The sequence below is a fragment of the Mixophyes fleayi genome, chromosome 5 (genome assembly GCF_038048845.1).
Source record: "Mixophyes fleayi isolate aMixFle1 chromosome 5, aMixFle1.hap1, whole genome shotgun sequence".
Taxonomy (NCBI): domain Eukaryota; kingdom Metazoa; phylum Chordata; class Amphibia; order Anura; family Limnodynastidae; genus Mixophyes; species Mixophyes fleayi.
Window position 1 is genome coordinate 111778965 of NC_134406.1, and position 121896 is coordinate 111900860.

The 121896-nt window shown below is 41.2% G+C and overlaps 1 protein-coding gene and 1 long non-coding RNA gene across 2 annotated transcripts; one reads left to right on the forward strand and one right to left on the reverse strand.

Moving 5' to 3' along the window:
• Positions 1 to 18799: 18799 nt before the first annotated feature.
• On the forward strand, positions 18800 to 121690 carry SLC6A19 (solute carrier family 6 member 19). Its single transcript, XM_075212696.1, has 12 exons — positions 18800 to 19095; positions 35086 to 35226; positions 36698 to 36835; positions 37719 to 37900; positions 41824 to 41934; positions 45912 to 46024; positions 47899 to 48027; positions 53420 to 53576; positions 96868 to 97072; positions 103391 to 103550; positions 116142 to 116304; positions 120766 to 121690. Exons 1-12 carry the CDS (start codon positions 18894 to 18896, stop codon positions 120973 to 120975), a joined length of 1911 nt encoding a protein of 636 aa, XP_075068797.1. The 5' UTR covers positions 18800 to 18893; the 3' UTR covers positions 120976 to 121690.
• On the reverse strand, positions 100271 to 100690 carry LOC142158593 (uncharacterized). The gene is made up of 3 exons (XR_012692799.1): positions 100560 to 100690; positions 100385 to 100471; positions 100271 to 100296 (listed from the first exon to the last, which is right to left on the reverse strand). It is a non-coding gene; the product is annotated as an uncharacterized LOC142158593 (long non-coding RNA).
• Positions 121691 to 121896: the final 206 nt, after the last annotated feature.

Here is a 121896-nt window from a genome sequence, read left to right on the forward strand (position 1 = left end):
AGAGAGCATTTCTATGATCACCATACTATACAGAGAGCATTCCTGTGACCACCATACAATACAGAGAGCATTCCTGTGACCACCATACCATACAGAGAGCATTCCTATGACCACCATACTATTCAGAGAGCATTCCTATGACCACCATACTATTCAGAGAGCATTCCTATGACCACCATACAATACAGAGAGCATTCCTATGACCACCATACTATACAGAGAGCATTCCTATGAACACCATACAATACAGAGAGCATTCTTGTGACTGCAATACAGATAAATACCTCACCTGAAATTAATAGACCCCACCATTAAATTAAAAAGCCCCATCAATAAATTAAATTGACCCACCAGCACCCCACAAATAAAATAGTACCCATTAAATAATTAGCCGCCACCTAAACGTCACCATTAAATTAATAGCCTACCTCCCACCCATGTACTAAGACACCCAACCTCCCTACCCTCATATCACACATTATATTAATACATCCCCCCTTTCCTCACACATTATGGCAGCATACCCCCCCTTCCCCCATAAAGCATAGCAGCATCTCCCCCTCCATAATAGCAAGATGCAGCACACATTCCTCCCCTCCATAATAGCAGCACATATCCCCCTCTCCTCCCTCCATTATAGCAGCTTAAATGCCCCCCTCCCTCCATAATGGCAGCTTACATCCCCCCTCCCTCCATAATAGCAGTTCATACCCCCCTACCTCCATAATAGCAGCTCACATCCCCCCCCTCCCCTCCCTCCATAATAGCAGCTCACATCCCCCCTCCATAATAGCAGCTTACATGCCCCCCTCCCCTCCCTCCATAATAGCAGCTCACATGCCCCCCTTCCCTCCATAATAGCAGCTCACATGCCCCCCCTCCTTCCATAATAGCAGCTCACATGCCCCCCTTCCCTCCATAATAGCAGCTCACATGCCCCCCTTCCCTCCATAATAGAAGCTCACATGCCCCCCTTCCCTCCATAATAGCAGTTCACATCCCCCCTCCCTCCATAATAGCAGCTCACATGCCCCCCTTCCCTCCCTCCATAATAGCAGCTCACATGCCCCCCTCCCTCCATAATAGCAGCTCATATGCCCCCCTCCCTCCATAATTGCAGATTTCATCCTCCCCCCTCTCTACATAATTGCAGAAAACATCTCCTTACCCCTGCTTAGAAGCTTACCTTTGTTGTCTTTATTCCTGACCAGCCGTGGCTCCTCTTTGCTACTCTGCTCCTCTGCTGCCTAGATACATCATGACATAAGACGCTGAGGCAGAGGGCAGAGTTCAGAAGGGGGTGGAGCCGGGTGCCGGCCACCATTTTGGATGTGCCGGGCGGCCGGCAGTCTGAATCTGAGGTCTGTTTAATTTTTTTTTTTTTATCACTCCTCACACAGAGGCAGGTGCGGGCGGCCACTGCGCCCCCTTGGGACTGCGCCCTGGGCGGCGGCACCGGCCTCGTTACGGCTCTGTATAGCTATCCACATGTCCTACCGAATTCTGTTAGCTTCTGTGAATCTGAAACGAAACATTCTGTCTCAGAACAAACAAATTAATTATTCCTTCTACAGCACTCTCTAAATTTATCCACTGAGACATTCATCACTAGCGTCGGCTAGCACGACTCTGTAAACTCTATGGCGATCATAAGTATGAGTGCATACACACTACACGGGGTTGGGTACCAATAAACGACTACGTAAAATCCGACAGCACTTTCTCCGATAGTGCGAAGTGCGAATTTGATGATTCCTACCTTCAGCTGATAACGACTGCTTGGAATAACTGCTGTAAACAATTTCAGCTAATGAACAGTCTGGCGTTTAAAAAGAACGTGATGTTAAAGTGCGACCTGCCCATTCTTCTTATTAGGGTAGTCATTTAAGGCAGCTCCGCGTCTACAATGTAGACTAAACAACGCACAAGCGGCGCTTCCTTAAATGACTACCACCAACTACATGATCGGTCGGTGGTTGGTCAGAAAATATTAAACAGTACGACCAACCAAATGAAACGATGATCGGCACTTTGGGACGACTTTAGATCATCGTGTCACTATACACACTCACACGATATCTGACCAAAAGGTTGGATGTCAGCTGATTGGAGGTTTTTTGTGCAATCATCGGGCCAGTGTGTACCTAGCCTTAGTCATTTTGTTTTGGAACATGGGGTGAAACTTATGCCTCATCTAAAGCAAAAAAGGAGCACATGGGCACCTTTGCAAAACCATGTTGCACTGCAGGAGAAAACATTTTAAATATGTGGACAGATTTAGAGTTGTGAGGGGGCATGTCATAGCTAAACTCTATATTGCAGTGTAAAAATGAAGCTGCCCAGTATTTATGTGCTAAATACAAAGCAGAAAGTACTTTTCCTGCATGCAAAATATAAATAAATGCATTTGCATCTCGCATTGCAACATGGTTTGTCCAGAGCAAATTTGCACCTTTTTTCCCTTTGCTCCTAATTCTAAATGACGCTCTATATGTGCATTTCTCTATTGTACATATGCACCAAAAGGTTACCAAATTTTTGTGTATTGCAGTCTTGAATCCCATTACGCTTGTAGAAGCGCATGGGGATGGGCAAGCATAAGCTAGCTACAGTAACAGTGACATAATTACATGCAGATGTACCACTTAGTATGGAAATCACCACCATCATTATGCATTGATAATGATGGTGGTGATGACCATCAACAGTGCTAGCTATCTGCTTCTGATTGTCTGTTTGATAATATGTAATCACACTTTATTTATTAGCGTTGTTGTTAGCATTATTTATTTGCCTTCTTCATACTTGAATTACTGCAGGGATAGGTTTTTGCCATTGGGTTTCTATAGGGGTAAATAACAGATCTGGATATGTTTAATAAAATTACATGGAAAATGCAACTCACATTTATTAATAACAGTCAAGACTCTATTCTCTCTTGTATATATAACACCACATTATGTTATCATAATACTACAAATTGAGTAATGTGAATTCATCATTTACTACTAACACTTTAAAGCCACAACTATAAGCTATTGTTAGGCACTGGTATACACACTCAATGCAGTACACCATCTTTAAATTTATGGCAGACATAGAAACCTCTTTTTTTGGTTTTACATAAGCAGCAAAAGCAGTCTATTAGTTTGCGGTGCCCACAAATATCTTGGAAGAGTCCTTACAGAAATCTCATTTTAGACTGCAGCAGTCATAGTCAATCTCCCCTTTCAGTGCAGGTGTGTGACAAGTGATGCAGCTTCATCCCAGTTGACACTGTAAAGACTCAAGATTTCAATCATACGTAGGCTTGTTGACCCAATTCTGTGTCGACTCATTATCTAAAAGTCTGTGTGGACTCGGAACCCCTAATTCTGTGATGACTTGTTAACCAATTCTGTGCGGACTCAGTATCCCCAATTCTGTTTGAAATTGTTACCGCTAATTCTGTGTTGACTTGGTACATCTATTCTGTGTGGAATCAGTTACTCCAATCCTCAGGCCCGGCGCTCCCATTAGGAAACGTTAGGCAGTTGCCTAGGGCGCCGGGCTCTGAAGGGCGCCACAGGATTAAAAAGCAGATATACTTTATATTGTAAAACTGTGCGGCGACCGCGGGCATACCTTCCACGGCCGCCGCACAGCTATGGATCACCATCGCCGCAACGGCCCGCTCCAACAGCTGATGGGGCGGGCGCACCTCCGTCTCCTTCACTCCCCCTCACTCCCCCTCACTCCCCCTCCCCTCACTGCCTGTCGGGCGTGACATCATCAGGGCCCTACAGTGTCAGTCAGTGAGGGACGGGACCCTGCAGAGAGGAGCTGCGTTATGGAGTGTAAGGTAAGAAAAGTCCTGGGGGTGGATATTTGGGGGGGGGGGGTGGATTTATTTTTGGGGGGGTGGATATTTTGGGGGTGGGTGGCGGATTTATTTGGGGGGGGCGGATTTCAAAATTGCGCCTAGGGCGCCGGGGATCCTAGCACCGGGCCTGCCAATCCAATGACGTTATCTGTGCAGACCTACTTGTGACCTAGTGTAATAGGGGAGTGTATTCTCTGAAGATTCTCTTGTCCTTTCTGCATCCTGGTGTAGGGTGCACATGTACTTCCTAAAAAGCTATAATAGTGAACCCTTCCATTCAAAATCTTGATCTCTGCTTTGTATAAAAAAACAATATCATCCAAATGTTTGCATTGACTTATTTATACATGTTAATAAAGTCACCTTTAAGGTAAACTATGGTGTCTTTTTCTTCCCTTGGATTTGAAGCAATATTCAAATACACCTCTGTATTGATTAGACACCACTTATACCTTTTTTGGGGGCGAGTTTGATGTATAAATATACCCCCGTTGTCACTGTGTGTGATCCTGGGGCATAGGAGGGTAATGCACCTCCAAACTTGTGCATTCTTCTCTGACCTAGCTAGCTCTTGGGTGTGGGCATACATGATCAGACTGTCCCCACACATGCAAGTTTTATAGTAATGTCTTTTAAGTGTGCGACACAGGCACAGGTGTTATTGCATGATGATATAGTGCAATAGATGTCGCAGTAAGTTGGGCAGCAGACCATCTCTATATTGCAAAATGGAAACTCATGATTTACATGCTTTCTTCACTTCATCACAATACTTTTAAAAAAAATATATAAATCTATTTTTATTGATAATCTCATGTGCTAAACTTTTATTTTCTGTACCCCTATGATGAATTTGACTAATAAAAACACTGAATAAACTTGGCTTTAAAGTGTAAAGCCTGTGTCATCCTCTAGTGGTATACTGATATCCAGCTAAAGTGAGGGACTGACAGTTATTATTATTATTATTATTATTATTATTTTTATTATTATCTTTGACTTATAAGGCGCCACAAAGGGTCCGCAGTGCCGTACATTACATCTACAGAAAACAGAGAACCAAGACATAACATGATACAAAAATGTGTACAAACACAGGTGACAGGGTAAAGCAAATCAGATTATATCTGGGACAGATAGTGAAAGGGATGGTAGAAATTAGAGAGAAGAAGACCAAAGCTTAACAAAACCGGGAAAACAGGGCTAGCGAAGCAGGCCAAGAGGTACAAAGGGTGAAGAAACAGTAGAAGGAGCACACAAGGAAAGAGGGCCCTGCTCATGAGAGCTTACATTCTAAAGGGAAGGGGGAGACACAAATAGGGTGGTACTAGCTGAGGGAGAGAGCCAGGACAAGGAAGTTAGGAGGAGGACTGATAGACTTGAATAAAGAAATAAGTCTTCAGGGCACGCTTGAAGCCTTTGAGAGTAGATGCTAACCTGATGGAACGTGGAAGATCGTTCCACAGCAGGGGAGCAGCCCGGGCAAAGTCCTGAAGACGAGAGTGAGAGGAGGTAATCAGTGAAGTAGTGAGGCGGCGGTCACAGGCAGAGCGGACAGGGCGGGTAGGAGTGGAGTGTAGGTAGAGATGAGATTGGAGATGTAGGGAGGGGAAGATTGACTAAGAGCTTTAAAGGTGAGGGTGAGGAGTTTAAATTTAATTCTGTAGGGTATGGGGAGCCAATGTAGTGACTGTTGGAGGGAGACTGCCGATACAGAGCAGCGGGAGAGAAAAATGAGGCGGGCAGCAGCATTGAGGATAGACTTAAGAGGGTCAAGGCGAGAATCAAGTAGGCCAGAGAGAAGGAGGTTACAGTAGTCAAAGCGAGAGATAACAAGCGAGTAAACAAAGGTTTTTGTGGCTTCCGTGGTGAGAAAGGGAAGTATCTTAGATATATTCTGAAGGTGGAATTAGCAGGATTTAGAGAAGGACAGAATGTGAAGCTTGAATGAGAGGGAGGAATCAAGGATGACCCCAAGGAATCGGACTTGGGGGACATGTCCAGCTAAAGTGAGGGAGTGACTTATGATATTCAGCTAAGGTGAGGGTGTGACTGATAATATCCAGCTAAAGAGAAGGGGCATGATTCATTAAGGAAAGTAAAGGAAACAATAGAAGTAACTTTGCGCCTGGGCAAAACCATGTTGTATTGGAGGGGGAGGTAAATTTAAAATGTAGGGACAGATTTATAGTTGGGGTAGAGCATGTCCTAGATCAACTTTAAATTTCTGTGTAAAAATAAAGCTATCAAGTATTTGTGTGCTGCATGAAAAAAAACATCCATTAGTTAGCTTATGTGCAAAATAATAAAGTAATTTGCACCACATGCATTAAAACATGGTTTGTCCAGGAAACAATTTACTCCTTTTTTTGCCTTACTTTCCTCAATGAATCAGGCCCAAGGAGTGCAGGCCACTTCAGGACAGCAAATAGTTCTGCCTGGGGGAGCTGTAAGAATATCACATTCGGTTTGTACATCTCTACTTGTATATGCTAAAGTAACAACAGGATAATTTAGGTCTGGTGCTGAGTTTGATCGCATTCGCATCAGAAGATGCGCTAAAAAAAGTTTGCATGCAAAAAGTCGTATTTACAATTGTTTTGGATTATGTGGAATATATTGTCTATGTATTGGTCATTAAGAATGTTCTGTGACTGCCCCATTTGTAAACAATAAACACTTTTGGTCTTTCACTTTAACACTAGATACGTGTATACTGTACAGTCACCGCAGCACTGATAGTTCACATTAGTCACACTATTACCAATGTTACATTCACTTTCATGGAAAAAATGTTTTTAAAAACAATAATACATTTATTTTGAATTAGTTTTTGCTTAAAAACACAATGTTATCATTATTGGAAACAAAACCAGTTACCCATTACAAATCATGCTTGTAAAATCATGTAAACAGTCATGGGGTTTGAACCTACTTCATCATCATCATCATCATCATCATTTATTTATATAGCGCTAGCAGATTCCGTAGCGCTTTACAATTGGGAACAAACATTAATAAGACAATACTGGGTAATACATACAGACAGAGAGGTAAGAGAACCCTGCTCGCAAGCTTACAATCTATAGGACAATGGGAGTTAGAAACACAAGGGCATGTGCTACATCATATTGCACAATGGACCAGCTAGAATGCAAAGGTAAAAGTATTGAGTGGGCTGTGTGTGTGGCAATGTTGGTCAGAGGGTTGTTGTCTTGCGTTAGCTGTGTAGAGGATGGTAATAGGGTAGTCTAGGGAATTAAGATGGTGGTTGAGGAATATCATAACCTTGTCTGAAGAGGTGGGTTTTCAGTGAACGCTTGAAGGTTTGAAGACTAGAGGAAAGTCTTACTGTGCGAGGGAGGGAATTCCACAGAGTGGGTGCAGCCCGGAAAAAATCCTGTAACGAGAATGGGAGGATGTGATGAGAGTGGAAGAGAGACGTAGATTTTGTGCAGAACAGAGGTGTTGGGTTGGGAGATATTTTGAGACAAGTAAGGAAATGTATGTCGGTGCAATTTTGTTGATGGCCTTATATGTTAGTAGAAGAATTTTATATTGGATTCGTTGAAATACAGGCAGCCAATGTAGAGACTGACAGAGTGGCTCAGCAGAGGAATAATGGTTTGCAAGGAAAATCAATCTAGCCGCTGCGTGCAAAATAGATTGTAGGGGTCCAAGTCTGACTTTGGGAAGACCAGCAAGGAGGGAATTGCAATAGTCAATGCGGGAGATGATGAGTGCATGAATTAATGTTTTTGCAGTGTCTTATGTCAGATATTTGTGTATTCTGAAAATGTTCTTTAGGTGTATGTAACATGATTTAGATATAGAGTTGATGGGAATAAACGACAGTTGTGAGTCAAGGATTACACCTAGGCAATGAGCTTGCGGGGTGGGATTTAAGGTCAAGTTATCAACAGAAATAGAAATGTCAGGCAGCAAACTTCTGTTTTTGGGTGGGAATATTATTAATTCAGTTTTTGAAAGATTGAGTTTGAGTTGGCAAGAAGACATCCAAGATGAAATGACAGAGAGACAGACAGTAACGCGAGACAACACAGATGGTGAAAGATCAGGAGAAGATAGATAGATTTGTGTATCATCCGCATAGAGATGATACTAAAATCCAAAGGAGCTTATTAGTTTTCCAAGAGAAGTGGTGTAGATAGAGAATAGCAGAGGACCTAGGACTGAGCCTTGCGGTACTCCAACTGATAAAGTAAGCGGAGCAGAGGTGGATCCAGAGAAATTAACACTGAAAGAGTGATTAGATAGGTAGGATAAGAACCAGGATAGGACAGGGCCTTCAAGAACTAGGGATTGTAGCGTTTGTATGAGGAGAGTGTGGTCAACAGTGTCAAATGCAGCAGAGAGATCCTGGAGAATTAGAAGAGAGTAATGATTATTATTTTTTGCTGTGATTAAGTCATTGACAACCTTGGTCAGCGCAGTCTCTGTGGAGCGAAAGCCTGACTGAAGAGGATCTAATAGGTTATTTGCTGTAAGAAAGTGTGTGAGGCGAGGGTAGGCAATTCTCTGGAGAAGTTTGTAGGGGCATGGGAGCTGGGAGGTGGGGCTACTTGTTCCAATAATTCCCATACTCACTCTCGCCTGCATCAATTAGAATGAAAAAAATAGCTTTAAAGGGCTATTAAAACTACAAATATAATTAAATGAGAAACATTTATTTCTTTGTAATGTCTGTGAAAATGTATATATGCAAACATTTGATATATTTTTTTATTTCAATCCTGGTTTGAGTGCTATTCATTAAATGTAGATTTGTTACAAAATCTAAAAAACATTAATAAGCCAGAAAAACACTGACCAGCCAAACAAACAAAAACATAGGCTTTATTTGAGCCTTAGTATGAGTGGTTTGGTTATTTTTGTGTCCTGTTGTTTTCAACATTATTTCCTTAACAATAAACTGTGGTAATTCTTTGGTACTTTCTGACAGGATTATCTCATAATGACTTTTTGACTATCAGCAAACATAAACTGGCACCTAGCCTTAAGTAATAAATCAAACCATAAAATTGAAATCTCATTTCCTCCTGCTGAACTGACTGCTGGCCAGCACATGACTTAATTCATTAACCATGTAAGTTCATACTGTGACTAGTCAACAACTACAAAAGCCTTGTTAAGTCTAATGTATAGATTGCAGAGTTCTATATCTTCTTCTGTCCAGTTTTTATATTCCTTACTCATTGCAATCACACTTTCTAGTATTTTCTGTAAAGAATATAACTCTTTAGGATCATTAGTTGCTGTATCCCATCTGTGTAACACTGGATTAATGCTTTGGGGTGTCCAGGGCACGTAAAACAAGGGAGCCCCAGACTTTGGCGATCATGTGGCTTTACTTGGCTTGGGAGGATGAATATAATAAAGATGAACATCTTACCGAAACATTTGTATCTCCTTCAGACTCTTCCAATACATATCCCCCCTCGATATTTCCTAGATCTCCAAAAACTGACACGCGAATTTATATGGGCAGGTGGGCCTCCCAGATTTCGACATGACAGTCTATGCAGACGGATGTTACAGGGGGGACTTCAGTTGCCACTGTTTGCTAAATATTATCAAGCTGTCCTCCTCAGTAGGGTCATGGAATGGACTAGGGCGCCATCATCCAGGCAGTGGGTGCATATCTATATTAGGGAATTTAGACTGTAAGCTCCAATGGGGCAGGGACTGATGTGAATGAGTTCTCTGTACAGCGCTGCGGAATTAGTGGCGCTATATAAATAAATGATGATGATGATATCGAGGGTCAAGCAATGAATAGCTCCACCGCTGTTCTTCCCTGGCTGCCCATGCTCCCTCACTGCTCATTCCACTATTGGGTCCACGCTTCAATCCTGGGCCAGATTACTGTCACCCCTTACCCCATGAGTGTAAACCCAGACTTTTCCCCTGAACTGACACCAGGGGCATTTAGGACATGGGCCGCAGGTAAGGTTCATCTTTTTAAACACACTTTACAGGTGCAACCCTTAATCAGTCTGTTGTCAGACTGGAAGATCAGAAGACCCAGACCAGGCCTTATGAATGAAGCCAGCCCTCTCTCTCCATTCATACCCCAAGGACCCTTACCAACTTTTCCTACAGCTGAAGACAATCTCTGGGAAGTTTTTCTCAACCACAAACAATCTCCCTGAGGCTTTTTACTCCCATCCGCTACTCTGCCCCCTTCACCTCAACTTTTCCTTTCCCTCGCTTCTTTCTCTCTCATCTACTTAAGCTCCCTCACCTCTCTTCTATTTATTTCTCAGTCCCTCTCCCCATTTGTCTCTCTCATAATGGGGAGAAAAATAAGTAATAAACAATGACTACAAACTGTACTGGAGAGCGTCAGACATTTTCTTGTACAACAATGTTTACTGACAGGAGGGCTGCTACAAGAATAGGTGTGCTACAAGGAAATGGCCACCACACTCCAGTACATTTTCCCGTGTTTCCTCCTTGGTTCCAACCACTGCTTCTCTGACCTTGCTTCAGGGAGATTGCCTGACTCTCTCTGGAGTCAGAGAGATCACCCACTATTTCTGGAGATTCACGGACATTATAGGACAGTCAGCAAGTATTAACAAAGGTCATACATCCAACTTGTTTATTTAAACTTTGAAGATTAATCTAGAGCATTAGAGGGCAACAGGCAGCTCATGGGCCGCCAGCATCCTCCAGGTGTGTGCCCCGCTCTGATTTATTCTCTGAAGCAGAGAATAAGACTAAACAGGTTCTGTATCACACTGCAGAAAGGTCACACAGCACATCCGGTCAGAGGAGGAGGAGGTTCAAAGTGTTCTGCACTATGTATATTCCCTTCTTCCTCTGCAGGCTCCAGACTAAAGGTAAGTATTTTTCTAATGGTTACTAGGCTAGCTAGTAAGTGGGGAAGGTAGGACTGCATGTTGGGGGCATGTGGATGGCATGTCTGAGTTGGATTTGTGGAGGGCTGAATGACATGTGGGGAGGTCTGAGTGGCATGTGCTGAGGTCTGAGTGCCATATGGGCAGGTCTGAGTGGAATATGCAGAGGTGTGAGTAGCATGTAAGGGAGGTCTTAGTGGCACATTGGGAGGTCTTAGTAGCATGTGGGGAAGTTTGATTGGCATGTGGGGATAGCTGCGAGGAGGTCATGTTTGTGCCTGGGTATTCGCAGCGAAGCTCCAATCGGAGCTTCACTGTGTATCTGCCAGACCGCACATGCTCAGAAGGTGACCTGGCATTTCCAGGGCCTCCTCATCGTCTGCAGTGACAGTAGTTCTGCCACTGGGCCTAGTGCTACAGGAGTGGTAGGTGTGCTCCTGATATGCATGACATGATTAAATGTTACCATGCCCCTTATGTTGTCTCCTATGTTAAACTCTCCCCTGCACCTCTAGAAACAGACACCAAAAAGTAATCCTGCATTTCAAGATTTTTTATTGCAAAGTTTTCTCAATAAAAAAAAAAAAGGAACTAAACTGACATTGTCTTAGAGCATACCGGATTTCTTACATATTATGGGGTAGTTCACAAAGATACAGTGGAGCTCTCAGTCTTAATTCTCAAACACATTCACACACACAGGTTAATTTCATCATAAGACAATTAGCCTAACAGTATGTCTTTGCAGTGTGGAAGAAAACCAGAGCATCTGGAGGAAACCCACCAAATACGGAAAGAACATACAAACTCACACAGAGCCCTGGATAGAATCAAGAACATGACCCAAGTGCTGTGAGGCAATAATGCTAATAACTGTGTCAATGTACTCCCCAATATGGGAGGGAAAATCTGGTGAGCAAGAAGACATGTGAGGAAGAAGCTGTTGGGCAAGGACCATATCACAAAAAGATGGTGAGGTTCATGTAGGAAAAATCTGGTGGGAAGATGTCGTCAACTTAGTATCATTGGACTCCAAAGCTACTACCAGGAAATCAAACTCTGGTGTGAGATTCGGCAGCATTGCCATTGCAACTTCCACGTCATCCACCTGTGCTCCCACAGATGTCAACTGCTGGGTTATTGACAACATTGTGTCTATATACTTATTCAGATTCTCACACTTTGTCCTGTACAGTGCGCCTCAATTTTATTCTTCTCATCGGACCTTTGTCCTCATATGCAGTTTGAAAGGCAGTCCACATGTCTTTTGCTGACTGTTTGCATTTGATGATGGAGTACACGTGCTGTACTACAGCTAAGCCTATGGTGCTGGTGCCCATGGCTCTATCCACCTCATTAGCTTTTGTATTTCCTGTTGGATCAATCGTGACTTTCCACAACTTTTCCAGCTTAAGCTGCAGTTCCATGGTGAATTCCCATGATGCATAATTCTCAGAACATTTTAAGCTCATTACTAGCGCCTGTGCTGGGCATTTTTCTTTGTGTACTGAATAAAGGCCTTTTCTATAGTATCAGACTCCTTTTATTCTTGCGTACCTCTGCCACCATTCTTTTCGTTTATGTTACTTTAACACTAGGTGCTGTGCCCATAACCTTTTCCGTATACCTTTGATGTCCTGAAAGGTGTCAGCGGTGTTAGGTGTATGTGAAGCCACAAACACTTTTAACTTAAACAGGTTGATGTTTATTGAACTTTGTAACATAGACTTGATGCAGGTGCTTATAGTTGGTAGACACTTGTACAGTACAGCAGCAGCAGGCAATACACACTTGTATATGTAGCAGGTTTCCCTTATACAGTTGTATGTGCGTATGGATGCAGATGTAGGTTGTCATTATGCTGCACGTCCGTGCAGTAACTTATTGTGGGCACAGGCTCTCCTATACTTATATTGGGAGCCTCCGGTCACTTTATAGAGAGTTTTGAACTAAGTATGTTTGCAGCAGTTATTGCTGTGTCCTCTCCGCACAATTCCTTAATGGAAATGTCATCGCAAAGCTGAACTTCCAGTTTGCAGACATTAGGCGCATGCACGGTTGCGCATATTGGACCCCACGCGTCCTGTCCAACTTCCTCCTACACTAGACCACCAGGGAATCGGGCTGACAGGCAAACAGGAAGATGGAGCATAGCGCTCCTATTCTAACAACCACTGTCTGCCAGAGCATACATACATCCTACACCCCACTACTGCCTGTCAGAACACACATACAAACATCCAGAGGCAGAACTAGTAGTTGTCGGCTCTGGTTCAGGGAAGCAGGGAGGAGGGAACAGGGGCAGGCTCGGACTGGCCTGCAGGGCAGCAGGACTATCCACCGGTAGGCCCTGCCACATTATAGCCATGCCCCCTCCATTGTTAGGGAGGAGCTAAGAAAACAGCTGACTCCCAACTTGCATACAATTCATCTTTTGGACATACGCGAGAACAGGAAGGGACAGATGCGTTCCACAGTGGAACGCAGGCACCTTCCTCTCCAACAGTAACAAGCACGGACCACGAGAAACATCCTCTGATTTCAGCACACTGGGTACCCGGCCACCATCTCTATATACATCGAAACTGCAAGTAAACAAAGTTAAATTTGAAAGCATCGCAGCAATAACCATGTGATATATGTGGACAGTGATCTGAATATTTATATTGCACTAGCAGAGACTTAAAGAAATACCAATTCCCATCTACTGGACTTGTATGCTATGAACATTATTTTATTGAGATATCAGTGACTGTGTTATATCTGGATCAATGCAGCATTTATACCCACTGCCATTTGCCTCCCAGTAGCTAGACTAGTCCAGGTCTATATACCTAGGTTTGTCTGATTTTTTATGTATGTTCAATTGATGCCATACCATATGTATGTATATAGAAGTCAATGCCTCATAATATAGATACTGTGGTTTAATTGGAGTATTTTATTTGTCTATATTAATGTATTTTTATGTATTTTAACCAGGATTCAATAAATTGTGATAAAACTAACATTAAATGTTATCCCACTAATTGAACCGAGCCTCTTGCTCACAGCCTAATACAAGATATAGAAAAATATGAATTGTATTCAAGATGAAAGAATACAAATTTTATTATTAGCATTACACTTGGAATAATACATAAGTCAATGAGCGCTTAACTTTCAGTATATTATTAGTTCGTAGAGAGGGATAATCTGTGTTAATGCTGCTCTTGCAACAGTAGGGGTAGAGCGCAACTCCTCCCCCCCCCTCCCCGTTTTTGCCAAACACTCCCGTTAAACACACTACCACACAGGTGCAGAGAGTCGCGTCTGGGCTCTCTGAACCTGCGCGGTAGTGTGTTTCTCACTTTGAGCAGGGCAGATGAGAGTAGGAGTTCCGGATATCCAACTGCCCAGAGGAGCATGAGCAGGTTAGTAACTAAGTGCGCAGTCAGCCTGTCATTTTAAAAGAGAAGGATGAGCACACTACATTCTTTATATACTACACTATGGTGCTAGCTGTCCTTCGTGGGCTGACCACTCTCCCTTTAGTGTCTGGTCTCGCCTCTATGATGGCTGGCCACACCCCCTCTGGTGGGCCCCTAGCGTTACAGTCCCCCGGTGGGCCCTTCATGCCCCAGTCCGACACTGAACAGGGGACACAGCTCGCTAGTTCCCCGTGTAGTGGGCCCCATTATCTCCATGGCCTCTGGTGCACCGCACCTGCTGCCCCAATGGTAGTTCCACCACTGCCTGCCAGAACATGCATACATATATACTGCACCCCACTACTGCCTGCAAGAACATACATACATACTGCACCCCACCATCACAGAGCAGAATTTATCAATTGAGTAGTGAAGGATAACTCTCTTACAGTCACTGGCCAGGGGACTATTCCCAATATTCCCAATAATATAAATAGAATATAATTAAACATCAACACTGAGCTGCAGTGTCACAGTGATAGGCCCTATTAGTCTGTAATATAATCTGATATCAGCATTTTTTGCACTGAAATTGTACTTTAGTAAGAGGGGCATACAGTTTTTGGAGCGATACAGAGGTGATCTACTGTTTATCACTGTTAAGTAAAAAGACACCAATTGGGTTACTGCTGACTCTTAAACTTAAAATAGTTGGATTCTGACAGGAAATTGTAGCTTTGAGTTGCACCAAAATATGTAGATTCTGGTCCTAATTCATGTTGGGGTGTAAGTCCATTTGCGTGCTGTATCTTGTGTGAAATAACTTTGCGCATGCTGAAAACGGACCTTATGCCAATGAACACAATTGCATGAAATCCATGTTCCAATGCAAATAACACTTACGACTGCCTGCAACTTGAAGTGTGGAATGAGGGTGAAGGGACGTAGACAATGTACAGTAAATTTATGGGGAGGGCATAAGGACGCACATGCAGCCGTGGGTTTCTCTTAAGTATGCTTGTTTACAGACATATCATTTGCACCAGCTACAGGGCATGTGTAAGTGCAATTGGCATGGCATAGTCTTTGGATGGAAAACTACATGTATGCGTGCCAGTAACTAGCATAGAACATGTGTAAGCAAGTAAGATAGACTATAAAAAGCATGTATGTACAGTACGCATTAAGAACATCTTAATCTATTAGATTTAATCTAAAAAAAAAAAAATTATTAAAAAAAATGTTTTTTAAATCAACCATATTTTTTATTAATGGTTATACTGTTCAGAGTTGGTAAGAGTGAGAAATAACTGCACCAGGTTAATTAATTGATGTATAGAAAACATCTTCTAATTATCATTATCCATGTTTGTTCGGAATTTTACCATAAAAATGGCTGAAGGGTGCACCCAATTACTTAAAACATAAGTACCAAAGGAAAAGAAGAGTAAGAAGTATATATTGGGGCACTCCGGAATGGTGGTAGACCAACATCCCGAAGTGCCCCGATATATATACTTCTTTCACTTCTTGTACTTTAGTACTGTTTAGAGTTGGTCATATATTTTATAATATAATTTTTTTGCTACGCGCTCTGAGGTAACCTTATATTGCACATATGCTTGTGCGTATAGTACACTCTGTTCTGTCTGTTAACATACGGCAAGTACTGTATAGGCAGAGCATACTTACACCCAGATTCAAATGGAAACACATCTTGAGATTCGCTTTGATTTAAACATGGTCGGAACTACACTCAAATTCCACGCTCTATTTTAAACCGCAGCTTAAGCGCAAGCTGCGTTCCAATTTGATTCAGGCCCTCTATGTCTTTGAAGCTGCCACAGTATAGTTACAACAGTATATTTATGTTTGTGTTTTTTACCTATGCTCCTTATACACCTCTTATATGCTCCTCTATGCTTTCGGCACATCCTTCCATCAATTCCCACGTGACTCTGTTCTTAGCTCTCTGCTTTTTTTACTGTACACTTCCAATCTAATTCGCACTCCAGTGACACTACTATGATGACCACACCGAAATCTCCTTCTCCTCCTTGGCAGCTCCTCTTCTCTACTATCTTGTGTGGCCAAGTGTTACTCTGGAACTTCCATATGGATATCACAATGTTACAGTATCTGAAGCTCAATGTGACCAAAACAGTTCATCACCTTCCCTCCTCTGAAAGTCTCCACGTCCCCTCAAATCTCCCTCACCGTCAACACAAAAATTAACCCAGTTTCCCAAGCCCACTGCCTTAGTATCACCCTTGACTCTGCCCTGTGCTTTACTCCTCATAATGACAATATGAGGTGCCTGGTAAAAATCTCTCTTGCATCTTTATCACCTTCAAAATATTGCTAGAACACCCCCTTTTCATATCCAAGATGCAGCCAATTCTCTATTCATCTATCACCTCTACTAATACAATCTCCTCCTATTTGACATTCCTATCACCCACCTGTTCCACTTCAATTAATTCTAAATGCTATGGCGAGATTTATGTTCCTCTCCCTGCTCCATATCCACTGCAACACTTTGCTCACCTTCACCTACAACACCCTCAAAAATACCTTCATGTCAAACATTTCAAACCTTGTCTTGAAATACTCTCCCTCACACCCTATTACATCTGCCTTTGATCTGCGTCTTGCCTCCTTTCTGATAACTACCCCTCACTCTGGCCTACAAGACTTCTCCCATAAAACTACTCAGAATTTCTTACTGCATCTGATCCAACGTTCTCTGAAAACTCACCTCTCTACCAGAGCCTAGCCTACTACCCTTTGTATTACTCCCACTGGTAAACCCTCACTACTGTCCTAATCTCTACTCTGAGTTACTCTGTCTTCTGTCTCAACTCTGTTGTTCTCTTCCACTAAATTGTAGGAGACACCCTGTTCATCTTTTTCACATTTGCATTTATTTTGTCTACCTTGTATGTCCCAGTTTTATGTATGCTCTGGTTTCCCGGCTGTCTGGCACTGTGGAGCTTAACAAATCAATAAAATTAATAATGATAATGTCTCCTAATCTGAAAACGAATAGAAGTCACACTGCACAACAGAAAGAAGCTACTGTAATACATATGATTGTGTAGTGTTAGAATAGGCTGTACTTACATCATAATTTAGATATTTCTGATCTGGATAGGAGGTTCCAGGCATCTAACAACCTCCCCTTTTAATACTTGAACATACTGATCCTATAGGAAACACATATAATTAAAATCTATGATGTGGAGACATACTGGTGGGGGTTAGCTGTAAACAGAAAAGTTCTATGATTGGCCTCTTGAATATTTACATGCTGCAGTACAGGTGTCAGATAATCTCTATTAGAGAGTGCATCTAGTAGATGGGTATACATGCAGAGATTATATTTGAAACTAAACCATAGGGGTATATTTTGTACATTTAGCCCCTAAAATAATTCCACATAGGTTGATTTAGCCTTTAAGCTGTTAAAATCTGAAAGCCCTTTCTGTTCATAGGATGGGCATCTTTTGAAGACATTCATGCAGGCTTATCATCTGTGAGTTTAAGTTGGGGGATATTTTGTGTTATCATGGGCCCACACTGGGGCTAGGCAGGAATTCCACCACTCAGCTGGGGGCCATTTTAATATAAATTGAACTAGTGGTGGAGCTGTTTGGAATTATGTACTCAGAGCCTGCCTGAAGGCTATTTTACATCCTGACTGCCATCATAACTTTTATTTTTTACTTTTCTTATCATCTTTAGTGGAGACAGGTTATCTGCCAGCCACTAGCCGGTTGACTGTTTAAGAGTGCTGGAACTGACATCACAGTAGTCCAAGCAATGGCTTGAACAATGACATTTTATGATATTCTGGAATATTTCAGTCAACTCATTTAAAAAAAAAATATACATATATATACTTTACGTCCTAAATCATGCTGTTGGGAGTCTATTTAATGTAAACAGTTTGTACATACTGTATTCTTTTATACTTCGTATAAAGCCTTAGGAATATATTTACTAAACTGTGGGTTTGAAAAAGTGGAGATGTTGCCTATAGCAACCAGATTCTCGCTGTCATTTTGAAGAATGTACTAAATAAATGATAACTAGAATCTGACTGGTTGCTATAGGCAACATATCTACATTTTCAGACCTACAGTTTAGTAAATATACCCCTTAGTGTCATTTCTCTATGACGTACTGTCCATTATACAATCATGTTATTACATTTTTAACTGTTTGCTTTGTACTTGTAAATCTTTCTTTAGAGCATCTGCTAGAAACACAAATCATTTAACCTTTCATTACTACCTTCTATTTTACAATTGAAAGCTTTTGTCAGCTGTAAATATGATTGAACCATACAGTACTGTGCTATGCATGTTATGTTTTATAACCTGTTTTATGTTACATATTAGTTTACACAAGCGGAGGGCAAATATTTTTTCAGAACCATTTAGAAGAGCAATAAAAGCAACAGCTCTTCAAAGTCCACTGGGAATGTATGATGGTTCATTCAGAGCTCAGTGAAGCATTGACTGATAAGGCATTAATAATTAGAAGAACTATCTTAGTAAAGGTTCTGCTGACACTTCTTTCTGCTTTAGGTGGTGCCCTTTTCAGATGAGTGCCAAAGGTTCACTATAAATACCATTTGCTTACATTGAGAATTATCACTTCCATCCTCCATCAAGCTGTCTGTTTTCTTTTTTCCTATTCCTTATGTAATAAGAAAGTTATACTCTGTGCATCATGGTGAGACTTGTGCTGCCAAACCCAGGCTTGGAGAACAGGATACAAACACATGAGGAACTTGAGATACTAGAAACAAAAGAAGCAGGCGACAGACCACAATGGGACAACAAAGCTCAGTACATGCTTACCTGTATAGGCTTTTGCGTGGGGCTGGGAAATGTATGGAGATTTCCTTACCTTTGTCAAAGCCACGGAGGAGGTACGTGCTTCTTTTTTTGAAATTATCTATGGATTTTTTTAGGTTTTAAGTATTGACAGATTTTTTTTGTATGGTATCTTGCAGAAAAACAAGTTCAGAATAATATCAAATTTTCTAAACTAAATTAGTTACTTTGAAAAAAAAGAGGAAAAATAAATATATGTGTAATACTACAATTTAAGGCCACTTAGGGTAAACGGGGGTCTTTGTTGTGGTTACAAAGTACTTTATGTTTTGCTTTTTGTCACAGCAGAATAGTGAAAATGTTTACTTCACATTTGTGCCTAAATCATACAAAATATCACACGGAATCCAGCAGAATCGATTGACACAATTCCTAGTGAAAGCATATTTTAGTCTGTATTCAGATAAGCACTTTATAGAACTTTTATTGTCAAGTCACTATTCACACTGTCATATTATTATTATTATTATTATTATTATTATCTCTTTATTTATAAAGCACTGATATATTATACAGTGCTATACATTAAGGGGAATATGACATAACACAAATAAATTATATACAATAACATGAAATGTAAGGTAAAGATGGCCCGGACCAAATGAGAGATCAGACTTAGACCAAGTACACATATACTGGTGAAACTATTACCTGTCTGCACCCTACCAGCTTTGGATCAGGGGCCCATTTTAAACGACTAAATCTTTAAGTATGATTGCAGCATAAGTGTAAATTCTATTTGAACTGCACCGTCTGGTAATAGAGATTAGCAAAATGATTAAGCAAATAATGAGTTCTATAGGATTGCAGTGTTTTGCGACTGGCAAATCATTTTGTAAATACTGAACCAGAAAAAAGTAGGTAGTAACAAGTTTCAAGAGTACAAAAGAGCCAAAATACAGGGGTGCAGTATATGATCTAATGCCTCCTTCCCTAAGTGCCATTTGCATTTCTATAGTACACTAGTGCAGTGGTTCCCAAACTGTGCACCTAGGCTCCTTGGGGTGCCTCGGTGATCTAACAGGGGTGCCTCAGCCAGGGCCAGTGGTAAGTAAGGCAGAGGACTACTTGGTAATTATTTTGGCTTAGAGGGGCCTTGAAAATATTATGGAGACCCTAAGGGTGCCTTGAACTGAAAAAATTTGATTTGGGATCCACTGCACTAGTGAACCATTTTGCTGCATGTGTTACTTTCTACAACAGATATTTAAGCTGCCAAAATATCAGGTCTGTCACAGTAAAGTTGTTTAGTTATTATACCCTTTACATTTAGTGAGTCCATATAATTATCCCCTAGAACCAATAGCATCTTCTTGCTTGGTTGCAATGTGGACTGGAGAGGATGGGTTTTCTTTTGGTTTTGGGGAGACAAACCAATAAAAGGGTGAAGATAAGTAAAAAAATAATAATCAAAAAATCATAAATCAGTGAGGTATTCTATATGTATTTCAAATATTACAGATATTGGTGAAATCTTCGCTCGAAGAAGTAGTACCCACACTGAATATCATCAAAAATTTGAATGGTCAACATCTTAAGATTAGTTATAAAAAAAAGTAAATGTTTTAATGTAAATGGTAAATGTTATAATACAGGCTTACAATAAGCTAAAAATGGGAGTTTGATATATACAATCAAGTGCCACATATATTATACTGGTCCAGTTAGATGTCAATGGGAAAAGTGCTTGGTGGTGTCACATGACCCAGTCACATAGCAGTATTGGTTAGAGAGTCAGAGGCTGTTTGAGTAGAAAAACAATAAATGTAAGTTTTGAGTGAACTGTACAAAGAGACAGTAATGGGGTAGACTAGACTACGGAGATTGAGAAGGCAGTTTATGAAATTGATAAGATTCATTTCCAGGGAACTCTTAAAAGTTTGCAGGCTAGAAGTCTTATTGTACGAGAGAGGAAATTCCAAAGAGTGGGCCCAGCACGCAATAGTCTTGTAAATGGTTAGCAGGTAATGATGGGAGCCACAGATCACTGCCACAATAAAAGGGCCAAGTTGGGAGATATTTTGAAACAAGGAAAGATATATATGTTGATGCAGTTTTGTTAATGGCTTTGTATGTTAGTAGAAGTTACTGGATACCGGTAAAGTACAGGCAACCAATGTAGGGACTGACAGATCGGAGAAGCAGCAGGAGAACATTCTGCAAGGAAAATTATTCTAGTTGTTGCATTCAAAATAGTTTGTAGGGATGAGAGGGTGACTAGTCTGAAAGATGGGAATTGTAATAGTTAATGTGGGAGGTTATGAGTACATGAATTAAAGTTTTTGTAATATCTCGTGTGTGATACATGCATATTCTGCAGATTTTTCTTAGATGTGTGTAAGAGGATTTGAATATAAATTGAATGTTTTGTTGTCAACTGAAATATATATATCAGTTAGGATAGATTCTGTTGACTGATGAAATTTTTTTATGAAGATTTAGTTTAAGATGGCAAGAGGACATCCAAGATAAAATGTTGGAAAAATGATGCTGAAATCCAAATGAGCGTATTAGTTTTCCAAGAGAAGATATAGGTATAGAGAAGAGCAAAGGGCCCAGAACATTTTTTTAATCCAACAAGAGGAAGTGGACAGGAGGTGGATGCAGAGAAATGGACATTGAAGGAGCAGTTTCATAACTAGGATGAGAACCAGGATATACAGCAGAGAGTGTTAAGAGAATTAGAGTAGTGGTCTTTAAATTTAGCAATGACCAAATCACCTTAGTCAGTGCAGTCTCTGTGGAGTGTTGGGAACGAAAGCCTGACATAGGTCCAATAGGTTGTATGTGGAAAGAAAATATGTAAAGTAGGTGTAAATAAGTCTGTTAAGAACCTTCGAGTGGCATGCGCGTTGAGAGAATGGAGAGTAATCAACGAGATAGGTTTAGAATTTGTTATTTTCATAATATGACTAATAACCACACACTTTAATAATGATAGAAAAATACCAATTGCATAGGCATAGGATACAGCCATCAACTGATTAGTGAGGGGATAGGGTAGAGTGAAGAGATAGTAGAGTGGGAGGTGAAGATAAAGGGACTAAGTCATCAAGGAAAGGAAAGCAAAAATAAAAGGAGTAACTTTGCACCTCTGCAAAACCATGTTGCATTGGAGGGAGAGGTAAATTTAAAATGTGGAGACAAATTTATAGTTGGGGTAGTGCATGTTCTACATCAACTTTAAATTTCAGTGTAAAAATAAAGTTTTCAAGTATGTGGGTTCTACATGACAAAAAAGTCAGTATTTTCTTTATGTGCAAAATATTAAACTAATTTGCACCCCTAGCATTGTAACATAGTTTCATCCAGGTTCAAATTCACTCTTATTTTTCTTTGCACTCCTTAATGATTCAGGTCCAAAGATTTCAGTTTTGTTTGTGGGATAAAAATGAAGAGAAGGCACCAGTTGGTGCAGGAAAGGACTTGTTCATATTTTTGTTTGGGGAAGAAGATACAATTTCATATTTGCTCTTGTAAATTTTGCCCTTGAAGTTGGAAATAAGATCTGGACAGCAACGGTGGTCAGAGTGCAGTAATTGTAATTGGAGTGTTGAAAAGTGATTGAAATAAATTCAGTAGGCGTTTGTCATTAGAAGCCTGAGTGGAGATGAGGGATTGGAAGTATATTTGTTTGCCAGTAGTGAGATAGATATTGGTGATGGAAGTTGTTACCGTGAGATGAAAGTTGTTAAAAATTGATAGAACTGAAATTTATGTTGGTATAAAGAGGTTCAGTTGAATTATATTGTGTAAAGATAATAAAATGGTGAAGGAGAGTTTGTAATTTATCAGGTGATGGTTTGAAAGAGAGGAATGAGTTTTACAGAAATCAGAGACTGAACAAAATCTGGAGAAAACCAAGAAAGTGGCCATAACAATGAGTAGAAGATTCAATCCACTTGAAAAAAGTGAAAGTCAGAGAGACTAGTTTGAAGGCATATACTGAATTTGGAAAATCAATTGGGGTGTTGAAGTCGCTCAAGTTGATGGTGTAGATGTCAGAGGATAAAACATTAGGTAGCCATGCAGAGAAATGCTCAAGAACAACATGCATAGAGAAAGAGTTGAAAATCTGTGAGTAATGGAACAGTTGATAGAACTGTGAACGTGCAACATGGGGAAAGGAATATTCCAACCTGACATCCTTGTCTGCTTCCAGGCCTGAAGTGGATACCACCATGTGGTACGGCTGCAGGTGAAGAAGTGTCTAATTGTGGGGGTTCAGTTGCTGTTATTGCCAGAAAGTTGATTGCATCATGCAGCTGATGAAGATTGTTGCTAGTTATCCTCAGATGTTGTTCTCTGTTTGATCGTGTGCTGTTCAACTGTGATTTTCCATCGCTCTGTAGCAAAATCACTTACATCATCTACCCTCCTGAAAATGTATTCCCACTAGACTGACCGTAAAGATATAGTGAAGTTCATTTACAAAACATGTCACATGTGAACCAATTTTTGATTTGCTCAAAAGAAAACAAGTGCTGAGAGTTGGGATTAATGAAAATATGGCTAGTGCAATAATAAAATTAGATCAAGACTTTCACTTGGGTAGTAGTTGCTGATAAATTGCAGATACAATTATGGATATTCATTATATAAATTGCAGTGAAATGAAGTTCAAAGGTAATAGAAGTTAATACTAGTTGCAATTGTGGATACATGCATGGAAATATAGATTGCAGTCAAATGAGTTTCAGGCACAGATAATGGAAGATAATACTACTTGTAATTGTGGATATATACAAAGAAAATACAAGTGCAGTCAAATGAAGTTTAGGCAGAGATACTAAAATTTAATAGTAGTTGCAAATTATGAAACATACCTGGGGATGTAGCAAAAAGATTTTGTAAAATACAAATCAAGGAAGGCAGATGAGCATCATACAGATATTTCAAGTAAAACTAAGAATGATTTCTGATGAATGTTTCATGACTGGATTTGGCTTGCAAAGAATGACATTTGTGAGGTGGGATACTTAGAAACTTACTATACCCCACCAACCTTACCCAAAATATAAATTTTACTTAAAAAGTCAGCCATAGCCATAAAATGAAATAACAGATTTTACTCTTACAAACACATTTAATAACAACACAATTACTCTTATGGTTAGCATAATAAAATGACAGCATTCATACATAAATTGCATAATTAGGGACACCCCAAATCAGGAGTCTGATTTAGGGAAAACTAAGCATTGTGTTGACAGTGTTCACAGAGTAAAGCAATTTGTATGTCAGGAATTCAGCACTTGTACTACCTGCTATGAGCTAAAAAACCGTAAAATACAGAGTTCCCTAAGATAATGTACATGGGTGCGCATACTGCATAGTGTCCATATGGCTTTAGTCTAAGGGCCTGAATCTCAAGCGTTCCTTTGTTTCCCTTTCCTGTTGCACCCACATGGGCTGCTATGGTTTTTTTATGCCCCTGGTCACCATTGCACATTTTGGGACATAATACAGACCTGAACACAGTGTCACTTAAATTAGTTTGCTATTTGCACATTTACAGTGTTTCATTTTTGTTCTTTAAACATTAAATGGTGTATGCATTGTCAAATGAAATACTTTGTGCTACCATATCAAGAAATGTAGCATGAATCCATGAGGCAGATGAGATACGAGAACGTAATTAAGAAGATTCTACACCTAAATGATGAGTAACAGTTTAAGACAACTTTTTATGTGTTCTCTTACTAATCATATTTGTAATGCTAGTGGCTTTTTACAGTACCCTTTTTACTAAGCTGTGATGACTAAGCATTATTATTATTATTATTATTATTACTATTATTATCAGTATTGACTTGTAAGTACAGTGTTCTACAGCATCAGACAGTGGAGGAAAAAAGCATACATAAAACTGGGACCAACATGGTCAAAAAAAGTATGTGCAAATGTGAAAAGAAAGGATGGGGATGGCCCTGCCCCGCAGAGTTTGCAATCTAATGGGACAAGGGTAGATCTTAGACAAGTGGACAGTAATAAGTGTACCAGTGTGAGTAGGACAGACTCTAATAAAGAGGTTGGTGTTCAAAGATTATTTAAAGATTTAAAGGTTGCAGAAGAGACTGATCAAGCTTGGTATGGAATTCCACTTGGGAATAGTCGCATGGGAGTCTGTCTTTTAGACAGGAGTGGAGGTGCATATAATATGAACTGTAATAAAAAAATTATATGAATTCATGAAGACTTATTAGGGCCTGAGTCATTAAGGCATGCATCTGCTGATTTTGAGCGTATTGTACGCAAATCAGTCTGCACATGCCCAGAACCGGGAGGTACAGCCCTGTCTGCTGTGTGTGCGGACGCCATGGACACTTACTACAGCTTACGGTTTTGGGGAGTGAAGAGAGTGGGGAAGGGGCATTGGGCCATAGTCAATTACAATAAGGATGTGTCAAGCTTATGCACAAGCAGCCATGTCAGAGTCAAGTTTTGGCCATCTCAAAGATGCTTGTTTTTCTGCCATATCTCTTGCACTGGCTAGTCTTAAGCTAGGTACACACTACAGGTTTTTCACCCGATTATCGTGCCAATCACACAATAATAGGCTGTTTTCCGATATTGCATTAATGCGTTTACTCCCACGATCATGTTTTATCGTATCATTTAATTTGATTTTATAAGCAGACTAAAAATCTCTGTAAATGATGGAATGATGTCGGGCAAATTCTGAAGTGTGCATGCACTCACGTCCAGCAGTGTAGGCCGATCTCCATAGATTTTACAGAGTCTCAATCTTTTGAGGAGATGGTTATGACAAATGAAGTACACATATCTGAAGGTAAATCAACTTACAGTGTTTGATAAAATTGTTAACGATATTGCATCAGGAGAATTTTTCTGTAGTGTGTACTCAGCTTAAGTCCTGAGTCCTAGTAATGTCAGCATCGTATGCATACCATTACGTGTCTGCAATCAAGAGCAAATGTAAAAATGTCCATTATGTACAGTGGACATCAAGGCCAGCCTAATAAATATATATATATATATATATATATATATAAATATATATATATTTTTTAAAAAAATAAAAATTTGCATTTATAATCATAAATGACTATATTATGGACAAGTAACATTAATTGGGTAATGTTTTTTTTTCTGTGCTTTCTTTTGAGATTTAATATTCCACATAGATATTGTACATATCATGCAGTATCTGGTCTAGTAGAGCAGATTAAAACTACACCCATAGTCAACATCACACATATCTTGAGATCCATTTCTTGTTGACTTCAGGAGCACAGAGAGACGATTTATGCGTGGTTTATAACCTAAGCACGACACACTCAGTATGCGTGCCTTAATGACTCGGGCCCATAGACGGATTAGGCAAAAAAAAATAACAGAGATACTTAAAATCGTTAATAACTATGCAAAAAATGAAGAATCTAGTTTTTTATTACTTCACTCACAATTTCAAAATATCTGAGTGTACTTTACAGAGTTTTTATAGTTTTGATCTTTTAAAACCATTCATGACTCTTTTTATGGGAATATATTGGTGAAATTTAAGTAAATTGCTAAAAATGCACAATGGACCCATCCATGCATAGAGACCATTAATCATGTAGAAATATAAAGGCAATTCATAGTGATTTCAAAATATATATTTGTTCAAATGCATTGAATGATTAAATGTAAAACATTTTTTTCTGCAAGTCATTAGAGCTATTACTTATCAATGTGAAGAAATACACTGTGATATTACCCAGTATATTAGTTATAATGCTACAAGCAGAAAATGTATTAACATTTATTATTAACATTTATCTGTATAGCACCTATGTGATAAGCACACTTTACAGACTAATTAACATTAGTGCCTGCCCCAGTGGAACTTACAATCTATATTCTCTAACCCACTGACAGACTTGCATACTAGTGATGTTCCTTGCACTTGAATTTTGAAAACTGGCTAAAAAAAATCTGGAATTGTTAGTGCATTTGTGTCTGAATTCAGCCTGCACAGTATTAGATGTTACAAAATTTTGGTATGAATCAGCTCAGCATTCTCTTGGATCTCTCTGCTGCATTTGACACTGTTGACCACTCCCTTATATACAACGGCTACAATCCCTAGGCCTTCAAGACACTGTCTTATCCTTGTTTTCATCCTACCTATCTAACTGCTCTTTGAGTGTTCGTTTCTCTTGATCTACCACCTCTCTGCTTCCTTTATAAGTTGAAGTACCCCAAAGTTCAGTCCTAGGACTTCAGTATCATCTCTATGTGGATGATACCCAAATATATATATCCTCACCAGATGTCTCACCATCTGTGTTGACTCACTTTACTGAATGTCTTTCTGTCATTTCATCTTGGATGTCCTAAATGACATATCTATTTCTACTGACATTGCAATAAACCCTAGCTCCCAAACTCACTGCCTAGGAAATATCCTTGAATCAGAAATATCAGTTGTTCCCACATCCAATCTGTATCTAAATCCTGTTACATACACCTGAGAAACTTTTCCAGAATTTGTACATATCTCACACATATCTCACACAATATATTGCACAAACTTGAATTTATCCACTCATTATCTTACGCATTGTCTACTGCAATTTCCTACTCACTAGTATTGCCCGAATCAAACTTTCACCCATACAATCTATTTTTCACACACCTTCAAGACTGACTTTTCTTGCAAAATGTTCATCCATCGCTGCTCCGCTCTGTCAGCCCCTAATTGGTTGCCTGTTTTTTACCGAAACCAATACAAAATACTTCTACTAACATACAAGGCCATCAACAAAGCTGCACCGACATATATCTCCTCACTTGTTTCAAAATATCTCCTAACTCAACACCTCCATTCTGCGTAAGATCTGCACACTCTTATCTCATAGATTGTAAGCTTGCGAGCAGGGCACTATTACCTCTCTGTTTGTATTACCCAGTATTGTTTTATTACTCTTTGCTCCCAATTGTAAAGCGCTACAGATTCTGTTGGCGCTATATAAATCTTGATGATGATGTTGATGATGATCCTGCTTCCATTCCTGGTTACAGGACTTTTTTCGGGCTGCACCCAGTCTGTGGGATGCCCTTCCTAACAAAACAAGACTTTACTCCAGTTCAAACCTTCAGGCGTACTTTGAAAACCTAACTCTTCAGGCAAGCTTATCAATATATAAGCACATAACATTGTGTATAAAACTACTATTTAACTATAGATTGTAGGATTTTGTACATCTCTGTCTGTCTGTAATACCCTGTCTAGTGTTATGATTGAGTTTGTTTCCACTTGTAAAGCATTACAGAATAAGCTGGCAATTTATAAATAAATGTTAATACTAAGAAGAAGAAGAATTAGCAATACTTTTTTCAATCTTTCTCAAAATAAATATTATCTATCACTAATATCATGCTAAAAAAGGATGGCTTAAAGTTATGCACCCCCCACACATATATCCTTTCTACCCAAATCCTTAGAAACAATATTTTCTAGATAATATGAATACCCAAAGGAATAAATGTTTTTATCCTCTAAACAAGGCAATAATGCACAAAAATAGAAATACAAACAGTGGCAGCCATGAGGAAGAAACAGCAGAAACATTTAAAAAAAACATATAAAAAACATATACAGACAGTATTTTTGGCCTCACAAATCAAGATACTGTAATTGCACCAGCAAAGTGACCCGATAATGCCATCAGTGGCCTGAAAATGATAGACATCTCTCTCAGAGAATATTCTGATCATCATAAATCAGTAATTTTTCAGCTCTCAGAAAAATCTGAATGATTTATAGTGATTTATGATGATAGTGCCAGCAATATAAATCACTTTAACCTGTTAAACTAAATAAACACGTTAAAATGAATCAATTGTGACACCTAGTGGCTACAGGTAATTATTATACAGGTAAAACAAATCGAAAGAACATTGCTTACAACTATGAAAATAGGTTTACACTAAAAGTGCAAGAATAAGAATTGGAATAAACCAACACATTCTTTTAAATGATGTAAAAAAATTATTACTCAGTGATAACTAGTCCATTAAAACATTATGGGTTGTTATAAATTATTCTGAAGGCTTTTAGTAGCCACCTGTATAGATAAGATTTACATTTAATTAGTATTTCATTATAAATCCATATTTCAGATGTCACTAACTGTGCAATTATAAAATCAGACTGAAAATTAAAAGATTGTATCAACATTCTATATATTGCTTTGGAAATGTTCAGGAGGGTAGTCAGTCAGACAGGGGTCAATGAGTCAAATGAAAACATAAACTGGACACCAACAGAACAAACAATATAAAATATAATGGAAAGAGGGGAAGCAGGAATAATGCACATCTTAATCCTATAATTTTGCACCTGGGCATGTCCATTAGAAAGGGCAAACTTTAAACATTCCATAGCATGCACAAATCCTGGTACAGTCCAATATATCTAAATGCTTCATGTTATTGATTTTGTAATTGATACATATGAATGATCATTTTCTTTCCTACAGAGTGAAAAAGAGCACTGGTTAATAATAGTGTCAGTTTAGTATAGGGATGAGTGGACTCGGATTCTTGCAATCCGAGCCCACCCGAACAGTGCGGATCCGAGGCCGATCCGAGCACTGTTCGGGAACTTCCGGGCGGCAAACGGAGCCAAACCGAGGCTATGACATCCAAGTCTTGCGTCGGATCTCGCGAGACTCGGATGTCATAAATACTCACCTTGCGGGCGCCATCTTCATTCTGGCTGTGATCACTCGTGAGGGAGGTTGTAGTTAGGGAGCTCCTGATCAGTTTAGTTGTTCTTTGTGCTTTGTCCAGTGCTCTGTCCTGCTGAGTCAAGTGGTGCTTTGTCCAGTGCTCTGTCCTGCTGAGTCCAGTGGTGCTTTTGTCCTGTGCTCTGTCCTGCTGAGTCCAGTAGTTTTGCCTGTGTCCTGTGCTCTGTTCTGCTAAGGGCATAGTTATTTCAAATTTATTCAAAAGTTATAAAAAATTAAATTAAAAAAAACATTATACAAAAATAATTGAAAAAAACCATAAAAAAAAATAGTTTAAAAATACTAGGTACTGATATTTCAAAGTCAAACTACGTTCACTGTTGCTGCTGTACCAAAAAATAATAGGTACTGCTATTTAAAAGTCAAACTATGTTCTCTGTTGCTGCTGTACCCAAAAATAATAGGTACTGCTATTTAAAAGTCAAACTACGTTCTCTGTTGCTGCTGTACCCAAAAATAATAGGTACTGCTATTTAAAAGTCAAACTACATTCACTGTTGCTGCTGTACCAAAAAAAACTAGGTACTGCTATTTAAAAGTCAAACTACGTTCTCTGTTGCTGCTGTACCAAAAAAAACTAGGTACTGCTATTTAAAAGTCAAACTACGTTCACTGTTGCTGCTGTACCAAAAAAATAATAGGTACTGCTATATAATTCCAGTCCAGTGGTACTCTCCTGTGCCGCATATAATTTGTAAAGGCTTTGCCGAGTGTGTGTGGTTTAGGGGTACGCTCTCTTGTGCTGCATATAATGGAGTACCAAAATTTGGAGGATAAAGTAGGGAAAGATCAAGAACCACTTCCTCCTAATGCTGAAGCTGCTGCCACTAGTCATGACATAGACGATGAAATACCTTCAACGTCGTCTGCCAAGGCCGATGCCCAATCTCCTAGTAGAGGGCATGTAAAATCCAAAAACCCAAAGTTGACTAAAATTACCAAAAAAAGAAAATTAAAAACATCTGAGGAGAAACGAAAACTTGTCAATATGCCATTTACGACACAGAGTGGCAAGGAACGGCTTAGACCCTGCCCTGTGTTCAGGACTAGTGGTTCAGCTTCACCCAAGGATCTAAGCCCTCCTCCTCCCCCCTCTCCAAAAAATTTAAGAGAGTCATGCTGCAAGCAACAACAACCAAACAGAAAACAACTCTGCCTTCTAAACAGATGACATCACAAATCCCCAAGGCGAGTCCAAGGGTGTTGGTGGTTGCGAAGCCTGACCTTCCCATCACTGTACGGGAAGAGGTGACTCCATCCACCATTTGCAGCACACCCTCTGCATATGCTGGAAGGATCACCCACAGTGTAGATCCAGATTTGGATAATCAAGGTGTCAATGTTGTACACCGGGAGGAGGCTATTGATGTAGCTGGCGCTGTGGAGGAACTTGATGATGAGGATGCTGATGTGCTTATTTTAAATGAGGCACCAGGGGGGGAAACAGTTGATGTCCATGGGATGAAAAAGCCCATCGTCATGCCTGGTCAGAAGACCAAAAAATGCACCTCTTCGGTCTGGAGTTATTTTTATCCCAATCCGGACAACAAATGTATGGCCATATGTAGCTTATGTAAAGCTCAAATAAGCAGGGGTAAGGATCTTGGCCACCTAGGGACATCCTCCCTTATACGTCACCTGAATAACCTTCATAGTTCAGTGGTTAGTTCAGGAACTGGGTCTAGGACCGTCATTAGTCCAGGGACACCTAAATCCCTTGGTCCTGTTGGATACACACCACCAACACCCTCCTCGTCAACTTCCTCCACAATCTCCATCAGATTTAGTCCTACAGGCCATGTCACCAGCCAGACTGAGTCCTCTTCAATATGGGATTCATCCGAGGAATCCTGCAGCGGTACGCCTACTACTGCCACTGCTGATGTTGCTGCTGGTAGTCGGTCATCTTCCCAGAGGGGAAGTCGTAAGACCGCTACGTCTTTCACCAAACAGTTGACCATCCAACAGTCATTTGCCCTGAGCACAAAGTACGACAGTAGTCACCCTATAGCAAAGCGTATAACTGCGTCTGTAACAGCTATGTTGGTGTTAGACGTGCGTCCGGTGTCTGCCATCAGTGGAGTGGGATTTAGACGGTTGATGGAGGTATTGTGGCCCCGGTACCAAATTGGGTACCGGGGCCACTCCACTACGCAGTCCAGATAGATGCGTATCAGATATTAAAAAACGTTGACTGTTGCTGCCAAATCCAAAATTAATTAAAATGGCCTGTCATCGTCAAAAACAAGAGGTATTGACGCGCTCGAACTACACCCTGTAGAGGATTTAGGAGCAGCCATATGTGCAGTGGAATTGAGACCATTTGGAGGAGGTATTGTGGCCCTGGTACCAAATTGGGTACCGGGCCCACTCCACTACACAGTCCAGAAAGCTACCTCGGTGCAACGTTTTGGACTAAAAACAATATTGTGAGGTGTTCAGAATAGACTGGAAATTAGTGGAAATGATTGTTATTGAATGTTATTGAGGTTAATAATAGCGTAGGAGTGAAAAGAAACTAAAAAACTGGATTTTAGCACTTTTTATGCTTTCTTAAAAATAAATCAGAATCCAAAACCCTAAATAAGAACCAAAATCTTTCGTCAGGTGTTTTGGCAAAACAAATCAGAACCCAAAACCTCAAGCTAATCAGAACCCAAAACCCAAAACCCTAAAACTGGCGAGTGCACACCCCTAGTTTAGTATGACATATTTATTTAAAGCCTGGAATCAACTGCTTTTGTGCTGATATTGAAACTATCTACTGTAGTTATGTAACATAGGATTATTTAATAACATTTCATTATTCAGAACATACATTGTTTCTGAATTCTACATAAAAACTTTGTGTTTGCACCACTGATTCAACCTATAGACATAGATCACCCTAATTACACTTTTTTGTTTACTCTATCTATAGTTTTCTGAATTTTAAAAGCATTGCAATTATAATGCATAAATTAATGTGAATAAAGGAAACAACAGTGTTTTCAATATATATGCTTTGTTATATGCAAATGATAAATATGTTAGTGAGCATTTTATGTGATATGTATATGGTATATTTTTCCAACAACTACACATCCATATATTTAGTATGTAATATATTTTTCAGGCAATACATACACAATTGCAAATTATAGATTGTACTTGAAAACATGATATAACACTTATATTGTCTTAATAAAAATACGTTAAAACCGAAAAAACAAAATGATTGCATATACAAAGGAAAGTTATCATTCTTTGATATAAGTTATTTTAAGTTCTGCAGTATTCTTTAATAGAGCTATGATGCAAGGACATGTTGTGATTAGGATGGTTTTATGGCTGTAATAGACCTATTTGTAATAAAAGTGTGTAGCTCATCTGATTGCAATCTCTTAGATGTTATTAAGGATGGGCAGAAAGTACAGTTGGACTGTGACCATGATCTGATTAAGTGTACACTTATCATCAACCACACTCATTGTGTCATATAGGATTAGTCGTTCGATGAGAACTCAATAACCAATTTTCTCAGATTCATACACACATGTATACAGCAAACTTTTACATTTACTACCACCAGGGATTAAGCAAGGCACTCTAGATAAACGAGCAGGTACTAGAAACCTCAACTCTTATTGGTAATCATGCTTTGGCTGCTCCAAATAGTACTCACTAAAACAGAAGCAATACACGGTAGTGATCATAAGTATAAGTATATGACTATTATCCATTAATAGCACATGATAATTGATAGTACCTACTTATGTCAATGCCGTCGAGGTATTATTGTGTTTAATTCACTAGGAAGATTAGTTCAACTGTTAAATTTCCCAAACCCCCAAACCTAATAGTGACCAATAGTAACCAACACACATAAATAGCTCACACAAACACATACATGCACACCACCTACTTCAGCTGTTTCTCCAATTGTATTTTTCGTTTCTAGCATAGTGGTGGTCTTTCCTGTTATCTCTTCCTATACCTCATATCTGTCGTCATGTCTTCCCAACCTCCATATGTCTCTTCTGCCTATTACCTCATCTCCTCACCTCCTTGTTTCCTCTGACCCCTTGCAGCATGTAATCCTCCTTTGTCTCCATGTGTAATGTCTAATAGTGTTCACAGTAGATAACAGCAATAATCAGGCTAGTCAGGGTTTTAACCTTTAGCAGCTCCCTATCTCAGAGAATATAATGTATTCATCAGTTCTTGGTTACTTCCAGGTCTTGAGCATGAAATTATAGCTTCTGACTATCCGACAAAACTGGAAAACAATGTCAGACAGCAGGGTCAATCCTATCAGTCAATGTAGTATTAAATTATAAGGTAATGGCAGGGTCAGAAACAGGCAAGGGCCGAAGTCAGGCAGTTATGTTTTAATAGTCAAAGGATAACAAGGGTCAACAATGGGATCACAGAGCAGCACCAAGGCTGCTCCCACGTTGCGTAATGAGGGTAATAAAGATGGACATTCAAACATGCACACCTAAAGAGACATTGAGCAGGTAATCACATTAATCATCATGTCTCCTCTTCTCACTGCCCTCTTTTCTTATCTTTGCACTGACATCCCACGATGTCACTATACCCTCTTCCCTCATGTCTGACACTTATATTATACCAGCTGTGCCTATTATATGATTCAATGCAATATATATGTTTGGCCATCATGTTACACCTGCTTGTGCCCAGTACTTTATGCTAGCCTATGACAAATTTGTTAATATATGTATCCTGAAAATTACACTGCTCTGTACCAAAATCCATATTTTACCAGACGTGCACAAAACCACATTAGCCTGTGCCCCTATCACATTGTACAACCCATTATTGCTATCATATTATACTAGTCTGTGCATCAATAACCAGCCTATGTCTTCATAACCATGATGCACTAAGAATTTATGCCCCATTTACCAGCATGTGATCCTAACCACCACCACCACCATGTGCCACCCTATACCTCTCTGTCAACTCCATGTAGAAACCAGTGACCCTCCATCACTAGCCTGTATTTCATATCATATGGGCATCTCTGTTATCATTTCAAAATTATAGGATTTCTTACTTAGATGGAAAAGATAGAAGTGTTCAACCTCGCTAATGAGCTGAAATCTGTTTTAGGGAAGACAAACAGAATGAATTGTGAAGAAGAACTGAGTTAAAACTTCATAAGGAAATGTTGTATGTTTTAATTTGTCTGTTTGCCAAACTTTCCAATGACTTTTATGTAGAAAACATTTAAAATATATATACATTATTTTTTTATAGGAGCATTTATGATCCCATTCCTTATATTGTTGGTATTTGAGGGTATACCACTGCTTCATCTTGAATTTGCAATTGGACAGCGCCTAAGATCAGGAACTATAGGAGTATGGAGTTCCATTCACCCAACCCTAAAGGGAGTTGGTAAGTATTATTCATATGAAATAAGTCATTTGGGCGCAATACCCCATAATTTAATTAAATTCAATAAACCCAGTTAAGGCTTTTATTATTTTTTTCCAAAATGCAGTCCTGGGGGTAAATGTATTATGCTCTAATTTTTGCAAATTGCCGATATTTGGATCTTGACAGCAAGATTTAAAATGGCGAACTGTTTAAAGGCAAAACTTTAAACACATTGCCGTTTTAAATTTTTCTGTCAAAGTCGCCAAATATCAGCGATTTGAAAAAATCAGAGCCTAATATATTTACCCCCTGGTGGGGGAAGGAGAACTTTACATCACAGCACCATGTGCGATTATTGTGGCAAGGAAATACATGTACAATCATGCACTGCAGTAGCTATATTGAATCATGCTTATACATAGCTAACAGCTTAGAGAGGACAGATCAGACAGTCCTAAGACAACACAGCAGTGCATTTAATCCAAGGGCCAGGTATTGTGGAGCCTCCTATGTAAAGCTCACAGGTACCCTGGTCTATTACCAAATACGTATAATTTCACCTAATAGATTTAATAATAACAATTATTTTGAAATTGTTAATGTTATTTAATAATAAATTAATGCAGTATATGGGGTCTATTTAAGAATTATCGAATTTTTGCCCCATTAAGTATCATCTGTCATTGCAACGATGACAGATGGCAATTTACTATAAAAGTAAAGTCGGGACAGCGCTTCCTATAGGAGACTGTCCCGACGATGACTCTTTTCTAATAAAGATTCCGGGTTCTGACTCAGAGGTTTTACTGTATATGTGCAATAAGCTTTTAGGAGCTTGATAAAATTGTCCACACTGCTGTCCCAACTCCGGTATTATGTGGTACCGGATATCTCCTGTGTTATCTTCAATTAAACTTTTGCTTAAAAATTATAGACAAGAACAATTATCAACACTCCTAAATATAAAGGACACAGTGTGATGAGTCAGTACTGACTATTGCTAATAAGACTGAATTAAATGCTAAATTAGCACTGTGACATGCATGTGGCATAAAGTTTGCTAAATCTAGAAAAATTCCATATACAATAAAAAAAATTAAAATTCCAACTAATCCTGACAATCCGATTTTCCCAGACTAGTCAGAAGTTGTAGTGTTGAAATGCATGGATAGTGGGTAATTTTGGCAATGACTAAGTAAATATGTGCATGATTTGCACAACTCTGAGTATGTTGTGTGCAAATTTTGATAGGGTAAAAATATCTCCTGATAATCCACTGTCAACGGGAGTTTGAATTTGAGGAAAAGTAACATTAGAAGTTAACCATTTTCAATGCAAAAAAATGTAATAAAATATAAGCATACACTTGTTTCAAATGTGTATTTTTTTAATTGTAAGCTGTATAGATAAAATCCTACAGGGGCATACAGTAGCTAGTTTTGATGTTAAACACTACAGAAAAATAATAAAATGCATTTTTCCTCTGTAGGTATTGCATCAATGTTCGTCTCTTTCCTTGTTGGTTTATATTACAACACCATTATTGCCTGGGTCATGTGGTATTTCTTCAACTCCTTCCAAGAACCTTTGCCATGGAGTACATGTCCACTGAATGAAAATCGCACAGGTAAAATACTTGCAAATGTGTTGCAGTTTAATAAAAGCAGAATATTCTTTTTTATGGCAAACCATTGGTGAACCTGACTCTCAACACTTACCCCCCCCCCCACCAACATAGTTATGTACATTCATACTGTTGTTCAGAAAATTGTTTCCACAAATTGTTTCAATGTTTTTAAAACTTTGTTTCTAATCAACAATTTTTTAATAAAATTTAAACATGTTGAAAAGCAAAAGTAGTAATATCTAAAGAAAAAGGTAGATGGAATCAGATGTTGGTGTCAGATATTGGAAATAAGGGAATTGCTGTCCTAGTGAAATTCAATCACATGTATGTTATAAATAGTTTAGTGCTGTAAAGTGTATTTTACTGATCTCTATTTGTTTCTGTCAAACAGGAACAGTAGAGCAAGTAATATATTATTTATTTATATAGCACCACTCATATTACACAGCACTGTACAGAGAATATGTAGTCATCCACATCAGTCCCTTCCCCATTAGCACTTACCATCTAAATTTAGAGTGAGCCAGTCACTTTGCTGTTCTAGGAGATCTAAGACATGTACCTTTAAAATACCTAGAAACCTGTTCAGTAGAACTTCTTTAGACCTAGAGAAACTATGACAACCACTAGGTGGTGAATTCCTCAAACTTTACAAACACAGAGAAATAAGAATGGTATTTGTGAAGAATCTTGTAATGTCTATGAGTAAGTTATCTATATTCTATAATAAAAGAAGGCTATGATGTCGTAAATTATTATATATGAAGTGATAGCTATTTATTCTACAGTGAAAGTAAATTGTATGCGATTCAATATTTACATTAAGTTTTCAAAATAACAGCTTGTACTGTGCAAATTACTAAACAAATATTAATAATTTCAGGTGTTGTAGATGAATGTGCAAGAAGTTCCTCTGTGGATTATTTCTGGTACCGAGAAACACTGAATACATCTACATCCATTGCAGATTCAGGCACTCTCCAGTGGTGGCTAGTTCTCAGTTTGGCTTGTGCTTGGGGTGTTCTCTATGTGTGTACCATTAGAGGCATTGAAACAACAGGAAAGGTATTTTGATTGATATCAATTATTCATTACATATAAAAAATATGAAGAAATTAAACATCCCTGAATAGATAGTATATGAACAAACATTACACTTACTGTGTTACAGCCAGATTGATGACTCTAGACCAGGGTTTTTACATGGTCGCTTTACGTTATCCATTACACTGGGCAGGTACAACATAATCATGATATTATTGAGAGTGCAAAGTTCCCATGTAATGGCATGAGCATGATCACTGTGCTTCTGTGATATCATCAACGGGGCATTGAGAAGGGAAGGACAGGTACAAATTTCCAGGGCCTACAGCTGCCTTAGGGCCCTGGCCTTCCTGTGTAGTGTTAGGAGCCACCAACCTTGTGTTGCCACTCTTCCATTAGCAGCTATGGTAGGGGCCCCAAGAAATTGCTGTATTGTGGCCCCAAATTCCTCTTGGCAGACCTGGCCAATAAACTGGAAGTTAATGCCTCCAACTTTTATTGAACATCTATTACATTAATATAAAACAAATATTATAGATAATAGTTCATATTTTTACTTTAAAACAGACACAAGAGCTGGTGGATCACCTTGGAAGCTGTAATATACTCATTGACCCATAGCACTAACAATACTTCTTTGCACAGGGAGTAGGCAGAGTACCACATCAGGTACGAAAGTCAGAGCAGAAAGGGTGGTTCTAGGACATCTATAGTCCATGGTCAAGGGGATGGTGCAGGATCCCTTTTTTTAACACCTCCTAATATATCTCAAATTGTCATAGTATTAAAAATACACAAGGTGGGGGCTGAAATGAAGAGGAATTACACTGGGATCAGTTTAACAAGATACAGATGATAAAAAACGATTGTTTATTATGCCAGAATTATGATATATGCTGAAAGGAATTAGGTACAAACTAACAAATAAGCCACAGCTGTCTTAGCCAGAGTTAAAATGTTTATGGGGTAAATTTATCAAGCTGTGGGTTTGAAAAAGTGGAGATGTTGGCTATAGCATTCAATTAGATTCTAGTTATAATTTTTTTAGCACATTCTACAAAATTACAGATAGAATCTGGTTGCCATAGGCAAACCCTCCACTTTTTCAAACCTGTTGCTTGATTAATTTACCCCTATAACTTTAAGCAATAGAAAATCTAATATTGCCGAAATTTACCCCAGCAATACTGACTGGCATTGGTAAGAGGACTCTCACTTTTCACCAACCAGTGCAGGGTCCCTCTAAGCATTTGTGACCTGGATCATTTGTGGTTCACACATACAAAGCAAAACTGGAACTCACATGCCTTGCAAGGGCAAGCTTCACTGGAGGCCCCTGGAGAAGGATATAGCTGGCAATAATATTCACTGGCCTGGGGGCTTTGTTGAAGAGGGAGAAGCTAATAATTCAGCAAAAACTCCAATTTTTGCTGGAGAAAGGACTTTTCTCCATTTGTTAAATAGGCACCTTAGTGACAAACAGACCATTGGGTTATAAAATTGTGTTCAAAGATTCCTTCTACCTCAATTGTTCATGGAACAAAACACTGTTTAGACAAATGAATCCCCTAACGACCATTGGTATTTCATACCATAGCTTCCATTATTTCAACAATTTATGCTCTAAAACATATTCCCAGAAGCAGCAAAATGAAAAAATACATAGCATTTGTAAAAAAATAAAACACATCTCCAGAGCCTAAACAAAACAAATTCCTTATAACTGTAGTGCTTACTAAACACATAATCCTACGGAACTTGGGTGGCCTATCCACTTTACAATTTAACAAAATCACACATTTTATATTCAAGCAAAATAATACTGTGACTGTATCACTTATAAATAACTTCTGGTATAAATTTATTTAAAGGAAATAGCGCAGGGAGCTAATTTATATATTTGCACATGCACTTATTTTTGATATTGTGTATATTTTGGTAAGGGAAATCTTTAATTTCTGAGACCAGTTGGAGAAAATTAGTTTTTTTCTGTTTTAAGCTTTCTAGAGGAAATGCCTTATTTTTTATGTATATATCTGATGCAATAAACCTTTCTTTAGAAAGCTTTTGTATATCTTGGTGTAAGGAAATTGTTTGGGGTTTACAACTTTTCTTGGGGAATTCTTTTCTTTGGAGGAAATGTGTATTCTGCGACTGTTGGAAGAAAGGACTCATGCTAATCTCATGCTAATTAGACGTTTTGATGTGTGAGGGTCATAGGAAGATGTAATTAGACTTGCTGTCAGATGTTCACTGTATCGAAATTAAGATGCAGGGTATCACAGTAAGGTTTTAAGATATCACAGATAAGCGTAAATATTGTTAGCTTTGCAATGCATGTAAATCTATGTTTTGGGAAACAGGTTACATCCTGATTCTAAAAATAGCCTGTAAGGCTGTGTTGAAAATAGTATAAAAAGGAAGCCCTTGTTAACTGAAATATATCTTTCTGATGTTCCATGTGACCTGACCACTGATACCTTTAATCAGTGGAACTGTCCCTGTCAAGGCACCTGTGTGAAATAAAACATCACTCTTTGCTTCAAGACCCTGCTTGACAACTTCTTCAATATTGCTGTAATGCAGATTAGACACTAAGGGGGGTATTCAATTGTTCTTTCGGGCGCCGCCGGAACGAGCGGGTTAAAACTATTACCGTTTATACTGTAAACTTGCGCGTAAAAACCGTTAATACGGTAGTTTACTCGCTGAATTTCCTCTCGCAGCTCAGGGAGTAATTACCGTATAAATAGTTTTAACGCACTCGTTCCGGCGGCGCCCGGAGAAACAATTGAATACCCTCCATAATCTAATCCATTCTCCGGCTGTTTCTGCGGTTTGGACCCAGCTCTCCAGTACCACTACTCTGCTCCTACCCAGCAGCTTTGGCCAGTGTGATAGGCCAGGGGGGATCCATCCACAGCACCCTGATCCACAGTAAGCAGTCAGGGGTACCAGCCCAAGTGTACCAGCACGGAAGTACACTAGCAGCGACAGTTAGCCAGAAGGAACGTGGTTCTGGGCGCCTTAAAGGAGTCCAGTGGTGGCAGCAGGCTTCTCCTACTGCGACAGGAGGGGCGTATTTGGAATAATGAAAGAGGACGGTGGCAAAGTAAGCCCAGTCGGTTCACAGCAACAACAGACAGGGTGGCACAGTCGGTCCATCCTGTCAGGAATACTTTTATATTTCTCTATGGATCTGGCCTTCTCAGAGGAATGGAAAATTAGAAGGCTTAGGGGCATATTCAATTAACGGCGGGATCGCCGAAAATCCAGCGCTAATACGGTAATCCTGCGCGTAAAAACCGTTAATACGGTAATTTACTCGCTGGATTTCAGCTCGCAGCTCAGGGAGCTGCGAGCTGAAATCCAGCGAGATATTACCGTATTGACGGTAATATTTTTGGAGATTGGGATTTTCGGCGATCCCGCCGTCAATTGAATATGCCCCTTAGAGTCTTTTTGACTGGAGTATTGTTTTACTGAATCTAAGCTAGAATAAATAGATTGTAAAAATAAAAAAAATAGATTTAAAAAAAAAACCTAAATCTTAGCAATTTATGTACTTTAATTCCTGTTATTCTCGCACCAGTTATAGATTTCCTTTCTATTTTTTATAATAACCCACAGAGGCAGGAAAATAGTACATCCAAACCCTACAACATCATCACTTCCACCTTGTAGAAAATGTCCTATTCCCGAACTTCCCACCCTCTTATTAATGAATTGATTCAGCCAAGTTAACTGAAATAGTGAATTAAATTTGAATCTTAGGAGCAGAGCATTTATTGTCAGATGAAAGGGGTCATGTTGAAGGGACTGAAAGATTTAGCCAACAAACATATACATATAGAATGCCTCATATTCTTAAATGAGTAATTATCAATGTTAGATCAATAGCTCTAGGTCTGCACTCTTATAATCTGATTTATCTTCTTTTCCAGGCAGTTTATGTAACATCTACACTTCCATATTTGGTCCTCACGATTTTCCTGATTAGAGGCCTTACATTGAAGGGTTCAGTAAATGGAATAATATATTTATTCACTCCAGATGTAAGTTGAGCTATCATGCTGCCACTGTTGTACTGTAATTAAATTGTAAGGAGCATTTAATATAAAGCATATGCACATTTGTGTTCCTACGTACAGATACTTACTATTCGCCTGCTCTATGTTTTTCCAGAGCTGCATTCACTGCAGCTTTAACTGCTGTTAAAAAGGGTTTGTTAAATTCTTTACATGTAACACAATGTAAACCATATTCCAATGACCAGTTAAGCAATGAATTTAGTTTATTCTTGTTTTAGATGTGTTGCACATGGTTTATGGTGTATTTTAATTAACCACTTGGGTGATGTGCACTCATAGATGGTTCACCCAATACATTTCAAGACGGGCTCCTACTCTTATTTTAGGGAGATACCGCTGCAAATTGAGTGCGCCTAGGTTTGTAAGGAGGTAGAAAATTGTCAAGAGGCAGAGCTGGATAAAGGCTTTGGGGGGCCCGGAACACTTAAGACAGGGGGGCTCCTAAGATCTAAAATTAAGGCAGTGGTTCCCAAACTTTTGCAGTTCGCGGCACCCTTAGATTCTCCATAATTTATTCAAGGCACCCCTCCAAAATAATTACCAAGCAGTACCGTTTTATAAGTAGTCGGGTCAAAATAACGTAATAAGTACTTAGGTCCGGACGGAAATACTTAGTAAGTTGTTTGCAAAAATAATACACATAAATCTATGGGAAAATAATATTTTTATATTTTTTTATATTTCTGTCATAGAGTAATTTACAGCTAACTCACTCTGTGCCCTCCTTCATCTCCACACACTCTGTGCCCCTCTGCATCCACACACTCTGTGCACCTCTGCATCCACACACTCTGTGCCCCATTGCATCCTATATATATATATATATATATATATATATATATATATATATATATGTGGACGGCTTCAGTAATTACTTTACCGATGATTAATAAAATAAAATCTGCCACTCTGGCATTGGTGTTACCAGTCTAATGTTTAATGTATAGTTATTGAAGAAACATGACTGATCAAATAAATAATCATATATATATATATATTTAAGAAGACCCTTCATAGCATGATTACTTGACTGCTTGATTAAATATGTCAAATGTAAGGTAGACAGTGTGCTCTAATGATAATTTACTATAATCAAACATGTTTATCACTAGTTTTTATTTTTAATCATTATTATATATTATATTATTGTTAGAGCTGCAGTTATTTTTTACTGATGTTTTCTCTTTCTCAGTCTCAGGAGACTGTTGATATTCACTATGTAGCAAGAAACAGTCACTAAGTATTATCACTAAGTATTATCACTACTTAGCCGATAGTGTTCTTTATAGCCTAGGTAGCCTAAGCCAGGCTACATGAGAAGTCATCACAGTGTTTTATACCCATATGAAAGCATGAGGTTGCAGGGCGTGGAAATTTCAGCTGACACAGTAACTGTCTATGAAATTAAATATTTGATCATTTTTATTTTATTTTTTTGCATATTTACATTATATCGAAGCTATATTTTTTAGGTGATTCTGTCAATGCAAGATTTATGTATGCAGGAAGGGCTGGTATGAGGCCAGGTTCAAGTTTGGTGATCAGTTTATTGTAGGCAGTGTTATCACTCACTGAACTAAATTTGGAGGACACAAGGAATAAACATCTCTATTAAATAATTATTTTAGGGTGGAATTATTTTGAGGGCCAGTGCAAGCCCTGGGATGCCAAAGTCCTCTCACAGGTGGCGCCCTCCCCCTCATACATTTCTCCCCACATGCATCCCTCTTCTTGCCTTAGCAGATGGGGAGGTGGTGGCAGCATTCTCTGCTCCTCAGACTTTGAGTGTGGCACTTGGCTGTGATGACTTAGTCAAGTACCTCGTTCCCAGTGTATCACTGACAATGAGAGTCAGCAGCTGACAGCTGTACATGTAAGAAGCTGTCAGTTGCATGTCCTTTTGCTCAGCAGCCAACACTATTACAGTGTTTTAGGTGCTCCCTAACATTGGCACCTACCTAATGTTACTGCTGACTATGATTATACTTTATGCATGACATAGTGTTGATTTATCAAAAATGACTTTTTACTGTTAACCTGTGGCTTTATACACCTCACACAGATGTAAGGAATGGCAAGCACTGTCAGTGAAAATACATGGCTATTACAGTCACTTTGTTAATTATTGCTGGCACTGCTATCAATGTTGGCTCAGACTCTAGGGGGTATATTTACTAAACTGTGGGATTGAAAAAGTGGAGATGGTGCCTATAGCAACCAATCAGATTCTAGTTATTTAGTACATTCTACAAAATGACCGCTAGAATCTGATTGGTTGCTACAGGCAACATCTCCACTTTTTCAAATCCGCAGTTTAGTAAATATACCCCTAGACCTCATATACTGAGACTATTAAGTATCACAAATTCTTCCTAGCCCTCTAGCTGAGACATTTAAGTAACACAAATTCTTACTAGCCCTCTAGCACATTCTCACCGCTGTATCCTCTTAGTAAGAGTTCTTAATAAAATAAAATAGTTGGGCACATTATTGCAGACAATAGTACAAATATTGTTACAGCACAGTAGCCTCCTGCAGAGTTGTTGGCAAAATGGGAGTAAGTTACTCCAAAAAAAAAAGAGCACAAAAAATATAGTATTTTCACCCATTTGCAGAACCACACTCATCTTGAGATGCATCCGTTACTGCTTTAGCAGCATATGCACCTAGATTATTACATGTCATTATCAGTGTGAATTTGCACATGTCCTGTAGCAGGTGCAATAGATGCGCCTCCTAATCGCCATATATGCGTTTTTCTACAGGTCTTCATGAGCCGATTTTGAGTAAACATGTCCTTCGTGTATACAGCCCACATTAGAACGCCCCTTCCCTCCCCCCATCCCACCTCTCCAGGTGCAGGTGGGTCTAAGTGCCAGTATCAGGCTACTCTACATAGGAACATATTTTTGGACATGTGCAGAGAGATTTCACACTAGTTACGCCTTACAAACTGGAGTACATCCCACTCTGCATCAACCCCACTGTGCCTTACTCAGGTGCAAAATGTGAACTCAGTAAAGTACAGTTCATAAATATCTTTATTATTTTACTAAATGTCCTGTAGTACTTCAAACTACTTTTTTATGTTAAACTAGGTGGACTTTTGGTGGAAGAGTGCCCTGGTATTTGCTTTAACATAGAAATATAGGAGCAAAATATGGCATAAATTAATGACCCCCCCCCCCTCTCAAAATATATGCAATTGCCTTTAATGCACTGATTGTTGATTTAGATAAATTGTGCAGTGATATATCTAGAATACAACAAATAATCACATGGTATCTATAGTAGTAGTTTACATAGTTTGATAGTTACAAATCCCCCTTCAGACAGGACAGCAACCTTCTCAAAAGCTATTACTTGACAAGTGAAATTCTGTATGAAATATAAAACATGGAGCCCAGTTAAACCTGTGCCTTAAGCAAGACATTTTCAGTGTAAACAATTGTCTGTATTTCTACAGGATACAAAAGGAACATCACAAATTGTATGATATTTAAAAACTTATTTATGTTCATGTTTACATTTTAATAATTCATTAAAAAAAAAAATATTTTTGAAAAAAAAATTCCGCTGTCCAGTCAAACCTAACTTCTGTTTGCAGTATGTTTCCTATCATTTTAAAATAAAGTAATGAACCCTGAAACTGTTTTTGTCATCGGCTATGAACTTTGTTCTCTATGATTCAAATCATGTAACTTATTACAAATAAGTAACATATTTCACTAAGTTAGTACTTGGAAAATTACATGTACGTCAGCGCCTCTAAGACTGCCAACAATCATTTTAAGTGTGTGTATGTAAGTAAGAACACAGTGCACATAAAATTTTTGCATCTAGCATTTATATATATATAAAAAAAGGTAATTTAGGACTGCTATAATCAGTTTCGGTATTATACGATAACTTTGCCTATTTTGACCTATTGTTTTAATTAGGTTGCTGAATTGGCAAATCCGGTTACTTGGCTAGATGCTGGTGCCCAAGTTTTCTATTCATTTTCTCTTGCTTTTGGGGGCCTTATTTCCTTTTCCAGTTACAATTCTGTGCAGTAAGTAAAATAATATTATTTTTTGTTTTGTTTTATAAAAAAATGTTTAAGAAGTCCATATAATTTTAGTAGCACAAAATTTTGCAAGAACGATGTTTTTTGTGTATGCCAAGATGGTAACATCTTACAGTCCCTTTCAAATAACTTAAGATAATTAAAAGGACAATAAAAGGAAAGAAAATGTATTTTTTATAAGAATTCTAATTTCCTAATAACATTTAAGAACACTTAAGGCAAAAGTTCTCAAAATTTCATGGTCAGATATGGAATGAGGTGAACATTTGAAGAACAGTTTTGAAATTTTCTCTCATCTCTGATCATAACTAAGAATTAAGTGTAGAACCCCCTTTATGTGACAGATCTGTTAATATTCTGTCTGAATGTTAACTTGACTGTTCTTTGTCACTTAATGTATGTATGTAAAATCAATGTTGTAAGTTTAACCATTCATAAAAGATCATTCCAGCTTTGCTCTTTGCCCCCCCTCTCCAGTGACTACGTCACTGAGTACCAACTGTTCATGTCCTTGTACCATGCTGTAATTGGCTGATAAGACTTTGTCTGTCTAATTAGATTACTTAACTATTAGAAAGCTCACAGCTCATTAGATATCACTATTATATTCTTATAATCTCCCTTCCATTAAGATGACCCTCATGCCTAAACTTATTTCTTTCTGACCCACTCTAGCATTTTTGCCAGCATAGCAAGGAACAAATATGCATTATTATTTCTTCGGAAAACCCATAAAATATATGATGTGGTCTGGAGAGTTTATATTCATAACAGAACCCATTGACACTCATTTGGGTTCATTTAAGAGGACAAATCTCTACTCCCTTTCATATTGAGAAGGTTTTTTTTTAGAAGAACTAACAAATGACAGCTAAAAACTGGTGTTTTGCCCACATGAAAGTATCTTTGAAAGGTATTAGATAATGGAGCTATTGTCTGGTGGGTCACATCTCAAGTCTAGTGAATCATGTCTTTCAAAGTCATTTACTTCATAAAGAATGTATTGAATGAGTTGTAGTTTCCATCCTGGGCCCTTTACCTGATAGATTTGACATCCATCCTTACTTGAACACCTGTAATAAATTTACAACTGAAATAAGAGGTTTCCAATGTTATACAAGTTCACAAACATACCTTATTTCCCCCCAGAGGGCACTCAAACAGGATGTCCTCATTGCATAAACTATTAAACAAAAATTAGTGTACATGCTGTGCTACATGGGAGCTGCTAGGAATTAAATTATCGGATAAAGAATGGACTAAGATTTTTCAAAGTTTCAAAGCTACCACTCTTAACCTACAACAAAATGAACAGGGGCTCAAAATCATTTGTTCCAAAAACAGTGATATGAATTAATTGAAACAAACCAACTAATTGCTTTAGAGGTGTGGTTAAAGATATCCTTTGCAATAAAGCCCTTGCTTTTAACCTAGCCTTTGCCAACTTTCAGCTGAGTATAATGGCAAAATTGCTTAGTTTGCTAAATAGCTACTGTGCCACACCTTGTAATTGCCTCATTCTGCAGGTCAGTTTTTTTGCTTTGACTAGCATTACTAGCTAGGATTAGGAAACACAGCTGGAAACTAGTTGTAGCATATGTTTTGACAAGTCAAATATATATGTGTGGGGAGTCTTTGGTCTTTTCTACCTATGATTTTTAAACATTGATGATTTTATCACGATTATTATCTTCTACTATTTGTTACCTAAACTAAAAAACGATACAAATATATGTAGAACAAAATTAAGTATTTGGTTTTGTACTGTGCAAAAATATGTAATAACACTATAAATGTCAGAGGGTTTAGGGATCTACAAATTGACAGAAGTTGATAAATAATGAATTTCAATTTTACAGTAATAACTGTGAAAAGGATGCAGTCATCATCTCCATCATAAATGGCTGCACATCCATATATGCTGCCACTGTTATCTACTCTATCATTGGATTCCGTGCTACAGCCCAATTTGATGATTGTCTTGCCAGGTAAGAATCAGCAACATGTTTCTAAGACTTTTATCTTATCAAAAATAACCAAAAATAGCACAGTAAAAACAAATATGTTATACACCAACCATACATATTGCATGGTGGAACAACAAGCATGTCTCTTACATCTCTTATAACAGAGAAATATCCCTATAGCTTGTCTATTAGTGGCGATCATTTATATATTTGTGAACAAATTATATATATATATATATATATATACATACACACACACATATATATTTATATATATATATATATATATATATATATATATATACATATACATAACGGTCGCCGCCCGCATTAAGCTCTCAGCGCGTGACCACACGACCAATCACAAGCTGAGCAGCGCCACAAGCCGAGCAGTGCCATCACAACCAGAGCGGACAAAGTACGCATGCATCAGACTTGACACACAAGCAGCCCGTATGCACCGTTTTCATGATTTTGCCGCCAACCTGCTTTGCATGTTTATACTCGTATTGGATGGAGTTATGGGGAAAGTGACAAATTTTTTTGAAAAATCCTTCAAACCAGCCCAGATGTTAAATTGTTCTGGTCTGCCCCCTGCGTCTTCCCTGCTTCTTTTTTGGAAATTAAATTTTTTACGAGCAGCAGCAGCTTGAGAAAGTGAAGGAGGACACGTTGTCAAGCCGAGGCCCAGTTCAGCGGACAACTTGCTGAGCAATAGCTCCTTGCAAAAGTTAACATCTCGCTCATTTACAAGTAAAGACTCAATGTAGGTTTTAAACCTTGGATCAAGCACAGTGGCCAAAACGTACTGATCCGAGTTCAAGATCTTAATAACTCGAGGATCATTGTGAAGCAAATTAAGTACTTGATCAACAAGGCCAACATACTTTGCTGAATTGCTTGCTCTCAGCTCCTCCTTCATTTTCTCAAGCTGCTTTTCCAATAGTCTAATTAAAGGAATGACTTGGCTCAAACTAGCAGTCTGCACTCACCTCACATGTCACAACTTCAAATGGTTTCAGCACCTTGCACAGGACTGAAAGGTATTTTGAAGTGCTACAGGACATTTAGTCCAAGTGGTATAAGCCATGTATCAATCACATCTCTCAGTTTGCGTAACAAATTGTCAGCTGTATGCCTGTTAGTGAAGCCGGTGATACAAAGAGTGGCCTGCCTGTGACAAATGTTACGTAGTGGAGTACATGCTGCTGCTGTTCCTGCTGGTGAAGGTGAATGACCAACCCAGTGGGCTGTCACAGTCATATAGTCTTTGGTTTGGCCACTTCCACTTGTCCACATATCTGTGGTTAGGTGGACAGTGGGCAGAATGGCATTTTTCAGCACAATCTCTACATTTTTACACACTTTTTGGTATAGTTGTGGAATTGCTTTACGGGAGAAATGGTGTCGCGATGGAATTCTGTAATGCAGACACAAAACCTCAATTAACTGTGAAAAACCAGCTGCGTTTATTGTGGAGATTGGATGCAGATCTAACACTAACATGGCAGCCATGGCGTCTGTGATTCACTTGGCGACTGGGTGACTGCTGTCATATTTGCTTCCCCTCGCAAATGATTGTTTCACAGTTAATTGCTGAAATGTAGGACTGCTCATTTTCTTGACCTGCCTCTGGGATGACGATTCACCCCCAGCAGCAGCAACAGCAGCAGCAGTGGGACTAACGTTTTCTTCAGAGGAATCAATAATAGTGCAGGAGTCATCCAGCCTTAATAAGTGGGATGCCGGGCTAACTCCGAGCGCTACTGAGGATATTGATGAGGATGGTGTGGTGGGTGTATTTTGTAGCCGTCGGGATGTCGGTGACCGGAGGGTCTTAGCTGATGCAACACTTTGCCATGAACTCTCGTTAAATGGCGTAACAGACGAGGTTCCAAGATGGTTAAGGTCCCTCCCTTGACTGACTGTGGCTTGACATACACTATAAATGGCTATACAATTGTTGTCTGGATTTGGGTAGAAATAATTCCACACATAAGAAGTGCATTTTTTTGTTTTATGCCCAGGCATGACAATGGCCTTTTTCTTGTCACGTGCCAGAACTGCTGCCACTGGTGCAGCACTTACACAAACAACCTCATCCTCATCAACATCCTCATTAGCGCCCTCGTCGCCTACACAAATCTCCCCCTCATCCTCTTCTAATTCCAAAGTGGCATCCTCAATTTGAGTATCACCGGCTACACTCGGGCTATTAAGGCACACATCAGCAGAATGCTCACGATTAGACATCCCACTGTTGGATGGACTCTCCACAGGGATTGTTGTCATTTGTGAATCAGAGCAAATATTCTCCTGTAATGCCTCACTGTTATCTTGCAGCTCGGCTTTGACGCGTAACAGTAGTTGTGCACCAATTGTAGGCTGGGTAAATTTTTGGGATCTGCCACTAATAGGCAAAGGTGAAGGCCTCATTCTCTCTTTGGCACTGCGTGTGTAGAATGGCATGTTTGCAAAAAAAAATTTATCGGCACTTAACTTTTGCTCAGTAACACTTCTTTTTCGCTTCAATACAGTAATTTTTTTTTGTTTTTTGTTTTTTGCACTGATTTGGAAACACTCTGTTGTTTGACATTGCCTTGGCCAGATGACGTACTGGGAACACTAACATCAGGACTGGTGACAGAACCTGGTTGCTCATTATGATCATATGTGGACTGCTTTGAATCCATTCTGAGCGCAAAGCACTTGTAGTGCTAAAAATTAGTTGGTAGATACTGCTGACAGATATGACTTTTGACAGCCAGAAATATTTATGCACAATTATGGGGGACACCCCAAAAGCACTGGGGAGTGCCAAATATTAACAAAAAATAATAAACCTCTATCCTCCTCTCTTCTCTAGCAATTTTTGTTAGAGCAATTGCAAGAAGAATATTGGATTCTCTGTCCCTGCTCTAATCAGCCTGTGACTACACCCTGCTCTCTCCCTCTGTCAAATGGCGATGGATTGCTGTGGAGGCGTGTATTTATAATGTTGAAGTATCGCGAGGAACTGACTCCCGAGATCCGACAACGTCACGATGACGTTCGGCCTCGATTTGGATTCGGTACTCGGATACCCAAAGTTCGGATGGGTTCGGTTCTCGGGGAACCGGACCCGCCCATCTCTACTAGTAACGGTCCGTCCCTTTTATATATATATATATATATATATATATATATATAGTATGGAGAAAGAGAAGGGTGGGCTCCATACATAAGGCCCAGTACAGGTCTTCTGATCTGCCAGTCTCTAAACGGAATGATCAGGAGTTGCACCTGTGAGGTGCCTGTTAAAATGCAGCTAGAATATGCAAACAGTCTCTGAACCTGGGGAGGAAGCCAGATGGCTACTGAGAGACTCTGCTGTGGTGAGTGTGTGTTTGGACACAAGGTCCAACACCCGAGAGAGGGTGTCGCTAAAATGTATTAGCCAGTAGCCAGACAACTAGCAGTTTTTTATGTTTTGTTTTGTTTGCAAGCTGGTGAGTAAACTAGCTATAGCTTTTAACCTGAAGCCTCTGGACTTGTGTGGTTTACTGCTGCTGTTTGGTGTCACAATATATATATAAAAAAGGTGGATAGACAGATAGATATATACAGTACTGTGAAAAATGTTTTGGGTTTTAGGCAGGTGTGGAAGAAATGCTGCAAAGTAAGAATGCTTTCAAGAATAGAAGACTTATTAGGTTATTATCAATAAACAAAATGCAAAGGGAATGAACTGAAGAGATCTAAATCAAATCAATATATGGTGTGACCACCCTTTGCCTTCAAAACAGCATTAATGCATCAATTTTTCTAGGTATACTTGCACACAGTTTTTGAAGGAACTCAACAGGAAGGTAGTTCCAAACATTTTGGAGAACTAGCCACAGATCTTCTGTGGATGTAGGCTTGCTCAAATCCTTCTGTCTCTTCATGTAATCCCAGACAGATTCTATGATGTTAAGATCAGGGCTCTGTGGGGGCCATATCATCACTTCCAGGACCCCTTGTTCTTCTTTACGGCATAGTTCTTAATGACATTGGCTGTGTGTTTGGGGTCCTTGTCCTGCTGCAGAATAAAGTTGGAGCAAATTCAGATGCCTCTCTAAAGGTATTACATGATGGATAGGTACCTGCTTGTATTTCTCTGCATTGAGCAAATTTCCAACTCCATTCGCTGAAATGTAGCCTCAAAATTGCAAGGAACCTCCACCATGCTTCACTGATGGCTGCAGATACTCACTATTGTACCAATCTACAGCCCTTCTGCTCAGAACTGAAAAAAAACAGTGGGACCCAGGTACACCCATCTACTGTTTGAAGAAGTCTGGCCAGAAGTTGTCTTCATGGAAGAATTACGGACAAACAGCAAACCTTCACCGTGGAAACAAGGCCAAGCGACTCAACTATGCACACAAATATTGCAATATTAATTATTTTATCCTTCTTTTACTTTAAACAATTTTAATAAGTATATTCATCTGAATTAACTGTCTTAGTATACAGCAATGTGAATGGGATTTCATATTAAACAGTGCTTTAATGATAGAGGGTATTCTTAAAAATCTTTAATACATAGACTAATAAGTTATTAATAACATTAGTTATGTTAGAACTAAACCAGTGGTGGGTAATATGCTTTAGCAAAAGTACTTACCTTTAATTCAGAGCTTGGAGTTTGCCAAGGAAGGAGTGAGAGCACATGGTGCAGAATACACAAAATATAGAATGCACTCACTCCTCCTCCAATTGGATGTACTAAATGACCTCCCTGTGCAGAGGAAGTTATGTGATGCAGAAGACACTCTTACTTTATAAGAAAGCAGAGAATGAGTCAGATTGGAGCACAGAGATGTTGTCCACCATTGCTTTATCCTATTACATAATCAGAATGGGGGCATCAGCACAGAGTATTTCAGGGGATGTTTATTACACTGATCTTGTGGGAGGCAGTGGCCTGTCTACTCATGTAATTATGTTAGTTAGGACAGGGCAGAAATGGAGGCAATCAGGAAGCCACATACTTAACATTTGACAGTTTAAGGAGTAAAGTAGATCAGAAGTAATGTGAGGCTTCTGTTAAACTGATTCAGGATAATTGTGGGATCAAATGTACCTCTTTATGGGACAAAGTTTATATATTCAACTTACTAAAGTATATGCATGTCTTGTATTCCTTGTCAATATAAATTATTGAGAGGTGTTATCTTTATAGGGTTCTACTGTTAAAACCTTTTGTTATGGCTTTACTCTATTAAAGCCTATTGGTCTTCAATTGTATAAATGTACAATAAGCAAAAACATACAATATTATACAAATCAGACAAGCAGAAAAGGTGTATTTAGCTTTTGTCAGAACACCCAATAAGTAATTTTTTATATAACTTATCTTATTTTAAAGAGATATTGTTTTCTGTTTCAGCAACATCCTGACATTGTCAAATACCTTTGATTGGCCAGAGGGAAATATAACTGAGGACAACTATGATTACATGGTCAGTTATTTTAATCAAACACAACCAAATGTGTTAGCAACTCTTCATCTTCCAAAATGTGATTTAGATACCATTCTATCTCAGGTAAGTTGTATCTTTGAATTTAACCTATTTCCAATTTCTGCACATAGATTAATCTTGATGTCAGCCAGTCTTTATTCCCAGTCGAAAAATTAACATTGGCTAGTTATAAAAGTCATGTACTGCAGCTTGTGGTCTCATAATAGTAACCTGGCCACCCAATTTCTATATACAGTATTCAATGTAATTCCTGTTTTCAGCTAAATGAGTAGGCCTGAGCTTGTTGTTAAAGGCTCTGATATCATAAAAGTGATGTCATCTGAGATTTTTCTGAGTGCAAGGAATCCTATGGTGATTTAGGGAGATCCGTCTCAGATTTCCTCTGCCTCTCATTTGCCTTTAGATCCAAATTAAACAGAATCAAAAATTAAAATGAAAAACAACACACTGTTTTTAAACAGTGTGAAATCAAATGTTTCTACTTTTTAGACCCTAAAATTGCATATCTTCTTTTTAGACCTTATAACTGCACCATATTTTACATAGGGATGAGCCCGATCCGAGCACTGTTCGGGTATTCCCGCCGATGGCCAAGCTAAAAACGAGGCTGAACGTCAGGATCCCGCCGTTGGATCTCACGAGATCCGGATTCTTTATATTCCCCGCTTGCCGCCGCCATCTTCACTCGGGCATTGATCAGGGAAGAGGGAGGGTGTGTTAGGTGGTCCTCTGTCCTGCTCTTTCTCATGCTGTGCTGTGCTCTGTCCTGCTGAGTTCAGTGGTGCTGTGTCCTGTGCTCTGTCCTGATGAGTTCAGTGGTGCTGTGTCCTGTGCTCTGTCCTGCTGAGTCCAGTGGTGCTGTGTCCTGTGCTCTGTCCTGCTGAGTCCAGTGGTGCTGTGTCCTGTGCAATCTATAACTATGTTCACTGTTCCTGCAGTATTAAAAAATAGGTACTGCAATCTCAAACTACGTTCACTGTTCCTGCAGTACAAAAAAATATGTACTGCAATCTCAAACTACGTTCACTGTTCCTGCAGTACCAGAAAATAGGTACTGCAATCTCAAACTACGTTCACTGTTTCTGCAGTACCAAAAAATAGGTACTGCAATCTCAAACTACGTTCACTGTTCCTGCAGTACAAAAAAATAGGTACTGCAATCTCAAACTACGTTCACTGTTCCTGCAGTATTAAAAAATAGGTACTGCAATCTCAAACTACATTCACTCTTCCTGCAGTACAAAAAAATAGGTACTGCAATCTCAAACTACGTTCACTGTTCCTGCAGTACCAAAAAATAGGTACTGCTGTATAACTCCAGTCCAGTGGTACTCTCCTGTGCCGCATATAATTTTTAAAGGCTTTGCCGAGTGTGTGTGGTTTAGGGGTACGCTCTCTTGTGCTGCATATAATGGAGTACAAAAATTTGGAGGATAAAGTAGGGAAAGATCAAGAACCACTTCCTCCTAATGATGAAGCTGCTGCCACTAGTCATGACATAGCCGATGAAATGGCATCAACATCGTCTGCCAAGGCCGATGTCCAATCTCATAGTAGAGGGCATCCAAAAACCCAAAGTTCACAAAAATTAGCAAAAAAAGAAAATTAAAATCATCTGAGGAGAAACATAAACTTGCCAATATGCCATTTACCACACGGAGTGGCAAGCAACGGCTTAGGCCCTGGCCCGTGTTCAGGACTAGTGGTTCAGCTTCACCCAAGGATCTAAGCCCTCCTCCACCCCCTCCCTCAAAAAATGTAAGAGAATTAAGCTGTGTTAAGGGTGTTGGTGGTTGCGAAGCCTGACCTTCCCATCACTGTACGGTAAGAGGTGGCTCCTTCCACCATTTGCAGCACGCCCTCTGCATATGCTTGAAGGATCACCCACAGTGCAGATCCAGATTTGGATAATGAAGGTGTCAATGTTGTACACCGGGAGGAGGATATTGATGTAGCTGGCACTGAGGAGGAACTTGACGAGGAGGATGCTGATGTGGTTATCTTAAATGAGGCACCAGGGGGGGAAACAGTTGTTGTCCATGGGAGGAAAAAGCCCATCATCATGCCTGGGCAGAAAACCAAAAAATCCACCTCTTCGGTCTGGAATTATTTCTATCCCAATCCGGACAACAATTGTATTGCCATATGTAGCTTATGTAAAGCTGCAATAAGCAGGGGTAAGGATCTTGGCCACCTAGGGACATCCTCCCTTATACGTCACCTGAAGAACCTTCATAATTCAGTGTTTAGTTCAGGGACTGTGGCTAGGACCGTCAGCAGTCCAGGGACACCTAAATCTCTTGCTGCCGTTTTATTCACACCTGCAACACCCTCCTCGTCAATTTCCTCCTCAATCTCGATTGGAGATAGTCCTGCAGGCCATGTCACCGGCATGACTGAGTCCTCTTCAATCCAGTATTCTTCCGGAGGATCCTGCAGCGCTACGCCTACTACTGCCGCTGCTGCTGTTGCTGCTGGTAGTCGGTCATCTTCCCAGAGGGGAAGTCATAAGACCGCTACGTCTTTCACTAAACAATTAACCGTACAACAGTCGTTTGCCATGAGCACGAAGTAAGACAGTAGTTATCCTATGGCAAAGCGGATAACTGCGCCCTTAACAGCTATGTTGGTGTTAGACGTGCGTCCGGTGTCCGCCATCAGTGGAGTGTTATTTAGGCGGTTGATGGAGGTATTGTGTTCCCGGTACCAAATCCCATCGAGATTCCACTTCATTAGGCAGGCGATACCCGGGATGTACAGAGAAGTATGAAAATGTGTCCTCGGTGCTCTTAAAAATGCGGTTGTACCCACTGTCCACTTAACCACTGACATGTGGACAAGTGGTTCAGGGCAAACTAAGGACTATATGACTGTGACAGCCCACCGGGTAGATGCATCGCCTTCCGCAGCAGCAGCATCAGTAGCAGCATCTCCAAAACGCCTGCTCGTTCCAAGGCAGGCAACGTTGTGTATCACCGGTTTTAGTAAGAGGCTGACAACCTCTTAGAGAAACTGAGGGAAATAATCTCGCAGTGGCTTACCCCACTTACACTCTCCTGGGGATTTTGGTGTCTGACACGCCAGTAACATTGAGCGGGCATTACATATGGGCAATTTCCAGCACGTGCCATGTTTTGCCCGCACAATAAATTTGGTGGTGCAGCATTACCTGAAAAGTGACAGGGGGGTGCAGGATATGCTTGCGGTGGCCCGCAAAATTGCTGGACACTTTCGGCATTCTGCCACTGCCTACCGCAGACTCGAGCAACATCAGAAAAGCCTGAACCTGCCCTGCCATCACCTCAAACAAGAGATTGTGACGTGCTGGAACTGCACCCTCTATATGCTGCAGAGGATGGAGGAGCAGCAAAAGGCCATTCAAGCCTACACAGCCACCTATGACATAGGTAAAGGAGTGCGCCTGAGTCAAGCGCAGTGAAGACTGATTTCCGTGTTGTGCAAGGTTCTCCAGCCGTTTGAACTTGCCACACGAGAAGTCAGTTCCGACACTGCCAGCTTGAGTCAGGTGATTCCCCTGATCAGGCTGTAGCAGAAGCAGCTGGAGAAAGTGAGGGAGGAGCTGGTAAACCATTGCGATTCTACAAAGCATGTAGCTCTTGTGGATGAAGCCCTTCGTACGCTTTGCCAGGATCCGAGTGTTGTCACTCTTTTAAAGTCAGAGGAATACATTCTGGCCACCGTGCTCGATCCTCGGTTTAAAGCGTATGTTGTGTCTCTGTTTCCGGCGGACACAAGTCTACAGCGGTGCAAAGACCTTCTGGTCAGGAGATTGTCATCTGAAGAGGACCGTGACATGGCAACAGCTCCTCCTTCATTTTCTTCCACACCTGTGGCTGCGAGGAAACAGCTGAGATTTCCGAAATGACCCGCTGGCGAGGATGCCGACAACATTTGGTCTGGACTGAAGGACCTGCCAACCATTGCTGACATGTCTACTGTCGCTGCATTGGATGCTGTCACCATTGAAAAAATGGTGGAGGATTACTTTGCTGACACCATCCAAGTAGACATGTCAGACAGTCCTTACTTTTACTGGCAGGAAAAAAAGGCAGTTTGGAAGCCCCTGTACAAACTGGTTCTATTTAACCTGAGTTGTCCCCCCTCCAGTGTGTACTCCGAAAGAGTTTTTAGTGCAGCGGGGAACCTGGTCAGTGAGCGGCGAAGGAGGTTGCTTCCGCAAAATGATGAGAAAATGATGTTCATAAAAATGAATTATCAATTCTTTAATCAAGACCAGCAATGGCCTCCAGACAGTACAGAGGGACCTGTGATTGTGGAGTCCAGCGGGGACGGATTGATAATGTGTGAGGATGAGGAAGTACACACTGAAGGGGGCGAGGAATCAGAGGATGAGGATGAGGATGACATCTTGCCTCAGTAGAGCCAGTTCAGTTTGTACAGGGAGAGATGAATAGCTTTTTTTGTGTGGGGGCCCAAACAAACCAATCATTTCAGCCACAGTAGTTTGGTAGGCCCTGTCGCTGAAATGATTGGTTTGTTAAAGTGTGCATGTCCTATTTCAACAACATAAGGGTGGGTGGGAGGGCCCAAGGACAAATCCATCTAGCACCTCTTTTTTTTGCCATTATGTGCTCTTTGGGGCCTAGTTTTTTAAACTGCCATCCTGTCTGCCACTGCAGTGCCACTCCTAGATGGGCCGCGTGTTTGTGCCGCCCACTTGTGTCGCTTAGCTTAGACATCCAGCTACCTCGGTGCAACCTTTTGGACTAAAAACAATATTGTGAGGTGTGAGGTGTTCAGAATAGACTGGAAATTAGTGGAAATAAATCTTATTGAGGTTAATAATAGTGTAGGAGTGAAAAAAAACCCATAAATATGGATTTTAACACTTTTTAGTCTTTTTTAAAAAAAAATCAGAACCCAAAATCAGAACCAAAACCTTTAGTGGGGTGTTTTGGCAAAACCAATCCGAACCCAAAACCTCAAGCTAATCAGAACCCAAAACCCAAAACCCAAAACACGAAAAGTGGCCGGTGCACACCCCTAATTTTACATAAAGTACAAAGATGCAGAGGAAACATATATGGTATCTTTATAGTCATTAGAACTAGGGATGAGCGCGCTCGGATTTCTGAAATCCGAGCCCACCCGAACGTTGCGGATCCGAGTCGGATCCGAGACAGATCCGGGTATTGGCGCCAAATTCAAAAGTGAAACTGAGGCTCTGACTCATAATCCCGTTGTCGGATCTCGCGATACTCGGATCCTATAAATTCCCCGCTAGTCGCCGCCATCTTCACTCGGGCATTGATCAGGGTAGAGGGAGGGTGTGTTAGGTGGTCCTCTGTGCTGTTTAGTTCTGTGCTGTTTAGTGCTGTGCTGTTTAGTGCTGTGCTGTGCTGTGCTGTGTTCTGCAGTATCAGTCCAGTGGTGCTGTGTGCTGTGCTCTGTCCTTCTGAGGTCAGTGGTGCTGCTGGGTCCTGTGCTGTGTCCTGTTCAGTCCAGTGGTGCTGTGTCCTGTGCTCTGTGCTTCTAAGGGCATAGTTATTTCCCCAATATTCCCCTGTGTTTAAAAAAATAAAAAAAAGTTTTTTTTATAAAATACCAAAAACTACTTTAATATTTTTTAATTACCACAAAATTTTCACAACCAATCCTGCAGTATAAGCCCATTGGTACTGCAATATTACCAAGTTCACACATTCAGCAGTAAAAGTCCAGTGGTACTGCAATATTACAAAGTTTACACATTCTGCAGTATCAGTCCAGTGGTGCTGTGTCCTGTGCTCTGTCCTGCTGAGTTCCGTAGTGCTGCTGGGTCCTGTGCCGTGTCCTGTTCAGTCCAGTGGTGCTGTGTCCTGTGCTCTGTGCTTCTAAGGGCATAGTTATTTCCCCATTATTCCCAAGTTTGTAAAAAATAAAAAAAAAGTAAAAAAAAATAAAAAATTAAAAAAAAAAAAAAATATATAATAATTATAACCAAATTTGCAAAACCAATCCAGCATTATAAGTCCATTGGTACTGCAATATTACCAAGTTCACACATTCTGCAGTATCAGTCCAGTGGTGCTGTGTCCTGTGCTCTGTCCTGCTGAGTTCCGTAGTGCTGCTGGGTCCTGTGCCGTGTCCTGTTCAGTCCAGTGGTGCTGTGTCCTGTGCTCTGTGCTTCTAAGGGCATAGTTATTTCCCCATTATTCCCAAGTTTGTAAAAAATAAAAAAAAAGTAAAAAAAAATAAAAAATTAAAAAAAAAAAAAAATATATAATAATTATAACCAAATTTGCAAAACCAATCCAGCATTATAAGTCCATTGGTACTGCAATATTACCAAGTTCACACATTCAGCAGTAAAAGTCCAGTGGTACTGCAATATTACAAAGTTTACACATTCTGCAGTATCAGTCCAGTGGTGCTGTGTCCTGTGCTCTGTGCTTCTAAGGGCATAGTTATTTCCCCATTATTCCCAAGTTTGTAAAAAATAAAAAAAAAGTAAAAAAAAATAAAAAATTTAAAAAAAAAAAAAATATATAATAATTATAACCAAATTTGCAAAACCAATCCAGCATTATAAGTCCATTGGTACTGCAATATTACCAAGTTCACACATTCTGCAGTATCTTGTGCTACATATAATGGAGACCAAAAATTTGGAGGATAAAGTAGGGAAAGATCAAGACCCACTTCCTCCTAATGCTGAAGCTGCTGCCACTAGTCATGACATAGACGATGAAATGCCATCAACGTCGTCTTCCAAGCCCGATGCCCAATCTCGTAGTACCGGGCATGTAAAATCCAAAAAGCCCAAGTTAAGAAAAAGTAGCAAAAAGAGAAACTTAAAATCATCTGAGGAGAAACGTAAAGTTGCCAATATGCCATTTACGACACGGAGTGGCAAGGAACGGCTTAGGCCCTGGCCCGTGTTCATGACTAGTGGTTCAGCTTCACCCACGGATCTTAGCCCTCCTCCTCCTCCCCCCCCCTACAAAAAATTGAAGAGAGTTATGCTGTCAGCAACAAAACAGCAAACAACTCTGCCTTCTAAAGAGAAATTATCACAAATCCCCAAGGCGAGTCCAAGCGTGTTGGTGGTTGTCAAGCCTGACCTTCCCATCACTGTACGGGAAGAGGTGGCTCGGGAGGAGGCTATTGATGATGTAGCTGGCGCTGTGGAGGAACTTGATGATGAGGATGGTGATGTGGTTATTGTAAATGAGGCACCAGGGGGGGAAACAGCTGATGTCCATGGGATGAAAAAGCCCATCGTCATGCCTGGTCAGAAGACCAAAAAATGCACCTCTTCGGTCTGGAGTTATTTTTATCCAAATCCAGACAACCAATGTATGGCAATATGTAGCTTATGTAAAGCTCAAATAAGCAGGGGTAAGGATCTTGCCCACCTAGGAACATCCTCCCTTATACGTCACCTGAATAACCTTCATAGTTCAGTGGTTAGTTCAGGAACTGGGGCTAGGACCCTCATCGGTACAGGGACACCTAAATCCCGTGGTCCAGTTGGATACACACCAGCAACACCCTCCTCGTCAACTTCCTCCACAATCTCCATCAGATTCAGTCCTGCAGCCCAAGTCACCAGCCAGACTGAGTCCTCCTCAATACGGGATTCATCCGAGGAATCCTGCAGCGGTACGCCTACTACTGCCACTGCTGCTGTTGCTGCTGTTAGTCGGTCATCTTCCCAGAGGGGAAGTCGTAAGACCGCTAAGTCTTTCACCAAACAATTGACCGTCCAACAGTCGTTTGCCATGACCACCAAATACGATAGTAGTCACCCTATTGCAAAGCGTATAACTGCGGCTGTAACTGCAATGTTGGTGTTAGACGTGCGCCCGGTGTCCGCCATCAGTGGAGTGGGATTTAGAGGGTTGATGGAGGTATTGTGTCCCCGGTACCAAATCCCCTCGAGATTCCACTTCACTAGGCAGGCGATACCAAAAATGTACAGAGAAGTACGATCAAGTGTCCTCAGTGCTCTTAAAAATGCGGTTGTACCCACTGTCCACTTAACCACGGACATGTGGACAAGTGGTTCTGGGCAAACGAAGGACTATATGACTGTGACAGCCCACTGGGTAGATGCATCCCCTTCCGCAGCAACAGCAACAGCTGCATCAGTAGCAGCATCTACAAAATGGCTGCTCATGCAAAGGCAGGCAACATTGTGCATTACAGGCTTTAATAAGAGGCACAACGCTGCCAACATATTAGAGAAAATGAGGGAAATTATCTCCCAGTGGCTTACCCCACTTAGACTCTCATGGGGATTTGTGGTGTCAGACAATGCCAGTAACATTGTGCGGGCATTAAATATGGGCAATTTCCAGCACGTCCCATGTTTTGCCCACACCATTAATTTGGTGGTGCAGCATTACCTCAAGAGTGACAGGGGTGTGCAGGAGATGCTTGCGGTGGCCCGCAAAATTGCTGGACACTTTCGGCATTCAGCCAGTGCCTACCGCAGACTAGAGGCACATCAGAAAAGCTTGAACCTGCCCTGCCATCACCTCAAACAAGAGGTTGTGACGCGCTGGAACTCCACCCTCTATATGCTGCAGAGGATGGAGGAGCAGCAAAAGGCCATTCAGGCCTACACAGCCACCTACGACATAGGCAAAGGAGTGGGGATGCGCCTGAGTCAAGCGCAGTGGAGACTGATTTCCGTGTTGTGCAAGGTTCTGCAGCCATTTGAACTTGCCACACGAGAAGTCAGTTCCGACACTGCCAGCTTGAGTCAGGTCATTCCCCTGATCAGGCTGTTGCAGAAGCAGCTGGAGAAAGTGAGGGAGGAGCTGGTAAGCCATTGCGATTACAGCAAGCATGTAGCTCTTGTGGATGTAGCCCTTCGTACGCTTTGCCAGGATCCGAGGGTGGTCACTCTTTTAAAGTCAGAGGAATACATTCTGGCCACCGTGCTCGATCCTCGGTTTAAAGCGTATGTTGTGTCTCTGTTTCCGGCGGACACAAATCTACAGCGGTGCAAAGACCTGCTGGTCAGGAGATTGTCCTCTGAAGAGGACCGTGACATGCCAACAGCTCCACCCTCATTTTCTTCCACATCTATGGCTGCGAGGAAAAAGCTCAGTTTTCCCAAAAGAGGCACTGGCGGGGATGCTGATAACATCTGGTCCGGACTGAAGGACCTGCCAACCATTGCAGACATGTCTACTCTCGCTGCATTGGATGCTGTCACAATAGAAAAAATTGTGGATGATTACTTTGCTGACACCATCCAAGTAGACATGTCAGACAGTCCATATTGTTACTGGCAGGAAAAAAAGGCAGTTTGGAAGCCCCTGTACAAACTGGCTCTATTTTACCTGAGTTGTCCCCCCTCCAGTGTGTACTCGGAAAGAGTTTTTAGTGCAGCGGGGAACCTGGTCAGTGAGCGGCGAAGGAAGTTGCTTCCTCACAACGTTGAAAAAATGATGTTTATAAAAATGAATAATCAATTCCTCAATGAAGTACAGCACTGCCCTCCAGATACTACAGAGGGACCTGTGGTTGTGGAGTCCAGCGGGGACGAATTGATAATGTGTGATGAGGAGGAAGTACACACTGTAGGGGGAGAGGAATCAGAGGTTGAGGATGAGGACGACATCTTGCCTCAGTAGAGCCTGTTTAGTCTGTACAGGGAGAGATGAATAGCTTTTTTGGTGTGGGGGCCCAAACAAACCAATCATTTCAGTCAAAGTTGTTTGGTAGGCCCTGTCGCTGAAATGATTGGTTTGTTAAAGTGTGCATGTCCTATTTCAACAGCAGACCTCTCAACTGCAGCTCATCCCTCCTCTGCGGGGATAATGTCTCCTGTGCTCTGACACGTCACTCTGTGTACTCTCAGCCTCAGGATCTGACACTACAGCTACCATGCCTCTTGTAGCAGCCCTCACTCCAGGGCCTCTTCCATGTGCAGTGTCCCCCTCTCTCTTGGGTTCACTATAGTGGCATGGAGTTCTCCCCCTCATCCAGGGCACACATTCCTTGCCCTGGCTCAGTCACCACGCTCAGACTTCCAGGCAATGCTGGGGGAGCCTGGGAGCTTCCACCCCAGGTCCCCAGCTACAACTCTCCTCTCCTGTGTCTTCTCTCTCTTTCTGACACTTGAAAGATCGTGCCTTTAAATGAAAAAGTCAGTCTTGATTGCACGACTATGTGCAAGTGCAACAGGGACATTTTTTTGGGTTTACAAAGTCAAACAATAACACTACGACCCTGTCTGTCTGGGGTCTGTCAATGACGAATTGTCTGGAGCATGTTTTGAGGAGGTATTGTGGCCCCGGTATCAAATTGGGTACCGGGGCCACCCCACTACGCAGTCCAGATACTTGTTTGGTGGAATTCTGACACGTGGAGGGTGTATTTATTTTATTGTGGCCCCGGTATCAAGTTGGGTACCGGGGCCACCCCACTACGCAGTCCAGATACTTGTTTGGTGGAATTCTGACACGTGGAGGGTGTATTTATTTTATTGTGGCCCCGGTATCAAGTTGGGTACCGGGGCCACCCCACTACGCAGTCCAGATACTTGTTTGGTGGAATTCTGACACGTGGAGGGTGTATTTATTTTATTGTGGCCCCGGTATCAAGTTGGGTACCGGGGCCACCCCACTACGCAGTCCAGATACTTGTTTGGTGGAATTCTGACACGTGGAGGGTGTATTTATTTTATTGTGGCCCCGGTATCAAGTTGGGTACCGGGGCCACCCCACTACGCAGTCCAGATACTTGTTTGGTGGAATTCTGACACGTGGAGGGTGTATTTATTTTATTGTGGCCCCGGTATCAAGTTGGGTACCGGGGCCACCCCACTACGCAGTCCAGATACTTGTTTGGTGGAATTCTGACACGTGGAGGGTGTATTTATTTTATTGTGGCCCCGGTATCAAGTTGGGTACCGGGGCCACCCCACTACGCAGTCCAGATACTTGTTTGGTGGAATTCTGACACGTGGAGGGTGTATTTATTTTATTGTGGCCCCGGTATCAAGTTGGGTACCGGGGCCACCCCACTACGCAGTCCAGATACTTGTTTGGTGGAATTCTGACACGTGGAGGGTGTATTTATTTTATTGTGGCCCCGGTATCAAGTTGGGTACCGGGGCCACCCCACTACGCAGTCCAGATACTTGTTTGGTGGAATTCTGACACGTGGAGGGTGTATTTATTTTATTGTGGCCCCGGTACCAAATTGTGTACCGGGGCCACCACACTACGCAGTCAAGATAGATAGATGCGTATCATAGATAAAGTACATTCAGTGGTGTGGGGCAAATTGAAAAATATTCAAAATGCACTGACATTATCAAAAACAAGAGGTTGTCACACGCTAAAACTCCAACATGTATATGATGGAGAGGATGGAGGAGCAGCCGTATGTGTAGTGTAATGCAGACCTGTTGAAGGTTTTTTATATATTTTATTGTGGTGCCCAGTGCCCACTCCTCTACGCAGTCCAGGTACATTTATTGGTGCGAATCAAACAAGTTGATGGTTTTCTTATTATATATATTGTGGTGACCCACTCCTCTACGCAGTCCAGGTACATTTATTGGTGCGAATCAAACAAGTTGATGGTTTTCTTATTATATATATTGTGGTGACCCACTCCTCTACGCAGTCCAGGTACATTTATTGGTGCGATTCATAAAAGTTCAGGGTTTTTAAGATATTGTGGTGACCCACTCCTCTACGCAGTCCAGGTACATTTATTGGTGCGATTCATAAAAGTTCAGGGTTTTTAATATATTGTGGTGACCCACTCCTCTACGCAGTCCAGGTACATTTATTGGTGCGAATCAAACAAGTTGATGGTTTTCTTATTATATATATTGTGGTGACCCACTCCTCTACGCAGTCCAGGTACATTTATTGGTGCGATTCATAAAAGTTCAGGGTTTTTAATATATTGTGGTGACCCACTCCTCTACGCAATCCAGGTACATTTATTGGTGCGAATCAAACAAGTTGATGGTTTTCTTATTATATATATTGTGGTGACCCACTCCTCTACGCAGTCCAGGTACATTTATTGGTGCGATTCATAAAAGTTCAGGGTTTTTAATATATTGTGGTGACCCACTCCTCTACGCAGTCCAGGTACATTTATTGGTGCGATTCATAAAAGTTCAGGGTTTTTAATATATTGTGGTGACCCACTCCTCTACGCAGTCCAGGTACATTTATTGGTGCGAATCAAACAAGTTGATGGTTTTCTTATTATATATATTGTGGTGACCCACTCCTCTACGCAGTCCAGGTACATTTATTGGTGCGATTCATAAAAGTTCAGGGTTTTTAATATATTGTGGTGACCCACTCCTCTACGCAGTCCAGGTACATTTATTGGTGCGATTCATAAAAGTTCAGGGTTTTTAATATATTGTGGTGACCCACTCCTCTACGCAGTCCAGGTACATTTATTGGTGCGAATCAAACAAGTTGATGGTTTTCTTATTATATATATTGTGGTGACCCACTCCTCTACGCAGTCCAGGTACATTTATTGGTGCGATTCATAAAAGTTCAGGGTTTTTAATATATTGTGGTGACCCACTCCTCTACGCAGTCCAGGTACATTTATTGGTGCGAATCAAACAAGTTGATGGTTTTCTTATTATATATATTGTGGTGACCCACTCCTCTACGCAGTCCAGGTACATTTATTGGTGCGATTCATAAAAGTTCAGGGTTTTTAATATATTGTGGTGACCCACTCCTCTACGCAGTCCAGGTACAATTATTGGTGCGAATCATAAAAGTTCAGGGTTTTTAATATATATTGTGGTGACCCACTCCTCTACGCAGTCCAGAAAGATACCTTGTTGCAACGTTTTGGACTAATAACTATATTGTGAGGTGTTCAGAATACACTGTAAATTAGTGGAAATGCTTGTTATTGAATGTTATTGAGGTTAATAATAGCCTAGGAGTGAAAATAAGCCCAAAAACTTGATTTTTAAACTTTTTATGTTTTTTTCAAAAAAAATCCGAATCCAATACCTTAAATCCGAACCGAGACCTTTCGTCAAGTGTTTTGCGAGACAAATCCGAACCTCAAAAATAACGAAAATCCGGATCCAAAACACAAAACACGAGACCTCAAAAGTCGCCGGTGCACATCCCTAATTAGAACTGGCCAATTTAGTTTTGCAATACTGTCTCAGCCTACCAAAGTTCTAAAAGCAATGTGAATTTTGTATAAACTTGTTAACAAATTATTTTAAGGATTTTTTAAAAAGACACGGCCTGATTCATTAAAGAAAGTAAGGCAAAAAAGAAGTACATTTTCTCCTGGACAAACTATGTTACAATGCAAGGGATGCAAATTAGTTTATTATTCTGCACATAAGTTAAATACTGGCTGTTTTTTTAATGACACATACAAATACTTCATAGCTTTATATTTACAATGACATTTAAAGTTGATCTAGGACATGTCCTATCCCAACTATAAATCTGTCCCCACATTTTAAATTTACATCCCCCTACAACGCAACATGGTTTTGCCAAAGTGCAAAGATACTCCTTTTTTTGCTTTACTTTCCTTAATGAATCAGACCCACTGTGTTCTGGTTACAAGACCAAAAATGACCGAATGTTGTGAAGGGGTACATATGGATTTACTCCTGGGGCAAAATGTATCAAGTCGCGATTTGCCTTCTTCAGCGATTTTCTCTGTCAAGTTTGAACCCGCCGATGTATGAAAGTGCGAGTAAATCGCCAGTACAGTGATGTAACCAAAATCGACACTCTACAAATCACTGCCCCTACTTTTGGCCATTCAAGAATACAAGTTGCCATATGTATGAAGCTAGATTTTGCAAACTTACCCGAGATTGCTGTGAAAATCGCCAGAATCAACACACTGCTGTAGATAGGCGCGATTGCAAACACATCAGCTTCCCACTGTTGGCCAAAGTTGACAATACGGGAGGCGCAATACAAGTTTTAATTATGAGGATAATTATGATTTCTTTATAGAGGGGCAAAAATTATTATCAATTATCTAACGGGGGCCAAATTATTTTATGAATAAATTAGTGGGCCACATTTCAGATTTTAAATTTCAAATCTCGGGCGAGTTTCTGTTTCTGTTGAATCTCTGGCGTTTGACTAAACTGCCGTCGGGATAGGTGCTTTAAAATTGACACACATTGCTAGAGATTTGATTTTGGAATGTCAAAATCGCTGATTAATACATATGGAAACTTTGCTCATAAAATCGCCAGTGATCTCGTGCGATTTGTAGCAATTTGAAATCACTTAAAAAAAAATTCAAAGCTTGATACATTTACCCCCTAATGTAAGAGTCCTTTATATAGATGAGGAAAACAATTTGGTAAAGTTTCCATTCTCCAATATTCCTTTTTAAGAAATTTAGATTTTTCTTTATTTCAGATTTATAACAGATTTGAGCAAATTATATGCTTTTTAGAAAAGTTGCCTTTTTGCTTGCATGCAAACCAGGGAACCAATAGGCAGCAGTTTGCAGTTATAATAGCTATAAAACAGTGCATTACACTAAAAGATATTTGAAAGGAATATTCCAGTGCATGTTAGAAAGGAATATTATTTATTAAAAAATGTGGTGGTCTCTGTCACAAAAAGACCCACCTGGGCATACATGAAATGTGGGTGTGAAAGGGTTAATCAAAACAAAACTCGTTTGTCTAGGAATAACTAAAATATCCCAAAATTATATCTGACACTCAATATCAACCACAAAGTCATACCACTTACGATTTAGTTGAGCTGACACTATTAGGAAGTCAGAAAATATGATGACAGAAATATGATAAATCTGCATCATAAGGAATGTGTATAGATTGTAAACTTGCAAGCAGGGTTCTCTTACCTCTCTGTCTGTATGTATTACCTAGTATTGTTTTATTAATGTTTGTTCTCAATTGTAAAGCGCTACGGAATTAGCTGGTGCTATATAAACAAATGATGATGATGATGATGTGTATCTGGACTGATGACTGATAGCACTTATTATTTCTTATAACAATGTTTAATTTGTAGAAAAGCTTAAACATACCAAGTCAAAGGAATTATTGTAAGATAGAAAAATAAAAAACAAAAACATACATCAGGCTGTGTATCATCTAGTAGGAGTCAGTAGCAGTGAGATATCTTGTCTCTCACAGCAATGAATGATAGATTCTAGCTTAAGTGTGAATACAAACGATGTTAAAAGTGATACAATGGAATTAATATGAACATGAGGGGAATATATTACTAACCTAGAAATAACAGTAATATATAGGGTCATGAAATATATGGCTGGGATCTATAGTACAGCATTATAAGGTTGTGCAATACATGGATAAGATCTGCATTTTAATAGAGCTGAACAGCAGAACTATATACACTTCAGTGATCAGTGGCAGGGCTGCCAAGAGGAATTCAGGGCCCCGGTACTTCTCTGTCATGCTGCCCCCCCCCCCCGTTTTTAACCCCTCTATGCCCCCCCTCGTTTTTTAACCCCTATCATGCTGCCTCCCCGTTTTTTAACTCCTCCGTGCCCCCCCCTCGTTTTCCTCCCTGCACTTACCTTTTCTCCTTTCTTGGTCTTCTCTGCTGCTCTGTGCTCCATTGCTCCAGACTGACTGAATGCTGGGCATGACATGATGACATCACACCCGGCATTCAGACAGTCTGAATGGAGCACAGAGCAGCAGAGAGGATGGATGCCGGCTCCGCGATCAGGTGGGTATGTTTTGTTTTTTTTTTAAACTAGCCTGCTCCCCCCACCAACGACCGAGCCCCCCCCTGCAAAAAAAAAAAAGAAAAAGAAAGAAAGAAAAAAAACGTTTTTTTTTAAAAAAAGCAGCAGTGCAAGGGAGCCGGGCCGGGCCCCCTGACATGCCCCGGCCCGGGTAATTAGTACCCGCTCCCCCCCCCTCTCGGCGGCCCTGATCAGTGGTATTCACTTTCTCGATGCTCCAAACGCCGACAGTACTAAGGTCGACATAATGACTCCGAAGCTGTCATTCAACGAAAGAAGTATAACGGTGACTGTTTTCAAAACTGATGTTTAATTATTGCGAGTAAGTTTCAGGCTGTTAGCTAGTGAGGATTGTTCAAAGTAAATATCTCACTCAGCCACTGCTCAAGCTATCTGTAAAAGGTCATGTGCAGTCTTTTAGTTATATGGTATGGTTACCCTCAATTTGTTTGTTTAAGAGTTTTACTTTGTTTGTAGTGTGTGATTAGTGGGGGTTAATTCATGAAAGTGGTCACATGGTTCTTTGAACCTATTTAAACAGAAGTCTAAGGCTGCGTGAGGCTGTTAGCTAGTGAGGATTCTTCAAAGTGAGGATTTTTACAAGTGTATTAACTAATTTAGTTAGTATAGTAAGAGATATATCAAAGGAGAACAGGAGGGGAACCTTCTACCTACAAACACTGCTACATGAAGACAACATTCCACAATCAGCCATGAGCTCTGATATCCTCCACCACCTACATTGACAACTGCCTGGACACTCCCTGCTGATCTGTTTCTCACACTTATTTTTGGCTGCTGCAGTTTTAGAAGGACTTGCTGATTCCACTTATGCTGCATTTATTCCCACTTTTAAACCACACTGTTGCCCCACTTAGCTTGAATTTTTCACTGGCTCCCTCTTGTCCTGTGGACTTACATAACCAGCTCAGAGCACCTTGTATTATGCCTTATGTTATACTATTGCCTTCCAATCATGCCTAATGTTACTGTCTAATCTAACTGTTTTTCTCAACACACCCATCTGGTATCTCTGCTGTCCTTACTGCTTACATCTATTCCTTCTCTTTGCTCTACTTCTACCGCTGCACACTCTCGCTTCACTCACCATTCCTGCTCTCACCATTTTCTCACTTCACTTGTTAGCCCTTACCATCCTTGATTTCTGTATTAGTTTCAACTGTCTACTGCACACCTTCTCTAGCTTTATCATGATTTGCTCCTCTCTCAATTCTGTCCTGTCCCTCTATCCCCCTGCTTCCTTTGCCCAACCTTTCCATATTCTTCTTCCTCCTCACTCCCCCCTCTCCCTTCCCACCCCCCTCCCTATTTCACTCCTCTCTTCTCTTCTGTGCCCCTGATCTGACACGGTGCCCTCTCCACCATCTTTCCCTCTCTCCTCCTTTTCCCCACTCACACCCTTTCCCTCTTGTTCCCTTCGCTGCTCTTCTCTCAGCGTCAGTCTGCTCCTACCTACCATCTCCCTCTCTTTCCCCAAAGGTAATCTATTCCCTCATGCACTCCTACCTCGTACCTTCTGCCTCTCCCATTCATAAACCCCCTTATCTGCCCAATCTCCACTCCTCCCCCACCTTGTTAGGAACCCCTTCAGCCAGTACAGCAAAACCCGGAGTCTGCTCCGAAAGTCTGGTGTTCACAGTTGCCCCTAGTGGTGAGGACAGGCTTGGCTGCAGACAAACAGAGGGTCGTGAGATGTGCACTGGCTGGGGAGAACCCAGCAATAGAGTTACCGAGGCCGTAGAGTAGGAAGTGCAGGAGGGAGTCAGGTGAGACACCGAGTCGATGGTGTCAAGACTGATATATCACTCATGGCCACTGGAATAAATAAAGGAACAGCTGATACAGAAGTCCCCTGATACACAGCAACTTCTGTACCGGTGCTTGTCCGGAAAGGAATGGAACTCGCAGTGATAGGTAAAGATGATGAAACTGAACGTAGGCAGTTGCTAGGGGTAACAATCCACAGTACCGGTGATAGTCCGGAGATTTGAGGGAAACAGTTCTTAGGCGGTTACCAGGGGTAACTGCAAACCACAGTACCGGTGAGAGTCCAGAGATTTAAGGGAAACAGTTCTTAGGCGGTTACCAGGGGTAACTGCAACCCACAGTACCGGTAAGAGTCCGGAGATTTAAGGGAAACAGTTCTTAGGCGGTTGCCAGGGGTAACTACAATTACAGGCACACAGTGATATATGTAAACAGTCAAAAGTACCTATGGCAAGGTTGAGTCCGGAGCCAGAGGGAGATTGTTGAATATCAGAGCGCAGAGATGCTGCAGGGTCTGCGTCTCCGTATAAGGTTAGGATGAGCAGAGGAGCGGCAGATCACGCCGGAGCCATGCCTGGAAGCACGACTTTACCGGGGTCTAGGAGATAGTTGACTGGAACTGGTGAGTAGATAGTAGAATAGTCAGGAACAGAATCAGGTCTGGTACACAGGATATCAACACAGGAGAAGAGTCAAAGCAGAGCTGAGTCAGTACACAGAGAAATCCATTGAAGAGTAGAAAGGAACGGAAACGGTCTGGTACACGGGGATACATTTAGCTGGCAGGAAACAACAGGAACAAGTAACAGGGAAAACACAAGGGAGCACAACACTATGGTTGTTACACTCACCTTTCCCCATTCCTTCGCCGCTATCACCGTAACTCCGGCTCTCTCTTCAGGGTGTCGGCTGTGTCACATGATCGCGACGGGGTGGGGAATTCAAACTTGCCTCTATGTAAACTTCGCTCTGACGCCTGGGCAGTGTCAGAGCAACTTCCTCCGTATCTGACTCCAGTTCTGTGTTCCTGTGTTAGATTCTCCTGTGTACCAGACCTGCTTGTGACTTTCCCTGCTCTCCAACCAGACCCGACTTCCTGACTACGATTCTGCTCTTCAATCCCTGTGTACCGAACCTGGCTTACCTGAGCACGCTTTGCTGTCTACCTGTGTACCGAACCCGGCTAACCTGAGCACGCTTCGCTGTCTACCTGTGTACTGAACCTGGCTTACCTGAGCACGCTTTGCTGTCTATCTGTGTACTGAACCCGGCTTACCTGACCACACTCTGATGTCTACCTGTGTACCGAACCCGGCTTGCCTGACCATGTTCTGCTTACTACCTGTGCACCAGAACCGGCTACCCAGCCCACGATATCTGCCTATCTTCCGTGTGCCTGCTCCGGTATTTGCCCTCGGATATCTCCCTCAGCCTTACCTCTAGGGGCAGACTGGTGGACCGCGACATGCGAACCTCTAACTAAGCCCATCCTGCCTTGCGGCGGTTCTTCGTGACTCCGCACCACCGGCCAGCCAGCGCAAATCTAGAGTGGGCCAAGTATCCCATAATTTACGTTACAATGGTAAACGTGTTACCGGCAATCCTATAGAGGATTAGCCGGCTACTTAAGGAGAGCAGAACCAATAGGTTGCAAGTGATAATGAGAAGCCAGGTGGGTGGAGTGAGAGAAACAGGCTGGCCATGTGAGGCATTACATAAGAAATGACATCATGATTGGACCCTATCTAAGACCTATCTAATCTATCTAACTAATCTATCTGCCTATCTAATCTACCTAAACTGATCTATCTAATCTATCTAAGAACTAAACTAACTACCCATCTAAACACCCAATGTGGCTATCTAACTACCTACCTACCTATCCCTAACAGGCTATCTATCTATCTATCTAGCTATCTCTGACAGAGAGCCCGGCGAGTCATAACACACCTCTTGCTCCCCTGCCCCTCGTCTCCTGACTGCTGACAAATCCCCTTATTTCTGCTTCTCGTCCAATTCCAACCCCCTCTCCCTGTCATGCCCCTCGCTCCATATCATACTCACCCTTGTAGTCAAGCAACCCCAACAATCTCATCCACATCTCTCCCTTTCCCTCTCTTCCTCTATCCTGTGGTCTCTGGAATGCCAGGTTTGTAACAAATTGACCTCTATCCATGATCTCTTTATCTCTAGATCCTTCAACCTGCTTGCCATCACTGAAACCTGGCTATCCCCTCAGGACACTACCTCTCCTGCTGCTCTCTTTTTCAGGGGCTTGTCATTCTCCCACACACCCAGACCTGGGGACTGGCAAGGTAGTGGCGTCAGCATACTTCTCTCCTCCTGCTGCTCTTTTCGGGTTTTCCCCCTGAACCCTCCCTATCTTTTTCCTCCTTTGAGGTTCACTCTATGCGCCTATTCCACCCTGTCCACCTCCGTGTTGCTGTTATTTACTGTCCTCCTGGTCCATCACTTAATTTCTTGATCACTTTGCCACCTGGCTCCCTCACTTTCTCTCCTCTGACCTTCCCTCTCTCATCTTGGGGGACTTTAATATCCCTGTAGACAATCCCTCAGACCCTGCTGCCTCCAAACTTCTCTCCCTCTCCTCCTCCCTTGGTTTCTCTCAGTGGACCTCCTCTCCCTCCCACCGCAGTGGCCACTCACTTGATCTGTTTTTTTCACACCTCGATACTGTCTTCGACCTCATTAATTCACCTTTTCCTCTCTCTGACCACCATCTCCTATCTTTTAGAATCTCTCCACCCCTCTCACCGTCCCCATCCCCCAAGGTTACTCTCACCAGGCGTAATCTTGATACAGTTGATCCTACCACTTTCTCCTCTTCCCTGTGCTCGCTCCTCTACCCCATCACCACTATTTCTTGCACCGATGAGGCTGTCTCCTTTTACAATAGCACTCTTACCACTGCACTTGACTCTTTCGCCATGGCTGTCACCATCAAGCTTCATCGGTCCCCGCCGTAACCGTGGCACTCAAAACTTACCCGCTATCTTCAAAAATGCTCCCGGAATGCAGAACGGCTCTGGAGAAAGTCACCCACTCATGCTGACTTCCTCCACTTCAAGTTCATACTTCCCTCTTACAGTTCCGCCTTATCGCTCTCAAGACAATCCTTCTTTAAAGCTCTCATTTCTTACCAATCCTCCAACCCCCGTCAGCTTTTTGCCACCTTCAACTCCCTCTTCTCACTTCCCCCTCTCCCACTCCCCCCACGCTCTCTGCCGTCGACTTTGCTATCCACTTCACCTCCAAGATTGAGTCTATACGTCATGACATCTCCCAGCAGTCCCTTCGTACTCCACCCTCTCCCCCCTCCCTGCCCACTCTGTCCCCCTTCCCACCCTCCTCTGCGACTGCTGTCTTCTTACTCCCCTCCCCTTGCTAGCTCACGATCCTTCTTTTCCTTCACTCCGCTATCTGCAGATGAAGTCCATACCCTTCTCTTTCCTCACCCCCCCTGCACATGCCCACAAGACCCAATCCCCTTTCACATCCTCCGCTCCCTCTCTCTTGAAGCCTGCTCCTACCTTGCCCACCTCCTCGACCTATCCCTCTCCTCTGGAATCTTCCCCTCCTCTTTTAAACATGCTCTTGTCTCCCCCATACTCAAGAAACCGTCCCTTGATCCCGCCTCTCTCTCTAATTGCCCTATTTCGCTTCTTCCTTTTGCCTCCAAACTCCTTAAACGGGTTGTCTACAACCGTCTCACCTCCTTTCACTCTTCTCACTCACTCCTTAACCCGCTCCAATCTGCTTTTCGCCCCCTCCACTACACTGAAACTGTCGTCACTAAGGTCACTAATGACCTCCTCCTCGCTAAATCCAAAAGACACTATGCCCTTCTTATCCTTCTTGACCTCTCTGCTGCCTTTGATACCGTTGACCACACACTCCTTTTGCAAACTCTCAATTCTATAGGTCTTTGTAACACTGTCCTCTCCTGGTTTTCCTCTTACCTCACCAACCGCTCCTTCTCAGTGTCTACACGACTCCACATCCCCCCTCTTCCCTTACCTGTTGGCGTTCCTCAAGGTTCCATTCTTGGCCCCCTGCTTTTCTCCCTCTACACCTCCTTCCTAGGTCTCCTCATCCGCTCCTTTGGCCTCCAGTACCACCTCTATGCTGATGATACCCAAATCTATCTTTCATCCCCTGACCTCTCCCCTTCCCTTCTGCCTCGTGTCTCCTGCTGTCTCTCGGCCATCTCATCTTGGATGTCCCAACGCTTCCTTAAACTCAATATTTCCAAGACTGAACTTATCATCTCCCCCCTTCCAGGACTCTCACACCTCCCTCCTCTCTATTTCTGTTAATAACACTACCCTCATTTCTGTCCCTCAAGTCCGATGCCTTGGGGTCATCCTTGATTCCTCCCTCTCCTTCAAGCCTCACATTCTGTCCGTCTCAAAATCCTGCTACTTTCACCTTCGGAATATATCCAAGATATGCCCCTTTCTCACCACGGAAGCTACGAAAACCCTTGTAATCTCTCGCCTTGACTACTGTAACCCCCTTCTCTGTGGTCTACCTGATTCTCACCTCGACCCTCTTAAGTCTATCCTCAATGCTGATGCCCGACTCATTTTTCTCTCCCGCCACTCTACCTTTGCTTTCTCCCTCCAACAGTCACTATATTGGCTACCCATGGCCTACAGAATTAAATTTAAACTCCTCACCCTCACCTTTAAATCTCTTATTTAATCCTCCCCCCTACATCTCCAATCTCATCTCTACCTACACTCCTAGCAGCCCCCTCCGCTCTGCCTGTGAACGCCGCTTCACTGCTTCACTGATCACCTCTTCTCACTCCCGTCTCCAGGACTTTGTCCGGGCTGCTCCCCAGCTGTGGAACCATCTTCCACATTCCATCAGGTTAGCATCTACTCTGAAAGGCTTCAAGCGTGCCCTTAAGACTCATTTCCTTATTAATGTCTATGGGCCTGATTCATTAAGGATCTTAACTTGAGAAACTTCTTATTTCAGTCTCCTGGACAAAACTATGTTACAATGCAAGGGGTGCAAATTAGTATTCTGTTTTGCACATAAGTTAAATACTGATTGTTTTTTCATGTAGCACACAAATATCAACTTTAAATTTCAGTGCACAAATAAGCTATCAAGTATTTGTGTGCTACATGAAAAAACAGTAAGTATTTAACTTATGTGCAAAACAGAATACTAATTTGCACCTCTTGCATTGTAACATGGTTTTACAATGCAGCAGTAATTTACGTCACTCTAAAACGCAACACTATTATTACCGCTGTTAAGAGGGTATTGGAAGGAGGTACCGGCTGTACAATGTTTGTTTTACAAACAATTCTACATTGTGCTTGTATGCTAATCTGTTTTACAACCTGTTTCTTGAAAACTGTCTAAGAACAGTTCTAGTAATTGGTTCTACAAATATATTATAATACTCTCCTGGAAAATAGCATAAATACAGTATTAATCCCACTTAACATCAAATGATTTTTTACACATATACATATGAATCATGATTACGTTATATTGATTCCTTAGGTAATGCATTATCCCTATAAATGACTTATGGAGAATTTATATATCATTGGCACATGTAAAGAAAAAGAGTTGACTACCCATCTTTGCCACCATGCATCACTGAATACACAATCATAGCCAGGTGACATAAGTTAGGCCTGTTTGCTAAAACACAATGATTTGCTAAAGCAAATTCAGATAATAGGATAGATCATGACCACATTTATAGATTATGTTTTGAATTATTCTGATTAGACTACAATCATTGCAGTCTCCTTTATGTTTAATTTAGCTATTATCTTCAATATGGGAAGACATAGGAATATGTGTTATTCCTTACAAAAAATTAATTCACCTTTTGTCAATTGACAAATATTAAATACATGATCTCAAGTAGTTTATATGTATAATAATGTAGAATATAGAAGGGAGTGTTGCAGGGGGACACAGAAGTCCAACTGTACTTAAAATTTATATAGATAAGTTAAAAGAAACAAAACACCCTCCCTCATTAAAAAAATAATAATAATTTTTAGACTGACCCACCTTCTATGCATAATTAATTAATTTTTTTGGTTCGTAATCCACTTAGCTTGTTTGAAGCTAACATACACACACACACACACATTTTGGTGCCACAAGAAACAGGTATTTAAACTGTACTGTACTGTTTCTTGAGGCAGATATTCGGGCACCACAATCGGTTTTGCCCATATTCTAAACACCATTGTCCTGATAAGTAAATGGTTAATTTTGCTGTCTTTTAATGTATTTAATAATTTCTACAAGTTTGCATTTAACAATGTGCTGACTCCCTGGTCTTTACTGGGATGGATTGCCTTGATTATTTTTAACCAATCACCCTAGATTTTTCATCAATTGATGTATATTGTTCTCTCTCTCTCTCTCTTTACATATATAATTGTGGGTGAATACACAGTGTAATATTGCCCTCCGAGTTTTATTTTAGGGAGATTATAGGGTGTCCAATGCCAAAAGCACAAAGTAAATACAAACCAAAGAACAAAAATGGTTGCACAAAAAATATTCATGCAAAAAGTAAAAGAAAAAAACAATTGTAATATATTAGCGTTTTGTTTCATGTTTTTGTATTATTCTTATTGAGAAAAATTATTGAGAGACTAAAATTTTGTGGGAGACTTCTAGACACTGATTTAAAATGACATAATTAAGTGTCACCAAACAGTATATACTGAATATCAGGGGGACTGGTGGCTGTCTAAGACTCCAGAAGTACCATGGATTTTAATAGTGTGACAATAATTTTAGATGTACTTTTGAACACTATATATGTATATAGTATAAAATAATGCATATTAAATGATGCAAGGCTATATGCTCTATGTACTCCCATCTCTCCATCATTTTCCCTGTGTGCCCCCATTGCTACCCTGTCTTACCTCACCTTTCCCTAATGTCTCCCATATCTCTACATCTCTCTCAAGCCTGATTTGTGTATTTCTATTTCCTTTATATTTATTGTGTTCCTTTAACTTTCCATATTGTGTACGTGTGCTTCTCCACCTCTCCCTTATATCTTACATGTCCCTTCTCTCTCCCTCTCCAACTGCTCTGCTCTGTCCCTGCGATAGCAAATAATTGTCATTTTCAAAAACACTGGACTCATAGAAAAGTTTCTCACCCATGTTGAAAAAATTTCCTTCATTTCTGCAGCATAAATGAAAATAAAAACAAATACAAAGGAATATACTAAATTAAATCAAAGTGCTAGAAACAATGTAATTGATGAATTAGACTGATCGGTGAATGAACAGCAGCCTACAATATGGGCCGGTCCTTAGTTAAAGGAGAATAATTATATAGTATGGAGTACAATTGGAGTTGCTGAGGGATCAGTCGGTATACCTTAGCTTTTCTGTAATATATGTTTTTAAAGAGGATGACAGACATTAAACAAGTAACACATAAAAAACCCAAGTAGGCCCAAAGGTAGTCAACATATAGATTTCTCCTTAAGTCTGTAAATATTGTGGAACTACAAGTTCCATTATGTCAAGTAGCGGAATACAAGTTGACAAAGCCAAAATCATGTCACTATATTAACCCCTATATTAACCCCCAAGTCACTTCCCCCATCAAGGTTTAATAAAAATGTCCCACAAACAAAAATAAAATGCTGGTCTCAGCTACCTGAAGTCCATGACATCAATTTGAGAAGAACTTGATCATTTTTATAGTCGGCACTGTTAGAAATCATCTCATACTGCAGCCGCTATAGAGCTGCAGCGGCAGACTGTCTAATGCTGGAATATACTACTTTCACTTTGAACATTAAAGCGCAGAGGTTATACAGCACATGACCTGTCCAATGTGAAAGTACTTTATTCCTGCATTAGACAGTCTAGCGACTGCAGCTCTATAGCGGCTGTAGTATGAGATGATTTCTAGCGGTGATATCCTTGCAATCTCCTTGCACTAACTGCATCAACTACATATGCACAGATAGCTTAGAATAGTGCCAAAGAAATGAGAAGTGGCAGTATGTCATACCGGCACATACCACCCCACTTCCAGAACTGTATATATATAATCCCCCCCCACACACACACAAATACAATATAGTAAATATTGCAAAAGCATATTTATCCTTGCCAGCTAGGTATTACCATAGGCTAAAGTGAATATAGCACTATATGTTTTACTCACCTTATATAGTAAAAAAGGAGAAAAACACTTATAGGATTCTTCTTAATTCAACACAATGCTACCACAAAATGGATTCCTGTATAAGGATAACAACTATTATCATTATTATTATTATTTTTATTGATTTGTAACATTAGAAAGATTACAATCTAGTGAGGTGAGAAATAACACAGCTGAGACAAGAGGAGCGACTGTAGCTCAAAGTGGGGGTTGGGACAATTGGAAGTAGGTTTGACTCTAATAAAGAGGTGGAATTTTGTAGAACATTTAAAAATTTGAATGCTAGGGGAGAGTCAGATTGGGCATGGTAGCTCTACAGGAGAAGTTTTTTAGGTGGACTGAGACTTGATTATGAGATCAGGTCAAAGGTTCATCTAAAATGTTGTGAGCTTGAGGGAGAGTATTTGTAGATGATGTTTGAGATGAATGAAGGGGTGGTGTTATTGATGGCTACGTAGCTGTATGTGAGTAATTTGAGTTTGATTCTGGAGGATAGGGAGCAAGTTTATGGATTTGCATAATGTGGTACGGTGAATGTGGAGTGACAAGTGGGGAAGATCAGTCTTGTCCCAGAAGATATGATCGGGAATCAGGTATACCGAAGCTGAAATAGATAGCTGAGGGTAGTGCCAGATAGGAGGAGACTATAGTAGTTAAGGTCGGAGATGATGGAATGGAAAAAAGCTTCAATTGCATCTTGGTTAGAAAACGGCATATGCCAACAATATTTTGAATATGACGGAGACAGGTTTGGGAGAGAGACTGGATGTGAGGAGTAAAAGATGGACTCAAGGGTGGCACCAAGGCAACAGTCATTGGAGACTGAGGAAATTGTGTCATTATAACTGATATGTTGTTTGTGGTGTTGAGGGAGATTTGAGGGTAGGTGGTGACTCTGGGCAGATGTGAGATGATAAACTCTGTCTTGGACATGTTGAGCTTTAGGTAGTGTTGGGACATCCATGTGGAAACAGTAGAGAGACAGTTGGTAGCAAAAGATAGTAAAGAAGGGGAGAGATCAAGGGTGGAAAGCTAGATTTGATAGTTGTGAGCATAGAGGTGGGGCTGGAAGCAAATTAGTTCACCAATGAAGGAGGTGCTCAATAAAAAAAATACCAAAGGGCCAAGAACAGAGCCTTTTAGGACTACAACAATGAGCGGGAGTAGAGGGGAGGATGTGCCAGAGACGCAGAAGGTGTGGTTGGATAGGTAGGGAGTTTTCCAGAAAAAAACATGTAATGAAGGCCAATTGAGTGAAGGGTATGCAGGAGAAGTTGGCAATCGACTGTGTCAAAAGCACGAAGAGGTCCAAGATGATGAGTGTAGAATAGTGACCCTTACCCTTTGCTGTAAGTAGATCACTGATTAAATTAAAGCAGGCAGTGTGACAGTCCCAATAGGGTTGAAAGCTTGACTGCAGAGAGTTGAGAAAGGAGGGAGAGGATTCAAAGGGGAGGAGAGATATTGGGTGGTAGTTGGAGAAAGTGTCTCGGTCAAGAGATGGTTTCTTTAGGATTGGTGAGATGAGAAAGTCTATAAAGGAGAATAAGAATGTGCCAGTGGAAAAAGACAGTTTAAAGAGGTGAACTAGACGGGCACATAGAGTGGAAAGATAAAGTAAAAAAGCTGGGAAGGAATGGGTATGAATGGGCAGGTTGTAAGGCAAGCTGAGATAAAAACACAGTCTTTGTCCTTAGTTATGTTAGATCTAAAATTCTGACCCAAGTCTGCCTGTGGTGTCAAGTATATCTGGAAGCGCTTCAATCAGCTGGAGAGAATTGACACAGACCAAGTTCTGTATACAAGGAATATTCTCTAGTTTATTGATACAAAGATACAAGTTTTTATAGCCTACTGAATAAATGAATCCTACGTCATATGCATACAATTCTATACCATTAGTCTATGAGAGGAGCTACTGATTAACTTTCTCAGTATTCTTGTAGTGTTTATTTTTCTCCCCCTTCTAAGGACAGATTAGGCTATTGTTTTTTATCTCAAGGAGAGTTGGAGATATGCTATGTGCAACACCAAGGGCACAGCTGCCATACTACGAGCTGGATATCAAAATGTTCATTGTTTCATACCTTGATACATTTATTTTGGTGTTCTCTATTAGTTCAACTTCAAGGCGATAGGCCCACATATTGCAAGGCTGCAAGTCAGCAGAAAAATGAATAATCTCTTCTAGCAAATAATATTTCTATGCAAGTTACAATAAAATGGCTGAACAAAAGCCTTATGAGGCCTTAACAAAAAATCATATTTAACATTTCCCATCTTTTATTCAATTTCGGCCCTTTCTCCTCCTACCTACCTAATCCTATCTATAGAACCACATTCTTAATAAGCAGGTACGTATACACATGTAGAAGGCCACATGCATAGAGTTGGTCCCCTTAGGAATCTGTCAACTCGTCCCCCACTATTGATAAGCCTGTGATCCTCCCTGTCCTAACTTGATTTATGAGGAGATGCAATTTGGCAAATGTCCATGTCTAGAAAAGATGGTTTCTTAAAAGATGGTTTCTTTAAAAGATGGTTTCTTAGTAGGTAGTTAATGAGTCTATAGTAGTTCTGCAGGCCTTGCATGTCCTTTGTTCAGTCTTTAGTAGTTTCTTGTTGCAAACTGTGCAGTTCTTTGGCTTTGCTAGTCCAAATAGTTCATGACGCTCATAGTCAGGTCAGGTTTCAGCAGTAATTTCTGTGATCATCAGAGGTTCGGGATTTTCAGTGGTTCCCTTTTTGGAGAGACAACAATCAAGTGTCAGCAACTTCTTAATCAGCCATATAATTAGTTTCATTATCACATATACGATCAACAGGATTGCAAAACCATTTGCTACCAATGCCAATATTTCCAATATCCAACATGAATCATTACTGACAACTTTACCCATGAGGTTATGCATCTGCACAAAGGCAGTTTCTGAGTTTACTCTACTATGAGTGCAAATTGTTGAGCACTCCTTCTCATATGTTTCTCACAGTGGCATAGGCAATTTGTCACTTATCTGTCTGTTTCATACTGGGTTAGGGAGGCCTTGATCCCTACTTCAGTCACAATTATTCCGGCAAGACATATCAATAACATAAGACAGTCATTTCTATTGATCAGAACAAGACTCCCCTGATTTGAAGACTTTGCAGTGTGATGCATGAATCCAGGTGTCTCTTTCTGTACTTTCACTGCCATGGGAGTCATCAACAGGACTTCATAAGGACCTTTGTATCTGGGTTCAAGACTTCTCCTGATGTGCTTTCTCACGACCACCCAGCCCCCAGGTTGCAGTTTATGGGTACCTGTATCAAAATTAGGGTCTGGAATGGAGGAGAACATTTGACCATGTATTTCAGTTAGTTGTTTCTGTAATAAGGCAACATAGTTCAACAAATCACTATATACATGCTGTAGTTGCTATGGAAAATAACAGCCTGTTCTGTGTGCTGTGCCAAACAGTATCTCATTTGGTATTAAACCTGTGTCTTTCCTAGCAGTGTTTCTTACTGAGTGCAGGTAAACATGAGATCCATGGCAGACCTGTTTCAGCCATTATTTTCTGCATTTTCAATTTCAGAGTACCATTAAGGCGCTCCATACATCCTGAACTTTGAGGTCTGTAGGGGGTGTGAAGGGAAGATATGATTCCCATGTCTTTTAATAGTTTCTGGAATCCTTGCCCCGTAAAGTGTATCCCTCTGTCACTTACAATGACCTCTGGTTCCCCATATCAGCAGATTACCTTATTCACAATTTTCTTGGCTAATGCTTTAGCATTTGCTTTTCTATACAGCCATGTCTCCAGCCAGTGACTAAAGAAGTCGACACAGACTAGCACATTCTCAAATCCCGAGCATTTGGGAACTTGTATAAAGTCTATCTGTATCCTCTTATAGGGATACTATGTCTGGGCTGTGCTTTTCCATGGAGTTGGGACAGACTTACCAGGGTTATTCTGTGCACAGACTAGGCATCCTGCCACTAAAGACTGTGCTGCTTGGGCGAACCCTGCTGCTATCCATAACCTGTTAGTGAGTACAACCTTAGCATCTTTTCCCAGATGCACTTTCTCATGTGCTATATTGGCCATAATGGGATAAACTACTTTTGGCAGACACAAACACTGACCATTACACCACTCTCCTTGCACTTCTAGTGCTCCATGTTTTGCCCAAGTCTTTTTCTTATTCTCTGTTGCTTGTTTTTCCATAAGTTGGAGTGTGCTCTGGTCAAACTTGGGGTCAGGGGGTCACCATGTAAATAGACTCCCCTTGGGGTACTGGGGCTATGGCGGCTTCTTGTGCGGCCTGGTCTACCAGTCTATTGCACTTGGCTTCGGTGGTAGTATCTCTGTGTGTGTCTTCACCTTCATCACTGTCTGGAGGACAGCTGGAATGCAGTGAACAGTTCCCTGGTACGTTCATCATATTGACTGGTTTGCTTGCTGAACCCATAAGGTCCCTACTTTTCCATATAGGGCTATAATCATGCGCAATTACAAACGCATTACTTGAATCAGTGTAAATATTTACTCTTTGTCCTTTTGCATATATGCATGCAAGTGTCAGGGCCTTTAGTTCAGCTTCTTTTGCTGATGTGACTCGGTAGAGTCTGTTGAATCCCTATTTCTGTGTGTGTGGTTACAGCACACCCTGTATAAGGGACAGGATCTATGTAATAGTGTGAACCATCTACAAAAAGAGTGATGTCTGCATCTGATAATGGTTTATCTTTAATGTCAGATAAAATCAGAGATTCTTGTTTCATTAGTTCAATACAATCATGTTCAGAAAATGTTCAGAAAAATTTTGTTTGCATTTTTTTTTCCTTCCTGTTCAAGCTGGGATGGAATTCCCCCTGGGATGGAATTCCCCCAAATCCCTAGGGGAACCCCAATATATACAGGTACTTCTCCCATCTTTTGAAACTTGCTGCAATAAGGCAGCAGGATTCAACATTGTGCACTGCTTAAATGTAACGTTACTGGGAGTTAGCAGTGCTACTTCACAAGGATAGGCTTCACTAAGGAGCATGTGGAATCCAAGGAAAAGGTTCTCAGTTTCCAAGGAAAAGGTTCTAAAGGTTTACACTCATTAGATGGGTGTATAGTACAGCGGTTAAGACAGATGTGGTAACTTTAATTTTTCTGGAAGAGTAACACTTAGCTTAAATACACCTGTTAATAAGCCACATCATCAGTTCTGTTAGTGTATATAATAATAAGAAGAATTAATAACAGTCCTTGAAGTACAACATGTATAAGACCTGATAACCATCCTCCTATACCCTTGACCCAATCGGCCAGGTACAGCCATGAAAATTATCCTTCTAGATAATCATCTCCAGTGTGCTCCTTAACATTTTTTATATTTCATGTCTTATTTTTGTAAGTGTTCATCAAGCATTTTCTCTGGATCATTTGTATCACTAGTTAAAAAAGGTGCAACCCTGGGCTTCAATTTAAATATTTAGGGTCAGGCAGCACCCTCCAGACTAAGCTGCCAGGTAGTCAAATATTAACCTATTGGCTTGTGTAAATGTAATAATGTGTTGGGCCACAATACTCACAAATACATTTCTGTATTGGGTGTAAACCCCTACAGTCATGGGTTGCTCTTTTCTTTATTTGGTTGGGTTAAACTTTCATATTAGAATTTTCTAATTATGTATAATGATCTCTACATTACTATTGGCATGAGTCTGGTTCTTCTAGACCTGGCTTTCCATTCTAGACTAGTGTAACGCCCCCTGCGGGGAAAAGACAGGGACAGACGCACACAAAAGAATTTACCTTGTAAACGATGGTCACCTCCAGTCCGCTTCCACTTTCCCAGCTGCGATCCTATCCCAGCAGATCCGCAGCCGCAGTCACCTCCAATCACGTCCCTCTGAGATAGAGACAGAGATTACGGCCGTGCCTACCAGGTAAGGGCTGTCCGAGACTACGGCAAAGGACAAGGACACGGTCAGTCCAAGCTCCTTGCCGCCTCCTCACTTTGTTCTTGCCAAGACGCGGGGGACTACAGGCACTGAAGGCCAAGACTAATCCGAGGACTAATCCCGCCTCAAGTGCCTCACACACCTGCCGGTGAGGGCCTAACCGAAAGGAGGAATCGAGCGTGATACTCACCGGGACACTCCCACTTCCGATCCGGTTCTCCTGCACCTTCCCGACTCCTGCGGATGACAAGACACACAGCCTCCCTCTACGCTCTCCGTGAACTAAGATGGCACCCACAAACTGGACTAGCTACAACGGCGACCCGACCCTAACAACGTTCTAATGGTCGGCAACGCAACTACGTCAAACACTAGGACTAACTAAATGTGGTGCACTAACGGAGCTACTAGTTACACGCTACGGGGAACACCAGCCGGTGTTCACAGCCTAAACCGGAGGGCGGTTCCTAACCCCCTCACCCAGGTCTTACCAAGAAGCTGCCTTCTTGCTATGGAGTCACACACAGGCCCTAAGTACGGGTTCTTTAAGCCCGGCTGAGGCTCAGTAAAACAGCACACTAACCCGCGGGCCGACTGCCACACGGAACAGCCGATCGAACTGAACCGCCCGACTGCCTGTACTCGGGTATCTCACACGTGTCCCTACGTCCGGAACCACAGGTCCACCTGCACGGAACCGACCTTGAGGACCCTTGATCAGAACCACGGCCGCCCCTGGAACTGCCTCAAGGTGTGCTGTACTGCCACCAACTCACTCAGCCACCCCCCTCTGGGTACCAGTGTGACCCCGGGGACCTAAGGGACAGGAAAACTACATGTGTTCTCCCCTGACTATGTGTATGCTGTTACTTACACTTGTCCCCACAGCACGGGTTAGCACAGGAAAACCACAGGAAACAAGAGCCTACCTTTAATGGGGGCCTGACGTCTTGCCCCTGGACACAGCTAGAAAGCACACCAAAATACTGTAATGTAAACTACACTCGCCACACAGACAGAATAAATACAGTCTACAGTACTTTGCCGCTACTTACCCGAACACACCGCTGCTAGCCAACCAGCAGGTTGCTACAGCACCACGGGAGCCTACGCTCGACCGTACCTCCTAACCACGTGTGCTCACCTCACACAGGACCGCGCCTACTCTCACGAGGCTCCCACGCCTCTACCACACACCACCAGGGCCTTATGCCCTACACACCATGGGTCTCTGCCCAGCTACACACAGAGCCTTCTGCTCTGTTTCCTGGGCCTCAGCCCCCTCTCTACCTCAGGGCTCTGAGCCCACTCACTAGGGCCTTGTGCCCTACTACCTAGGGGTCCTAGCCCCTGCCTAAGGCCGGTGGCCTTCCTAACTAACTGAGGGCCTTGTGCCCTTAATAGCAGATGGGCTACCAGCCCCTAACCAGGCCCTCTGGCCTTCCTATGGCCTCTAGGCCCCTAACTACCTAAGGGCCTTGTGCCCTTGTACACCTGGGGCTCTGAGTCCCCCTCTCTAACTAACAGGGGCTTGTCCCCTTTATACAGATACTAATGGCCTACTGGCCCACTACCACGTTGGGGCCTAGTGCCCAGGTCCCTGGGCCTTGTGCCCCTAATTTACAGTGCCAACGGGCCTTGTGCCCGGCTGTGCCCACGGGCCTAGTGCCCGAATTCAACGTTGAGTATACTTACCTGCTCTGCGCAGGATACTCAACTTGACACGCCGTCTTCTGTTTCTTTCTTCTCCGGGTCTTCCAGACCCTCCAGCCGGCGGCGCCTCTTCTCCGCTTCGGCGCTGTTGAAAGCTGCTTGGCGGGGGCGCTCTCAGCCCTGACAAGGGCTCCCCGCCGACGATCTCCGCTCCGGTGGCTTGATAGAAGTCTTCTGGCGGCAGGGTAGCTCACGGCCCTTACAAGGGCCCCCTGCCGCCGCTGCCGCTGGTCTTCTGGCTCGACGTCGTGGAGAGACGTCCTCTCTCTTCTCCGCCGACGGACTTCTGGCAAAATGGCGCCACCCGGCGACTTATATAGTCGCCGGCGTGACGTCATCCGCCGGCGCGAGCGCTGATTGGCTCGCGTCGGCGCCAATCTTTTGAATGGCCGGGCGCGAGCCGCGATTGGCTCGCGCATCCGGCCGCTGATTGGCCAGCGGGGAAAGATGAGCCCTGATTGGCTCATCCTTCCCCCGCGGACGGGACCTGCAGAAAGAAAGTTATACTCACCGCCGCTGGATCGCTGGACGGGTGAGTACTTCTCCTCTTCTTTCTTGTAGCTGGGCACCATCGGGGACCTCTTCAGCCCCTCCAGGGGCACAGCGCTGCCGGATATCTTCGCCCTCTTCACGGGCACCGGCTCCAGCGTCTTCTGTCCCTCCACATTTCCGCCGCCTTTTTCCATTGTGGTCCCCACAATCAACGTCTTCTCCTCTACGTCCACCTCCAAGGGTCGCTTACCGGCATCCCTGACTTGCGTCCACCGGGTCCTTCGCGGTAAAGCCCTCTCGCGCAGGATCCACACCATCCTGGCAACTTCCTCGCCCGAAGTCGGTATCCAGGGAGTCTCTTCCTCGGCGCATGCCGGAACCTCCCATCCGTCCGATACCTCCTCGGTTGTGCGGGAAGCTTCTTCAGAAGGTGACAACATCCACCACTCTCCAGCTGCGCTCTCTAAAGTACAGTCTTCTTCAGGCAGTACTTCTTCAGCAGCTCTCTCTTCAGGGGTACTGATGGCTTCCATCCTCTCAGGTACCACCGGGCAGACATCTTCACATGTCTCCGGACACAGCGTTGCCCCGTGGAGGGTCTGCTCAGTTCTCCCTTCGTCTTCAGGGACCAACTCTTCCACAGCCACGGACAAGTCGTCTGACGTATCCGACGTCTCCAATACCCCGGCTCCAGCATCCGGCTGACGCGGGTATTCCTGTCGCGAATCTTGCTTGGACGGGACGATCACCTGCGATCCGACAGTCAGCAGGCTCTGCCGATCCTTCCCTCCAGATTCCGACTTCTCTTGAGACCATGGATGGAAGGCTTCCTCGTCCTTCCACTCGAAGACTTCTACGTCTTCCCATTCATCGGAGACTTCTTCGTCCTCCCATTCATCAAAGAGCTCCTCGGCAACTGGGCACTGGTATGCGAAGTGTCCAGGCAACCCACACTTCCAGCACAGCATTTCTTCCACCGGTTGCCGTTTAGTACCTTTGCTCTTCTTCTTCCTTGTCTCACAACGTTCCAGGATTTGCTTCGTGAACGCTGCCACTTCGTCACGAGAGATGACACAGCTGTATCCCTCGTACAGCGGAATGATCCCCCGATGAGCCATCGTTGATCCTGCCGACTACGCCAAAATGTAACGCCCCCTGCGGGGAAAAGACAGGGACAGACGCACACAAAAGAATTTACCTTGTAAACGATGGTCACCTCCAGTCCGCTTCCACTTTCCCAGCTGCGATCCTATCCCAGCAGATCCGCAGCCGCAGTCACCTCCAATCACGTCCCTCTGAGATAGAGACAGAGATTACGGCCGTGCCTACCAGGTAAGGGCTGTCCGAGACTACGGCAAAGGACAAGGACACGGTCAGTCCAAGCTCCTTGCCGCCTCCTCACTTTGTTCTTGCCAAGACGCGGGGGACTACAGGCACTGAAGGCCAAGACTAATCCGAGGACTAATCCCGCCTCAAGTGCCTCACACACCTGCCGGTGAGGGCCTAACCGAAAGGAGGAATCGAGCGTGATACTCACCGGGACACTCCCACTTCCGATCCGGTTCTCCTGCACCTTCCCGACTCCTGCGGATGACAAGACACACAGCCTCCCTCTACGCTCTCCGTGAACTAAGATGGCACCCACAAACTGGACTAGCTACAACGGCGACCCGACCCTAACAACGTTCTAATGGTCGGCAACGCAACTACGTCAAACACTAGGACTAACTAAATGTGGTGCACTAACGGAGCTACTAGTTACACGCTACGGGGAACACCAGCCGGTGTTCACAGCCTAAACCGGAGGGCGGTTCCTAACCCCCTCACCCAGGTCTTACCAAGAAGCTGCCTTCTTGCTATGGAGTCACACACAGGCCCTAAGTACGGGTTCTTTAAGCCCGGCTGAGGCTCAGTAAAACAGCACACTAACCCGCGGGCCGACTGCCGCACGGAACAGCCGATCGAACTGAACCGACCGACTGCCTGTACTCGGGTATCTCACACGTGTCCCTACGTCCGGAACCACAGGTCCACCTGCACGGAACCGACCTTGAGGACCCTTGATCAGAACCACGGCCGCCCCTGGAACTGCCTCAAGGTGTGCTGTACTGCCACCAACTCACTCAGCCACCCCCCTCTGGGTACCAGTGTGACCCCGGGGACCTAAGGGACAGGAAAACTACATGTGTTCTCCCCTGACTATGTGTATGCTGTTACTTACACTTGTCCCCACAGCACGGGTTAGCACAGGAAAACCACAGGAAACAAGAGCCTACCTTTAATGGGGGCCTGACGTCTTGCCCCTGGACACAGCTAGAAAGCACACCAAAATACTGTAATGTAAACTACACTCGCCACACAGACAGAATAAATACAGTCTACAGTACTTTGCCGCTACTTACCCGAACACACCGCTGCTAGCCAACCAGCAGGTTGCTACAGCACCACGGGAGCCTACGCTCGACCGTACCTCCTAACCACGTGTGCTCACCTCACACAGGACCGCGCCTACTCTCACGAGGCTCCCACGCCTCTACCACACACCACCAGGGCCTTATGCCCTACACACCATGGGTCTCTGCCCAGCTACACACAGAGCCTTCTGCTCTGTTTCCTGGGCCTCAGCCCCCTCTCTACCTCAGGGCTCTGAGCCCACTCACTAGGGCCTTGTGCCCTACTACCTAGGGGTCCTAGCCCCTGCCTAAGGCCGGTGGCCTTCCTAACTAACTGAGGGCCTTGTGCCCTTAATAGCAGATGGGCTACCAGCCCCTAACCAGGCCCTCTGGCCTTCCTATGGCCTCTAGGCCCCTAACTACCTAAGGGCCTTGTGCCCTTGTACACCTGGGGCTCTGAGTCCCCCTCTCTAACTAACAGGGGCTTGTCCCCTTTATACAGATACTAATGGCCTACTGGCCCACTACCACGTTGGGGCCTAGTGCCCAGGTCCCTGGGCCTTGTGCCCCTAATTTACAGTGCCAACGGGCCTTGTGCCCGGCTGTGCCCACGGGCCTAGTGCCCGAATTCAACGTTGAGTATACTTACCTGCTCTGCGCAGGATACTCAACTTGACACGCCGTCTTCTGTTTCTTTCTTCTCCGGGTCTTCCAGACCCTCCAGCCGGCGGCGCCTCTTCTCCGCTTCGGCGCTGTTGAAAGCTGCTTGGCGGGGGCGCTCTCAGCCCTGACAAGGGCTCCCCGCCGACGATCTCCGCTCCGGTGGCTTGATAGAAGTCTTCTGGCGGCAGGGTAGCTCACGGCCCTTACAAGGGCCCCCTGCCGCCGCTGCCGCTGGTCTTCTGGCTCGACGTCGTGGAGAGACGTCCTCTCTCTTCTCCGCCGACGGACTTCTGGCAAAATGGCGCCACCCGGCGACTTATATAGTCGCCGGCGTGACGTCATCCGCCGGCGCGAGCGCTGATTGGCTCGCGTCGGCGCCAATCTTTTGAATGGCCGGGCGCGAGCCGCGATTGGCTCGCGCATCCGGCCGCTGATTGGCCAGCGGGGAAAGATGAGCCCTGATTGGCTCATCCTTCCCCCGCGGACGGGACCTGCAGAAAGAAAGTTATACTCACCGCCGCTGGATCGCTGGACGGGTGAGTACTTCTCCTCTTCTTTCTTGTAGCTGGGCACCATCGGGGACCTCTTCAGCCCCTCCAGGGGCACAGCGCTGCCGGATATCTTCGCCCTCTTCACGGGCACCGGCTCCAGCGTCTTCTGTCCCTCCACACTAGTACACATCTACAGCGTACAGCAAAGGAAAATAACGTGCAATCTATATTCCTCCTGCTAATATCAATGAACTCCACTCTCTGGTCTCCCTTGGAGCTTTTAAAAAAACTTGTAAAATACATTTTACTCAGATTCCCCTTGTCTGAAGATCTTAACATATATCTGTGAACATGAGAGGCTCTGGGGCCTCTTGTGCTTCCTTTTTTTGTCTTTTAATTCTGGATTTCTTAGGGAAGGATAAAAAAGGATCGGGAGGAAGAAAATACACAGTGCGCTCGGCAAGTGTTATATGTCACTCATTTCACAATAGAAGGGAATGTCCATTGTGCTGTATATCTTCATATTTAGTAAATGTGGCCGGTAACAAATGTTTTGTTTGTGCTTGGTTTCTGTCACAGCGTGCGGTACCGTTAAGGTAACTGGGTGTCCTAGCACAATATCTATACTCTCTTCAAGCACTAAAGCAGAGTAGTATGCAAGTGACCTTAGCTTGCGACCATGTATTTGTGTCAGTACCCCTTGTACATGTGCACTGACTTCATTACAAAATAACGTGAAAGGCTTGTCATAATCTGGCAAAGCAAGTGCTGGCGCAGAAGTTATTTCAGCTTAAAATTGGTTAAACATTTGGTTCTGCTCAGAGGAGAGTGTAAATGGCTTGCTATCATCTAGAAGTGCTAATGCAGGAGCACAGATGATAGCTCTTAAAGTCTTTTTCATTTCTGTACAAATATTGACTTCCCATCAATGCATTACCATACCCACGATAAAATAATTATTTACAGTATATGACGATTATAGCACAATAAATAAGGGCAGTAAATGTCTTTACAAACACCGATTGACTCAAAACTGTAATGAGGATACAAATAAAAATCTTTTGCTTTCTGCACATACAGAAAAACCATCTGGTTCATGCATTTGCTAAGTGAATAGCCCAATAACTCTATTATCTCTTTCCAAAACAAGGTAATCATTACTCAGCAGAGTCTACGTTATTTAAATCCTTCATTAGTTTATACTTATGTTTGTTGTGGCTGTAAATCAAAACATATTGCAAACTTCTATTCATTGGAAGTTGGATCAATGCAATCTGGATTGCCTAATGGGTCTTTGCAGCTGGAGACCTGTGAATAAAAAAAAAACTTTTGCATAGAGATTAACATTTATTCACTAGGAATTACTGTAACATGCGTGTACACTGTTAACAGGTAACCAGTGAACAGTTGCTAGAAGCTTAACTGTGACGCTATGCGTTCCATGCCTTGAAAAAATTATTTCCTCAAAGGGGCAGTTCCTAATCTCACAAACAGGGAATGTCAAAGTGACGAGACCTGGGCGAGTGTTCAAAGCCACTCCTTTCTCTTTATCTCTTAGTACCGCCCTCTTAAATGACACTAATTAAATTTCCAGGTTTAGAAACATTCAATCTGGAATATTGGTTCCAAGTATTCAACCATTTTAAAAGCAGCACTGTCTCATAAATCAGAGTACTCTCGTTAGACACCACACATTGTGTCTGTAAATCACTCAACATTTTCTCAACAAAATCTCCTGTGACGAAATATTCACACATATTTTTAGATTCTGTGATTTCCAGGTTGAAAGTACAAATATATTCACTTAAGTCTTGCTCACAGATGACATTTTATCTCGTAACATTTCTTTAAAGGCATAACTAACTCTCCTGATTTCTGAGAACATTTATCAGCGCCATTTTAACAAAGATAAAAACAGCTTTTAATATCTACATGTAAGCTCACTCCCACAATTCTCAACTTCATTAAAAAGAAAGCTATTTTTCTCAGCTTCAGAAACAAAATTTCTTTGTTTAAATACAGAAACGCCTTGTTGGATCCCAGCCAACTTTGTTCCGACACTAGTAATAATAGTGATAATGTACATTATTTACAATCTTGTCCGTGCAATCGGACCAAACATTTTAAAACTTCTTTTGTATCTCTTTAAAAGCTTATCATTATGCAATGAATGTACAACTTTTTCAACCTTGAAACATGTCTCTTGTAAAAAACGGACAAGACAGACAAACATTTTGATTTAAACTAAATCACACATCTCCCTTAGAGAGCACTAAGACAGAAAACAAACAGCGTGAATTATCACGGATCTCCCTCACACGCAGTAAGACGGAGACAAAACTCACATACAGAGAAAGAAAACTTAACTGACATCTTCCAGCCTACTGCTGTGGAACTACAAGTCCCAGCATTACACTAAATAAAAGTTAGCTTCAACATGTTATCTCAACACACTGAAATCTTTTACACAGAATGAGGGAGGGGCACATTTCACTCATTCAGCTGCGCAGGATCAAACATACATTTATAATATACAACCTACTTGATTCATCATTCAGCTTCTGATGCATTTAGCATATCCACATATATTTTGACTTTTCAGATCTCTTAACTTTTCTGTGCCACCTCAAACAATATCTTGGGGTTTGATCTCAGTACCCCTTTGTTCTTGTCACATTACCACTTGCAACACCTTTGTTTCTCTATCCACACATATCAATTCCTTTTTTGGCTATCCAAGCTTTCTTGAAAAATTCCCTGCAGACCTTCTACTCCCCCATTTCCTAAAGTCTTTGTGCATCATATCTATGAGGGAGCTGCTGTCATCTGTTTACTATCTATATTACTCATATTGACAGTATTCTGTTGAGTCCAAATCAGGACTCTTATCTAGTTTCTGTGGGTTGTCCTTGCACTGGACGTCCCGTTCTGTGGACTCCTTGTACTGTATGTCCGTGCTAAATAGCTTCTTTGACAGTATCTGGGACGAAGGGTCTTTGGAATTCTCTCTTACACAATTTGGGCAGATTGCCGAATCTCCCTTCTTTGATATATCTCTGGGGATGGTGTCTAAAATGTTCACTCAATGTTCAAAACAGAAACTCTCTAAATCCCTCTATTCCATTACATGCTTCTTTGATCAATGTATTATGTGACTTTCATGCTTTATACATCATACAATAGGTACAAACACATGCACTCAAAATTCACTCATCTTTCAAAAATCTAATCAACAATACAATTACAGTAAACAAATTGGGTTAATACTGTATTATATTAATCAGATGATACTTGAGACTCACAAATTCGCGTGTCAGGTGCCTCAGACAGACATAAGGTGACCCAGACTAGGAAGACCAACGAGTAGAAATCTACTGACCGCGGATGTTGGGGTTCAATGTGCTGGGAAACCTCCGTTGTCTGTCTTGTAGCCTGCTGGACAGCGAATCTTGGTGGGACCTCCAAGTTGTTAGATCTAAAATTCTGACCCAAGTCTGCCTGTGGTGTCAAGTATATCTGGAAGCGCTTCAATCAGCTGGAGAGAATTGACACAGACCAAGTTCTGTATACAAGGAATATTCTCTAGTTTATTGATACAAAGATACAAGTTTTTATAGCCTACTAAATAAATGAATCCCATGTCATATGCATAAAATTCTATACCATTAGTCTATGAGAGGCGCTACTGATTAACTTTCTCAGTATTCTTGTAGTGTTTATTTTTCTCCCCCTTCTAAGGACAGATTAGGCTATTGTTTTTTATCTCAAGGGGAGTTGGAGATATGCTATGTGCAACACCAAGGGCACAGCTGCCATACTACGAGCTGGATATCAAAATGTTCATTGTTTCATACCTTGATACATTTATTTTGGTGTTCTCTATTAGTTCAACTTCAAGGCCATAGGCCCACATATTGCAAGACTGCAAGTCAGCAGAAAAATGAATAATCTCTTCTAGCAAATAATATTTCTATGCAAGTTACAATAAAATGGCTGAACAAAGGCCTTATGAGGCCTTAACAAAAAATCATATTTAACAGTTACAAGGGAGAATCAACTAAGGGTGGGCTGGGAAGTGTAGGAAAAGGTGGGATGGGTGTATGGTCTGGCATGTAATATAAGGTAAATCAATTAGATGAATAGTCAAGTGTTGGTTTGGTTATTGAGAAATTGGGGAGAAGCAATAGATCTAAGTAGTGCAGGACTGAGAAGGCTTCCCCCACTTCCCCCCATGACAACAGCAATGACAGTGGAGCTGAGTGGATTCAGCAATTGCATATAAATGTTAGTCCAGTATATTCTAGAAACAACCTTGCTTTTGCCTGATGACACTACTCTGTCACTTACCACTGGTTTTCAAAAAATTTAGATGCATTTTATTTGGGAGAATAAGATCATGTCGGAGGCAGGGCATAGAGCTATCTCTAACTGCTATCCATATGCCACAAATAAATATTTTCTCTTTCATCAAGGTACAGGGCACAGAAATGTTTATATTTTTTTAACCACGTGATGTTCAAATCAGTCAAAGGAAAGACAAACTTTGCAACCTTACTACAAGTATTAAAAGAAAAAGCATAAATTGTATGTATTGGTATTGTAACCAACATATCAGTTAAGACTATATCCAATTTATGCAGGATCTCAAAGTACATCCAGATTTCAGTGATCATTTAGCGACATAAAGTTTTCTTGCCTGGCCATTTGAGACGATTCACAGTCAATTCCAGAAAGATGATTAAGTCCAGCCAGCTTGCAACTCAGGGTCGTATGTAGTAGAGATCTTTTAGCAGAGTGGGAAAAAACAAAAGCTAGTCAATTAGCTCAAATCCTTTATTAATCTTAGATTACTTCAAGGCACACAGAGCACTTTGATCTTAGGGGTAGATTTAACAAAACTTTCTAAACAGGAAAAATAAAGTTGTTGCCTGAAGTGTAGCACGTTCTAGAAAAAGAAGTCTAGAATCTGATTGGTTGCTATAGGCAATACCTCCAATTTTAATTTTTCAAGGTTTGATACATCTATCCCTTAAACTTCATCAGGCTGGTTTTTGAAGAACCTGTCAGAAGATATGCCAAGGAATATTATATCACACTTGCCTCGTGGCCTGTCAAGCCATAAGGCCAATATTTCACTCTATAGGTTCTGCAACTTAGAACAACTTCTCTTCTGACTCAATGGTACATTATCATCATAGTCCAAAAACCTACTAGTAGACTAATTGGCTGCTATCAAATTGACCCTAGTCTCTTTCTCTCTCTCTTTCTCTCTCTCTCTCTCTATGTGCATATGTTAGGGAATTTAGACTGTAAGCTCCAATGGGGCAGGGACTGATGTGAATGAGTTCACTGTACAGTGCTGCGGAATAAGTGGCGCTATATAAATAAATGATGATGATGATGATAGTCCAGTATATCGGGCATTATTTCTCTGAGAAGGTTATTTTAAATAATAGTGCACGCTAATGTAACTATCATCATATAACTTGGCCTCTTGAATATAATAAGAAGGTAGAGGTAAATAAAACACTTGCCTCGTGGCCTGTCAAGCCATAAGGCCAATATTTCACTATATAGGTTCTGCAACTTAGAACAACTTCTCTTCTGACTCAATGGTACATTATCATCATAGTCCAGTATTTCGGGCATTATTTCTCTGAGAAGGTTATTTTAAATAATAGTGCACGCTAATGTAACTATCATCATATAACTTGGCCTCTTGAATATAATAAGAAGGTAGAGGTAAATAAAACATAAAAAAAAAACCTTATATTTTAAAATAAATAAAAAATGGATGATCAGTTTTACACATGGAAAGTAATAATTGTATTGTGACAAACAAAATCTATTCTGCCTTTTTTTCTGTATTTTCTTCACGCAGTTATTTTTGTTGTACTGTATGAGTGACATCTATTTTTTTTTTATTTTTGTAGGGTGTGGAAGGAACCGGATTAGCTTTTATCGTATTCACTGAAGCCATAACAAAAATGCCAATATCCCCTCTCTGGTCTGTTTTGTTCTTCATCATGCTCTTTTGCTTAGGGCTCTCCTCCATGTTTGGTAATATGGAAGGTGTTCTAGTACCATTAATGGATCTCAAAGTAATACCAAAATCGTGGCCAAAAGAAGCTGTGACCGGTATGTTTCAATTCTACTAAACTGAAGTTATTCTGTGTAGACAGAACAGGCCAATAAAAATATGACATGTGTTGTTGTATTAGTTTTAGGCATCACCTGAAAAACTACATGACTTGTTCTTTAAAGAACTTCAGGTTAACAATGAAGCTCCATTATCTGTACACAGATGTATTGCTCTAAGTCACATGTACCCATGTGGATATACAGTACAAGTATACAGTGTCAGACCAAAATACTTTGTGCCCACAATAAGAAACCATAGCAAGAGCCCAATCATGTTCAACAACACCCATTCAGACCATCCATTTCTGCACAATCTTTCATTAACAAATCACAGACAAATATATAATTTGGCAGATGAGTTGTGTATTAGGATTACTGATCAGTAAGGAAGGAGACTGTCAACTTCAAATGCTATAATTTAGGCCACAACAGGAAAGAAAACTTTTAAAGTGGTGTTGTACTTATTATGAAATGGAGCGTTAATATGGCTGCTTATTTGTAAGCATTGTGGATTTCTTTGCATCAGTGTAAATATATAAATAAAATGGCTGTATTACAATTTTTTTTTACGAATTATCAATTACACAGTACCATTATTTAATTTCTGTTTGCCATTTCTAATTTCCAGTATCTGTTCTTTATCAATATGCAATATGTATTATTTATTTTAAATACAATAGAATTTCATTATGTTTATGTCCAGTGGTACTTAATTTTTCAAAACGCTCCTAAAGTATCTCTGAAGTGTCATGGTTTCAAAACTTCCCTGTATTAAACTATTTAGGATAATTTCTGCAAATAAAGTAGAGTAGTTGAAGTAAATCTTGAATAGATTGCCTGTTGGGCTGCTATAAATGGATTGAGGAATTACACAGTTGAATTATGGAATATAAACCTACTGTAGATTCATTTAGGGGGGTATTCAATTGTCCGTGGGAGCGAGCGTGGAAAAACTATTACCGTTAATACGGTAATCTCTCGCTGGATTTCAGCTCGCAGCTCCCTGAGCTGCGAGCTGAAATCCAGCGAGTAAATTACCGTATTAACGTTTTTCAGCAATCCCGCGGACAATTGAATATGCCCCCGGCATATTCAATTGTCCGCGGGATTGCTGAAAATCCCGTGGACCGCGCAGGATTACGGTAATCCTGTGCGGAAAAACCGTTAATACAGTAATATACTAGCTGGATTTCAGCTCGCAGCTCAGGGAGCTGCGAGCTGAAATCCAGCGAGAGATTACCGTATTAACGGTAATATTTTTTGAGCGCTCAAACTTTGGGACAATTGAATATGCCCCTTAGGGGGATATTCAATTGTTAGCGATATGGGTGAAAATCCCGCGCTCTAAAAATATTACCGTTAATACGGTAATTACTTGCTGAATTTCAGCGAGTGAATTACCGTATTAACGGTATTTACGCGCAAATTACCGTATTAACGGTAATATTTTTTCGAGCGCGGGATTTTCACCCGTCTCGCTAACAATTGAATACCCCCCTTAGAGTCCATAAAATTCAACCATTTAAATGTAGCAGCATTGATCAAGAGGAATGTCAACAAAAGTCAGTTTCCAGTGGACACCAATTTTCTTGAACAGTCCAAAATGTTCCCTGAGAATTTGTTGTCAATATTAAGTAACCGAACAATACCATTTTTCTGTATATTGGATGTCATTCCACTAATTATTCTGTAAACAAGTTCAGTAAACATATTGTATTGGATATGGCAGTGCACCAAAATCCACCAAGTCCTAGGCAAAACCATGCATGACATGATTCATCTACATTTAATGAAAAATTAAATCCCCCACTCTGCAAAAATACAGACGAGTTTCTTAAATGATATGGAATAGTGGCATTTCCAACAATAATTAATTACTCCTTCTCCCACTCACTACCTTCTAATTGTTGGAGATAACAACCAATCTAATACAAGGGACATTGTTTAAAGTTAGCCGCACTATTTGATATGTATCTTATTGGTTGGCAGCTCCCACATTTTTAAAATGTAACATCAGCTTGGTAATCTGAGCCTGTGAGATTTAGCATTGATAACAGTGTATTCTGACTGAATTTAAGTAAATGACACCAATTTCTTTCATTGCTGTTCACAAATCTTAAAGCGAGGATTAATTTTTTCAGTTGTACTTGTGTGTCGTCTCTTTCTTATTGTGACACTTTGTTGTCACAAGGAGGTATTCAAAGACAATTCACAATCCTCCAATAAATTATATACACATATTTTGAAAAAATGCATTATGTTAAAGGAGAACTCTGTAGTGTATTAGATAATGACTGTATACACTTAATAATACATTGAGATCAGAGGTGCTGCACAGGCTGTGGCCTGTTCATTTCACCAGCATACAAACAAACAATAAAATGAGACTTTTGTTACAACATTGCAGATTCAACAGAAGGGTGTAAAAGTAGCACAACACATATTCAACATGAGAAATACTGCAGACAGGTTGCAGTCTGCAGATTCAACATTTACATATCTAAAGCTGGGTACACACTACACTCTTTTCGTCCAATAATCGTCTCAAACTGCCGACATACGACCGCTCGTTCAAAAGTCGGGTCAGTGTGTACAGTTACACGATGGTCGAAAGTCTGCCCAAATGGACGATTCTCGCCTCATTTGGTTGGTCGTACCGTTTAATATTTTCGTTCCAATCTCGTTACCAGTGTGCAGTGTGTATGAACTTCCAACGGATCCACGACAATCCTCCGATACTTCCTCGACCTGGGGGGAGTGTGTATGGTAATTTTTATGTCAATCCCAGTCCCACGTGGTGCGGAATCCGCACATCACTGTGTTTTGTATCGATGTATATTGCACCTGTCTGGCTGCAGACCATTACACTTGTGTAAAGCACGTGTGTTATTACCCTTTGCGTCTCTGTATTCATATTTACTCTTTATACACTTATACCTTTATAACCTATTAAATTTATATTAACCTTTATTAACCTATAATTGTGAATTACCCAGAATAAACCACACAGTGTTCAAGCAACATTTTTATTGCAAGAAAAAGGTACACAAATTGTAACACACACAGCTGTCAGAGAAAGATCCGCATGAGAAGTGAGCGCGCCCATACCAATCAGAGAGCTGAATACTGCAGAGTATAGTTTTTAAGGTATTTTTAAAGGTGCTACTGGTTTGGGGCAGAACAGGTCTTGATGTTGTTTCCATTCCCTTTGATTTCTTTATCTATGAAACAAGGAAATAAAAATGTTTATCATTTAAACTCTATATATGTAATTTACAATCTACCTCATAAATACCCTCATTTTCTCACCTTTCACACTGCTCGAGATCAGTTTATATCTATATTTTGGTCCCTGTGGCGAAATCGCAATAGTAGCGGGCTTAACCTCCGAGCATTCTGGAAAACAGGCGCCATTTTGGTTATTATAACGGTACAGGTATGTGCCCCAAAGCATTTACATGTCTACACATGTTCACTGAAATACCTTCGTGTAGAACTTCTTTAGTATATTTTTCTTGTTCAATTTCTCCTTGTTTGCTAACATTAGTGGTATCAGTGGTATCTAAACAGGCCTTCTCACCGTTAAATCTTCGTTCTGACATAAAAAATTAGGTTATAAATTAGTGTTTTCAACTGCTTTATGTGACAATACATCTACTACATCTACATCTACAATACAGGTACACTACATCTGCTACTGACCTTTTTTAATGTTGTTCTGGTCCAGTACTTTTACCATCATCTCCACCTCTCTTGGGCTCATTGGATTTGCTTTTTGCTCTTCTTGAGTATCTCCATCCCCCACCTTAACTTTTTCAACATTTTTTGTCCGTAGCTGCAACCCCCACTGACACCTTCTCCTCACCCGCGACCCCCACTGGCATCTTCTCCTCACCCGCAACCTCCACTGTCACTTTCTCTGTCTCCATCTTCTGACGCTCCTCGGCGCCAAACAGGTTCCTCTGTCATTTTATACACTCAGACATGGGCGTTTGTTTCTGCTGTGGATCAATCAGCAATGATGCACGTCGAGAATGGAGCATTCCATTACATACGAAGGGGTTTTATTATTTATTTATTATTAGGGAATATTCATTGCATTCCACTTTAGCAGTTAAATGTTTTTCTAAATGTAATGTATATTACTAAACTTCTATTTTATAGAAATGAAGGGAGTTAACTATAGCTAAAGCTCTGCCCCTTTATGCTAATGTCTTCGGTATCTCGTACATTTCCCCGCAAATGTCGCTGGATTGTGTACGGAATTTAAATCATTGTTCACGACAACATGGCTGTAAAAAGTCGCTAACGGGACGTCCGCTCTTCCCTTTCTCGTCCTAAACAAGGCTAGTGTGTATGTAGTCCATGGACCGAGCAATCCGACCATCGATTGCATGTAAAATTGCTTGGCATAAAAAGTGGGTCGAAATTTCTGTAGTGTGTATCCAGCTTAACAAACTCCACTTTCAATCATGTTTGTCTTCCAGGGCTATTTGTTCATTGCTATTGCATACAATAAATAAGCTCAACTGTTTGCAGCAGCAAAATCATTGTCATAACTCAGGGCAAATGAAAACAAATCTGCCCGGAAGACAATCTTCTGTGAAGAAGGAATATGTCTTTAGCATTGGTGGTTGTTTCTTTAATATTAGACATACTGTTCATTCGTAAAGATGGTTCCAAATTGTAGAGTGGCAATTTAGAATTGAAATAATTTTTTTTCATTAGAGTATGCTTGAAAAATATGTTTCCATCTTTAGAAAAAAACTGTGCACTACCCACTCTTATAGCATTCAGATTGAATTCCATTGGGACTCCTACTGTTACCCTATAAGGTCTCTAATTGCTCATGGTTCCGGCTCACTGTAGTATTTAATTGGCGGTGGCGAAGTGATGCGATTCGCCGAGCCCCACCCCCAAACGCCCGGAGAAAAATATGCCAAAGTTGGCAAGTATGCTGTAATATGATGATGGGATTATATTGCAGGAAATACACGTGCGAAGATTTTGATATTCATGGTACAATATTCAATAGACCCTGCATAGGTTTTGCAGTTCGAAATTTGCAGCTCCTGTTTCCAAAATAGTTAAATAAATTACTGTGGCAGGCTTTAAGAATCAGCTTAGTATATACCTTTTTTTTTTCTTGGTTTGTTTCTTCATATTGATATAAATGATTTATAATTCTGCAGAGTTTCCACAGTATAATGTGACTACCATGGCAACCATGGTCACATGGCACACAATGTAGTGAGCAGAGAGGCTTTGGAACTCCCCGTTGAGCTCTGTTTTCACTGTATAATCCTCCTCCTTCCTTCTACGCACTCTGCCTTCACATGTCATGCTGAGAGTCTGAGAGCCTGAGTTTGTGTCTGGTAGCCATACTTGTTTTCCTCCCAGAAAAATTTGAAAGGAATATAATGAATTGTAGGACGATAGCTAAGAAAGCGTAAAGGTACTTAACTTGCTATTTTAATTAAAAAAATACCTTACCTGTGGGATTGCTGCTTTAAATTATATTTTTTAATGTCCAAAAAGTATTTAACAAGTGTATTTAAAAATCCAGTTTTGCTATTCACATTCGAGGCTTGCCATTTGCATTTCAATTTTTTCAAATATTTTAAGCTAAAACAAATGCAAACTGGCTTTAACATGGTTGAACTTGCTCAATTTTTTAAAATTCATCTAAATTTCAAGACTTTCCAGTGAATTTTCAAACTTTTGTACCAATTCAACAAACTAGTTGAAGAAATAATTTGAACTTTCATCATTTGTTAGCCTTGGTTTACTGCTTAAGGTAAGAGGATGTTTTGAGACTGCAATCAACTTTAAGGGGTATATTTACTAAACTGCGGGTTTGAAAAAGTGGAGATGTTGCCTATAGCAACCAATCAGATTCTAGTTATCATTTATTTAGTACATTCTTCAAAATGACAGCTAGAATCTGATTGGTTGCTATAGGTAACATCTTCACTTTTTCAAACCTGCAGCTTGGTGAATTTACCCTTAAGTGATTATTTATTGGATGCATGGGATGAATGTAACATATGGGCATATATTGTTTGCAGACCTCCCTTGATTTAAAACTTTGGAGAGCTACCTCCACCTCACAGTACAAACATTGGAAAGTGGTAACTGAATATCAAACCTATATTTAGCAGTTAAAGCACCTTACAGCGTTTTTGTTTTTTATAATTATAGGAAATTTTAATGACAGGGAAAATCCTATATGGAATGCTTATTAAAATTGTGATACTAACAACATATCCAGACAATAGATAATTAGCACACTAAATCTGTTCTTCTTTTTTATAGGTACAATATGTGCTGTTTCATTCTTGATTGCACTTATATTTGTGCAGGAATCTGGAAATTATTGGCTTGCTCTGTTTGATAACTTTGCTGGGTCCATTCCTTTGCTCATAATAGCATTTTGTGAAATGTTTTCGGTGGTCTACATATATGGAATAGACAGGTATGTTTACTTTTGTTTACTTTTGTAAGCAAAATGTCCTTAATACGTGACTGTCATTCTTTAAATATTGAACTGAAGCTTTGCCCGTACAGATTCATATTGAATCGCTTATCTTATGGTTTATATTTATGAAATGGTAAGGTTAGCTTCAAGTTCAATATAGCAATTTGTTTTCATTTTTAATATATACATATATTTATATATATATATATATATATATATATATACATATATATTGTTAAGAGCGTTTTGTCGCTATCCAATAACGATTGTCGAATCTCGATTTGTGTTTCCAACGCACAAATATTTATACTCAAAAAGTAGCAGAATAATTCAAGCAAAATAATAATAAGTACAGCCGTTACTTATCGCAGGCGCTCTGGATCCAGTGTACAGTCATTCAGGTCTGAAGTCTGTGGTCAAAGTGACTGAACACTACATGAGAGCTACTGCTTATATGCAAACAGAGATACAGTGAAACAATGCAGGTGGTATAGCTTGCTTCTATTGGTCCAGGCTTCAGGAAGGTACAGGGGGTTACACATCATAGGCTGATTCAATCTAAGGAATCCAAAGGTGGGGGTCTCTCCAGGGGATGAGCTCTGTTCTTCCCACCACACTCCAATTACAATCAGTCTATTACCATTTAACAGTTAATATCATATTAAAGGTTTATTCCCTGACATCAATAACTAGAGTATGCAATGTGCGATCTCTTTGCCGAATGCACCAAACAGCTGCTGATGTAAAGGGGATTACTATGATATTAGACATGACACATTTCTTTTAACCTGAACCATATGTATCACTAATATGCATATAACTTATAATATTACACATAAACACTACTATATTTTGACATAAATAACTATGTGTTGCAACTACGATTAATGTGTTCTATTTACAAATGTGTGTGTTGGTGGGAATGTATACTAAAGTGTAAAAACTGTTATTGCCACGTGTTGCGGCTGGATACACCCTTCCACGCCGTAGCGTGCCGTACACATAATTTCAGACAAGGACAATCAAGTTTGCGCGATATCAATTGAAATAACTTTATCCAATTTGCTGACTTCGACAGCTCCACCCTTTGATAGTGTTATGAACTATCACCTAATAACCGTCTCAAGTTCAGGATTATACAACACCTCTTCACAGACCATGATCTCGGTATCTCTCACCTCCCTTTCAGTCTCGTTCTCAGTGTTTCTCCTAGAAGACTGTTTTCCACACTTCAACACAGTAGGAACACATTTGACACACAAACCAATTGCTAAGATGACACCCAGTATAAGGAGAAGGAGCTTACCTACACTAGCAACCATTTCCTGTACCCACTCCCCCAGACCAGAGAACCATTTCACAGGGTTCAACCATGAGAACCAACCTGCCACCTTTTCCCCGACCTCATATCACGAAGAATTATGATTCTTTCGAAATTCCCATTTCAGTTGCAAAATTTCATCCATCTTCCGGTCTATAACCTCTTTAGGGTCATCCGTATTATTGGTGATGTACGTGCAACATTTGACACCGAACTGGGTGGCTAGTGTCACACAGTACCCACCAGTAATAGAGGTGAGATAATTTAGTACCAGTCTATGTTGCACCAACTCCTTCTTGTACGCTTGTAGCTCCCTTCCAGTATACCTGAAAGTGTCATCATACATCTCGGTGATATTATCTATTAATTTAGCTAGGTCTTGAATATATTTAAAGTTCAATGTTCCCCGAGCGGTCCTGGTAAGATCTAGAGCAACCATAACTTGGAAACCCGCAGTTTCACTAATCAATTTTGTAGCTATGGGTTCCTCGCCAGGAATCATATTTCTCTTGCCACGGTGTTCATACTGTGTGTGTATGTATGGTGTTGATGTAGTCTTGTGAATACCAACCATTTCATCATGAGAAATAGTCATGATTTCAGGAACCAGTTTAGCTAAGAAACACAAACCCTTGAAACTCGGAGTCACCCAGGAATAAGCTTTTCTCCCACAAACAAAGTACACATCATCAGGGAGAACATAAGGAACAGTATGCCCATTAATTATATCACATAAGGTTTTGACAAAACTACCCATGCCTAGTGCCTCCATTTGTTCGAGACACATGTCAGCATGGATGACATTCTTACAATTACCTATAGAGACCTTTCCAATGGATAGTTTCTTATGTTTAGTTACACGCCCTAATTTGTGGTGTCCATCATCAGTCCTGCCTATTGGTGACCTTACAAGTCTCTCTAAAAAAATGAGTGTGGCGAGCCATTGTCTGATCAGATAGGTCAGCTTCCCAATTCTGCAGACGCTTTGCATGAGTGCTGTTTAGGCACAGTAAGGATCTGTCTAAGGAGTATTGTCGAAGCTTCAGACTAGGGGACCTAGTGTTATTGTACCTCCCTTCTATGGGCCTCCCTCCCTTCAATTCTAGTACCTCAGAGATGTTTAGTGGGAATGGTACTAGTCCTATGTTATGCTGTCCCTGAGGCACATGTGAGCACACCCAGCACTCAGTTTGATTTAGAACCTTACCCACTAAGGAGTGATAATCCTCCAGGGGATGCCCGCCCATGTCCAGGGTACTGGTGGACTGGCATCGCTGGATGCCCTTTTCTTCAACTAGGGATTCACAGAACTTACAGATGCAATACTCATCAGACAATAGCCCCTCACACTGTCTCTGAGTTCCCGAGCTAGCAGACTTTTTCATAACCCCTGTACTAAGCTTGATAATGGGCTGCTCTGGATATTCTACTAACTCCATCTCATCCGTATCACTACCAGAACCTGCCTCTGTCCTCCATCCTCCTTCGCAAAAATCGAATGTCCTATAAAAAGTAAAAACAAGGAAAATCCTGGAACAAAAGAAAAACAAAAACCGCCACTCCATCGCTGGAAAGATAGTTCTGAGGCAACGTCTCTGGTTCAGGTGTCTTGACTGCAGGCTTTAGGTCTCCCGAAACAGGTTTACGAGTGACAGATCAGTGTCGTCGGTCTCAGCTTTATCTCACACTTTCTCCGGGTTACTTACTCTCCTGCAGTGGGTGGAATGGACCCAAGTGTCTCTCTCTGCAATCTTCAGTGATGTAGTACTGGTCAGCAGCACTTGGTACGGGCCTTCCCAACGGTCTGTTAAACAACCTGAACATAAAAAATTGCGGATCATAACATAGTCCCCTGGTTCAACATCATGACAGTTCGTTTCTGGCATACCAGGTGACAGCATTTTGAGTTTTTGTTGTTGTTTCAGCTGTCTGCTCATTTTTATAAGATATTGCACAGTCACTTCATTATTACACTTTAAGTCGTCTTGCGGTTGTCGGCTGAACAGTATCTCAAAGGGGGACAGATTAAGAGAAGGTCTAGGAGTGGTTCGGATGCTATGGAGGACTAGTGGCAAAGCTTCAGGCCACGCTAACCCAGTTTCAGCCATTACCTTACCAAGCTTTTTCTTAATGGTACCATTTACTCTTTCCACCTTACCACTGGCTTGTGGTCGGTAAGGGGTGTGAAGTCTGCTACTGATTCCCATGAGTTTACACATATTTTGGAAGAAATCACCAGTAAAGTGGGTACCCCTATCACTTTCAATGATTCAAGGGATACCAAACCTACACAGAAAATCTTGTACAATTTTCTTTGCAGTGAACACAGCAGTATTAGTGGCTGCCGCATATGCTTCTACCCAACCGGAAAACACATCAATACATACTAACACATACTTTAGATTCCTGCACAGTGGTAATGGGATATAGTCAATTTGTATTACCTGAAAAGGTCCGTCTGTAGGAGGGATGTGGGATGGCTCAGTTGGAATAGTTTTCCTGACATTTTTCCTCAAACAAGTAAGACATGACATTGCTTTCTTACCAGCCTGAGAGGAAAATCCAGGAGCACACCAATATGCTCTCACCAGTTTGCACATACCTTCTTTACCCAGGTGAGTCAGACCGTGTGCTGCTTCAGCCAGGCTTGGATAGTATGTTCTGGGAGCTACAGGCTTACCTTGTCCATCCCTCCAGAGTCCTGAGGACTCTTGACCACATCCCTTCGCCTTCCAGACCGCCTTTTCCTGCAGGGAACACAAATCTTGCATTTCAATTAATTTCTGCATGTCTAATGTCTGAAAAACCATCATAGTCTCGGTCGACACAGTCATAGGTTGCCCTGCCGCCCATTTAGCAGCTTCGTCTGCCATGTTGTTGCCCAATGACACCGGGGGGTAAATGTATCAAAGTGCGAGTTTGCCAGCGTGTTTAAATCGCGGCAAATCGCGGGTAAACGATTTTTTTAAAAAAAATGGAAATGTATCAAGCTGCGATGTTCAAAATCGCTGGTCATCTCTGGCGATTTTGAGCGATGTAAACACTCCCGAGTTTAGCTAACTCTGCGGTGTTTGGCAAACTCTCCTGTGTTGTAACAGTGAGATGTAAACACATCACTGTTACACTGACCTGTCATATAGCTGCCGGAGCTCCATTGATACCTCCATAAGGGAATACTGTATCTAGCGCTTACGCAATTAACATAGCACATTGCGCAAGCGCTACGCTACTTGCGTAACCTGGTTTTACTGTATTACAGGTTACGCAAGTAGCGTAGCGCATGCGCAATGCGCTACGTTAATTGCGTAAGCGCTAGATACAGTATTATGTGATTTCCCCACTAGCGTGGGAAAATACCATAATACAGTAGTTAGCTCTTACGCAAACAGCGTAAGAGCATTGCGGAACAGACCTCCTACTAGGTAGGAGGTGTTTGCGGCGGCTCCTGGCTTTTTTTTATTTTTATCTTCAATCAAGACTCAAGATTCGGGATGTACAAATATGTGCCCCTTCTGGGCGAAGAGTTCCTGATGGCACAGATTCCCTTATGGAGGTATCAATGGCTGGGACTGGGGCAAGCCGGCAAGATGGATTTACAAATAATAAGTGACATTGGAGCAAGAAAGAAGGCATCATCGGTAAGTATTTGGGTTTTATTATTTTAATAAATACTTGTGGTTTAAAAGAGGGTGGTTAGTGTCTTTATTGTGGGTTTTATTATTTTTAATAAATGTATGTGGTTTCTATGAGGGTGTTGTGGCTTTGTAAACTTTTTTCTTTGTGTAACTACAGGGCCCAGCAAGCCAGGGATGTCAGAGCATGTTGGCACTTGTGGTTCTCCAAGTGCCAACATGCCCTGGCTGCCATGGGTATGCTGGTGCTTGTAGTTATACAAGCACCAGCATGGCCACACTGTTTTTGGCAACCTGGCTGGCTGGGACTTGTAGTTCCACAAACAAAATTGGTGTCAGTTTGTTTTTTTAACTACTTTACGCTGTATTACCCTACTACCCACAGCCCAGGGGTGGTAGGAAGAGCCCTAGTGCTATCAGCACTGGGCTGGTTCTTTCTAGGGGGGGGGGCCCGCTCGTTTTTTTCAGTGGACCCCACTCCCTAGGGAATCCAGCCCAGCGCTGAATAGTCTAGGGTTGGTTAGTCATTATGGCAGGGGGACCCCTGCTGCGCGTCTCCCTGCTATAGTGCCACCAACCCTGGCTGGTTTGCCTAGTGCTGGTAAAGTGAAAATCGGGGGAACCCCACGCAAAATTTTTCCCCGATTTTCACGGGACCAGCACTAGTCAGGCAGCACTAGGGTTAAGCATAAATAGCGGGGGGACCTCACACTTTTTTTTTTTTTCAACTTTTATCTGTTCTTTAACATTTTAACACTGCCAGGGCAGTGTAACAGTGATGTGTTTATACAACACGCTGCTATCAAGCAGCGTGTTGTATCTGGCGTGTTTTGAAGCAAACTCTCCTGAGTTTGCTAACTTGCAGCTTCATACATTTGAGAGCTGTATAGCTGCAGTGGCAAACAGTCGGGAGTTTGATCACTGGCGATTTTGCAAACAGCGATTTTGACAGAAGCACAACTCTGGCGATTTTGCATGAAATCTCAGCTTCATACATCGGCTAGTTTCAACTCTCCTGAGAAAATCGCTGGAGTTGCAAACTCGCAGCTTGATACATTTACCCCCGGGTCTTCTTCAGAGTTATGGGCTTTACACTTTATGACGGCTACTGTCCTGGGTAACCGTATCGCTGTCAGAAGTCCTTTTATGTGAGTTTGCCACTGGCATACCTGCTGCTGTCGCAAAGTTTCTAAGACACCAAAGGGCCCCAAAATCGTGAACTACCCCGAAGGCATACCTAGAGTCAGTATATATATTGGCTGATTTATCTTTTGCCAACTCACAAGCTCTCCTTAATGCTACTAGTTCCGCCACCTGGGCTGAGTGAGGTGGGCCAAGGGGTTCAGCTTCTACAACATCCTGATCGTCTACAACAGCGTAACCAGTACATAGTTCTCCCGTCTCTGTCTGTCTATGATAACTCCCGTCTGTATAAAATGTAAAATCAACATTTTCTAAGGGGGTGTCACGTATGTCGGGCCTGGCAGTAAAGGTCTGGTTCAGGTATTCCATATAATCATGCGTATCAGTACTCTTGCCAAACTCATCATCACCCAGGGTCTCCTCACCTCCCACCCTTTGTGTCTCTCGAGAGACATATGGAAGGTATGTAGCTGGATTTAAGGTGCTACATCGTTTGATGGTGATGTTTGAGGGTGCCATCAGAGCTAGTTCCCATTTTGTGAATCTAGCTGAGGAAACATGTCTGGTTTGAGCTCAGTTTAACAGAGCTGATACAGCATGGGGTGTATAGACAGTTGAATCATGTCCTAATACTACATCCTTGCTCTTACTTACCAGTAGAGCTGTCGCTGCTACACTTCTGAGACATGTTGGGAGTGATCGTGCCACAGTGTCCAATTGTGCACTGTAGTATGCTACTAGTCTGCTAGCGTCACCATGTTTCTGTGTGAGAACACCTGCTGCACAACCATCATCTTCCGTACAGTATAGCTCAAAAGGCTTTTCATAATCAGGTATTCCCATTGCAGGTGCTCTAGTCAGACTATCTTTGAGATTAAAGAACGCTTGCTCTGACTCTTCTGTGTGTACGACACATTCTGGTTTCAAGGAAGAGACTAGCTCCTGCAATGGTAATGCCAGAATAGAAAAACTTGGGATCCAGGATCTACAGTATCCACACATCCCCAAGAAGGTACGAATTTGCTTCTGGCTCTGAGGCAGAGTCATGTGTTGTATGGCCTCAATTCTGTCAGTCGTCAGATGTCTTAGCCCCTGGGTGAGACAGTGCCCTAAGTATTTGACCTTAGTCTGACATGGCTGTAACTTGTCCTTTGCCACTTTGTGCCCTGTTTGCGAGAGATGGAGCAACAACATTTTAGTATCATGTAAACATGACATAAAAGAATAAGAGCACAACAACAAATCGTCCACATATTGAATTAGAACAGACCCATTGCTAGGATGGAAAGTTTGTAAACAGTCATGTAAGGCTTGAGAGAAAATACTGGGGCTGTCAATGAACCACTGGGGCAGTCTGGTCCATGTATATTGCACCCCCTGGTAGGAGAATGCAAAAAGGTATTGGCAGTCAGGGTGAAGAGGGACTGAAAAGAAAGCAGAACATAGATCAATGACAGTGAAATGACTAGCAGATGGTGGAATCTGCATAAGGATGACAGCTGGATTCGGCACTACGGGGAATTGGCTCTCAACAACTTTATTAATTCCCCTTAAGTCCTGGACTAATCTATAGCCCCTCCCCCCACTCTTCTTCACAGGGAAAATGGGAATATTTGCTTTGCTGGAGGTACGAATTAAAATCCCTTGTTGCAACAGCCTCTCAATAACAGGATATACCCCTAGTTCCACCTCCGGTTTTAATGGATACTGTGGGATTTTTGGAGCTATCTTACCACTTTTTAGATTTACCATGACAGGGGCTACATTTGCCATCAATCCAGTGTCCTGTCCATCTCTGGTTCACAGTGAACCCGGTATTTCCAGCAACATCCCCTTTACTTGAGATGGACTTTGTTCTACAACGGCAGAGTGCAACATTAACCTTTGAGGGGTGTCCAATATATCCTGTACCTCATGCGCGACCTTCTCTGGTATATCTAAGAACACACCATCTGGGGTACAGTATATGACACATCCCATTTTACATAACAAGTCTCTCCCTAGCAAGTTAGTAGGAGCTGCTGCAGCTAAGAGAAACGAATGCTTAGTATGCAGGGGCCCGATAGTAACTTCTGTGGGTTTAGTTATAGGATAATGTAACACTCTTCCCGTTACCCCCATAGCTGGAATAGTCTTACTGGTCACCTGTAGATTAAAAGGAGAGGTTATCACAGATCTGGCCGCCCCTGTATCTACAAGAAAAGTTTGTTTCCTACCAGCTATGTCAACTATCATTGTTGGTTCTTGTCTCAGACTCTCAGTTAACCTCACTGGCTGTAGACTACAGGTATGACCTGACCCCTAGCGCTGACTATCGCTTTCCCGCACAGCATTTGCTGCTATTAGATGCGCGGGTAGATGTGAGTCTTCTAGTCTTTGTGAATTCCTCCTTGGAGGATATCTACGTGACCCACCCCTCTGTGCATTGAGTCTTTCCTTCTTACAATCTCTCATGTAATGTCCTTCCTCATTACAGTTGAAACACCTGATCATTTTATGTTTCTTGTTATGTGGGTTGTATGCTGCTGGTCGTGTATGCATCCCCTCTAGAGCCTGTATACTTACCGTTATTAACCTATCACTTTTCTCTTCCTTTTTTCTAAAAAGGTTTTTGTCATACTCCACAGCAGACTCCCTAAGAGAATCTACTGTTATGCCTCTCCAATTAGGAAATGTGGTTTGTACCCTCGTCTTTAAATTTTCTCGAAGGCCATCCATTAATACTCCTACAGCTACTTCTCTGTGATGTGGGTCCTCACCTATGTTTGATATCCCAGTGAACCGTGCTATCGCTGTTAGAGCTCTAGCGAAGTAATCTGATGCTGTTTCATTATCTTTCTGTTTGATGGTGAAATTTTTACTCCAATTCGCTACTACTGGAAAATAGATGGCTAAATGTGTGACAATTTGTTCTATATTCTCTTGATTAATCTCATCTGTCAAGGTGTCATCTTCCTCCAACGAACAATCTTTAATATATTTTTGTATGTTAGTATTGGGAGGAAGACACGCCCTCAACACTACAAGCCAGTCCTTTTTGGTTGGTTCGTGTGCATTTCCTAAGTCTTTAACAAATTTCTGCCACTTAGCCAACTTATTTCTAGAGTCTGGGGATTCAGTCATAATGGAACGTAATTCTGATCTAGTCCAAGGACAATGCATTGTAACATTTCTTAAAGGAACTACACCATCCTTATCCGCCTTCCCATTGGGAACTGATATTGTGCGGACTGGATATGTACCCACTGGTTCACTATCTTCTGGGTTAGCTACTTCAGTACTTTGAATATTATCTCTCCTAGTGGTCACACTACTCTCACCTATCTCAGCCATTGCCCCCTTTCCATACTTACGCTGAACCACTAACATATTAACAGCATGGGCAATGGCTGAAATTACCGTGGGTTCATCCTCTTCTTCAGAAACACTTGCTTTAAACTGACTTAAAACAGGATATAACTTAGCAATTTCCTTTTTTTCATTTTTAATAACGGCTGTACTTACTCCTCCCGCCACATAGGGTGGCGGGGGCGCGCTTGCGCTGAGTTCTCCACGCTTCTCAATGGCTACTTCCGTTGTGCGCGCGCTTTTCACCACGCATACTTCTGCTGTGCACTCGCTGCTCTGCCACGTGTTGCCTTCCATTTGCCACAATTTTAAACAGTCATTATGTTTATTTCATACTTTTGTTGACTTAATCAACCACACTTTATCTTTTTTGTTATTTAGTACCTCTGCATTAAAACTCCCTATTGTTGGGAAAGGCATAACACACTCTTTGGTCATCTCGACCCACGTGTCGCATTAACCGTTGCGTATTCACCATATTTCTTACACATAAGAAACCTTGCTGAACCAGTAGGCCCTTCCTTAGGCAGTACACTGGCCATCTCTAGCGTATGCTTAGCACCCATGTTGAACAGTACCTTCTATGCGGAACACAGATACACCGCAATGCTCTGTTCCTTCCAGCAAACAATTTCAACTATGTTGCTACAATGACCGCTAGAGATCTCTAATGCCCGGTGGACGTATTTCCACTAGCTGCGTCCACTCGCTTTTTCTCGCACCAGGCGAGGACCCCTAACACAGAAATATCACTGTGGGCCCCAAGGGCTATCAGCTCCTCGATACCCTGGCTCAACCACAAAAATCTGCTTAGTTTATTATAGCTGGGAGCGCAAAGTCGATACAATCAGTCTGCCTTTCCAGTATAATTCCTCCTAGCTGCTCCTCCAATTCGCACTGACGGTTGTCATGCGGTTAGATCGCACCGCCTACTGATACTAACTAGCAGTAAACTTTGCTATCTATTGGTGGCGCTTTTGCGAAAACCCCCTTTGTCTTCGCATTCGGTATACCTGCCCCTTATACCGTCCTTCAGTTGGGCAACCTGTCTCTCCAGACAGCAACTGAGCACATCAACAATAAACAGTGTATCTACGCTACAAAATCACACACTATACACCTTTTCTGCGCAGAAAATCAAAAGTTCCCAACAATAGTAATAATGTCTCAGAGGCTTTCACAAGTAATTATATTATGCACATATGATAACTATCAAAACGATTGTTTAACCACGTGGCAAATCTTACCGGAAGTTCACATATGCTAAGCAGGAAGTACACATACACTATGCAAACCAATATATCAAAACGCAATATGACAGAAAAAGAAACAGTTTTCTCTTTTGTCCCTAGATTCTAGTTAGCGCACCTTCAGATTATGCAAAACGGACATTTGGTTTCACAACACAGAGTAAAATTCAGGTTTTGAACACATTGCGTTCTTACCCGTATATGACGCGTCTCCACCCTTTGTTGCGGAACTGAAATCCGTTGGTCTTGCGTATCGTCCGGCAACGAAACCTCCGCTGCGAGCCTCCATATTGTTAAGAGCATTTTGTCGCTATCCAATAACGATTGTCGAATCTCGATTTGTGTTTCCAATGCACAAATATTTATTCTGAAAAAGTAGCAGAATAATTCAAGCGAAATAATAATAAGTACAGCCGTTACTTATCGCAGGCGCTCTGGATCCAGTGTACAGTCATTCAGGTCTGAAGTCTGTGGTCAAGTTGACTGAACACTACATGAGAGCTACTGCTTATATGCAAACAGAGATACAGTGAAACAATGCAGATGGTATAGCTTGCTTCTATTGGTCCAGGCTTCAGGAGGGTTCAGGGAGTTGCACATCATAGGCTGATTCAATCTAAGGAATCCAAAGGTGGGGGTCATCTCTCCAGGGGATGAGCTCTGTTCTTCCCGCCAAAACTCCAATTACAATCAATCCATTAGCATTTCACAGTCAATATCATATTAAAGGTTTATTCCCTAGCATCAATAACTAGAGTATGCAATGTGCGATCTCTTCGCCGAATGCACCGGACAGCTGCTGGTGTAAAGGGGATTAATATGATATCAAACATGACACATTTCCCTAAACCTGAACCATAGGTTTCACTAGTATGCATATACCTCCTTTATTAAACATGAATTCTACTATATTTCGACATAAATGACTATGTGTTGCAACTACAATTAATGTGTACTATTTACAAATGTTTATGTTTGTGCGAATGTGTGTAAAAGTGTAGAAACTGTTTATTGCCACGTGTTGCGGCTGGATACGCCCTTTTATGCCGTAGCGTGCTCTACGCATAATTTCAGACAAAGACAATCAAGATTGCTCGATATTAATTGAAATTACTTTATCCAATTTGCTGACTTCGACAATATATATATATATATATATATGTATGTATATATAATGTAGCAATGAGGCCTATTTGCCACAGCTCTCCTGCATAGGGATGGGTGAGGTCCCAGGAAATCTGCAGGGGAAAGCTGCATACAGAGTTAATTCCCACACAGTCTTTCCCATCGCACAAGATAAACTAATTTGAAATAATCTTGACACCATTCAGAAAGTATTATTGATAAATAGAGCAATGGGATTTTGTTTTAAAAGTTGGGTAGATTTTTCATTTCCTCATAGCTGTTAGGAAGTGTCTCTTGCAATTTGCCATGTACTAGTAGGATATGTCATACAGAGATCTATTTATCAAGCAGTGAAGAGCCAACACACTGGCCTATGGGAACAGAAGCACTAATCAATGCATCAAAGCTTTCGCAGCAAAGTAATGCCATCTCATTGCCATCCACCTGAAGCCTCTCCAGCTTCACTGGATCCCTCACCCATGGAAGTAGCAATTATTCCATTCCCTACTCTTGCTTTCAAATACATTATTGTGTGATAAAAACTGAAAATAACTTTTATAATTATTTTTATAAATTATTTTTAAAAACAACTCTATGTGAGTGTGGTGCAGCTATATGCAACAAAGTATAGTCTATAATGCGTGTTCTCCACAAATTCACAAAAAGAAGGTTTACATGATTAAATCAATGTAATGTCAGTCATGTACAGTATGGAACTTATTTTAAACTAACACCTGATATCTGTTAAAGTTTTGATTTTCTCTTGTAGGTTTAATAAAGACATTGAATTCATGATTGGTCACAAACCAAATTTTTTCTGGCAAGCCACTTGGAGAGTTATCAGTCCTCTTATTATGTTGGTTATATTCATTTTCTATTTTGTGATTAAAGTTTCTCAGGAACTTTTCTACATTACCTGGGATCCCAGCTTTGTAAGTATCACAACAGGAAAATAATGTTATTAATGGTATTCATGTGAAGATGAATAACTTGTTTTGACGGAACATGGCTTCATCCATAATGAACCATATCTAAATGGTCCATTAAGATATATACTACAGCTTAGTTCTAAGTATGATGCAGTGGTTGATTTCTTGCTGCTATTGCTCTATATAGAAAGCTGTTTATACAAAACATTTTAGGTTTTAAAGAAATGCTATTAATATAATATTGTTTGGAGTATAATTACTTGTCTAAACAGTATATAAACTAGAAATTGCTGGGCCTTATAGCAACCTCTTGGTCTCACCTAACCCTTCCCAACACACATTTCACAATCCACACAGTTTACAACTATAAACCTTAACCTACAATCTATCCATTGCTGAAATGCATTAGCTTCACTAATATCAAGATAGAAAGAAGAAAACAAATAAATAACTTGCAAATGATAATTCAATAACGTAAAAACAGGTTCAGGCCATATCCAATAAATACCCTATGAAATTCTTTAAGGTACACGGCAGAAATGTCTGTAATCCAAATTCCAGCTATGTAAGATAGTCATAGAACAAGACTCTAGTCCAAATCAAAATAATCTTATGATCTCTAAAATTCCACTCGTGCTCGTATGTGTAATAATCCTAAACACATAGCCTCCTCATGGGGGAGATACCAGTCTATATGGAGGTTCCTCAAATAGCACAGGGTTAGTGGGTTTCAAATACCTTTATCAAATCTTGATGGTAGTGGACAATATCAGTGGTGGCTAATGTCCTTAGCGTTTAAGACCATTTTGTATAGGAAATTAAAGAATAAAATTGCAGCCTATATTAAGTTACTTATATAGGTACACAACCTCACATTTCGAAGTCCGTAGTTATGTATGAATTCTGATTCCCTGAGGAAGCACCATCATATTGGGGTGAAACGCGATGGAAGAAATTAACTATCATCTGGAAATTTCCTTTTATGTACTGGAAGCCACATTTCTACAGAACCATCTATTACATACACCGCTTCCTATGTTTGCCGACTGACAGTAAAGCCGGCATATCAGTGACAGCTGGGTACGAACTTCAGTCCACAACATCACAGCGCATGCGCATATTCACGTTGTGTCTGGATAGTTTTAACTACCGGGGATCTTAATGCTGGACCAGTGCTGTAACTAGACATTTTAGTGCCCTGGGCGAGACAAGGCAACGGCGCCCCCCATCTAAGTGGGAGTGACATTTGCCAAGTGGGTGTGGCCAACCTAATGTGGGGGTGTGGCTAGCACTTTACTGAAGGAATTCTGTTACACATATTTGCAAATGCACGAGAGATATATATATATATATATATATATATATATATATATATATATATATACACACACACACACACATACATATATACAGTGGTGGGATTCAAATAAATTAACAACCGGTTCTCTGCCCTAATGACCATTTAAAGTATGCAAAAATATATACCGAAAAGGTATTCTAATATTTTATGCACACAATACTCAAATAAGAACAAGTAAAAGAGATAAAAGAGTAAAAATAAAAAATAAACCGAATATGGAAGAAAAATTCCATATATTAATTTAGTGCTGTATCTTTAAATATTTAACTGTGACTGGTAGTCAGATGAAGGATGGAAAGGTAGAATGACATAAAAAAGAAGTGAAAAGGTGTGAAACTATAACAAGGGTGTTTTATCTTGGCAATGCAAGGATATTAATTATTTTTTTTGGTAGTTTACAATTGGACAGGAGGTATTAAGCAAGAAGAGATTGTAGGTATACTAGGTACGTGTGCCACATTCATAGGCCCGGCGCTCCCATTAGGCAAGGTTAGGCACTTGCTTAGGGCGCCGGGCTCTGGAGGACACCTGGAGGGTGCCACAGTATTCTAAAATACTTTAAAACTGTGCGGCGACCGCTGACCATACCTATCACGGCCGCCGCACAGCATTCAGATGGACGGGGAGGGGGGGAAGAGGCTATTTTGTCACCACCGCCGCCTCTCTGCTCCGTCTCCTCCCCTCCACTTACTAGTGTCAGTGAGTGGAGGGGAGGAGATGGAGCAGAGAGGCGGCGGTGGTGAGACAAGGTAAGGAGAGGAGGGAGGAGGGAGGAGGGCGGCGATTTTTGCGGGGGGGGGGGGGGGGGGCGCCGCTTTTTTAAAAATGCCTAGGGCGCCGTGGACCCTAGCACCAGCCCTGCACATTCAACAAGATAAGACGTGTAAATCATAATAGTCAACTAGGATTTTTTTTTAAAAAAGGCAACATTTCTGTTCATAGGAAAAGAGAGATGTGAAAATGAAAAGGGGGTAAACAGAGTAAAACAAAAACATTGAGGGGGTATTCAATTGTTAGCGTTAACGGAAAAAAACGAGCGCTCAAAAAATATTACCGTTCATACGGTAATATTGCGCGAGAAAAGCGTTAATACGGTAGTTTACTCGCGGAATTTCAGCTCGCCGCTCAGGGAGCGGCGAGCTGAAATTCCGCGAGTAATTACCGTATTAACGTTAAGATTTTTTTGAGCGCTCGTTTTTTTTCCGTTAACGCTAACAATTGAATACCCCCCTGAATGTCAGCTGTACTATTATCAGCTACAGTAATAAGGTCAGAGATACTTGTTCAACTCACAAGCTAGAGCACATATAACTAAAACCTTTGACTGATAAGTATTCATACTGCCCTATTAATAAAACAGCAAAAACATTGCCTCACAAATCAAAAACTATTAGGATTTCATTCACAATTTTTTTTGGATGCAGAGATGCAATCACATAAACTCCACACAAAGCTAAAAAACATTTTGGCTGGAGATAGAAAGCAAATTTACCTTGCATGTGTTGTTTGAGAGAGAGGGAGAAACTTCAGCCTTTCACTTCCTGTCAGTGGAACGCATATGCGGAAGGTAAAGGCTGTATATACCGAGCCAGGTAGCGGGTGGCTGCTGCGCCCCATTGGGCTTGCGCCCTGGGTGACGGCACTGCCCGCACCACCCGCACCACCCTAGTTACGGCTCTGTGCTGGACTCCTTCCCTGCACTATCTCCACCCGCACCTTGGGGCAGGTAATAGAGTATCCTCACGTGAGGACCAACATGTGAGAATTTACCATCTTTAACTACGGACTTCGAAATGTGAGTTTGTGTACCTATATAAGGAACTTAATTCGAGAGGAACCTCCACATAGACTGGTATCTCCCACATCAGACAACATTCATATGATGAGACAATATTCATTCTGAAAAGGGATTCCTTTTCATGAGCATCATATTGTGCAGATACGGAAACGCATATGTATGTATGATTTTTCTTATGATATAGTTTTAATCTGGTAGTGCTGGCAAATTGATGTCATTTTCCAGGTCTTCAGAAAATAATCAATAAACAAAGAGCTCCCTTCGCAAATGAGCTCTTATCAGTTATGCCTCATATTTGTAACCGGGGGATTTCCCATGCTCCCAGGCACAACAGGGAGATACGTCTTAGTTTGAGCACATGCGCAATAAGGAAAAGCACGCTTTTCTCTTCAGGATGTGGAATAGTAAAGGAAAAGCATATCTTGAACATTGTATCTCCTGAAATTTACACCTATGCAAAATGACCCTTTCAATCCTGAAACTTCACTGTACATTAGCTCAACTCTACTCTTACATTAGACTACATATACTTCCCAAACTCTCTTAATAATATGTATGTACTCTTCAATTCCAAGTGAAGTAGACACAAATGCCTATTTCCTACTCACATATACAGACTTCCAAATTCACTTAAAAACATTGTTCTCACCTTTTTTTTTATCAGATAATTTCTAATTGTATGCAAATGATTACTTTGACTTTACTTGAATTTGGTACAGAAGGAAACTGCAGGAAAAAAATGCTACTATTCCAAAGTATAATCAGTAACACATTGTGTTTTAATTAGTGTGGCCCCATATGCCTAGCAGCTAGAAATAGTGACCTTTGGCAAGAATCACTCAGCAGTAACACTATATTTTAAAGGATGCTGATGATTCAAAAACACGAAAATCTGGTCTGCTTGGCACTGAAGAATTGCCCTCCAACATTCCACACATTCCTTTATTCCTGGTGTCACTGTGTGAGCAAGAGAGTGATGTGGCCATTCAGATTACTCCACAATACTTTCCACCTGTATCATAACTAAAACCTTTATGAGCACACTGTGGAGATTAGGTCCTTCTTCATTCAATCCACATCTCGAGTGTGAGTACATGTATGTGCAAAGAATTATACGCAGCACATAACAGCTAGAAAAGCAAGAAACAAGATACTATAAAGTAATATCTTAAATCAGGATCTCAATTATATCAAGTTTTTCTGGCATCACTTATGACTCCTCAGCTGTTTCGTAAAACACATTGAATTATTAAATGTTATCATAAATAAATACTCTAGTAACAACCTGCATGTTAATACTTTACAGGATGAATTTCCAAAAGCAAAAGAAAATGCTTATCCTGGTTGGGTGTACGCAATTATTGTAATTCTTGCTGGAGTTCCAAGTTTAGTAATACCTGGATATGCAGTTTACAAAGCTATTCGGAACTGCTGTAGTAAGGATGATGATGAACAAGAAATTATGAATGCGGCCTCTATGGTGTCCATTAATGGTGATCCTAAAAACAAGATGTAAAGTTTACAAGCCATTATGCAAGACTTTCAACTGAGAATATGTAAAATAAAACAACTATTATTTTAGCAAGTTCCTTTTTTCGATATAGAAAATTGTAATTGGAGCGGAAAAAGGTGAAGAAATTAAGCATCTTCAAGAGGGTTCCAGAGAAGAGCTAAAGTGACATTTATAAAAGTATATAATAATGATTAACCATGTGTTCACTGAACTACTGCTAAACCAGTGTCTACTTTGCACATGTCAAAAGACTTTAACAGTTTTGAATTCAGCTAGTACTATTTGTTTTGGATATCAATAGATTTTGCAAGTATGACATACTGTAAGTAGCCCACTAATAAATGTAAATTATCTATTCAGTTTAGATTTAAATTCCACAAAACAATCCACCAATATCTGTAACTGGATTGTTGAGTACTCTAAAAAAATCTAGTAATCCAGAAAAGTTTATAAATATGGGTCAATGCTATTGATTGAAAAACAAATGTAACCAAGTTAGGAAAGTTGGCATTGTTTTACCCAAAGTTGTTGACGTCCCTATAGTGTACCTGTTTTATAATTTACTCAGTAACACCAGTACATTGTGTTGAACAGATCTCGCAACTACATGCTCCTTTAAAAAAACAATGTTTTATTTGTCCCTTTAAAAGAGGATTCAAAAATATAAGCTACTAAAGCAGTATATATATGTGTTTACATCTTCAGAATCATGATTAATAAAGCCAAACTGTGTTATTTCTTTGAATTAAAGTAGTCATTGGGGTCTGTTAAGAATTTGCTTTAAAAACAACTTACACTATCCATAACTTCTTGACTTGTGCAGAAAATATTCATGGGGGTTAGTATACAAAACATTATTTATAACACTTGCCTCTCTTGCTAGGAATATAAACTACTATGGAACAACCATGTACTCTCTTTCAA

Excerpts from the sequence above, each read along its gene's own strand:
- SLC6A19 (XM_075212696.1), top strand. The coding sequence starts at position 18,894 with ATGGTGAGACTTGTGCTGCCAAACCCAGGCTTGGAGAACAGGATACAA. Across the intron at positions 19,096-35,085 it reads TTGTCAAAGCCACGGAGGAG|GAGCATTTATGATCCCATTC; the intron begins GTACGTGCTTCT and ends ATTTTTTTATAG. Across the intron at positions 48,028-53,419 it reads TTTGATGATTGTCTTGCCAG|CAACATCCTGACATTGTCAA; the intron begins GTAAGAATCAGC and ends TTTCTGTTTCAG.